Source organism: Trichosurus vulpecula, chromosome 4, assembly GCF_011100635.1.
Source record: "Trichosurus vulpecula isolate mTriVul1 chromosome 4, mTriVul1.pri, whole genome shotgun sequence".
NCBI lineage: Eukaryota > Metazoa > Chordata > Mammalia > Diprotodontia > Phalangeridae > Trichosurus > Trichosurus vulpecula.
This window is the reverse complement of record NC_050576.1, coordinates 154,765,070-154,909,248: the sequence shown is the minus strand read 5'-3', so window position 1 is coordinate 154,909,248 and position 144,179 is coordinate 154,765,070. Positions and strand designations below refer to the sequence as shown.

At 40.5% G+C, this 144,179-nt stretch overlaps 2 protein-coding genes across 2 annotated transcripts in view; one reads left to right on the top strand and one right to left on the bottom strand.

Moving 5' to 3' along the window:
* The window catches only part of C4H1orf198 (chromosome 4 C1orf198 homolog), a 54,552-nt gene extending 50,765 nt beyond the window's left edge, over positions 1-3,787 (top strand). The window contains exon 4 of the mRNA XM_036757044.1: positions 340-3,787. Within this exon, the coding sequence (XP_036612939.1) occupies positions 340-396 (57 nt within the window). The 3' untranslated portion in view covers positions 397-3,787. The remainder of the gene's footprint in view (positions 1-339) is intronic.
* Positions 3,788-59,967: 56,180 nt separating this feature from the next.
* CAPN9 (calpain 9) lies at positions 59,968-124,252 on the bottom strand. The gene is made up of 20 exons (XM_036756696.1): positions 124,040-124,252; positions 107,680-107,749; positions 102,198-102,316; positions 95,994-96,127; positions 93,171-93,339; positions 90,717-90,800; positions 86,082-86,167; positions 84,514-84,591; positions 82,781-82,941; positions 81,093-81,253; positions 79,442-79,650; positions 75,227-75,263; positions 74,401-74,481; positions 72,062-72,119; positions 71,742-71,806; positions 70,708-70,776; positions 69,592-69,670; positions 66,416-66,532; positions 60,330-60,388; positions 59,968-59,994 (listed from the first exon to the last, which is right to left on the bottom strand). The coding sequence occupies exons 1-20, from the start codon at positions 124,250-124,252 to the stop codon at positions 59,968-59,970; spliced, it is 2,076 nt and encodes a 691-aa protein (XP_036612591.1).
* Positions 124,253-144,179: the final 19,927 nt, after the last annotated feature.

Genomic DNA, 144,179 nt, shown 5'->3' with positions numbered 1-144,179 from the left:
TGATTCAACATGTCCTCGTCTTCCTAGTCACTGTTTTATTCATTCTTTCCTTTCCTCTAGGCTGTGTCTTATATGGATAAATCTCTAAAGCTGACGTGCTCACAGATGTCATTAGGGAGGAAAGGAGGGAATGCTGGGTGCTGGCAGAATCAAGCCAGCCTGTACTTAATTTTATTTAATTTTCTAGTTCCAAGCACTGGGGTAAATTGAGGTCAGGGAGATTCTGAGAAGGAAGCAAGCACTCTCATTTGGGTCATACTAAATGAGATGCTGTATTTAGAATTTGCTTCACTTGGAAAAAAAAAAAGCTCACTTGTCTCCCTTTTTTTTCCCTTACAGCTCAATACAAGTAATGTCATCTTAAAGACGGGATTTGATTTTCTGGACAACTGGTAAAATGAAACAAAACCAAGAACCCCAAAACTTTTTTTCCCTGAAGCATTGTGCTGGAGAAGAAGGATAAAGAAAGGGCAACTTTCCCCCAGTGTCTTTCAATTTTCCTAGCTTTTGTGTACATTTTTCTTAATAATTTGAAACTATTCAATATTGCCTTGTCTAGATGTTACCTTTGTTATAAGATCAGGCACATTTTGCATTTTTTTTTTTGGTGATTGATAATGACAGTTTTTAATTTAGATTTTTTTTTGAATCCTGCTACAAGCTGATAAATATTGTAGGGAAATCTTCTGTCTCAAGCTCTACCAAATTCTCTTCTCCTCTCCTATATCACTCCCCTTCCCCCCGAAAAAATACTTATTTGTGAATATTTCATGTAGAAAAACTACAAAAACAGACTGTCTACTACAACCTCTTTTTATTTAAGAAATCAACTCTTTTCTTTGTAATGATTTCCTTGGCTAAAATGGCTCTGACGTCTCAGCAGCAATCATGTCAAGATTTACCTCTCTTTAAATAACTCGCCAGACACTGCCAACCTGTGCAGGTGGTCTAGTCCTCAATCAACAATTCCCCTGTTGGTACTGGCCTTGATCCTCCTGTCAGTCCTAGAAACCAGTGCATTGGTACAAGTCAAAGAACATAAGGTTGTCATCATGCCGCCCTAATACAGATCAATATAGTGGATGGCTTTTTTTTAAATGCATGCTTAAAGTTTTGTATTAACCTTGTATTATTTCATATCTATTTTAGCAGCTGTCTCAGAGCTACACTTTACTTGAGTTTTGTACCAGTTTCTTCTTTGAAGAGCTTTTTTTCCTTATGTATCCCTGGTGATTCCTTATCTAGGTGGGAATGTGGAATTGATATGAGTCATTGTTAGGATAAAGGGCTATTCTGATTGGTTGTCCTAGAACCCAATGGGACACTGGTTGGTGAACCAAGTTTTTCTGTTCTAAAAGATTCAAAGACTGCATATTCCAACAAATAGCCTGCCTTGCTATGTGTTCCTCCCAGAATACACCAGGCATTCCTCCCCACCATCAGCAGAAATGGAGGCGTAATATTACCACTAACCTATCCATCCTGGAGAACTTTGGGATTCTGATGTGATAGCGAGGGACCTTCCTGGGCCTGAGACTGCCTTCACAGGACTTTCCTTGCTCACTGTACAACCACTAACTTTTTCTGGAGAACTCCAGTCCTGTTCAGTTAGCTTACCACATTAGATCTTGCTCCCATGGAAGGGGAGATACACATAGAGCCTTCTCTATAAACTGCAACTGTGTTGTGGCCTCTGGCATCTCCTGTCCCCGTGCAGGTGCTGGGACAAATTCTAATGCAGCACGATTTACACACTGCCTCTCACTGTGTCCTCCTCACCTGAAGCCTTAATTTCCCTGAGCCTTTGCCAGTGAATGCTTGGTTCCAGTATCAGAGCGTGTGCCTGTTAGAATTTGAGGGGGTGTGCAGGGGTGGGGTGGGAAGGGTGGGTCTTTTTTTGTTTATAGAACTTCATCAAAAGGTTCCCAGCATTTTTTTTTTCCCTCTCTCCAAAGACACATGGCAACTACTTTATTTTTTAAAGGAAAGTCTTTGCCAAAGTAGCATCCTGGCCAACTGTAGGGTTGGGCCCAGCCATGGCTTCAAGTCTGTGAACCACACTTGGGCCCCTTGGGGCTTGGCATTTTAAGCTCCTCACTGTGTCAGAGGGGAGGAATACAGCTTGGCAAATACTGATTCCTTCTGTACTTAAGTATAGTTGATCTTTAAAAGGAAAAAAAAATAATTCTAGCTTTCTGAGTTACAGGGAAAAAAAATCCTCAAAATTCCTGAGCTAGGGTCTTGCTTTTTCAGCCAAGTGTGCTTGATAGAGCAGCAGTAAAGAGATGATGTAAGCTTCCCTATTGACCATCTGGTCCCATTTTCACTATGGGAGCTCCGAAAAGCCTGGCTGACAACCTAGCCACGCCCATCTCAGCAAGAAACGGGCTGGTTTATAATGGCCTAGAAAGTAAACTTTTTTTTTTTCTTAAAAGAGATTGATTTAAGTTTTCTTCGAATTAAGCTTCTTGGGGGCAGAGATCTGGGGGCCCTGATAGACGAATTTACTTTCTTTTGGGGAGGTAACTGCTATTTTGTCCAAATTGGCTATTTCCCTAAGGGGGGAGGGGGCAACTCCTTAAAGCTCTGATATTTAGATATATTAAACTGTCTTCATCCTATCTAGTGTTCGATTTAGGGCTAGGTTTCCACTGACTTACAGCTTAGTAAAAATTTCATGCTTAAAAAATTCTCAATAGCACAACCTCTTGAGGTTATTATTTTTTTTTTAATTAAAAGAAACCAGGGAGAGATTACTTGACTTTTTTTTATTGATTGAGAGGTAGCAGTGTGTAGTGGAATGGGCATTTAGTTGGCCATGAGCCAGCTAAGTTGTGTGTCTGTCAACAAATTCTTTAACTTTCCAGGGCCTTAGTTTCCATATTTGTAAAATGGGCTGATAATGCTGTTTCTTGCCCACCTCACAGGGTTGTTCTGGCAAAAACAAAAAACCCTATACATGAAAGTTCTTTATAAGCAGCAAAAAATACTATATACTTGCAAAATGCAATTATTAATTTTTTATCTGCTTTGGACAAGTATTGTAAAAGCATAATGGAAGACTTAAGGCTATCTAGTGTTCCCTAGACAGATCAAATATCAGGGAATTGCAGGAGGCCTCAGGTCATGTCCTTTAGTAAAAGTATAATATAAATCACTAAGAGATTGTTTGGTTTTTTAATCCTTGTGACTAAACTCCAGCACATAGGGAATGTCTTCATACTTCTCCCATGATAGTCAATGATGCTCCACTCCCAAAGAGAAGAACATTAAGACTTGGATTTGCCATGTGCTCTTCCCTAGAGTGGGATATCAAAACAGGCATCTTTATTTAAAACAAACTTTTCCACTGCAGAGTGCACAGCTAGAGTTCCTCCTTGTCTTCTTTCCCCTTAGAATTCAACTCAAGGATTTCGAGTAATGCTTTGGGTGACAGCATCTTTTTAATTTCCCTCAAGCAGGATGGAAAGCTGTGATTATTCTCAGAATGGCATGGTTTCCTCTGTCTTCTCTTCCCTCCCCCCCCAAGTGCCCCACTGGAGGTTCCCCCTTTGGAATGCTGGGAGGCCTAGACACATTGGGAGCAGCTGGTAGAGCATGAGGCAGCCTTGTCAGTCACCCCAGGTGGCTTTCCAGCCTCCGTCCTGACAGCACAACCTAAGGCCTTGTCTGTGGTTTGATGCTCTTCCCTTTGATACACGTTTTCAAAAAGACAAATTCTTACTGACAACTTGTACTTGGTCATGTTTTGTATTAATAACCTTTAATAAAGTTGTTTTAAATAGATTGTGTGTATGCATGTATGTTTTTTGCCTCTATCTTTATGGATCTGCTCTAGGAGCCAATATTGGGATTTCACTCATCAAAGAAGACGAAAGAGTTTAGTGCTAATTAAAAGTATTCTTGAATCTTCCCTGGGGAAACTTTCTTCATGCAGTTAGTTACGAGGCTGGTCATTTGGGTAGTTGTATGTTTGGTCAGGGGAGAGGTATGACCGACAATAACACTATATACTGCAGGAAAGAACAGGCTCTCTCTTACAGGACATACAATCCTTTACGGAAGATCACTTCCATGCTAAAAGTCCTGGACAAAGTGGATCATTGTATTTTGATGTAACCCAACACAAGAAATGCTGTCTCCCACTTAGATCTCTGGATTCGTCTACTTGAAGCCGATCTTCAACGAAAAAAAAAACAATCCAGAAAAGATCTTGTTTCATTTGTTAATAGTGCTAGTGGTAAATGGCTAGTTACCTAATTAGGAGTAGTGCTTTCATGTTCCTGCCCTCTGGGTCAAGCAGTTGTTGTGTTGTTGTTTTTTAATAAATAAGCCCACGGATGATAGTGTATTAAAGTGCAGTGGAAAGAACACTGACTTGGAGATAGGAAGATCTGGGTTCAAGTCCTACCTCAAACACTTACTAGCTGAGCGATCCAGGGCAAATCACTTGATCTCTCTGGGCCTCAGTTTCCTCATCTGTAAAATGAAGCAGAAGGACTTGATGACCTCTAAGGTTCTTTTCAGCTATAGATTAATGATCCTACGATCCCATGGCCTTCAGTGCATTAGCCGTATATTAATTAATAAGGCCTTGAAGTTTCCCCTGGAAGACCCAGTATTTTGAATGAGTGTATTTGTTTAGTCTTATACTTGCCCCATTGAATTTGTATTTGAGTATTTGTGAGGATGTATCCCTAATGAAAACAGTTGACAGCGGGAGAGTGAAAGGAAGAATGCACATAGCAGAGTTCCGGTGTAACTTAGATTGGTTTCCTTTCACATGGAGAGCTGTCCGTAAGATCCAGGATCAATGACTAGCATCAAACTTATGGATACCGTAACCAATGGCCTCTCTGTAGAATCTTCCTCATTTGGTGATTCAACAAACAGTAGACACGTGCATCTCACTGTACCAAGTGATGGAGATTCACCATGCACTGAAAAATTCATTAAGACGTGACTAACCAACTATAAGAGATCATGAGCCTCTGGTCCTCAGAAATCAGATCTATCTGTCCATCCATCCATCCATCCATCGATCTATTGATTTATCTTCTATCTAAGTGTGGAGTTGACAGTAATATCTTTAAAGACTTTACAAGCAAACGAACACAAACTCTAAAGTTCTAAGCTATGGTCCTAGCAACAGACTATATCTATCTACACACATATGTACGTACACATATATAATCACATATATAATACATAACATATATAATTTATATGATACGTAACATATATACACAACTGAATGTGTGTGTAAATACATACATACATGCTGTTGCTACAACCATATCTTGGAACATGGCCAAAGCTTATGCTGTGGTCTTAAAGCCTTTGAGGACCTTAGGGTCAAATCTGCATGGAACTGAGGCATTGGTAAGACAGTACTTGCCCTCAAGTGATTTGTAAACTAACAGTTGCAGTTCATTCACTCAACGAATATTCATTGAGCCAATGAGATAGCAAGCTAATGTGCTAGGCACTTTGGGGGATAAAATAGTAAGATACGGGTTCTTTCCCTTAAAGACCCTTTTCCAGGAGACAAGATATATACACAAATTATGACAACCCAAGACAGAATATGGTAAATGCCATAAGAGAAGTTGGGTTGTTATAGAAGATGAAGGAAATGATATAAACTTGGGGAAAGAGGAAAATGCTTCATGAAAGGTCGCATTTGAGATGAGTTTTGAGTGATGGGTAGAGAGAACACAATGAGCAAATATGCAGAGGTGGAAAGATGTATTTTAGGGAACAGTAATTAGTTTGGGTGGATCAGAGAGTAGATGTAATTAGAGATAAAATTGCAAAGATAGGTTGGGGCCAGATTGTGAAGGACCTTGTGTATATTGGACTTAATTTAATAGGAAATGGAGATCTATTGAAGACTTTTGACCAAGGAAATGACATGATTGGAGCTATGCTGTAAACAGATTAATCTGGCAAGGAAGGGGGAAAATACTTTTTCAGATGGAAATGCAATATATTCATTCCATCGTTAATGATCTATTTCCCCTGCCACTTAGTACTCTCAATCAGCTAGCATTATAGTACTGTATATTGTGCTTTAAAGTATGTGAAATGATTCCTTACCTGTCTTATCTAATCCTTATACACATTTAATCTATGTTTGCAAGAGCTGTTTTAATATGCCCCACCTATTCATGGTCTTTTTAAAGCACATTAGGAACATTAAAATAGCATTTCCCCTGGCACTATTTTACAAGACCTTTCCATAGACTATGTAGCTCAGGTTTGCTATCTGCCACACTTACCTTTCTTAGACTGAGACTCATTTATTTACCTTCATATTTAATATTAGTCAAAAGTAGCCTTTGACTAACTTTTTTGTTATTGATGTTACTTGGACCTGTCTGATGACAATTTGCCTGACAGTGGAATCATAGGATCAAAGATATTCAGCTGAAAGAGACCTTAGAGGCCATTCCACACCTCCCCCCCGCCCCCATCTATATCCCCCTTCAACTTCCCAGGACTTTGTAAATGAAGGCCCATGTCCAGTGAGTGACTCCTGGAGAGAAAATAGTTGAGGCTCCTCTATAACTCTAGTGATCACTAACCCATGCCTCCAGATGGGTCTGAGAGGCTGGAAGAATGATAGAATCTCAGAACTGGAAGAGACTTTAAAAATCACCTTGTCTGTCCCCACCCCTCATTTTTTTTTAGATAAGAAACAGGCCCAGGGGTGACTTGCCTAAGGTCCTAGATAGTTGATGCCAGAGCCAGTCTGGCAGGAAAGAGAGGAGTTTTGAAAAGGAAGGTTGATGTCAGGTTGTGAATGAAGGGTCCTAAAAGTCAAACAGGTGTTTTTATGGCTCTAATGGCAGCAGAGAACCACACGGGTTTATTCAGGGAGTGACATGGTCAGATCTTTGCTGTAGGAAAATCACTTTTGCAGCTATATGGTGGACAGATTAGAATCAGGAGAGGTTTGAGGATGGTGCTAAGAGTAGGGGAATAGGTGAAATGGATCCTCATATTTCTTCTTTTTATTTTGTATAACGTGTTAAGTGGGCTGGTCTAAGCTTGGGGTTTTTTTTCCTACTGTTTATTTGAGTAGCATTCTCTATAGAAGATAGCATCATTTAGGTCAGGTATATGTCATTTTGTATTTGTATCCCCAGGACTTGGTTTGGTATCTGGCACACAGTAGTCACTTAATAGTGTTGGTTGAAAAAATTAAATAATGCATGTAAAACACTTTGTAAATCTTATAATGCTATATAAATTTAACACCACTGGGTGGTGCTACAGAAGGTTCTCAATCCTTTCTGCTCCCTCCTACCTTCTGAAAGGAACAGAGCTAAATCTTACCCAGGTCTTGTCTTTTCTTGTCTTTTCTTTTCTTGTCTTGTCTTTCTCTCTCTCTCCTTCCTTCCTTCCCTCCCTCCCTCTTTTCTTCCTTCCTTCCCTCCCTCCCTCCCTCCTTTCTTTCTTTCTCTCTCTCTCTCTCACATGTGGCCTTCTAGGTCCTTAGGTGTGGCCTTTCAACTAAGTCTAAGTTTTACAGAACAAATCCATTTATTAAAGGGATTGGATTAAAGTTTGGATTCAGTCAAAGGGCTGCACTTGAGGACTAGAGGGCCATATGTGGCCTGGAGGCCACAGGTTTCCCACCCCTGGAGTAGATCTTTTAGAACTTTCCTCAGATCCTTAAGAAGCAAGTCCAGTCTACAGATCCAGCCAGTCCTTTCTGCCACAATGCCTGCAGGGACCCAAGGGCCTATCTCTGTCTTTCTTTCCCTTCTCTATTCTAGTTTAGCGCTCCATTTGCCTCTGGGCCTCCAACTCTTTCAGGACTGGCTCCTAGAATTCCAGGCAAGGCTGGGGATTTCTCCTCCTTCACTAATGCCACTGCTTAGCTCACAAAATCCTCACTCCTTCCTCTTATTCTGTTCTCTTGGAGACTGTATGTCTCCTAGGCATGACCCAAGTCTGCCTACCAACTCAAAAGATTGTTATAATCCCAAAATGTCACTCAAGGTTGAAAGAGCCCTCCTTGTCCCTCTGAGATACAGATCCCTGCAGCCAGTCAGTTCTCAAAAGACTACTACATAAACATCAGTTATCTTTATGATTTACAAGGACTTTCCCCTTAATTTTGTTTCCAATTCAACCCAGCAAGAAACCTGAGGGGTAGGGGCTATTCTTATCCCCATTTTACAGTTGAGGAAACAGAGGCAGGGCAGCAGTTAAGTGACTTGCCCAAGGTCACACAGCTAAGTATCTGAGGTTACATTTGAACTCAGCTCTTCTTGTCTTCAGGTCCAGTGCTCTCTCCACAGCACCACCTAGCTCCCTAGCATCTAGTGCCACCTACTGTGTATAAGGGGCATCATGCTCCATGCTGGGCACACAAAGATAGCTCTTAAGAAGTTTACAATTTAATAGGTGGGGATGAGAGGTACCCAATGTGTGTGTGTGTAGGGGGGCGCATATGGAGAGAAAACCAGACCTGTGGCTTCAAAGATCTTCAAGTAATCTCATAACCAGATAAATGCTCCCTGCTTACTCCTTTTAATTTAATTTGCTTAACAATTCAAAAAAATTTTTAAAACTGAACCTTGATTTCATTAGCATAGGGAACTTCCAGCGAGAGGACTTCTCTCTGCCAATGAAGATCTCCCCTTGTTCTGTAACCTATAGCCTTAGAGTCGCCTGTGATGATTATACAGAAAGGTATCAAGTATGATATGGCAAAGAAGGGAAAAAGTGATCACTTCAGCCTTGGAAGAGAATCAAGGAGACCTTTATGGAAGAATCATGCGGAGGACTTGCCCCCTGGGCAGGGGAAGGGGTGGGAGGAAGACTTCATTTGCAGGTTTCATATTTACCCTTTCGTGTAACTGCAGAGATGGAGCCTCCAGGATAAACATCAGTCCGCTTGCTGTTACACTAAATTCTTTATTTCTGAAAAGGCCTTCTCTAGTTCAGCTGGGAAAGTGTGGCTTGGCTTATCCAACAACAACAAGCAGCACACCAATGTAGAAAACCCCCAAAAGCACTGACCGAGGAAGAACAGAATGTGCTCAAACAGGACTGTGGGCAGTGGTTGGTTACCTTGAGGGGTCTGGCAGTAGAAATGCGTGGGCAGTTTCAGGATCACATTGCAAGGGATAGAAATCCCAGGGCTTGTCTCGGAGTCTTGTGGTTCTATGTAAACAAAGCTGGGCTTCAGGTAGAGTGGGGCACCTGGAGCAGGACTGGAGGCTGGAAGTAATTTGGCTTCACTTGCTGGATAATTTACTTGGCTAGAGAAATGGGCTCTAACAAACTATGAATAATAAGCTATTTTTCACTCATGTAGTATTTCTGAATCAGCTGATAGTCCAGAACATATAAAACATAGGGTCTACATTCCTGGAGGAGGGCTCAATACATTTAAAAGCATTTAACTTCTATTAATGAGAGAACTTTTCAGAAAGAGAATTTTCAGGAAAATAAGATACAGAGTAGAGATTACAATGACATCAACAGATCGCCAAAGGGCAGCCTCTTTGGTGTGCACAAAGATTCTAGTCCCATCTCTGGCTTCATGACCTTGGGCAGATTAAATAATCTCTGTGTATCAACTTTCACCAGCTGTAAAATGGGGGGAAAACAATACTTACACTCCCCACTCAGGGCTCTCCTGAAGAGGTTTTAACAAGCATAAATCTCTAAATAGAGGCAAAGTGGTATTATTATTGGATTTTATTTTATACTGTAGTCCTTAAATATGTCTTAGATGGGGTTTTGAGGGGGAGGGGCAGAATTATTTCCTCCTCTGAGGAAAAAAATTAATAGTATTAATTAATTAATTTAATTAATGTCCACTTTGTTGTTGTGTGTTGTTTCAGTTATGTCTGACTCTCCATAACCCCATCTGGTATTTTCTTGGCAAAGATACTGGAGTGGTTTGCCGTTTCCTTCTCCAGCTCATTTTACAGATGAGGTAGCTGAAGCAAACAACAGGGTTAAGTGACTTGTCCAGGGTCAAACAGCTAGTAAGTGTCTGAGGCCAAATTTGAACTCAATCAGGTCTTCCTGACTTCAGGGCCAACACTCTACTCACTGAGCCACTTAAGGCTTAGATATTAGAAGTTAATTTGTCCAGGGTCAAATAGCTAGTATTTTGCAGAGACTAGACTTAAACACAGGCCTTCAGAATACAAGTCTAATGTTATTTTCATGTAGCAAGGGTATGATGATGGCTCCAAGTTCCCAAACTGTTCACTGAGGTTCCCTACTTCAGGGATCCAAGGGACATTTTTAATTTGAGGGAGACACAGCAGTTCTCAACATCTGTTGGAGTACACTGAAACTACTAGCTGAGGGTAGCTCACGGTTTCTTCTGACCTCTGCCATCTGTGCTTCTCTCTATTGCCCCTCCCTTCCTACTTCCCTGTAGGGAAAGACAGATTTCTATACCCAACAGAGTGTCTATGTTATTCCCTCTTTGAGCCAATTCTTATGAGATTAAGGTTCAAGCATTGCCCGCCACTCCCCTCCCCCCCATTTATCCCTCCCTATAAAAGCCCTTTTGTGCCTCTTTTATATGAGATAATTTGCTGCCAGCGGCTGTGGTGCTGAAATGGAAATGGCTGGAGATGGCCAAATGCCATGGAGAGTGAAAAGAAAAACACAAAACATGGGCCAGGCAGAAGATTAAAGAACAGCCCCATTTATTAAACTGAGGGACATGTCTTACATACCCTTTTAGGCAAGCAGAATCAACAAATCCACGTGTGAGGCATTTGCATAATACATGACTTCCTCATGCCTTTGTTCCCCTTTTGCCATAAACAATATTGTTAATATTGTTAATAGCCCACAGGTGGTATTTAGCATGTGTGTGCCATGGCGGTATTGGAGAGAGCACATGTATACCGAGGAGGCTTGAAGAGCCTTCATCCTGAGCAGCACCTGTATCCCGCAGTGGGGGTTGGAGAGCCCATGTGCCGAGTTATCAGCCCAAGGGTAAGAACAAGCCTCTGGCCTGTATCTTATCCCAGAATGGACTTTCTTAGAGCTGGCCCTCTACAATAATTTACCTCATTCTACCTTTCCCTTTCCCCTTCTCCCAGTGCATCCCTCTTTCTCACCCCCTAATTTTATTTTTTGGATACTATCCCATCTTATTCAGCTCATATCCATGTCCTCTACATACACTCCTTCTAACAGCTCTAATAAAGTTCTTAGGAGTTACAAGTATCATCTTCCCATATAGGAATGTAAATAGTTTAATCATATTGAATCCGATGATTTCTCTTTTCTATTCACCTTTTTATGCTTCCCTTGAGTTTTATGTTTGAATGTCAAATTTTCTATTCAGCTCTGGTCTTTTCCTCAGGAATGTTTGAAAGTCCTCAGATTCATTCAATGACCATTTCTCCCGCTAAAGGATTATACTCAGTTTTGCTTTGGCAGGTGATTCTTGGTTCTATCTTAGCTCCTTTTCCCTCTGAATATCATATTCCAAGCCCTGCAATCCTTTAATGTCAAAGCCACTAAATCTTGTGTGATCTCAACTGTGGCACCGTAATATTTGAACCAGTTCTGGGCAATGCAACAGAGTCCTGTACCCAGTGCCAGTAAAGGGACCCTTGTAATAGTCTCTTTCTGATGAGTTGTCCAAACTCTGTCTGTGGGCTGAGAGTTCCAGAAGCCACTGCCCCCATTTCAGTCACCCCCAAGGCCTACTGCTGGTTTTCCAGGGCATGGCCTTCACTGGACTGCTCTCCACTTTCTTCCCAGTGGGACAAACCTTTCCTGCCAACCTTCTAAGTTGTCTTGGGCTAGAAACTGTTTCGTCCCAACCTTTTATTGGTTCTGCCACTTCAGAATTAATAAGCAATTGTGGTTATTATTAGAATGAAATTAAAATATAATTTTTTCAAATAGTTACTAAGTTGTTAGGACAAATACTTTTAGTTCAGAACAAAATCCATATCTGGAATAATTTAGAAAAAGTTTGTTTAAGTCATGCAACAGAGGGGAGAGCCAAAAAAAGAGTAGCCCACTCCTTCCCTCCTCCAAGGCTTATAAGTTCCATTTAATATAGGATTCAAACAAAGGAGCTTCAAATCATTAATCATAGCTTAGGTATAGCTATTATAATTTTTTCTCATGTTGTTGCAATAGCAGTTAACAATAAATACATACAAGTCTCATATATTCTTTAAAGTTGAAATCCATGCTGGAAGAGACATCAATTGCTAGAAATTAAGAAAATAATCACATTCTATGCTTACATGCAGCTGATAGCCATCCATATCTGAAGATACTGCATTTTACTTACTAAAGCCAAAAAATAAAATCTTTAAATCTGGATCTATTGATGCTAAGTTGACTCAAAGAAGTTACTTTAGTACATACTATCCCAGGTGCACTTTCATAAGCAATGGTCTAACTTCATCTGTGAGAGATCCCAGTTTCTCATTAAGTCTTTTATTATTTTAGAACTTCTCAACGTTCTTTCAGCAACGTGTCACCAAGTTAATAAGATTTATAACCTTGCTTAGGCTAAAGATCCATGGGAATGAAATCCTAGCAAGGCCCTGAAGAACTTCTCAGATATTTTTAAAAAAAGTCTGTAGTACTTTCTTAAGTTATTACATCATTATTATGATTGTTCATTTTAAAATATGCCCAATTAAATGTTTGATTTTTTTAAAAAACCATAATGACAACAATCTGTCAAAAGAGGAGTTAATTTTCCAATGATGCATTTGTATTACCCTTTGGATATCAATTTTTTTAAAATTGCATTTCTTATACTATTTCACAAAAATCGTAATACAAGAAAAATCAGAAGCCTAACAATAACATAAACAATATTATGATTTTTAAAACATACCACAAAACTTTTTGCCAGTCAAACAACATCAATTTAGTTTTTGCAATTGAAATTAAAGTACAGGCACAAAACTCTGCACCCATTCAATTTATTGTTAAGGCTAGCAATTACCAATAAAAAGGGTCTCAACTCCTCACTCATTCAAAAGACCATGAGGTAGGGCTTACTAATCTTCATGAGGTTTTGGGAAATATAAGAGAACAAAGAAAAGGAAGCATAAAACAATATGATTGGTTAAAAAGTCTGAAGTATCATAGATGATGGAAAACAATATGATTGAATGGAAGTCAGGACTGCAGAGCTAGAAACAACCCCTCCTTCCATCTTGTTGCTAGGGAAAGCTCATTGGTGGTGTGCACCTGCATCTAGGAAGGCTTGTTAGCAAGATAACAGATCTCCTTTTATTGTACAGTAAGATGTATAGAGATAATATATTTCTTTGAATTAATATGGGATGACTTAGTTTAGAGAGGAAAGTTGAACTTTTGAATTTAACTCAGAAACAAAGAAACATGGTTTAGACAATTTTACAACATATTGGGGGTGATACAGAATAGAATCAATTACAAAATGGAATCAGAACCAATTTGACTTCCTTGTGGTCCAATGCAAGTCTAAATCATCTGACATGGAAAAATCACTTCATCTATCTATCAATTTGGCATTCTATACGAATAGAGTTCAAAAGACCAGTATAAAGTTGTTTCAATTGTGTCCAACTCTTCGTGAGCCTATTTGGAGTTTCTTGGCAAAGATGCTGGAGTGGTTTGCCATTTTCTTTCTCCAACTCATTTTAGAGATGAGGAAACTGAGGCAAACATGGTTAAGTGACTTGCTCAGGATCACACAGCTAGTAAGTGTCTGAGGCCAGATTTGAAACATGAAGGTGACTTTCTGACTCCAAGGCCAGTACTCTATCCATTGTGCCACCTGATTCTTCCATGCAGTTTCTCCACATGGCACCTTAATGGTAAATACTGTTGTTTTTTTCCCCCAATTATGTAATGATCTACTTATAGAGTCAAAAATCACAATTTCTTAATAGAACATATCACACTTTGAATGGGGCCACATCATAATTTAGTTTTAGGACAAACTGTATTTATACACATCTGTATTTATAATCACAAATGGTATCATTCAAATCTCAATTTTCCGAAAGATCATTAGCTGATAGCACCTCAAGTTATAGACCCTGCTGCTTTCAGTGAACCCTTTTCTAAGGATTTACAGTGGAAGTCTCACATTCTCGTGTCCTCTTAAAATATTTAAACTTTTACAAAAATGTTCAAACTATAATTCAGAAATTTACAAAGATATTATATTTAAATTACAAATTTAAGTCTCTCAAATTAGTTTATAATGTCATAAATTTCTACAAACCAGGAAAAAGTTTTCTTTGCTTGTCCAACTTTATCTCTGTAACCCCAAATTGGCCCTTCCTAAAACCTCATCTCCCACTGAGAGTCTAAAGTGGGAGTAAATCCCTATTTATTGTGATGGAGAGTTTAACATCATATTACAGAAAACTGGGAAAACTGTTTCAAGTATGAAACTTCATTAATCTTCCCCAGCATTCTAATCTCTCTGGCTATAGTTTGTTTTTACAGGAGTCTTTATGGTTGGTTGCATGTTCACCTTAGAAATCTTCTAAGACAGCAGAATCTACAAACATTAGATACAACACAAGACATGACAAAGATTTTCCTAAGAAGTTCAGAGGGAGAGTTGCTTGGTTGTTGTCCTTTGTGCTTAGAGAGGACCAAAATGATAATCACTGTGTCAGGGTCAAAGTATGGTGTGTCTGACTGTGGCTGATCGGACCAACACAAGCTCAGAAGGCTCTACCACAGGTTGGGTGCAGACAACTAGTCTGTGTGAACATTTGGAATGAAGATGTCTCTAAATTTGTGCATCTCACACTTTAGGGAGGGTAGAGAGGGAGAAAAAGAGGAGTTCACTACTGTTGGGGTATGAGCATAAGCTTGAAAATGGCTCAACCCTGGAGAGCAATTTATTGTGACTAGTTGAGTGGATAGATGTAAAATTGATATCAGGCAAACAGTTCGTCAAGGTAACTCAATCAGGTAAAGGATTCTTTCCTGGCAGGTCACATGGTTCAATTGATGGTCCTTGCATTTGCTGCTTCCAGTATATAGTCTTAGACCAGGTAAGAGAAGTACAAGAGAAAAAGGAGACAGAGAAAGAAGGAAAAAAAGATCTGCTGGAGGACTGGCTGAATTAATAGATAGTATATTTGTCCCCTCTCCCCTAAATTCTGGGATGATCAATCCAAGAAGACTACTCATTTGTTCATATGGGTGGCTAGGCTAGTTCTAACCCCGCCCCCCCCCCCCCCCCCCCGAGTAACTCCCCAGGTCAAGATGGTACATCGTCCCTAGCTTTCTGGACACCCAGTTTCAGTCCTAAGACCTAGTCAGGGGTCAGGGGTGACTTGACTGTGTTCCACCTGAACCTAAACCACCAGCGTTTAGGGTGGTGGTGGTGGTGTAACTCACCAGGTTCTTGATGTGTAGAGTAATCTTGTCTTGCTCAAATCCTGCCTCTCTGGTTAACTGTCAAAGATCCCTCTTCTGACACCAATTTTTTTTTTTTAACTGAGAACAAAATCTATAACTGGGATAACATAGAAAGAAATTTGTTCAAGTCTTCAACAGAGGGGAAAACAAAAAAGGGGTGGCCCACTTCCCTCCCAAGGTCTATAAGTTCCACATTATATAGTGTTTAAACAAAGGAGCATGTAAACAGTAAATAATTGGCCAGCATGGAGGCAATTTCCAGATAAGATAATTGGGTTGCTTGAGAGGTATAATGGGAGAAAACTCTTTACATGCCTTGCATCAATCTTCAGATCTGACTGGGTTTCTGGTCAGCATAATCTGTGTCCTGAGTTAAGCATTAAACAAATCTGGTTTCTAAGCAACAGGTCTAGTTTCTCAGCCACACAAGGTTACGATCAAACAATGCTATAAAATTTTCCCATAATATTTCTTAATTTTTGGACCCAACTACTTGATAATCCCTTCTCAATCCTCTCACTTCAAAGTTTCATCATAACTCCCCTGAGCCTATAAGCAACACACTTCCCTTCATCTTAAATCTTTCCCTGTACAGTCCTATCTTCTAGAGATTACTTAAATTCCTTTTCCCCTCTCCCCCACCCATCCCCTTCTGATGACAGACTCCTTGGCAAAACTTCCCAGCACTTACTACACTTTCATTCATTCTCCTCAACTTACTGGTTAAGGTTGGGGAGCTCTTAGCTTTTTATTACCACTTCCAGTTTCTCCCCCTTCCTCCATTCACTCAGTACCTTCCTCTTCCTTTGGGGGATACCTACGAATAGCATGAACTCAATCAAAATCCTGGTAGCTGTTGTCTACAGATCCCCCAGGTCACTCCCCTTCCTTCCTCAATGAGTCCAGTACATGGCTCACAATTTCTCTCCCCAGCTCCTGCCCTCCTACTAGGGAACTTCAGTATAAATATTGATTCTTCCTCAAATACCCTAACCACTTAGTTCCTCAACCTATATCACCTCCCATGAGCCACTACCCCACCTCAGCTACATATAATGATGGTCATACCCTTCATCTTGTCAACACCCACAGACATACTGCCTCTATGTACAAGAATTCTAAAATGCTTTTATCCTATCATAATTTATTGGCTTTTTTACCTCTCCCTCTGTCTTCCATTACAAAATCCTATTCTTCATCCATGGTATGACCTCTAGTCCCTCGATCCCTCAATTCTCTTGGAGGCCATCTCCCCTGCACTAGCCATTCTATTGTCTTTCCTCTGTCTTTACCTCTTGGTGAACCAATTCATTTCTATGCTGTCCTCCTCTCTTGAATCTCTAGCATCCTTATTTTGCTGATCATTCCCAGCCAACCTTCAGCCTTGGATCACTCCCACCATTTGTCACCTTCACCTCCACACATATGCTGCTGAATGAAGGTGGAGAAAATCATTCAACCATTTTAACTTGTTCCATTACAAATTTATGTTAAACAACCTCACCTGGGCCCTTACTACTGCTAAGCAATCCTACAATCCCTATAATCCCTTTTCAACTCACTAGCCCACTGTCAAATGGGAAGTGGCTCTTCTAAATTTTTTCTTCTCTCTTCAAATCTCCTATGGCCCTCCTTCCCTGCCTCTCTCAGCTGAGAGCTTGCCTCATTTTACAGAAAAAAAATGATGCCGTTCACCGTGAATTCCAGTGGTTTCTTTCTTTTTATTTCTTTTCTATTTGCTTTGCATCTAGCCAGCTTTGTTTATATTTATTTGCATATTGTCTCCACCATTAGATTGTAAACTACTTGAGGACAAGGATCATCTTTTGCCTCTTTTTGCATTCCCGGCACTTAGTACAGCGGCTGGCATATAGTATGGGCTTAATTAATGTTATTGATGGATCTCTTCAGCTGATCCCAATATTCTTCCAGTATAGCATTACTCTTCTTCTTCCAATGGCTTTCTCTTCTTCCAAATAAACCAAGATTTCTCTAACCTAATCTAAGACCATTGACTTACTGATCGATTGATTCAATAGGGCTGTCTAGGCCTTGTTCACACCTAGTTCATATCTCTGATTGATTGATTCAATTATGAAGTCAGGAGCCATCTGTAATTAATTATTTGAGGTAGGGGTACAAAGATTAGCTATCACATGACCCTTGCCTTCATGGAGTTTACAATCTAGTAGGCTTTACTTATATGCTTCCAATATTTCAATGGGTTAGATATTAGATACAGATGTCTTCCTCACATCAAGAGCAATTCCTCTCTTTGTTTAACTTGATCTACCAGAAAGTTCAATTTTACAATAGAAGTTTTTATAAAAATTTCTTTTCCACCCAGTGGAAAGAGGGATCTGTTTATGCCTCCTGTACCACCTGCCCTGTGCCCATATTAATATTCTGGATCCATAATATTCTACAATGACTATGGGACAGAGGAATGGATACAATATTAGAAGCCACATATCCTGTATGCATAAGTGGCAGCTGGTATTAGAAGCCGATTACATACCAATTTGAACCCTACTCAAGTCACTGTTAAATGGGGAGAAAAATTTTGCCAAGACACTTACAAAAAAGAGACTAACTGAACTTTTTCCATTAGCTACAGGATCACCCTGTTTGGTTAATGTGACTTCTGCATCAAGCATGCAATCATGTCACTCCTCTGCTAAAAACTAATGGTTTCTATCTGTTGCCAATCAAATAAATTCCAGACTCTTGCCATTCTGGGCTCTCCACAATCTGGCGCCAACTTAGTTTTCCAGTTTAATTTGTATTTGATGCTCCAGCCAAACTGTATTATTCACTGTTCTCTAAACATATCAAGTGCTTTCCTACCTCTTTGTTCATACTGTTCTTTATGCCTGGAATCCTGCCCCTCCCACCCCTATCCATCTCAGCTGGTTGGAGTCCTGTCTATCTTTCAAGATCTAGCACGAATCCACCTCTCCCACGAAGCCCTCCCCATTTCCCCTCTGGGAAATGATCTTTTCTTCCTTTGTCCTTACATAACCTTTTGTTCGACCCTCCCTTCCACTAGGGAAATGTTTCCTTTTGTAGCTATTCTCATTTGTATCTTATCTCACTTGAGATAAGCTCCTTGAGCCAGAGATTTTCAACTTACTCATCTTTGTATCTCCCCTAATTTCTGAGATAGAGCTCTTAATAAATTAATTTCTTAAATTGAATTGAACCCTACCAATCTTGATGATTGTCTTGGGGATGGCTTATTCAAGGATATTCATCAGTGACTATAAGACTGCTGACTATCCTGAACCCTTTTGGGAGGGAGACAGTTTATAAGGTAAGGTGGAACCAAGTTTCAAAGGGTTTATACTGAGTGGACATTCAATGAATAGCTACTGAATAATTGGCTTATTGATTAAAATCTTCCATTATTAAAAAATGAGATTAAAACAGATTAAAATTTTGGAAACTTAGGATGTAAATAAGAAGGAAGGAAACAAGCATTTATTAAAAACTTACAAATATCTCATTTAGCCCTAGCAAAAGCCCTGGGAAGTAGGTGCTATTTATACCCCCCATTTTACTGGTAAGGAAACTGAGGCAGACAGAGGTCAAGTTCACGAATCTAGTAAGTGAGGTTAAATCTGAACTTGTCTTTCTAACTTCAAGTCCAGTACTCTACCCCCTTCACCACCTAGCTACCTTGAGAAGACATAGCTCCAGTAATAATTCAGTCCAATCTATGGAGGGATGTGAGAGGCTCACTCTGCTTTGGTTAATCAAATCAATCAAGTATATGCTGAGTGCCTACTATGTGTCCATCATTCTGCTAAGCATATGCTATGCATAAGACATGGTCCTTGTTCTCAAGGAATATAGTTGATTCATTCATTCATTTGACAAATAAGTGTCTCCTGTAGGCAAAGTGCTAGGCCACAATTTAGGTAAGGCAGGGTCCCTGCCCTCGTAGCTAACAATCTTGTAGAGGATTAAGACATAAAGATAAATATAAACACAGCATTTCAAGATAAGTGCATTAGATTCACTCTTTGCAAAACCAAGCTGAGTGGAGTCTAACAAGCTGATTAAATATAACAGTGTAAAAGACCTGGGAAAGAGGTAAAGAGAATTTAATTGCTCTAACTCTGCCAGAAGTGGGGATCTTTTGGGAATGAGTGAGTTAGGAGGTTTTCACAGTCACTTAAAGGACCCTTTCATGGGCTGTAGGAGCCAGGTAATGAACAAAAGAGCTATAAATGTAGTAGCTAGCTCAGAGCCAGCAAGGCACAGGCCTTTTCTTTCTAAAAGAGCTGTAACAATGACTCAAGAAAGCAGCAATGGCAGCAGTATCAGGAAGTAGAAGACAGTCAGCAAACATCTATTAAACATCTACCATGTGTTAGCTACTGCACTAAGCTAGAGATACAGAAAAAAAAAAACTTTACCTTCAAGAAGGCAAAGATTTGCCTTTGTTATATTTCCTTTTATCAATTTTTATTATTTTGGGGCTCAGCGGCGTTCTTCTTGCAACTTTTGGTTAACTAAAAACCTGTCTTCTCTGAATATTAGCTCTCCTGAACAAAACTTGGTTCCTGGAATAATGTTAAGGGAAATCTGTTTGACATTCCTCTGATAAAAGCAAAAGAGAAATTTGAGATGATGGGGTACAGGCTCTGACAACCCCCTTGAACACCACCATGAATCTTCCCACTTGCTCTGGCATTCACTTGAGGCCATAAGCTTTTCATGCTCAAATCTGTTACCCTTAACCTAGCCTAGGCTTCTATTGTAGCCTTCAGCTATTTCCCACCCTTAATATCATTCCTAGAGCCTGACCTCAACTCACCCCAGCCTCCTTAGACTCCTCCTCAAGACCCCCCCTTTAAAATCCCTCCTCTAGTCACCCCAGACTACTTGGCCACCCCTAGATCCCTCCTACAGTCCTTCTGTATATAAGACCCATCTTGCCTCCATGAAGGCGCTCAAATTCAATCTGGCTCAGACTCAATCTGGGTCAGATTGTTCTGGCTCGCTTGTCAATCCAAGCATCACAAATGCTCAGATTCCTTGAGAGTCTAGCCAAAGGTGAGATTTCTTAAGAGTCTGGCCAATATGGCGGATCTTTAATACACTTTGTTTTTCTCTCTGGCTGAAAGAAGGCTTAAGTTGAATTCATTCAGGCAGGACCCGGTGTGTTTGTATTTTGGGGTCCTGAGCACCCCTAAACCTCAACAGAGCTCCCCAAAGGGATTTAGTTATTTCTTAGCTTCCTTAGCTCAGTGCTTCTTAAACTCTGGGTCATGACTCATGTGGGTTTTGAAAAATTTGGCAACAGTAAAAGGTTTCTGAATATGCAAGGACCAAAAATTAATTAAAAATCAAGCATGTAACGAATCCGAGGTGTTTCTGGCAGGGTTTGCCTGTGTTGCATCGTGCAACTTCATTGCAGCCTTGGTTCTGAACAAACAACATGTGCACTTTGCACTGTGCATGCTGTCACACCACACAATGCCAACTAATGCTGCCAAAATTGGAAAAGGGGTCGGGAGTGCAGAAAGTTTAAGAAGCCCTGCATCTGGCCAACTGTTGTAAGGAAGGATTTACCTGATGCCAGTTTTCTTAATTATCTTGGTGGCATGTAAATCCTCTCTTCTCCCACCCCCTAATCCAGTCTATTGTGAACCCTCTAAATGTAGTTTAATCTGTAACCTGATTTAGTCTGCCTATGGAGTCTGTTAACTAGGTTTGTTTCCTTAGAGGCTGTATGAAATTATGATTCTGCTTAATTAAATTTGTTCAACCTTTATAATATCAAAAGAAGCTGGGATTATGAGTCTGCCTTTTCTTTAACTTGTATGACCTGGGGAGAATGTACAAGATTCAATGTATAAAAGAGTTATTTCTCCAGCACTCTGACGTAATTTTGTCTGTAAGAAGATTTGTTAGAATCCTAATCTTGTTCAGATTTATATTTTTTGTTTGGCTTAAGCATCAGAAAACCACAGGTTTTTACCTCTGTAAATGCAGTGTTGTGATAGATAAATTTCAGCAGCAGTTACCTACGTCATGAACTCAGAAAGGAGATTTTTCTTCCGTCACACCTTCTTGCCCTCCTATTCAAATGGGAGAGACAACATACAAATAACTACACACATATGTATTTACATGTGTGTGTAAATGTAAATGTAAATCGGAGGTAATCTTAAAGAGAGGGCACTAGCAATTGTGGTAGGGGGGAGGAAGACCTCTTGCAGAAGATGGGATTTGAATTGAATCTTGAAGGGACATCTACAGAAAAGACATGGAGTTAGAAGAAAGAATGTCATGTCTGAGGAACAGCAAGGGCAATGCCACTTAATCATGGAGTATGAGAAGGAGAGTAAAGTAGAAAACTTGGGAAGGTAGGAAGGGGCAGAGTTGTGAAGAGCTGTAAAAGCCAAATCAAGTCAAATCAAAAAGAATTTGTTAATCACCTGCTCTGTGCCTGGGGATATGCTAAGTGCTGGGAATACCGAAAAAGGCAGAAAACATGCAAAAAATTATGTATAGAGACATACACAGAATGAATGGGAAATAATCATAGAAGGAACTCATTACCATTAAGAGGGATCGGGGAAGGTCTTTTTGTAGAAGGTGAGATTTTAACTGGGCCTTGAAGAAAGCAAGGGAAGCCAGGATGCAGAGATGAGGTGGGAGAAAATTCCAGGAAGGCGAGAAAGCCAGTGAAAACGCACAAAGTTGGAATATGGAGTATCTTGTGTCAAGGACTGCAAGAAGACCAATGTCATTTAAATACAGAGTATGAGGAAGTAAGGGGCAGCTAGGTGATGCAATGGAGAGAGTGCTGGGCATGGAGTTAAGAAGACTCAAGATTACTAGCTTTTGTCCCCCTGGGCAAGTCACTTAACCCTGTTTGCCTCAGTTTCCTCATCTGTAAAATGAGCTGGAGAAGGAAATGGCAAACCACTTCAGTGTCTTCATTAAGAAAATCCCATATGGGGTCGTGAAGAGTTGGACACAACTGAAATGACTGAACAACAATAATAAAGAAGCAGGATGAAACAAGACTGAAAAAGTAGGAAGAGACCAGGTTATGAAGAGCTTTAGATGCCAAACAGAAGATTTTGTAGTTGGTTCTGGAGGTGGTTGGGAACAACTGAAATTTACTGAATAGACTTGATCAGACCTGCCCTTTAGGAAGATCAGTGGTGGGATTCAAATGAATTAACAACCGGTTCTCCGTGGAACTGAGCGGGGTGGGGGTGAGGGGGCCACCTCTCTAACAACTGATTCATGGAACTCAACCTAAAATTAGGTACCATTTCTACCTAACTGGTGCAAACCGGCTGAATCCCACTACAGGAAGATCATTTTGACAGCTGAGTGCAAGATGAGACAGGGAGATGAACCAGACAGCTATTGTAATAATTCTGGCATAAAGTGATGAGGGCCTGCACCAGGGTGGTGGCTCTGTGAGAAGAGAGAAGGAGACATATAGGATAGATGTTGTAAAGGTAGAAAAGATAAGATTTGGCAACAGACTGAAGATATGGGCTGAGTTAAATGAGTTGAAGATAACGAATGAATTCTTTTTTTTTATTTTTATTTTTGCAGGGGGAAGGCAGAGCAGTTGGGGTTAAGTGACTTGCCCAAGGTCACACAGCTAGTAAGTGTGTCAAGTTTCTGAGGCTGGATTTCAACTCAGGTCCTCCTGACTTCAGGGCCGGTGCTCTACTCACTGCGCCACCTAGCTGCCCCAATGGATGAGTCCTTAGCTAAGCAGGCAGCTGTGGAAGCTTGAATCCACATAACACCCTGAGCAGACATAACTCTGATGCGGAAGTACAAAGCCGAACCTTACTTTTCACAGGGGTTGAGTCATGCGCACTATTCAAGTCCAAGGGGGACAGGTTGACTCCATAGTGACCCTAAGTTCTTTCTCTGCTTAGTGGTTAGGAATGTTTAGCCCCAGGTTGTTGCTAAGAATCTAGGGACAGGATGGGCCTTAAGAAAGATAGAACTCATCACAAAGGTGGGTTACTGGATTCCTCACACCCACAACTTCTTATCAGCTTGGACAGACCTCATCATCAGGATAACGCTGTTAAGTCTAGAGCAACTGAATAGGTCCCTGGGGCAGGTGGGGCCTACCAGAGGAAAATGTTTTCTTGACTATTTCTGGTCTCAAGCACAAACCTTTTCTGTATTTTTTGTTGTGTGTAGCAAACACATTCTGGTCTTTACCTTGTTAGCTTGTTGCTTACAAAGGAACTAAGGATACTAAACTCAGGCATTCCCAGGAGAAACTCCTGTGGGAGGGAGGGAACAAGCAAAATAAGTTAATGAGAATATTAATGATCAAAATGCACCCAAATTGAACCTAGTTCGTGTGAGCGTAGAACGTTAGTGATGAGTCATGAATTACAAGTATAATAGGAATTCAGAGAAGGGAGAGGTCAATCTGAGCTTGAGTAGTTGGGAAGGAAGCATCAGTTTTCTACAAGCAGAAAAAAGGGAGGGTCTTTTGCTGAGTATACATGTGAATGAAGGCAACAGTTTGTGGCTGAGCATGGCATGTGTGGCAGATAGTGTAGAGACCAGATGGACTGGAACTAAGGGTGTGTGTTGGGGAGTGGGAATAGATAAACACTGGCTAGATAGGGTGGGAATAGATAATGGGGACATATTTCCTAAGGCAGCTACTGCAATGTTGCTCCTCATCCTGATGCTACAGGCTCTCTGTCTTGCTTTTTCTGTGTATGTCTAAGTCTCTCTGTTTCTGTCTTTCTGCTTTCTTTCTTATATACAAATTAATGTATGTATATATTTATATGTATAATATGTATATATATGTTACACAAATGAATATATATGTATGTGTATATGCATATACATATATACAATATATGTGTGTGTGTGCCTTAATTGGCCTCTTTGCCACCTTCACCATTTTCCCTGATGCCCTTTGAGGCCCTTTGAGGTCAAATAGAACAAGTCTAATCCCTCCTTCATATGACAAATACTCAAACTCTAATACCATGACCCTCCTTCCTCCAATCTTCTTTTCTACTAACTAAACACGCCCAGTTCCTCCAATCAGTCCTTAAATGATACATACTCAAGGCTCTTCATCATTCTGATTGTTCTCCTTGGATACCCTCCAACTGATCAATGTTCTTCTTAATTTATGGCATCTAGACATGAGCACGATACTTCGGATAATAGTCTGATGAAGGCAGAGTACATTGGTACTACTGCCCCCTTATTTCTGGATTTTACACCCATCTAAATGCCCAAGAGCACAAACTTTTGGGTTGCTGTGTCACTCTTCTGACTCATGTTAAGCTTGCCACCCACTAAAGACCCCCAAACTGTTTTCAGAACAATTGCTGTCTCACCATGTTCCACCACCAATCTTGTACTTGCCCAGTTGACTTTTTTGGACTCCAATTTAAGTAAGACTTTTTATTTATCCCAATTGAGTTTCTTCTTAGACTCAGCCTAATTCTCTAGTCCGTCAAGGTCCTTCTGGATCTTTTCTCTGTGTCCAGTGTGATAAGCAAATTTGATGAGGCTACAATCTATGCCTTTCTCCAAATGCAGGGCCAAATACAGATTCGTGGAGTACCCCACTGGAGATCTCTTGACACATTGACATTGACTCATTAAATAGTTTATTCTTTGATTCTGGCCATCCAACCAGGTCTGAATCCATCTAACTTTATCAGTGCATAGCCCTCCCTTTCTCCACATACATTATCAAAACATTTGCCAAAATCTAGGTGAACTATGTCCATAGTGAACTATCCCTCAATTGCTGGTTTAGTACCACTGTTAATAAAGGAAATGAGGTTAGTTTGACATGACCTGTTCTCAGTGAAGTCATGCTTTCCCTGTATAATCACCATATCCCTTATCAAATATCCACCAACTGTTTAATGATCTCTTCTAGAATTTTCCCAGGAACAGAAGTCAAGCTCACTGGCTTATAATTTGCATACTGTTCTCTTCCTATGTTTTTTTTTTTAAATCAAGACATCAGGCCTTCTCTAACTTTATGGTTTCTCTCCTGTTTTCCACAATCCTTTATCTATCACTGGCATATCTGCCAGTTCCTTTAGGCCCCAAGGATGATTGATTGATTCTAAGGATGAACCTAGGGAGAATGAGATCTACTTTGGAACATGTCACAGCTAGGACAGAAGGAAGGCAGGGTGGCTGGGACTCTAGCTTGGTTGAAATCAATCCCAAGCTGAACTTTGTTTGCTAGGTGTTGCCCCCATGGCATTTAGTACTGTTTCAGACACTGGGGGAAACAGAGGGCTTGTAATCCTGCTTCTTCTCACATATTGTTCATTTGACATGGGCATGTTTCACTCTCCTTTTAAATTTTTTGTCCAGTTTTATATGCAACTTTTTTCTTCTGCCTATATTTACTATAGGCAAAGGTGGTCTGGCCTTTTTGTCTTTGAAATATTCTCACCTTGGTTCTTGCTCAAAGTTTTATTTTTCCTTGTTTTAGCTGTTTTTCTCTCTTTCATACATAAATACCCCATGGGTGGTACCCCTCAGAAGATAATTGGCCATTTGCCCTCTGTTGTGTTTTTGTTTTATCCTTTGTTTCGGGCAGCTAGGTGGTATGGTGGATAGAGTGCCAGGCTTAAAGTCAGGAAGACTCATCTTCCTGAGTTCAAATCTGGTCTCAGACTCTTACTAGCTGTGTGACCCAGGGCAAGTCACTTAATCCTGTTAGCCTCAGTTTCTCGTCTGTCCAATAAACTGAAAAAGGAAATGGCAAAACCCCAGATGGAGCCACAAAGAGATGGATACAACTGAAACAGATAAACAACAATCTCTGGCCTATGACGCAACTTGTTCGTCAGTGAGGGAGAAATAGCCTCTGCCACCCCTGGAAACTTTGCCTGTATCACAGGATCCCACATTCGTTGACTTTAGAGCTAGAAGGGATCTCTTTGTTGTTGTTATTATTGTTGAAGTCATCTAAACCAACTGCTTCACATTTCAGATGAGGAAACTGAGGCCCAGAGAAGTTAAGTGACTTGTCTAAGCTCATACAACAACTAGTAAGCAGCAGATCCTAGTCTTAGTCTCAGGTCCTCTGACTTCAGGTCCTGGGGTGGCATCATGGGATTTGCCTGGCCTGCTTGTAGAGCTCGTTTGACATGAACTTGCCCTTGTTTGGTTCTCCTCTACTTCTACTTTGGGTTGATTTCTTTCTCTTTTTTTTGGTTGATTTCTTTCTTTCAGAAATAAACTAATTGATTTTAAAATATCTTCATTTTCTCCAATTGCTGAAAATAAGCTCACTGGTGTATGATATATATATATATATATATATATATATATATATATATATATATATATATATTATATATACGTATATATGCCTTAAATTCTTTCATTTCTCCCTCTTTCGATGCACAAAACAATGAAGAACTAATTTTTTTATTGCCCTGCACACCAAGTGCTTTTTCATATACCATTTTATTGCTGAGCTATAAAATTAATTTTGGTCCATTTCATAAATCTGATGTTCTTTATTTTTTTCCAAAAGAAAAAAAAACTTTTGCTCCCACTGAGCCTTTTAAACTATTCTATCCTGCTGTGACATGCTTAAGTAATTCCAGTACTTTATCTGAAAGAAGCAGTCTGCTTCTGTCTCACTAGTTCCCCCTAATTGGTAGATATTGACCATAAGAATGTCAGTTCCTTGAGATTAGAGATTTTTTCTTTCTATCTTTATCCTCAGAGTCTAGGACAGTATCTGCCATATATTTATTTAGTGCTTAATAAATGCTTGTTAATTGATTGAAGCTCCACTTTTGGGGAGGCTCATTTTAGGGCTAACTTTATCTTTTCCATATGGTATTACGCTATTTCATTTGATCCTCTTGACATCTCTGTGTAGAGGGTAGTACAATTATTGTTATCCACATTTTGTTACTGTTATTCAACTGTTTCTGACCCTTTGTGATGCTTTTCTTGGCAAAGATAGTAAAGTGATTTACCATTTCTTTCTTCAGCTCATTTTACAGATGAGGAAACTGAGGCCAGCAGGGCAAAGTGACTCGCCCAGGGTCACACAGCTAGCAAGTATCTGGGACTGGATTTAAACTTAGGTCTTCCTGACTCCAGACCAGACCGGGTGCTCTATCCACTGCACCACCTAGCTGCCCATCTCTCTGATCATCAATTTCCTTATCTGTAAAATGAGAATTTTTACAGATAAGGAAATTGATGCTCAGAAAGACAGAGTTGCCCAATGGTCACTCAATTTGTAAAGAGCAAAGGTAGGAATCAAAGCAGTATCATCTGATTCCAAATCATGTGCCTCTTCATGAGGATCTACTGTACTGACAAAACTGACGTTCTTCTCCAGGGCTCTTTTGTTTCTCCTTAGGTCCTGAGCATGAGTATAGTTTCGTTGTTGATCTAGGCAACCAAATGGCAGGTCAGGAGCAGAGTCAACTAGTTTTCCCCTGGCCAATGAGTTGGAAGTGACCTGGACTGAGTAACTTAAAATAATAGCTTGAATTTTTAATATTGATTTCTGCTTCAGAGCACTTTCACCTAAAGTAATTATCTCATTTTACCTTCACAATAGCCTCATGGAGTAGGTAGGACACATTTAGGTGGCAGGAGGTATTCCCAAGCAGAGGTTGGCAATGAGACTTCTACTACCTACTTCGCAAGGTTGTTGAGAATCACATAATAAAATAATAAGAATAACTCACATTTAAATTGTATTTTAAGGTTAACAAAATATTTTCTTTGCAACAACCCTATAAGGCAAGTATTACAAATGTGGTATAGAGGGAAAAAGCATTGGGCATTGATTCTAGAGATCTAGATGTGAAATTGACTTTAATACACAGTAGTAGAGTGATCAGAGGCAAACAAAGGAGACTTTGATTCCTGCCAGGAGAGGAAGCGGATTTGGATGGCCACTCTATTCTCTTCAAAGACAGGGTACTGGGCTAGAATCATCTTTCTCTCTCCCCATAAAAATTGTTAGTTTGGGCAAAGTAATTTTTAAGTTCAAGCTGAGCTCCTGATTGTTATTCCTTAACGGGGGAGGAGTGCCCCAAGGTACACATATAGCTAAAACTTGACACTTCCCCACCATATGGTAGTTAATAAAAAAGACCACATGGCAAATAGAAAAGAAATTATTTTATTATATATATATATATATATATATATATATATGTATATAATCTTTCCCCAGTTACATGTTAAAGCAATATTTTAACATTTTTTTTTAAAGTTTCAAGTTCCAAATTCTATCCCTCCCTTTCCTCTCCCCTCCCTGAGATGGCAAGTAATCAGATGTAGGTAATAAACGTGCAACCATGTAAAACATTTCATTATTAGAAACTTTGTAGACTTGAATAAAAGAAAAAGAATGAAAGAAAGAAAGTGAAAAATAGCATGCTTCACTCTGTATTCAAACAGTATCGATTCTTTCTCTGGAGGTGGATAGTATGCTTCATCATTAGTCCTTTGGGATTATCTTAGATCATTTTATTTCTGAGAGTAGTTAAGTCATTCACAATTCTTCATTGAACAATATTGCTGTTACTGTGTACAATGTTCTCCTGGTTCTGCTCACTTCACTTTGTATCAGTTCAGATAAGTCTTTCCAGGTTTTTCTGAAATCATCCTGCTTGTCATTTCTTATAGTGTGATAATATTCCATTACAATCATATACCACTGCTTTTTAGCCATTACCCAATCAATGGCCATCCCTTTGATTTCCAATTCTCAACCACCACAAGAAGAGCTGCTACAAATATTTTTGTATAAATAGGTCCTTCTCCCCAGCCCCGTTTTTTGGATGTCTTTGGGATATAGACCTAGCAGTGGTTTTGCTGGATCAAAGTATACACAGTTTCATAGCCCTTTGGGCATAGTTCCAAATTGCTCTCCAGAATGGTTGGATCAATTCAGAATTCTACCAACAGTGCAGTAGTGTCCCATTTTCCCCACATCTCCTGAAATAAACTAATTTATCCAAGCTAATAGCAAACAGAAAATCAGATAAGTTATACAAATGAAAACATACAAGACAATATACAGAGTGAATGAGAAATACCATTGGGAACTAAATTTCAGCTCATCTAAGAGTGAAAATCCCAGATCTCACTCGAGGAGAAATTTTCTGAAGTCTCTCATGTGGTAAGTTGGGGATAGGGACATAATTGAGGTGCCAGTTCCCCTACATAGAGTCTTTCTCTGCCTTTCAAGGACCTCTCTCTGAAGAGAATCTGGAACCATGTATCTTCTCTCTAGAATCTAGAAGGCAGGAAACCAGGAGCTCTCTTCTGCCAAGTCCCCACCAACTCCACCTCTTAGGTAGTAACATAACATTGAGTAGTCAATCTCCACTAATGAGGAGAGTCTTATGCAAATGGAATTAGAGCCCTTGGTTACACTAGCAATATTATTATCACCTCCATTCTATAGATTAGAAAATTAGGCCCAAAGAGATGAACTTTCTTTTTTGCTCCTGGTTACATAGTTAATTAACAATAGACTGTTCTAGAATCTATCTCTCCTGGCTCAGTGCTATTCCCTACTTACCAAGCTATCCTCCTTCACCCATCTCATGTGAGCCTTCTGCATTCCACAAGGCTGTTGACTTAATTTGGAAGGCCCTCAGCAGAGTGAAGGTTTGCCTTCTGGCCCAAACCTTTCAGGATTGTCAGCAGAGAACATGAATAAAAATGACCATAAAGAATTTTTCAAGCATGAGCTATGTTTATATATAACATTTTCCTTCCAAATGCTCAATGTGTTTTAAATTTTTACCACATCATTTTTCATAACAATTCTGTTCACCCCACTAAGAAGGTTGTAACTATTATTCCCTCTGTTTTCCATCTGAAGGCACTGAGGAACACAGATTTTGAATGTCTTGTCCCAAGTGAGCTGGCTGGCCAGTGGCAGAGCCAGGGACAACTCCCAGGTCTCCTGACTAGGGGCTTGATGGTCTGGGATAGAGGGTGGAGATGGGAGAAAGGATGATAAGAGAAAAATGAGTAGCTCTACCTCATATAACCTATGGGGTGGAGGAACATGGACCAGGTTGGATACATAGATCTCCAGAACATCTCAACAGAAACACTTTTCCATAGATGTCATTGACATTCTTCTTCTGAGAGGAATTTGTCTTTTAAAAGTAAATCCATGTAAACTTGCGCTTCTCCTGAGAACAGTCTGATGGGCTTTGTATCTAGGCAAAGGTAAGATTGCTGTTTAGTATCTTGGTACATTGGTTTCTAGGCTTCATTTTATACTCATTCTTCAACTGAGTTTAATGAGAGTGTCACCCATGAGCGCATTTTAAATGTCTTTTCCAGGTTGTAAATTGTTTCTTGTGGCATGTTGGATTCATGAGCCATGACAGACACAGGCTCGGAACACCCATCAACTTACCCTGATGCTGCCTGGGCTCTGTCTGGATACCAGAGAGTGCTCTCCACTGTCTTGTCATTGGCTGACAATGAAAAAGAAGCACTAAATAAATCATTTGAAAAATATAATAAAAAAGAGCCCGTGTAAGATCAGTGTGGATGGACGTGGGGGAAATAAAGGAAGTTAAAGGACAAGCTGTCTAGCGTGATGGACTGAATGCTGCCAGGATCTCTATGCACCTTGAATTATAGAATTGTGTCCCTGAGACCTTGGGCAAGTCGCATCACCTCTGGATGCTAGACTTTCCTTTTATGCTGGAATAACAACAGCTGACACCTCTCGCAGACGTATCCACATTTGTAGCCCCTTGTTGCTGAGTCGTTTCAGTTGTATCCAACTCTTCATGACTCCATTTGGGTGTGGGTTTTTTGACAGATGAGGAAACTGAGGCAAACAGGGTTCAGTGACTTGCTCAGCTAATGTCTAAGGCCAGATTTGAACTCAGAAAGATGAGTCTTCCTGACTCTAGGTCTAGCACTCGATCCATTGTGCCACCTACCTGCCCCTACAAGATAAATTAAAATTGATATGCCCCTTTCTTGCCTTTCCACTTAGTTCCTCCCCTTCTTCCCTTCTCCCCTCACTTCCTTCCATCTTGAAAAAAGAAACTGGATAGTGACTTAAAAAGGCAACAAAAAGGGGCAAGCTAGAGATGGGAGCTCCTTCAACTGGTCCTCAAAATACCTGAGGTTCACATAAGTAAAATCAACTCATTGTGTCACCAAGATAAAGTGGCTTGGACAGCCCCTTCCTTCTTTTGCATATACTACCTCAACTACCTATTACCTTCTTGTTGCTTGTTTTCTCTTCGAGGCTGCCCTTAATTTTGGCAAACTCAGAACTGGAAAGGACTTCAGAGGCTATTTAGTCCATCCCCAACCTAAATTATCGACCCCAACAACTCCCTTTCTCTCATCAGCAACATCCAGCCTCTGCCTGAAGACCTCCAAAGACAGGGAACTTCCTATACCCTGAAGCCGCCCATATCACTGTTACACAGCTCTAATGGTTAGGAAGTTTTTCTGTGACTTGAGTCCAACATCTTCCTTGTTGCTTCTTCTCTTTGGTCCTATTTCTATACTCTAGAGCCAAGTAATCTTTCAAATATTTGAAAATAGCAACCATTTCCACCCCCTTCCACAAACTGCTCTTCTTCAGGCTAAATATCCTCATTTCTTTTTGTGTTCATTCTTCATTTTCTTTAATTTAAAATTTTTTAAGTGACTTGCCCAAAGTTACGCAGCTAGTAACTGTGTCAAGTGTCTGGATTTGAACTCAGGTCCTCCTGACTCTAGGGCTGGTGCTCTACTCACTGCACCACCTAACTGCCCCTGTCCTTTTTTTCAAAGAGGACCATGGCATCAGGGAAATGATGACTTACAGTTGACTTTGATTTGAGTGAGGGAGGGCTGTGCAAGGTCACCAGCCTCACTTTCTGCTCTAGAGCCAACTGGATCCAGTGACCAGATATTCATCAGGATGACTGGAGATGACCCAGGATGCAATGGGAGACCCTGGCCCTTTTAGGCTAAGGCCTTTTCATATACTCACTTAGAGTGAGGTAACACCCATTCAGTGAATGGGCCTCTTTAAGAAGTGAGTCCAGGGATGGCTCAGGTTGTGTTCATCCTTACATGCTCCTTGAATGACACAGCCTTCAGGCCTCCCACTCCTACTATCCTGATCCTGGGAATACACTCTAGCATGTTAATATCACTACTAAAACATGGTACTCAGAACTGAACACAGGGCTTCAGATGTGACCTGATTAAGGCTGAGGATATAAGGACAATCACCTCCCTTATTCTAGGTAGTATGTTTTTATTTAATTTTAACTGAATTTTCACCTATATAATATGTTTAGGGTAGCATAAGAAATACCATATGATTTTCCTTGACTCCTAGTTTGCGTGTCCCCAAGGATGACTCTGAGCCATTAAAAAGTAGTAGGTTGACAAGTTTGACCTCTGAAAAAGAGATGAGAAAATGCATCTCTCCCCAGTCATTGGAGGGTTGGGGGACTATGGGTAGGAAATGTTGAAGATGCTGTCAGATATGGTGCCTTGGTTTATCTGAACTGTTACTTTAAAAAAAATCTTTGTTACATGGGATAGTGCTATGGATGGGGGAAGGAGGATTATTTTTGGAAATGAATGGGATTTTAAAAGCAAAAGACAGAAACAATGTTAAGCACTAAGATGCTTCATTGATTAGCATTATGAACATGGAAAAATCAGGAACTTTGAAATAGCTATTATCCATCAGTTCTCCCAATATTCCAGAACGTGTTCCATTGCCATACTCTCTTGTCGTACTTGGCTTAAATCTGGTTCGGTTCAATAATAATATTGTAATTCAGTAGTGTTCTACTTTTCAGGAAAACTCCCAACAATGAGATAACAGATCCATCAAAGTATATGAGGAATAATGCCTCACCAAGATTCCCGGTCAGTAGTAGAGAATAGAGAATGAGGAATGTTGGGCGTGTGTTCTTCCCAATTGGGGAAGAGGGTCCTTAGAAGATGAGAGGTCCCATGATTTGTTCCCAAGAGGTATAACTGGTATGTTCCTTGTGTTCTGACTCTTCACGGGATCGTAACCATCCACCAGTCATCTGTCATATGTTATTCCCCTTCTCCTCACTTGGAATAGCTATCCTTTGGACCTGACCTGCAAAGAGCATGACCTCCCTTGCCCCATTCCTGGGGTAAAGAACCATCTTTGCAACTCTTCACTAAGACTGAATTGTTCTGGTTGGTAAATGAGTGAGTGCAGATTCACAGCCCCCTCTACTTAGTTGGCTCCAAACCAATGTTCACATCCTATTTATCCATATATCAAGAAACCAGTGCATCTTACCACCTTCCCAGTTCTAACTCCCCACTGCTATTTCCATCCCATCCCTCCAACCCTTTTCTACCTCTAGCTCTGGGAACAGGAATTGAATCAATGCTATAATTGTTTCTGAAAACTACATGACAGCCAACTGCAATTTAGTCTACTCACAATCCGTGTGATTCCCAGAACTGGAGCTACCTTCCCTGGACACCACTGTCCTATTTATCATTGGATATTTATACATTGGAATATAAGCTGTTTGGTGGTAAGATAGTCACTTTCATATTGTATTCCCAAAGCTTAGTACATAGTAGGTGCTTAATAAATTATTTTTCATTCATTTATTGATTTCTTCAAATTAGAAAGGACTTTAAAGGTCAGCTAGTTCTGCCCCTCTCCTCACCTCCATTTTATGGATGAGGGAACTAAGGATCAGAGAAGCTAAATGCTATATTAGGATTCAAACCAGGTCCTCCGACCCTGAACCCCTTCCACTGCATCAAGCTGGCTTTTTCAATTAGCCCTCCAACTCTGGAGCCCTGACCCATGATTATTCCTAGAAATGTTTATACTTTGCCACATTACTATTAAGATCAGGCATAGGTCAATTCCCTGAGAAGAGGGGAGTAGTTGACTTCCTACTAAGGTGTCTCATTTACTTCTGTAAACCTTAAATAGATGAAAAAATGGTGTTTAAATCTGGGGGATAACCCTTCCTAAAATAATAGCATCACCAAAGACTTAGAGCTAGGCAGGTCGTTACGCTACAGTCTCAGAGACAAAGGTCATTCTCTTCCTGTTGCCAATTATAGCCTTGGTGGCTTCCTGATCCTGCCTTTTGTAAGCCTCAATGTAGAGGAAGATGGAAGAATGAAACAACTTCCCTCCTGACTTTGCATTAGATAGCCTTCTCCTGCCTATCTGGTATTTCAACTGCCTACAGTGTAATCATAACTCACTCAATTTGTTCCTAGCAAGCAGGCTTAAATTCCCTAATCAACTTTTCCTTAGGAAACCACATAGGACATAATTAGAGCAAGACTAAGTCAAAGTCCCATAAATTTTATAGAAGCCATAGCCTTCATAATTGCTCACGGTTTCATTCTAGTAAAGGCAAGCTATTTAACATACTGACAGTCAAACTACCCTGCTAGTGGAAGGCTTATAGGTAGTCTGTCTTAATTAACTTTAATAATATCCTAGGTGATACCAAAGTCAACTCAGCAAACTTGTCCTTCACCCAACAACTGGCTGAAGGAAGTTATCATTTCTATATTCTCTAGCACTGACATACCATTCCATGGCAGCAGTCTACTTCCTATGGTAAGGGGAGAGGGAACCCTTTCATTGAGCCACATCTCTTTCCTGATCTCCAGCCTCTTTTTGGAAGAGGAGAAATAGTATTCCATAGGGCACCAGACTTCTCCCTTTCCTGGAAGAGGAGAAATGCCATTCCATCAAGACTCCAGTCTGGTATGCTAGTCGGGAGAAGGAAAGTTCCTTCCAGATCCAGGGTGAAGCAGCCTTTCCTTCATCTCCATGTATTTGATTCCTTACCTGAATTGCTTAAGGCCCTGAAAGCACACTATCCTGAGATCAAAGCCCTGTGGACATTGAAAATCTATCTAAAATCTTCCCTTAATAATTAACAAACTCCCCTCTGGACATACTCTCCACATCCCAGTGATTCTGAACCCCCATTGGTCATTATTCAAACTCCATTCTCCATCCCCTACTACCCATCCCATATTCCTAATTCTCCTCAATCCCCCTCCCCTTGTCTCACTCCAAAGTTACCTACCCTTTTTCTCTGGAATATCTGCTCCATTGGCAATGGAGCTGATTTCATCTTGAATCTTTTCCTTTTCCTCTCCTTCCATCTTCTGGATCTCACTGACAGTTGGTCCCCTTCTGATAATACAACTGCTCTGGTCACCTTTTCCAGTAATTACTGTACTTTCCTTCATTCCCTGCCACTCCTCCCCTCCAAATTACCACCTGAGCTAGGGGAGTTGGAATATTCCATGCTCTCCATGCCATCTCCAGATTTTCTACCACCATTGTGCAGTAACCTTTCCACCTTTGAGGTTTCCTCAATCCATATCTATTACTCAATCAAAATTCTAGTAGCTGACATCCACTGATCTCCAGGACACTGCCCTTCTTTCCTCAATGAATACAGTGCCTGGCTCGCAATCATTCCCTCCTCTCCAATTCCTGCTTTCCTACTAGGGTATTTCAACATATTTATTGATACTTCCTAAAACACTCTAACTTAATAATTCTTCAAATTACTCATTTCATACGACCTTTTCCTCCACCCCACCCTAGCCATACAACTAGCTCATCATGCCCTTGATCTTGCCATCACTCACAAATGTATTACTTCCATGGTCATGAACTCTAAAATTCTCTTATTTGATCATAATCTATTGTCATTCTACCTCTCCCTTTACCTTGCAACACCAGACCCTTCATCCACACTGCCACCTTTAATCCCTCAACCCCTCAAATTTTCTTCTAGGCCATCACCCTTGTACTAGCCCCTCTCTCCTCCTTTCCCCCATCTTGTTTCCTTGGTGAACCAGTTCAACACTATTTTCTTCTCTTGAGTCCTTTGACCCTTATATTGTCAATCATCCTATCAAACCTCCACCTTGGATCACTCCCACCATCTACTGCCTTTGCTCCTACACATTTAGTGCTGACCGAGGGTGGGGAAAATCATGATTCCATGCATTTGTAGTCCATTACAAATTTATGTTACATAAACCTCAGCTGGGTCCTCACTACACCTCCCCAATTAACTTGCTATCCCACTCACTATGGTGGCTATTCCAAACCTTTTCCTCCCTTCTTAAATCTCACATGACTCTTCTCCCCACTCCCCACCCTCAGCCAAGAACTTTGCCTTATGTTTTACTTAAAAAAATTGAAGCCATTTGCCAAGAACTCCCTCTTCTCCCCTCCTCCTCCTCATCTCATATCACCCAAATGCCTTTTGCCTCTATCTCCTCCTCAGCCTTGTCTCACAAAGAGGTGGTTTTTCTCTTACCAAGGCTAACACCTCTCCCTGCTCAAGTGATCTGATTCCTTCCTGTCTCCTCCAACAGATTGCTTTCTCTATCATCTCCACTTAGTCATTTATCTTCAATCTCTCTCTCTGTCTATTCGCTGTTTCCTTACTGCCTAAAAAAATGCCCATCTTTCCACCACCCTCAAAAAACTTCACCAGATCCATCCATCCTCACTAAATATTGTCACACATCTCTCCTAATTTTTGTGGCTAAAATCCTTAAAAAGGCCATCTACAATAGATGCTTCTTCTTCCTTTCCTCTTACTCTCTTCTTAATTCTCTACAGTTTGGCCTCTGACCTCATCATTCAGAGAAAACTTCTCTCTAAAGTTTCCAGAGATCTCTTAGTTGCCAAATCTAGTGACCTTTCCTCAATACTCATCCTTCTTGACCTCTCTATAGCCTTTGACACTGTCAATCACCTCCTTAGTACTCATTTTTCTCTAGCCTTTCATAACACAATTCTCTTCCAGTTCTCCTCTTATCTATCTGACTATTCTTCAGTTTCCTTTGCTGGAGTTTTATCCAGGTCATACGGTCTAACCATAGGCATCCCCCAGAGTTCAGTCCTAGCACTTCTTCTCTTCTTTCTCTATATACTATTGTAATGGGAATTTTGTACATGCTTGGATCACCTAACATGGAAACACACAGCTTCAGAAAGAAAGAAGTTGTCTTGTGTCTTCTACCATATGGGTGGCAACAACTTGTTTCTATTGGCTTTCTATAGCTGGAAGAGGCTGTATCTTTAAAATTAGGCTCCCTTTTTCCCTACACTGCTCTCATAGGTTGAAGATTCAACTTTATCCACAGCAGGGCCACTGAAGAAGGTACAGCAGGGAAATCCTTCCCCTGCCCCCTTTAGATTCTGCGGCTTAGAGAAATAGTCTCGGAGTTTTGGATTGTTCTGTCTGTCCTTTTTGGTTCTATGAACAGGCAGTGGAATCTCTGCTAGACTTGGGAGTTTCATCGGTGGCAACCTTGGAAGAAGAATTCAAGGTCTGGTGTTGTAGCCAGCCCAACCAGGGAAATCTAGGGAAGCCAGGATTCCTGGGACTCAAGCCTCAAGGGGACTTGGGCTTTTGCTCCTGGTTGGACTGTACTATGTAGGAACTACATTAGTTAAGCTGTGGACCTAATTCCTTTTCCTTACCTCCCCAGAGAAGGAGGTGGTGTAGGGGGGCATTATACCCCTAGGTGTTGGGGGCAATGTTTGTATTTTTATTCTTGTTATACTTTTGAAATAAATATTCCTTTGTAAAAGCTAATATAATTGTTAAGTAGTTAAATGGAATTGGGGTTCAGAGAACCCCTTACATCTTTGGTGGGATATGGAGTCAATGACAGAGAACTTAAATATGCCCCCCCTTTAAGGTTACCTGAAAATATTGGAGGAAGGGTGAAATGCAGGCAGTGGGGCCCAGGGTAATTACTGTTATACTATTTGCCTTGGTGATCTCATCAATTCTCATAGATTCAATTATCATCCCCATGCTGATGATTCTCAAATCTACTTAACCAGCCCTAACCTCTCTGCTGACCTCCAGTCTTACCTATTAGATATCTTAAACTGAATGTCTTGTAGACATCTTAAACTCCACACGTCTAAAACTGAACTCATTATCTTTTCTCCAAAATCCTCCCCCACTTCCTAACTTCCCTATTACTCTCAAAGGAATCACCAAACTCCCAGTATCCCAAGCTCCCAACCTGGGTGTCATTCTTGACTCCTCATTCTCACTACTCCCCCACCCCACAATGTGTTGCCAAGGCCTGTCAATTTTACCTTTGTAATATCTCTTGCATATGCCCCCATCACTTCTCTGATACTGCCACTATCTAGGTGTAGGCCCTCATCACCTCATGCCTGGATTATTGCAATAGGTCTCCCTGCCACAAGTCTCTTTGGTCCATCTCCCACCAGAACTGTCAAAGTGATCTTCCTAAAATGCAGTTCTGGCATATCACCCCTTCCTCCAGTGACTCCCTATCACCTCCAAGATCAAATATAAAATCTTCTGTTTGGTATTCAAAGTCCTTCATAATCTGGTCCCCCTTTCCACATATTCTTTGATCCAGTGCCACTGACCTCCTTGAAGGTCCTTGAACAAGATGCTCCAACTGGATATTTTCATTGGCTATCCTCATGGCTAGAACACTCTCTTTCCTCATGTGTGCCTCCTGACTTTCCTGGCTTCCTTCAAATCCCAGCTAAAACTCCACCTTCTACAGGAAACCTTTCTCAATCTCTTATAATTCTAGTGCCTTCCTTCTGTTATTATCTCCAATTTATCCTATGTAGCTTGTTTGTACATAGTTATATGCATGTTGTCTCTCTGCTAGATTGTGAACTCCTAGAGGACAGGGATTGTTTTTCCCTTTCTTTGCATTCCTGGCACTTAGCACAATGCCTGGCACATAGTAGGTGCTTAATAAATATATATATTGACTGATTGATTCAGATTTTAACATTATAGTTCTTGGTATATTATGACAAAATGGCACTAAAGAAAATAAAACTAGGTACAGCAGCTAGGTGGCACAGTGGATAGAGTACCAGGTCTGGAGTTAGGAAAACTCATCTTCCTGAGTTCAAATCCAACCTCAGGCACTTACTAGCTATGCGACCCTGCACAAGTCACTTAACCTGTTTGCCCCAGTTTCCTCATCTGTAAAATGAGCCAGAGAAGGAAATGGCAAACCACTCCAGTACCTTTGCCAAGAAAACCCAGACAGGAACATGAGGAATTGAACATGACTGAACAACAGCAATGGCAGCTTGACCAGATCAAGTACATACAGAAATGGTTCATCTTGGAAGTGATATAATTTCAGGGGTATTGAGGATTGCTTCTGAAGATATTTGAAAGAATAGGGTTTAACAAATGCCTGGAAAAATCATAGATGTTAGGACTACTGAGAAAGAAGCAATCGAGGAAATACTAGTAACTATTCACCTAGATAACTACTTTTTCTTTGCTACAAAATATTTATGAGATGAATTTATACACAGATTGGAGGTATCCTTGATGAAAATATGAGAAGGGAAAAAGAAGGCTTTTGCTAACAATATTCTACAGCAGAACGCTGCATAATTAACTGAAAGGTGCATAGGATGCAAGATCCCATTATATTTAATGTTCATTGATTAAAAAAAACAACCGAAACATTTCATTTGGCTAAGCAAAGCCTTCCTTAAAATGTTTTTTTCCCAGTAAAATATCTTATACGCATATGTCAAAATCTTACAAGATTCTTTAAAAGATGCAACATCATAGCATAGTGGGAAGAACACTGTCCTTCGAGTCAAGAAGACTCGGGTTCAGATTCCGCTTTGAATTAGCTTATATAGTTTTCAGACTAAGTGACACTAGGCAATTCACTTAATCTTCTTGTGCCTCAGTTTCCTCATCTGTAAAACAAGAGAATTGTATTTGACAGCAAGGTCTAAGGTCTCTTCTTGCTCTAAATGCATGATCCTGTAATGACCTTCTGATTATCAAAAATAAAGCATATTAATGAAGGCATTTGTAATATCAATTAAGTTGGGACTTTTTTTACTGTTTCAGAATGATAAATTAATTAAGAATCTTTGATTGAGCCTTATTAGGTGCAAAGCCCCAGGCCCAAACCCCTGTCTACTAGGTACTAAGCCTAGGTGGGTGCGAAGACCTCAGGGTCGTAAGGGGAGTTGCTAAGACCAGAGACAATACTAGGAGCCTAAGTTCTAGTTGCTCAGATGACGTTTAATGACATCCAAAGACTGTATAAAAAGAGAGAACAGAGCTATTTGCTTGGGGCTCTGAGCCACAGGAGGAGTAGCATGTGATTGTGTCCTGCGAGCTCCCCGGCTCCTGAACTCAGATGCTGGTTTCTTGGTAACTATGAATTGTCTTTGGTCTATTTATAATGTATGTTTGTAATTTGTTTGTATTTGCTCTGAAGTTCAGGGTGCTGACTTTTTCCCCTGAACTAAGTGAATGACATTTGTATGTTGGATTAAAATAGGACTGTTAACCCCTTAACATTGCTTTCCTTAGTAAAGCAGATCAAAAGAACCTGTGCTGGCAGCGTTCTTGTTGTTGGGCTTGTGTTGGTCTTTCACCCCCACAGCGGCTGCTAGCCGAAATGTTGCAACAGCATTGAAAACAGGGAAATGTATGCTTTCCAAAGTCCAGCATGGAGTCCAAATGGAAGAGGGAGGCCCTATAGATGCTGAGGTTTTCCAGATGCTCTTGTTTGTGGATAACATTGTGCTAATTCCATTAAGCCCTGAAACATTGCGGAACTCCTAAACCAGATCCAAAATCAATCAAAGGATTTTGGCCCAACCAGACACACAAGAAAAACCAAATGAATGAAGAATATCTATCGTCTAATCTATGAAATTCAGTTGGATGAAGAGCTCCTAGAACTGGTCCATCAGTCCATATAACTGTCCATATATGGACAGACATTGCTGATGGAAAATTAACTGAAGAGGGGAAAGATATTAGACTGGATTACATTTGGAAAATTAAGCAGTATTTTTAATGACTTCAAGCTTCTTCCTGGGACAAATGCCCATTTTTAAACACTAATATTCTTCTGCAGCTATATAACCCATGGAATATCATGGTCTGTGAACTTTATGGGTCACCCAAGGGGCAAATGAAGAGATTCATGGTAAGTATAAATGGGTTATAGCCCATTACCAATGAAGACTTACCGAAAGCAGCATGAAACATATCATTAAGGAGATGAATGACCAGAAGGGTAGGTGGCTTAATCACTTAGCCAGATTGAAGGATAACAGATGGACAACCCATGTGTTCCATTAGTACCCACAAAATGTCAAGAGGCCGAGAGGGAAGCCTCCAGTACATTGGGTGGATCCACTGTGGAGTATTTATGGGTACACAAGTACTTGTAATACAGAGTAGAATGTGTTATGTACAAAGGAGAAGTCTAAAACAATCATTTGAACAAATCATGTCACCTCTTGGGTTCTTAATTTCCTCAGCTGTAAAATTGGACTAGATGATCTTTACATTACAGCTCAAAATCTTATGATTCTTATATTTTCTATGCTTAGTAGGCAATGCGCAATGGGGTAAAGGTCAAGAAAAGCCTTGTAGAAGTGATTTTGGGGCTGAGCCTTTAGGAATGAATAGGATTTCATTAAGCTGGAGCAGGGAGAGTTTTCCAGATGTAGGAAACAAGACAAAGGAAAAGGATTCACTAAATAGAGAAGACTTAGGCCTTAGAAGTACTAGACATATTCTGGAGACAGTGAGCAAACCAGTTTGACTGGAAGATGACTAATTGGAACTTTCTTCAGATGCCTTCCTGACTCCAGGCCAGGTTATCTGTGCACTACGGCGCCACGTAGCAGCCAATGGCACATGAATAGTAAAAGACAGAGTGGGGCCAAGGTCCCCTTCCTCTAAATCTAGTGTTCTCTTTCCACTGCATCATGTGCTGCTCTTTCCTCTGCAAGACTGAGTTTCCTCACTCTTCCTGTTTAATCTGATGTAGCATCTACATATATAAAACACACTATTATTCATAGCACACACATATGTATATATATATATACATATACATATAATTTACAACCTGTATACTGTAGCATTTGACATGATTAATGTGAAACATAATAGAAGGTAGTGAAAAGAGTGCTTGGGTAGTCAGAACATCTGGTCTGAATCCCCAACTCTTTTACCAACTGGCTGAGTGACCCAAGACGAATCATTTGGCCTTTTTGGTACTCAGAGTTCTCATTTATGCAGTGAGAGGTTTGATTAGATGATGCCTAAAATCTCTTCCTAAGGGCAGCTAGATGACACAGTGATTAGATCACTGGCCTTGGAGTCAGTAAGACTCATCTTCCTGAGTTCATATCTGGCCTCAGATACTTACTAGGCATGTGACCCTGGGCAAGTCATTTAACTCTGTTTGCCTCAGTTTCCTCATCTATAAAATGAGCTGGGGAAGGAAATGTCAAACCACTGCAGTATCTTTGCTGAGAAAACCCCAAATGGGGTCACAAAAAGTTGGACAGGACTGAATAACAACACCAAAAATGATCCTTTCCAGCTCTGATATTTTTTTCTTGGCTGTAGATCCAGCTCAGGCAATGCTGTGAGTTGGACCCAGAGGGTGGATTCATTAAATGGATCTTGTGATTCTTTTATGTAACATGGACATTTTAACTCCTTTGTGACTTCCTGATTCTGATACAGTGTCACCCACCTTTTGGGCCTCCAGGATTGATTTGGAGAGAAGGTAGACAGGGACATGCAGACTTTAAAGGGGAAAAAATGCAGGGATCAAGAGGGATGCAATTATAGCTGAAGTCTCTGAACCTGCTGCCAGCGTTAACTTCGTGCTAGTCAAGAGATGTCATGTGGTGTGTGCCTCTGGAGGAGAATCTCATTTCAGCTTGAGCCGAACTTTGAAGGGAGCTAGACATTTCAAGAGTTAGAGGTGAAGAGAACATCTGAGCAATCCAAGAGGATGGAGAGGCAGACAGGGGTTTGAGAAGAACCTGGAGTGAAGTTCTAGGAGCCCACGCAGAGCAGAGTTTCTGTAATCCTGAACAGGTGGTCCTGGTCCTGGACTCCTCTTTGTTTGCCCACATAACTTTGAATGGGAGAATCATGGAAGTTTCCACAGGGCTCTGTAGTCCAATCAGCAGTTAACTGCCTGTGTCCAGTTCTTGTTTCATGGAGAATGAGGTCTATAATAAGAGAGCACCCTTCTCTCTGTCTCTCTCTGTCTCTCTCTCTCTGTCTCTGTCTCTGTCTTTCTGTCTCTCTGTCTCTCTATTTCTCTCTCTCTGTCTCTCTGTCTGTCTCTCTGTCTTTCTCTGTCTCTCTATATCTGTCTCGCTTTGTCTGTCTCTGTCTCTGTCTGTCTCTCTCTCTTCTCCCCCTTGTATTGTAGCTGCTTGGGATGAGACAAACTATAGCCTAAAAAGAGGTTTTGCTTTGGGAGGGGCTGAATTCAGAGAATTCATCGAATATGTAGTTTATATTTCATGCAACTAATTCTGCTTTTTATTATATATTAACTAAAGTAATTAAACTGTGTGTTTAAATTGTGACCTTGAATAAAGGGACAGCAAATGAAGGGACTGAGCCAGAGGTTGTATGAGTCATTCTGCTAGATGATAGCCCAGGATATTACTGTGACATGGCAGTGGGGACAGATCGCTGGTTATTGGAAAGTCACGTGCCCTAGGGTCCTGACTGTTGAAAAGAACCAGATTGCTACCTTTATTACATTTGGATCCCTGGGGCCAGGAAGAGGTGATACTAAACCAACGGGAAATATTTGCTGAATGTCCCCAATAACTTAATGAAAGCATTATCTTCCAGAGAGGCCACCTAGCAAGGTTATTGTTCCTAGGGCTACAGCTCCCTCACTATCAGCCTGCTTTTGGATGATTTACAGATCCAAACAATTCTATCTTTACAAAAACTCTTGCAAACATCTGCCCACATTTCTCAATTTACATAACAATCATCTAAATTCAGACTTGCTTGATCTATAATAAAAGATTCCTAACTGGTCTCTTAGCATCCAGCCTCTCCCATTTTCAGTCCTTCCTCCACAGAGCTGCTGAAGGGTTATTCCTAAAGCATAGGTGTAACCAGGTCACTCTGCTCCTCATGAAGTTCCACTGGCTCCCTATTTACTCTAGACTAAATGCAAATTGCTGTTATGATATTTAAAGCCCTTACTAATCTGGTTCCAGTAGATCTTTCTAGGATAATTATACATTATTTCATATACTCTGCATTCTAACCCATTGACTAACTGATGAATCAGTCTGCTTTCTATTCCTTATACATGATACTCCTCTTCTGATATTTGAGTCTTTGAACAGACTGTCCCCCCATTCCTAGAATGTTCCCATTTCCTCCTCCTACCGCATTTTAGGACTTAGGTCAAATGCGATATTTATTAGGCCTTTTCTGATTTCTCTATTCCCTTCCTGCAATTATTTTCCATTTCAAAATAAATTTTTATATTTACCTATGTAAACACGCCACTTCCTACATTAGATTGCAAACTCTTTGAGGACAGGGTTTATTTTTTGCTTTTCTTTGTTTTCTGGGTGCTTAGCATAGTGCCTAGGGGTTTTCTTGGCAAAAATGCTAGAATAGTTTGCCATTTCTTTGTCCAATGTGTCCCTATTTTACAGATGAGGAGCTGAGGCAAATAGCAATAAGTGACTTGCCCAGGGTCAGACAGCTAGTAAGAGTCTAAGACTGGTTTGACCTCAGATACTCCTGACTCCAAAGTACTCTATCCACTGCACCACCTTGCTGCCCCTATCTAGCACATAAGTAATATTTGCTCTACTGAATATTTTGCTTGCTCCTGTTTAGAAAGACTCTAAGAAAGACCTAAAGCCCACATTTGGGATGTGACTCTCAGCCTTTCTCAGAACAATACCCAGCTTCTGTGAAGATTTGTCCATTTTCTCCAATTGGATTATTTATTGCCATTACTCATAAAATGAGTTGTAGATCCATAAACAGACAAGACTTTGTGCTCACAAGGTCCAAAATCAGGGATTACTGGATCTAACAGCTTAGGCAAGTAAGCCTTAGGATTTGGGGTACCTGTTTGTGAAGATAAGCCTTTGCTAACTTCCCTCCCTCCTCCCTGAAGCTTGTGAAGCAGTTCCCACACTTTTGGGGACCTCAGTTTCCTTCCTTTTCAAGAAAGCCTAATGTGAGACTTAATATTTACAGCAGTTCTTTTTGTGATGACAAAAACCTGGAAGCTAAAGGGGTTCTGGGGATGGTTGAGCAAATTGTGATATATGAATATAATGGAATACTACTGTGCTGTAAGAAATAAGAAAAAAAAGGTGGTTTCAAAGAGACATGGAAAGAGTGTATGAATTGATCCATAGTGAAGTGAGCAGAGCCCAAAGAACAATTTGTAATTCAGTATCGATAATGTGAAAATGAACAGTTCCAAAAGACTTAAAAACCTTGGTCATCTAAATGATCGATCATGTTCCTGAGAACTGATTAAAAAAAAAGAGTGCAACTGACCTCATAATTGAGAGGGTTATGGACTAATATGCAGGATAGGAAATAGATTTTTAGAGGTGATCAGTGTGGGAATTCATTTTGCTGCACTATGCTTATGTGATAACAGGGGCTCTGTAATTCTTTTTTTTTTTCTTTCAATGAATGAGAGAGATGAGAGGGAGAAAAATGAATGCCTTATGACTAATCTTCCTAATATTTCTTTTTCATATTTGTTATAAGGAATGGTTGCTGGTTAGGGGAGGAGGGAGAGATATATTGAAGAATGAATATAATATAAGGTGAAATGATATGATGCTGAAGAAGCTAGGTGGTATAGTAGATAGCATGTTGGACATGGATTCAGGAAGCACTGAGTTCAAATCCAGTCTCAGATACTAAAGTGGATCTGTGACCTTGGGCAAATCATTTTACCTCTATCTGCCTCAGTTTCCTTATCTGTGAAATGGGGATAATAATAGCCCCTACCTACCAGTATTGTTATGAAGATAAGATGAAATAGTATCTGTGAAGTGCTTTGCAAACCTCAAGTCACTATTTACATGCTAGCTATCATATAAAAATGAAAATTATCAATAAAAATAAGAAAAAAAATTTAGAGACTTAGATGGGTTGTGGTATATTGGTGACAGAGGTATCTGAAAAAGGAACATTCTATGCAAAAAAGCAAAGCCTCATTACTAAACCCTTATAAGCTCTTGTGCCTTTGGCCTGCTCCCTCTAATCTTGCTTCTTGCTGCACTGCCCGTTGTAATGATCTCTCTGGCACAAGTCCAACCTTCTGCATGCCTTTGTATTGATATGTCTGAGTCTGGTCAGCCTGTCAAGGGGAGGAAACCTATAAACATGTTTATGTGTATGTGTCTGCACACTTAAGTCAGCTGTTGGGGAAAATCTTTAGTGAGAAAATTCCGTCTACTCCCAGTCCAGGCAGCTCCTCTCTGCCCTATATTTACCATTGTTTGGCTGAGCCTAGGTCTAATTATTATAATTCTAAAAGAGAGGGAAAGACCTGGATTCAGATCTTACCTCTGATACCTTTATTGTTGGTCAATCATTTCAGTCACGTCTGATTCTTCGTGACCCCATTTAGAGTTTTCTTGGCAAAGTTACTGCAGTGGTTTGCCATTTTCTTCTCCAGCTCATTTTACAGATGAGGAAACTGAGGCAAACAGGGTTAAGTAACTTGCCCAGGGTCACACAGCTAGTAAGTTTCTGAAGCCAAATTTGAACTCAGGAAGATGAGTCTTCCTGATTCCAAGCCCAATGCTCTATCTACTATGCCACCTAGCTGCCCCTACTCACTCTGTAACTATGGGCAGGTCTCTTGGTATCTCCGTGGTACAGGCAACTCTCCAGGAGAATGTAACAGAGAAGTGTCAATCTGCCTTTGCGGTCTCTGTGCTGTGTATGGCATGGCAGGAAGATGATGAAGTTGGTGGCTCCAGTAAGACATAGTGAACTTTCACCCAACCCCATGGCCCCATATTGAAGTGGAGAATAATTTGGGAAGGTTCAGTGGTATGGCAGGAAGAGGTGCAGTGTCTTCAGTTTTTACTTCAGCAGGTATTTCCTCACGCAAGGAAGAGGCCTCATCACTGAAAGGTGCTTCTTAGAATCCAGTCTTCTTTTACTTGGTTAGGAAAGGGTGGCCAATTTGTACCGTGGAACAAATAACTTTCTTAGGATCTGTGTTCCTAACAAGCACTCACCATATATCTTTTACCCCTGTTCTTTCTCCTTTTTCCAAACAGGCCTGTGTCAAGTTAAGAATCCTTTTGGCAGGGGAAATGGGAAATTTTATCTTCCCCCATGAGTGTCTCATCAGGCACCATACTGGAACAGTTAATACCCAACCCGGGTGGTCTTATTGGCCAATAGTGAACACAGCTTTCACTGTGGACAGAGTCAATATTTTCACTGGACAAAACAACCAAAAGTACTTTTCCAGTGAAATCAGAGCCTCAGAGTACTGTACCATAAAACCATTCCTTACCCCCAACCCTTCCTTCAATGCCCCATTTCTGAGACCAGCATTCCTATTGACCAATGTTAAGCAAAGGACCAGAAAATTGATGAAGGATAATCCTTTAGAGAAAACAAGTAGAGTTAATCCTTCCTAGTGGAATGTAAATGGATTAATCTTTGTGTGTTTCACTTCTTCCTCAGAAGTTTTTTGTACTTTTTAAAGATACTGAATGAATTTGTGATTTTTGAAATTATCTAGCTCAGTGAGAAATCTACAGGATATCTCTTAAGGTGGATATGCCTTGACTTAACTTCACTGATTAGCTTAATATGTACAAGAAATGATAGAAAGCAGTTTATGTGAAAAATATTTGGGTGTTTTAGGAGTCAATAACTTGATATAGCAATCCCCAAAGCTGATGCCATTTTAGGTTACATTGAGAAGCAAAGTGTCCCGAATGAGAAGGTGATAGTAACTCTAAATTCTACCCTGGTTTGACTGTGTCTAGCATACTGTGTTCCATTTTGGTTACCATGTTTTAGGAAGGACATAGATGAACTAGAGTGTGTCCAAGAGAGGGCAACTAAGATCTAAGATGATGAGAGGATTGGTTGAAGGACTTGGAGATGTTTAATCTGAAGATGAGAAGACTTGGATGGGGGTGGGGATATGATACCTGTGTTCCAGTATTTGAAGCGCTGGTATGCAGGGGAGGGGTTAAATGTGTTCTGGTTGGCCCCAGAGGGGAATATGAGGAGCAATGGGTAAAAATTGCAGAATCATATTTAGGTTGGAGTATATGGAAACATTTCATAAAAATTAGAGCTATCTATAAACGGAAAAGGGGCAACTAGGCAGTGAAGTGGATAGAATATCAGGCAAAGAGTCAGGAAGATTCCTCTTCATGAGTTTAAATCTGATCTCAGACACTTACTAGCCGTGTAATACTGGGCAAGTCACTTAACCCTGTTCGCTTCAGTTTCTTCATCTGTAAAATGAACTGGAGATGGAAATGACAAATCAATCCAGTTGCCTTGCCAAGGAAACCCCAAATGGAGGTTTTATGTGACTGAAACAACTTAATAATGACAACAAGCAACATAAACGGAACGGGCCACACTGGGGAGAGTGGGCTCACCTTCATTGGAGGACGTCAAGCAGATGCTAGACAATTGCTTGTTGAAGATCTTGCAGAGGGAATTCATGGTCAGCTATAAGTTGGACTAGATGGTCTGGGGTATTGGGGCAGGAGGGTTCCATTCTAGTTCTGAGATTCTTAATAGAAGGTTTTTTTTTGATTGCTTAGAAGAGGAAGTACAAGGCAATGAAAGGACCCCTGAGGTGGGAGTCAGTAGACTTGGGTTCTAGTTTCAGCTCTGCTAATGAGTAGCTGTGTGACCCTTGGTAAAAAAATCATTTAATAGGCAATATTAGGGAGTTGGACTGGGTGGCCTAGGTCATCCATTCTGTTTTCTAACTTTCCATCTAACTTAAATTCCTCAGGCTTTTTTTATCTTCTGTTGAATTTACTGTGTAAACCATGAACTCTGGATTTACATCTTTTCCCTCCTCCTCCTCCTCTCTGCTTTCTTTGCTCCTGTTCCCTGGCTGCTGAGCCCTGTTGGAAGAAAATGCAGAACCACATAGACTTGGCCAATTATAAATTAATGCTCTCTATCTTCAGCTTGGCCTCTTCCATTCTCAGCAATCCTTATATTTGTTTCTTGTGCACTCACAGGATCACTCTCCATAGCAACTATTTCAGATTTTCTCCATCTCCAACTTTTCCAACTTTCCAATTCCATTGCATCCCCCAACCCAACAGATGGTCCACTCCTAGACCCATGTTCTGCTTGGCAAATAAGACCGAGGAAATCTTGTCAGATACTGCTTGTCAGTCATCTTCATCTCAATGTATTTCTTCTCTTCCCCACATCCTTCCTCTATTCCTTGCCTATAGACTCAGAGAAATAAGTGTCCTACCAAAATTAACTCCTCACTTGTGTTCTCAAACTCAGCCCTTCCTATTTCCTAAGGCACCTTCTTCCCTACTCCAGCACATTCAATTACTCCCTCTCAATGGAATTCCTCCAATGTGCCATTAGATATACTTAAATCTTACCTATTTTTTTTAAAAGCAGAACTTCCATCTGACCTTGCTGCACCTCCTAGCTTCTGTTTTTTAAAAAAATTTAATATCCTCTTATTACCTCTACTGTCAAACCCCCACTGCTTCCAACCCCCTTATGATCCATTTCTTCCTGAACCCCTTAGAATATGACTTTTGTTCCTTCCTTTTACTACAGCTATAATTTCAAAGTTCCCTAGTGTTCTCCTTCTTCCTAAATATGTTTTTGAAACTCCTCATCTTTTTGACTTTTCAACAGCAAAAGACATTTTCATTCTTTACTAAACTTCTGTGATGATGTACTACTTTGGCACTCCCTAGCTCTCACAATTCTCCCTTCACTAGTTCTTTCCCTGTTTTCCCTTATCTCTAAATGTTTCTTGACCTCCTCTCTGCCTGTCCCTCCCCTCACTTTCTCAGAGAAAACATTCTTTTTCAGAGTTTACTTTATACTAATAACTACTGAATCTATCCCTCCAGCCACTAATTCTCACCCAAGCTCAAGTTCCATATGTCTAACAGCACACAGTGCTACAACGCAAGAATGTTGACTTTGGAAGCAGTTCTTAAATTTTGGGTTAAAACTTGGCTCTGCCACTTACTCTTTGTATGACTTTAGGCAAATCTCTTCTCATTCATTCCTATGGGCCTCAGTTTCCTCATCTACAAAACGAAAGAGTCAGATTATATGATGTTTGAAGTCTCAGCCCCATGTCTATTCTATTAATATGGATTTTCCACTCATCTCAAATTCCTAATGTCTAAAATCCAAAATGATAGCAAAAAAAAGAAGATCTGGAATAGCTACACATAGGGGGATAGGAAATGAACGATAATCCAGCAAAGGAGATTGAGAAGGAGCAGTCAGACAAGTAGGCATAGAATCAAGAGAAAGCGGGAGACGAGGAGTAGGTCAACAAGGTAAAAAGCTTCCAACATATCTAGTAGAAGGAGAGCTGAGAAAAGCCTATTGCATTTGAAATTCAACAGATGATTATTAACCTTGAAGGAAGCAGTTTTGGTTAAGTAGCAGCATCAGAATCTAGAGGTAGGGCAGTGGAGGGAGACATAAAAGGTACTTAGTTTAGACATGATATCTGACATAATGCACCATTTTCTCTCCCTTTCTCTCTTTCTCCATCCTTTTCCTTTTCCTTTTCATTCTTATCCTCCTCATCCTCCTCTTTGTCCTTTTCATCTTCCTTTCTCTTTTCCTTCTATTTCCCTCTCCTCTCTTTTTCCTCCTCATCCTCCTTTTTCTCCTCATCTTCCTTCCTTCTTCTTTTTCTTTCCCTCCCTTCTCTTTTTCCTCCTCATCCTCCTTTTTCTCCTCCTCATCTTCCTCCTTCTTTCTCCCTTCTCTTTCTCTCCCCTGTCTTTTTCCTCCTCATTCTCCTTTTTCTCCTCATCTTCCTTCCTCCTTCTTTTTCTTTCCCTCCCCTCTCTTTTTCCTCCTCATTCTCCTTTTTCTCCTCCTCATCTTCCTTGCTCCTTCTTTCTCTTCCCCATTCTCTTCTCTTTCTCTCCTCTTCTTCCTGCTTTTTATGCCTCAAATCATGTGAAACTCAGATCTGCCTTTCTGTCAGGCATGACCCCAGCAGTCCTTAAAACAATCTTCCCATAATACCCAAATAGTTATTTGTTTTAAAACTTCTTGGTCCTAACCTTCAGAATTCTGAGATCACAGACATGATCTGATGGCACACAAAGTCTTGTAGTCATGGGTACCTCAGTCATTGCTCTGCCTTCAAATAGTTTCTCTCAGGGACAGCTAGGTGGTGCAGCGAGTAGGGCTCTGGCCCTGGAATCAGGAGGACTTAAGTTCAAATCTGGCCTCAGACACTTGACACACTTACTAGCTGTGTGACCTTGGGCAAATCACTTAACCTCAATTACCCTGCCTTCCTCCCTGCTCTCAGTACATTTCTCTGAGGAACAGTTGTCTGTGCCTCAGAACAGTCTATCTTGTCATTTTATCTGAGTTTCTTCTCAAGTTGATCTTATCAGTTTTCCTTACACTAATTTTTTTCTGCCCCTTTTAACAACAAAAATGTCCACATATGAAAGATTCACTAGGTTACATAGAGACAACTTTTTCTAGGAGTTTGATTATGAATGGGAGAAGATAAATAGTTATTATTTTTAGGTGGTGGTAGGATCCAGAGAAGGATGTTTAAAGGGTAAGACAATATGGGCATGTTTTTAGGCAACAGAGAAGGAACAAGTAGATAAGGAGAAAATGAAGATGACCTATATAGGAAGAAAATGACCAAGGGATTAGGCTTCTCAGAGACATGGAAGGAGATGAGTTTAAGGGCCAAAGTATAAGCGTTAACCTTGGAACAGAAAAGGACCATATCCTTCTCCCTTCCTTCCTTCCTTCCTTCCTTCCTTCCTTCCTTCCTTCCTTCCTTCCTTCCTTCCTTCCTTCCTTCCTTTCTTGACAAAGAAGAGGATGGGGATTATATTATAATGATAATTTTATTAGAAATTGAGAATACATTTAGATAATTTTTTCTTAGGCATCTTCTTTTCCAAAGATGTAGCTCATCCCAAGTGCAAGAAATGTTTGTATTGCATAAAATAAGGTGCACCTGTGTCCTTTCAGTGGCGACGATCACCACTGGCCCACTGTACATCGTCATTGTGATTCTGAAGTGTGTCAACAGAGCTGAGGGAGGGTTTAGGGCTAATTGTAATCTCATTGAACAATTCAAACATTCAACAATTGAGTTGAAAAAAGGGTTGGAACTTCCTTGAAATGGTAATGTAGCATAAATATATTCCAGTATACCAATACTCTCACGCATCTGTGAGCTCATCAATATGTGCATTTGCTCTAATGATAAAGGTCTCAATCCAACTGCCATGCATTGTTTGATAAATCGATATGCTCCAAAGTTTGAACCTTTTCTTTATTCCCTCTGTTATTTCATTTTTCACCCACCACAATGGATTCCTTGGGCAGATAAAAAAAGTTTTGAAATGCATAAAATAAAATACGTAGGATTATCAAAGAAGTCAATTATATTGAAACACAATTATTAAAATATTTTTAAAAATAAGTTCATGGATCCCAGGCTAAGAACTCTTACGGTAAGTAGTTCAGATAGGATGAGACTAGTGATCATAGAGCCCAAGTTAACCTTAGAAGTCGTCTAATCTGATCTCTTCATTTTAGCGATGAGAAATTGAGGCTGACAGAGTTTGTGACTTGCCCAAGGTCATACCCATATGATCAAAAAGTAGCAGAGTCTGGATGTGAACACAGGACCTCTGACTTCAACTCTAGGGCTCTTTCAACTCCACATTAGGATCTCTAAGTTTGCTTCCAATTCATATTCTTTCAAATGAAGAGACTGGACTAAATCTAAAATATTTTCCAACTTGAAATTCTTTGATCATAGCTACACCATGGAATATTGTAGTTCAGATTTATTTCTCTGACTTCTAAGAGAAGTCCATTTCTCTGTATCCAGTGACCTAATCCTTTCAAAAGAAATATCATCTACGTACAATATGTAATGCTGTCTGATTAAAAAAAGATTCTGGAATTTTACGTAATAAAATAAGAAATGAATAGTACCCTTCAACAAATATGATGACTGTACTCCTGAGGTAACCTCACCAAGTTTTCTGGCTTTTCCAGATTTCTATGTTACCTGAATATTGCTTTGAAATTGCTATTATAATCCTTTATTTTTTGCATTGACTAAATTCCACATGGGTGTCTGTGAACTGTACTATAACTCTTTTGTTCAGAAGACAAGCCATGCACCTGTTTTCTATCAGGGGCTTTTACCACAGTATGTGTTGGCTCAGCAAGGCCTCTTCTATATGCCTGAAATTTATGGTATCTGAAAGGCATGTCCTCTGTAGCAGAATGCTGAAAAATAATTGACAAAATGTCAAATACTATCAAGCATGTGTCTAGTGAGTGACCCATTGTCCATTCCCTCCCTAAACCCACTCACAAACCAGAATATATTAATATGATTCTGGACTGTCCTGGGTTTTCTGTCTTAACCCCCAATTTTTAATTTGGACAAAGCATTCCCTAGAACCTAGACTAGGTCCAGATATCACCCAGATGGGACTCTAATCCTTCTGGTTCAATCCTAGAGAAATCTTGATCTTGGTCAAGGAATTAGCTGGTTTCCCAGGGACCATCTGGACCAGTTAGGGCTGCCACAGACTAATCCCCCAGATATAGGCTTTGAAAAGGCTGAGTGAGAACCCATTCTGGCCTTAGGCTGAGCCAGGACTGGCTTCCTATGATAGAGGGTTAGACAAAAATGCATAGAATGTTGGAGCTGGAAGGGCCCTAAGAACTATTATGTCCAGATGCATCTTTTTACAGAGGGGTGACTGAGACCCTGAGAAATGACATGACATACTCCTGGTTACACAATTCTGATAGTGGCAGAACCAGAGCTAATTTCTGAACAGATCTTCTTTCCACTACAACCTCCCCATTCCTGATGCATGTGTGTACTGGTTGGGGAAGCCTTTCTCTGGGCAGGTAAGTTCTTCTTTCCCACTGTAAGTAAGCCTTTTGGATCACAAATACCATCACTGGCACAATTTTAGCCTGTTCCATAATGCTATCAAGGTGAAAACAGTTTTGGGGTTTTTTTAATCACTGTTTTGTTTTAGAGAGGAATTCTGTTATTGAGGAAAGGGTCCAGACAGATATCAGTAGCAAGCGTACTTTGTCTGCTGTTTATTCACAACTCAGCCACAGCTGCCTAGACAGTGAAGCTGCCAACAGCCTTCACACTGTCCTTTGCCAGTGGCTCTCAGCTCCAGCTCACAGGGATCAGCTCTCAGGCAGAAGGCAGCTTTGTTTTCTCCAGTGATCAAGCCCTCAGTCCCCCTGTTGAGCTGACACAGGGCTTGGAACCACATAAAGCCTCTGGGTCACATGCTCAAGTTAAACCCCTCTCTGGCATCTGCCACTCTGCCAGCCACGTCTCCCTACAAGACAAAGCCCTATAGAGACAAAGAATTAAAAGCAGAACTGGCAAAGAAACATAGGTCTGGAGTCCATTTGCATCCAATGGGATCTTAGGATTCTTCAGCAACCTGAGAAAGATGCGTGGCTCAAGGAATTATGAAGGGCAGAATCTGGCTACCCATTGCTACACACACTCCTTTGGGATTAGCTCCATCTGATAGGTGAATATTTCTTTTGTATAGTGGCACCTTGGTCAGCGGTTTCTTGACTTTTGAATAGATTAACATTCTGTCCTTTCTTCTACAATCATCCTATTCTTCCATTTCAGGGCTAAACTTTTAGACAGTGCAGTCCATACTCTATCTCATTTCCTTGCTACCCACTTAATTTTCAGCCTTTGAGATGTGACTTTTATCTGCATCATCCTACTGAAACAGCTCAGGTCACTAATGAGCTTCTTATCACAAATATTTTGACTTTTTTCCTGATCTCAACTGCCTGTAACTTCTGATTCAGTTGAAAACTTACCCTTTGATACTCTGTGCTCCCTCAGTTTCTGTGATGTTGCATTCTTATGGTATTTCTTCTCCCCCCACACTCTCCACTCCTCCCCTGTTGGCCGCTGATTCACATATTCTACTAGATTTGGATCTGGAGGGGACTTCAAAGGCTCCCTATTTTAGAGATGAGGAAACAGGCCCAGGGAAGTTAAATGACTTATCTAAGATCACAAAGGTTGTGTTAGAGGCAAGATTTGAACTCAGATCTTTTGACTGCAGAGCCAGGAATTTATTTCTACTATACTACACTATATGTTTAAATATATGTCCCCTTCTCCTTCCCCTTTCCTTTTCTTTCCCTCCTCTTCTCTTCCCTCCCCTTCCCTCCTATTCTTTTCCCCTCTTCTCTTCCTTCCCCTCCACTGTCATTTCCCTCTATCCTTGTTCTTCTCTTCTCTTCTCTTCTCTTCTCTTCTCTTCTCTTCTCTTCTCTTCTCTTCTCTTCTCTTCTCTTCTCTTCTCTTCTCTTCTCTTCTCTTCTCTTCTCTTCTCTTCTCTTCTCTTCTCCTCTCCCCTCCCCTCCCCTGCCCCTTCCTCCCCTCCTCTGCCCCTTCCTCTCCTCCCCTCCCCTCTCTTCCCCTCTCCTCTCCTCTTCTCTTTTCCTTGATAACTTCATTTCTCCCATGGGTTTAGTTATTACCTCTCTGCAGAGGAGTTCTAAATCTTTATCTCCAACCCCAATCTTTTCCCAGAAATCCACTCTAAAACACTACTTCCCACCTTAGACCATAACTAGATTGTCTGTTCAGTTATGGAAGCCGCATTTTAGGAAGGATACTGTGTTGGAGAGCATCCTGAGGAAAGGGGTCAGGATGACAAAAGGCCTCGATGCTATGCCATGTGAGGATTGGCTCCAGGCCCTGGCAAGGCTCAGCTTGAGAAGACGTTGAGGGGAAACACGATTGCTGTCTCTAAGTATCTGAAGAACTGTCATGAGCAAGAGGGATTACACTTGTTCTTTTTGGCCCCAGAACTATAAGCAAAGGATGGAAAGTTGCAATAAGGCAGATTGAGGCTTCCTGAAATGAAAACCTTGGAGATACAATGATAAGAGCTGTCTAAAAGTGAAATGAACCCCCTTTGAAGTTAATGGACTCCCCTCACTAAAGGTCATTTACAAAGTCTTGATGATCATTTATCAGAAATGTTGTAGACTACTGGTTCTAGGCAGCTGGGTGGTACAGTGAATAGCGAGCAAGGAAGCTGGATTTTTTAAAATTGCTTTTCAGTCCTGTTCAATAATTTGTGACTCCACTTGGGGTTTTCTTGGCAACGATACTGTAGTGATTTGCCATCTCCTTCTCCAGCTCATTTTACAGATGAGGGAACTGAAGCAAACAGGGTGAAGTGATTTGCCCAGGGTCACACAGCTACTAAGTACCTGAGGCCAGAGTTGAATTCAGATCTTCCTGACTCCAGTTCAAATCTGGACCCTTACTGTGTGACCTTGGGCAAGGCACTTAACATCTGTCTACCTCAGTTTCCTAATTTATAAAAATGAGGATAATTGCACTTACCTCCCAGGGTTGTTGTGAAGATAAAATGAGATATTTGTAAAGTGCTTTGCAAACCTTAAAGTGCTATCTTGTTCAGGTATGTGCCTTCCAGTTTTGAGATTTTATGATCCTGTGATATTCTCCAGCATGGCATGATTTGTTTCAGCCAAACTAGACTTCTTCCTTTCATGCAAGCACAATTTGCTCACTCCCATCTCTGTGCTTTTAAGCACACCATTCTTCCTACCTCCAATGATCTCCCCTCACCTCTTCATCAACCCCTTTTCATCGCCTCCATTAAGATCAGAGTCTGGTCCTAAAGCTCATCTCATTGAGAAGCATGTAAATAGTATTGGACTTGGATTTAGGAAGCCCTGGTTTGAAATTTGGCTTCAGATACTTTCCGGCCATGAGGTCCTGGGCAAGTCACAACTTCTCGGACCCTCCATTGCATCCTCTATCAAATGATAAGAGCTCTTACCCTACAGAATCACATTAGATAACAAGTATAAAACAATCTACCAACCTTAGAGTGCTTACAGTTATGGCTTCAATTTCCTGAGCCCCTGCCATGCTTTTACTGCTGTCTGGGACTTTCTTCCCTAGTTGAATGTGTGGAAGGGAAAAAGACACACACATAACACATTCTCCTGTGAATATTCCTTTGCTGTACAATCCCTCTGCACTTTGGAGGGTGGTTTAAATTATATTATGCTGAAGTTTATCTATTGTTTTGTAATGGATCTTTAGTCATTTCATATGTGCATTTCTCATACATGCCTCTACCAGACTGGCATTCTCTTCTTTAGTATGGCTTCTTGTACCACATTCTCTAGGGCTCTATACAAAGTAGGTGCTTAATAAATTTTTATTGGGTAAATGGATGAATAAATGAATAGTTCTTTTGCCCTCCGAAAGAGGACAATAGTGGACTTAGTTACACCGTACAGTAGCAATGGCAGGGGATGAATGCTAGCCTTATAGGAAAGCTCTCTTAGTTCAAAACCATCCTTAGGAATTTGGTTTTAATAAAGGCTCAGTTATGGAACACATGAGTGGAATGGTTAAGAAATTGAATAGTCCCTGTCCTCAAGGAGCTCATATGCTCCTTGTTCTTGTTCAGTCGTTCAGTTGTGTTTGACTCTTTGTGATCCCGTGGACCTATCACACCAACTGTCCATAGGGTTTTCTTGGCAAAGATGCTGGAGTGGTTTGCCATTTCCTTCTCTAGTGTTATATGCTATAGGGAAAGATAAATGCATAGTCTAATGCTGTATACATACATATACACATATATATGCATACACAACATGTGTAGGTGTGTGTGTGGTGAAATATCTCATGTTCATATGATACAATGAAGAGCACTAGGGTACTTATTATTTAAAAGTAGCAGAGTATGTGTATCTTCAGGCTCCACATACTAACACACAGGATGTTATACTGTGGCAGGTAAATATATTCCACTGTATTGATGTGGATGAAAAACCATCCTTGGCCTCTGGATGTCAGCATTGGGACAGAAAATTTCAGGTTGAGGGTAAACGCTAAGGAGTTAAGTCCCAGGATATTGCTTTGTTCTGGCTTCATAATCTAGTGCTCTGCCAAAGGTCATAGATTTAGAACTGGAAAGGACCCAGCCGGTCATCTAATCCAATCCCCTCACTTTGCAGATGAGGAAATTGGGGTACAGAGAGGTTAAGTGACATCTCCAGGATCCAGGATTAGCAGTAAGTGCTAATATGTGTCTAAAGTAAGATTTGAATCCAAGCTTAGTGCCCTTTCTACTACGTAACATGTCCCCTCTGGAGGACACAATATAATTAGTTCTTTCCAATTTATATCCTATCACTTAAAGAACAAAGAAATTAATACAAAGCATTTGTTATCAATTCTTTGAGAGAGACTTCAGAAATCCCTTTTCTTCTCAGAAGGAAAAAATGATATAGTCATAGCATCTCATAACTCTCCTAATCATCTCATAGCATCTCATAGTCATAGTATCTCAAGTGCTCCCAAGCTGGGTATTGGTGAAGGATAAAGGGTTGAGGGCACCCAAGAGAAGCTTCTTCAGAAGAAAGTGACTAAGTAGTCTGGATCCTTGTCCCCAGTTCTGCCTGGGAGCCTCAGCCTTGAGCTGTACTCATTAGACCTATTTTCTCCCATCCTGGATACATGGTGAATCAGTGGCTCACATAATATGTGGCTTAGTGGGTTAGGGAAGAAGATAACTGAGTTAGAGAAATCACTAAGAAAGAATATGTGTTCTAGTGTCTCTAATTAGCAGATCAAATCTTGGGTTTGAGGTTTCATCCAAAATGATACCTGTCCTTTACGTGAAGAGCTCTGAGCAGGGGTTTCTGGGTGGAAAAGTCATACATGAGATAGACAAGGTATCTGGATCAAGGTGTTTGTCTTTCATTTTAGAAGAGGATCAACGATGGGTGACATCTTGACTTGCACATGAATTGGTTTAAATGAGGCAGAGTCACACAAAGTCCTCAGCCTCCCTCTTCCAGTATCATTGAAGTTCAGTGGCAGGACAAAAGCCAAGATGACAGCAATGAGCACACATACATGTTTAGAAACATTGTCAGATGATTTTCAATCATTTGTGGACAATGACAAAGTGTTAGGGATGGTGGGGGCGGGGGAAATCATTAAGAATTCTGTGAAGTCAAAGGTTATCTGTGTTGGAGTTCTGAGTCATCCTTAACAAAATGCATGTGATTACTAGAGATGACTTACTCTGTGGGCAAGTCACCTCCTTCCACCACCACCAATTCCCATTTGATAATCTTTCATCTCTAGACAAGAAATATATCTGAGCCTATGGCATTCATTTTTGATCACATTAAGGAGAATCATCAAGTGGGAAAGCGGGATTATAAAAGAGGGAACCTTCATTCACAGTTCTTGGACACATGGGCACCATCTAGCAAAAGTTCTTTTGTTCATGGACCAAAGGGCATGGCATGGTGAGAGCTCACATCCAGATCAGAGACCACTTCAAATATTCATTGCCAAACTGATGAACTGAGAATAAAAGGAAAGACACAGAATTAGAAGGGCTTGTGCTTTACTCCAGCTTTTCCACCAGTCATGGGAATGTCCCTGATTTTGTCTTTATCACTAGGTCACTGAGATAAGAATCCAAACTTCCTTGGTTCACTCTATGTTTCACAGGGTGGCTTTGGACAGCTTGCTTTATGGGCCTCAGATGTGAGAGAATGAGCAAGAGAAAGAATGAGAAATTATAATGGGGATAGACAGGAGGATCATAAATGACAGGAAGAAAAGAACAATAAAAGGTAAAGGAAAACAGGACAAGCAAACAGATTTCTGCATGGACATTTTGGCTGTAGTCATACCTCATTTATGTTGAGCTGAATACATTTTTTGTCCTTTGCACTGAGAACCTGGAACACCCCTAAAGTGAGAGACATTAAGAAAGCCCGATTAGGGACAATTCCTCCAGGTTCCTAATCATTTTTAAATGCAAAATCGGCTCTATGTCCCAAGTAGATGCTGTGGGAATTGCACCATCTAGTGACAGACTGTCAAATGCTCCAAACAGACCAACCAATTCCAGGATAGTGCCATTAGAACAGTGCTGGGATATGCTTTTGAACCAGTGAAATCCATCGAATCTCAAAACTAGCACCATATGGGGCAGCCTTACAAATAGATGAACTAGGCAGTCACCTGTGTGGTATGAGTTCATGCATGCCAACCAGATTTGTTCTACTCCAAAATATCCCAGGTCTGGGGCAAGGCCTGAAATCCCACCATTCGAGGCTCATTCCTTTATTTCTTGAAGGTTTTTCCCAGTGAAAAGACAAATACCATAGGGAAGGTCTTCAGCCATCATCAACTGACATTACTGCCAGAGCTGTGATAGCTTCTTGATAGTAATAATAATAATCTCTTGACTATCTCCAGTTTATCCTATATATTTCTTGTGCCACCTTGTCAGCTAGGTGGGTGGCACAGTGGGTAGAGTATAGAAAGTCAGGAAGTCTTATCTTCCTGAGTTCAAATAGATGCATGACCCAGGGCAAGTCACTTAACTTTGTTTGTCCCAATTCCCCCATCTGTAAAATGAACTGGAGAAGGAAATGGCAAACCATTCCAGTATCTTTACCAAGAAAATTACACATACGGTCACTAAGAGTCAGAAGTGACTGAATTAACAATATCTTGTTTGTTCATGGTTGTTTGCATGTTGTCTCCCTCGTTAGACTGTGAGCTCCTTGAGAACAGGGATTGTTTCTCTCTCCCTGTCTCTCTCCCTGTCTCTCTCTCCCTGTCTCTCTCTCTCTCTCCCCCCTCCCTCCTCTTCCTCCTCCTCCTCTCTCTCTCTCCCTGTCTCTCTCTCTCTCTCTCTCTCTCTCTCTCTCTCTCTCTCTCTCTCTCTCTCTCTCTTCCTCCTTCTCCTCCTCCTCCTCTCTCTCTCCCTGTCTCTCTCTCTCTCTTCCTCCTCCTCCTCCTCCCTTTCTTTGCATCCCCAGTGCACAGCACCAGGCAAGTAATAAGTGCTTAATAAATGCTTGTTGACTGACTGACTGAAATGGGAGACAAGATAAGCACTCAAGGGAAGGGAGGGGAAAGGGGGGACTGAAAGGGAAGATGGCAGACTGCCCAAGTAAAACTTTGCCTGTTTCTCATTCTTCCTGTGGGCAAGATCTGGTCACATAATAAACAAAATAGGTCATATTTATCTTTGCACTGTATAAATGTATAACTTTTCCTTTGTTTCTTTTGGAAAGAAATTATGAGAACATGAAGGGATTGAGAGAGTGGGGTTGGGAAAACAGGGAGCAGGGAACAGCTTATCATCATAACATTGACACCTAACATGGATTTGGCCACTTTTCAGTATAAACTTGCTGCTCGGTGGACAACTGTATCTATAGTCAACTATTTCCATTCCCTGGAGGTAAGATCATTTGATTCATTAGTAGAGATGTCACAAGTGACCTTCAGGGGACCCCAAACCTCATGATAGACATCAGGGATTAGGTGAAAGGTAATCACATAAAGGTTAGAGAAAGGTCTCCATCTGTGTGGCCAATCTGAACATGCATACTGTAGATAAACTTGGACACACTACAGGCAGGGATCAGCTGATGGCTGGGAATGCTTCCCAAGGCAAATAGGAACCAGGTCATTGGCAAGGTACACAGAGAGAAACTGCTCTGAAATGGAGAGTTATTATAAAGGTCTTCCAACGAGATAGAAATGTGGAAATTGTGAAATCTGGGCCCATATGAAACCTAGCAAAAGGATAGTGTGTCCAGTTCAGAATTGGTCACAGTGCCTCCAAGATAGACCTATAATGATGGTGCTCTGAATTTAAGATGACCAATTTCAGCTATTTAGCCTGAAATACATCTGGAAGAGAAATACCGCAGGTAGATGGAAATATACTTTAAGAACATTCAATTCCCTTTCTTTGATTTCATGCTCACCAAGGAATCTTCTGTTCAATAATTTGGTTTTTTGAATGGGTTTACTCATCTGGGCCATGCACGTATCCCATTAAGAGGTTACCTAGCATTTTAGTTTAGAAATCCAATCTGTCTCCTCTGAGGTTGGGGGTCATATTGTTGTTGTTTGTCCTTTGTTCTTGAAGAGAACCGTGACATCAGGAAGATGATGCCATGACATGCAAGTGAATTGGATTTAAGTGAGGGAGGGCTGTGCAAAGTCACCAGCCTCAGTTTGTCCTCAGGAGCCATCTGAGTCTGGTAGTGAGATATAGATCAGGACTATTGGAGATGGCTCTGGATGCAGTGGGGAACCTTGGCCTTTTTAAGCTAAGGCCTTTAACAGGTCTCACAGTATGACTGAGGTTACACCCATTAAGGCTAGAGGTCACGAATCCATTCACTAGAATCTGCTCAACTCAAGATTAATGGATGAAGTTGAGATTGGAGATGACCACACCTTAGTACTTTTGAGGACCTTTCAAAACAGCCCTCTTAACATTACTTGACACCACCTTACTTGGAATGTTATTTTATTCCATTTATTTGAGTAACTGATTAATGAATGCTTTCAGATTTCATAAAGATCCATATTTTTGTCCAATTCTTAGAAAATTGCACCAGACCAAGTGGTGGAACTCCAGATCTTGGCTTTCAGAGAAACTTTTCATTTGAAGTAATTGGGGCTGAGCAAAGGACATGAAAAACAATAACCCAGTTTCTTCCTACTTTCTTCCAACAAGAATGTTTATATTGTAAATTGGAGATAAATTCATTTTGGTCTTGGAAGTCACCCAGATGGTAGCTAACAATTCAGAACAAGAGAACATGAAGATCAAGAAAGTTTCATTAATAGGAAATGTTACTGTGATATGATGTTTCCTTGAAGAATCATGAAGGAAAAAACAGATATGTCCTTGGACCTCCAAATAGTCCTCATAAGGTTGCTAAAGGGTATTTTTATTAGTCTACATCAGAGATCACTAGATAACTAAAAAATGAAGCTACTTTCCCCATGGAAGTAGAATAAGAATGGAAGAATATGGCGTAGTGGAAAATGTATGCTGGATTTGGAGTCACAGGACCTACCTGGGTTCAAATCCTGACTCTATTCCTTATTGCCTATTTAACCTTGGATGAGTCATTTAACCTATTTTGGCCTCATTTCCTCATTTGTAAACAGATATTTGAACTATATGGCCTTTGTGTCTCCTTCCAACTTTAAATCTATGATCCTGTGAAACCACAAAGTAGAGTTATGAAACAGTCAAAAATTTTAAGGGTGATAAGAGAAAATACTTAATGTAAATTTTGGGCAAAGTTAAAATATATGTGACATTGCTTATTGGACTGATTTAGTATCATTTACAAATTAAAGTCACCTTAGTTAGGAATGTGAAAATGCGTTAAGACTTGGTTTGTTCAGAGAAATACATATTTTATAAACTTTAGAAAATCATTTTAGTTTTTTTTTTCCCTGAGCTGGGGAAGTAGCTCTAGGAAGTCATTGGGGAAAATTTTTTTGTTTTGTTTTTTTCTTGAAATTTTATGCTTCACTCCCCCTCCCCCAGGTCATCATATCTCTAAGTCAGAGTCATATTCTTTTTTAAGCCAGAAGTCTATATGATCCCAAAGGAGCATTTCGTTGTAGGGCAGGGTTGCCCTCCTTCATGGCAATCTTGGAGTTCAGAAGACGTATCTCCAAACATGCTTGTTTCCCTTGATAAGCCATTATGGATCTGACAACTATGTATTTATTTAAAATTAAAAAAAACCCTTTTAACTTATTTAAAAATTTCTTAAATCTTTTTCTTTTTACATCTTTCTTTAGGCTGAAATAAACCTAGGGTGGAAGAGAGCAATACTGCAGGTGGATGGAAATATACTTGAAGAACAACTTCTATGCTCACCAGCATGCTTCTCAGTAATTTATTTTCTTGAATTGGTTGGGAAAACGAGTTCTATAAGTTTGACACCGGTTAGGAAAAGTTGTACTTCTTCCTATTGTCTTAAACTCTGAAACTGTAAGCAGTACTTCCCTATTCTTTTGTTTGAAGACTTGGTAAAAATTGGGTTGTGTTCCCTTTAACCACATCCTTCATTATTTTATGCCTTCAGCTTTTATTATGCAGAATGGAGAGTACTTTCCTAACAGAAAAGACACTCCATTACTTTAATCATTTTAGTTGTCTTTCTCTGGATCATCTCATGCTCCACTGCATCTTCTTCGGTGTACGATAATCAGAACTTTTTGCAGACTTCTATGTGCAGATGTTAATGGGTTTTTCCAAGGTCAAGAAGACCTCTTCTGCTTTATTTCCAACACCCTTCCTAATTATGTCCAGCATTTTGTTGGCCCTTCTTGGCTATAGCAGGTCATTGGGCCAAAGTTTCTGGGATACCACTTTTGACTCCTAGAGCCTTTTCCTAGGTCATAACCAATTATGCAGCATTAATTACCTTCCAAACACAGCCAGTACTTTTTATTAAGATGGTGGAGAAAGTAAAATACAGAGCATTTGGTGGGGTGGAAAGGGAAGTGGGTTAGCTGGAACAGCAACTCTGAGGGTCTTCCTCTCCCACCTTGATTTTTTCCCCTTTTTTTTCTAATTAAACGGGCCAACCCTTGACTCACTTCTTAAAGAGGCCTCTTCACTGAATGATTGTTACCTCACTCTAAGTGAGTATATGAAAAGGCCTGAGCCTAAAAGGGATGGGGTCTCCCTATTGCATTCTGGGTCATCTCCAGTCATCCTAACGAATATCTGGTTACAGATGGCTCTGGAGGAGAAAGTGAGGCTGGTGACCTTGCACAGCCCTACCTCACTCAAATCAAAGTCAACTGCAGGTCATATCATCATTTTCCTGATGTCATGGTCCTCTTTGAAAATGAAGGACAAACACAACCTACTAACTAGCCATGAGAACTTGGCCAAGTGACTTCAGCACTTTGGGCCTCAGTTTCCTTTTCTGCACAATAAGGAGGTAAAGTTCCTTCCAACTCTGTGACTCTAAGTCATGGTCATGAGAGTCATCATGAGAGATAACATTCTACTCTTGATTGTAAGGAAATATTTAATTATGAGCACCAAATATTTGTCAGAAACATATTGTATATATAGCATCACAAGACAAGCATATCATCAATGAAATTTAAAAATCTTTTTATTAAAATAATTTTTTGTCATAATAGTATTAGTTGTAATGGACTTTGACCTAAAACATGACAGTCTCCTAAGATCTGCACAGTTTGCACAAATGTAACATCTTCCTTCCTTCTTTCCTTCCTTCCTTCCTTCCTTCCTTCCTTCCTTCCTTCCTTCCTTCCTTCCTTCCTTCCTTCCTTCCTTCCTTCTTTCCTTCCTTCCTTCCCTCTCTCCTTCCTTTCTTGGCTTGCGCAGGGTCACACACAGCTAATAAGTATGAGTATACACATTTGAACTCAAGATCTGCTGACTCCAGGGCCAATGCTCTACTATGCCACCTAGCTGCCCCTAAGTGTAACATCTTTCAAATCCAGTCACATTACTATAGAGAAATAAGCATTTTCATCCATTACATTAAAAGTCATTAACTGGGCTTACAGATTTAGAGCTAGAAGTGACATCAAAGGTCAGCTAACTAAATTCCTTTGTCTTTATCAATGAGGAACCAGAGGTCCCCAAAGGTCAACATTCCCGAGGTCATATGAGATAAAAGAGACAGAGATGGGATTTGAACCCAGAGCCCCTAATTCCAAATCCAGCTCTGCTTTTCACTGTACCACATAGCCTCCTACTAAACTCTATCTATAAGAGACAGGAGCTGCCAGCTCCTGTAGTGGCATAATTGTCACCACTTATTTTAACGATTTCTGTCTCTTACTTGTGATTACAGTATGTCTCAGCAGGTGAGACTGGGGTTGGATGCAGCCTAGATTGGACCATGCCCTAAGTGATGCTAAGACATTGGCTGAGAAGGATACTCACGGCTTGCATTCTCTAACCGGATCATACAGTTGAGGAAATCATCAAAGTCAAGTTGGTACTGCTCGTCAGCATACCTTAGGACAATTAGCTGCAGGAGGTAATTGTTCAGCTGGAAGCCTGGAAAAAACAACAGAAGAACATATAGGTGACAAAGAGGATTAAGGTGTGACCTCTGATAAAGGAATACAGGGGAAAATAGGGGTGACTCAGAAGGTGCTGTCAGGAGCGGTGCTATTTGTTGACCGACCTTGTGACAGGGGGCCCCATGATCCTTTAGGTTCCTCTATGTTTCAGCCTTTGGGCAGCTCACAGCCTGGCCCAGCACACAAGACTTCAAGGATATGATAATTATAGGGGTAGGGACTAGTTCTCTGATTTCATTGAGATAGGGAACCAATACAGCTACCAACACCTCCTCTACAATGTAGATGTCAAATTCATATAAAATGGGGGTCTCTAAGCCCTACATAAGGATCCCAGCTGCCTCATGTTGGCTTAGAAAACCACATATTAACATTATATAGGTTCTGTTGCATTTTCATTTTGCTAAATATTTCCTAGTTTCATTTTAATCTGATTTAACAGCACTTGGGAGTGTCTGACAGTTTTTATGAAGAGAGCTATCTAGACCACTGAGAGGTTATATGACTTGTCCAGGGTCACATTGACAGTATTTGTCAGAGGTAAGATTTGAATCCAGGTTCTCCTGGTTTCAAGGCCAGCTCTCTGCCTCTTATCATAATATGATTGGTATTTGTATAGTTATTTAAAGTTATTTTCTCTTTTGATCCTCCTAACAACCCTGCAGGATTGGTACAATTATTATCCCCATTTCTCAGATAAGGAAACTGGGGCTCAGAAAGATTAAATGACTTGCCCATGGTCACACTGCTAGTTAAGTACCAGAGGTGCAGTTCAAACTCAGGCCTCCCCTTCAGGTTCAGTGCATTTTCCACTACTCTCCTGAATTTGGTATTATCGTATTGAGATCATGACACCAGCATTCCCCCCTTAGGACCTCTTGACTTTCCAGGAAATATCATCCAAGTGGGTGGCCATCCCTAACTCAACTCCATTCTTAACAAAGGTCCTGCCTCCTGACATCCAGGGCTGTGTTCCAAGTTAGCTATCCCTAGTTATGTCCCAGCATCCATTTCAGAGTTTCTAGGCAACACACAGGATTCACCAACATCCCTGGTACTCCAGCTGTGGATACCTGCAGAGTAAGCAGATGTTTCCCATGGACATTGGAGTTTGATTCTGTCAGAGGCTCCTGAAAGCTAGACATCTCCCAGGGAGAATCTCTGCTGGCACACATTTTACAGACTTTCAGAAATGAGTAATGCACATTAAATATGCCCTGCAAGATATGTATGCTAAAATGGGTTGTTTGTCTCCTTTCATTTCTGCCTGCTTTCTCAGCTTTCAGCAAATTGCTGGAAAGGTCACAAATGGGTAAACAAGAATATTGTATACAACTAGTCACTGGGATCTTTTTGCCTCCTCAGTTACTGTTAAGGAGGGAGGGAGGAAGAGATGTATCCATTTTTATAAAGTTCGTGTCCAGGAGGCCTGGCCATAAGCAACATAGTTTTACACCTTCCTCTCTGCAAGATTCAAGACCCAGGTTTCTTTAACTTTGTCCTCTGCAAAGACCTTCCACCAATACCCTGTAAGGGAATCCCCAGGGATAAAAGGGTAATAGGACCTTGGGATGTATAAACCTCTCCTCAACCTGCTGACCAAGTTCCTGAGAGTTTCTACCTTCCTTTCTTTTTACACTCTTGAAGTGCTCAGGGATCACGTCCGTCAAACTCGCTTTGGGCAGTATCCGGCTTAGCACTGGGTGATGCTTAAGAAATACCTTAGAACAGAGGATGCTCAATGACCACCTTCCTTAATAATAACAATAACTTGGGTCATAATATTATCATTATACTTGTATAATAATAACATATATAAAAGAGTTTTAGGCATTTAAAACCATTATTCTGAGAAGGCTTCTCTAAACTGCCAATGGAGTCAAAGGTACAGAAAAGGTTAAGGACTCCTGATTTAATGCAAATTGATTTAAGGAAAGTTAAGAAGGCCTGGCCTATTTCCACACCGCCACCCCCAAAACTAAAACATTCTCAGGTGCCTACCATGGCATCTGAAATTCTGTTAATAATGTAATATAATATAATATTTGGTGGTGTTTGGTTGTTTCAATCTCATCTAACTCTGTGACCCCATTTGGCATTTTCTTGGCAAAGATACTGGAGTGGTTTGTCAGTTCCTTCTCCAATTCATTTAACAGATGAGGAAGTTGAGGCAAACATGGTTAAATAACTTGAACAGGGTCACATAGCTAGTAAGTGTCTGAAGGCAGATTTGAACTTGTTTCTTGACTCCAGACCAGGTGCGCTATCCACGGCACCACCTAGCTGCCCATAATATAATATTGTCCCTGCTATATAGATATAGTTCCTACCATATACCACTGTGCTAAGAGCTTTACAAATATTATTTGACCAGCACCATAAGAGCATAGAATTAAAGCTGGAAGGGACCCCAGAAACAATCTAGTCTAATCCCTTCATTTCATAGATAGGGAAATTGAGGCCCATAGAATTTAAGTGACTAACCCAAGGATATATGGTACCAGAGATAGGGTTTTCACCCAGGTTCTCTGACTCCAGAGCTAGTACTACTGCCATTGTGCCATGCAGGGAAAGTAAACACGAAGGGATAAAATGACTTACTCCAAATTCTACTACCTGTTCAGTGGCAGAGCCATAGAATTCATACTCTTCTGACATCAAAGATGGTAGGATGGTCTCGGTGATAAGTCACTCACAGTTATGCTATATTACAGCTACCTTTGTGATTACCATTAACCAAACCCAAAGGGCCACATGACAGTGAGATGCTCTAGAGTCTAGAATAACAGATGTTAACATCCTAATATGAAAATCAGAGGAGCCCCAGGCTGCATCACAGCCTCTTGAGCTCCATGCAGTGTGAGAGCCACAGTCAGAAGTGGGGGTGTGACACCCTCTTGGGATGAGAGTGAGCTTATTCTTCTTGTTGCATCATTGTTTTGCCCTGCATTTTCTCCACACAGTTCTAATTCCTGCCCACTCACCATCTTTCCTTGGTGCCCCTCATTAAAACCCCAAATGCTTCTGTTTTACCTGCAGCCTTCAAGGCTAGCCGTAGCTCATAGGAGGACATGGTTCCAGATCTGTCAGCATCGAATCGAAGGAAGATATTCTATGCAGGAAGGAATTGCAGAATATCAGAGTCGGAAGTGATCATAGGATCGTGGTACTAGAGTCAGAAGGGATTTCATAGTCTGTCTGGTCCAACTCTTTCATTTTACAGATGAGAAACTGAGACCCTAGAGAGGCTGCTGACTTGCCTAAGCTCCCCAGGTGATGTCACAGAGTAGGAATTTAAACTCAGTCTTTGATTCCAAACTCAAGGTGCATTCTACTGTACCACATTGTCTCACTTCACTTGAAGGCTTCACTTGAGTGAAGGAAAACCCACCACTTTCTATGGTTACCTATTCCATTTTGAGATTGTTCTGTTAGGAAGTATTTGATTTTGTTCAGTCATTTAAGTCATGCCCAACTATTTGTGATCCAATTTGGGGTTTTCTTGGCCAAAGATAGTGGAGTGGTTTGCCATTTCCTTCTCCAGCTCATTTTACAATGAGGAAACTTAGGCAAACAGAGTTAAGTAATTTGCCTGGGGCCACCCAGCTAGGAAGCATCTGAGACCAGATTTGAACTCAGGAAAATGAATCTTCCTGACTCCAGGCCTGATGCTCTGTCTACTGTGCCACCGACTGCCCTGAGTGGTTGATTGAGCCAAAATCCTCCTCTCTACACCGAAGCTAATCTTTTGACTCTTTCAAAGATGGCACCCAAGGATGGTACCATTTATCATATTATCCGGGTGATTGCCAACTCTTCCTCTCACTTGATGCAGGTGCAACTTTAAGTTGGGGTCAGGAAGAGAAAATTTTCTGTAAGGGTATGTTGATGCCCTCAAATAATTAATAACAGCACAATTTTCTTTAAGAGGAGATTCCCTTCACTCCCACCCTTATAACGAACTGGCACCCTGGTAGACTACTAAAACTAGAATTTCTTCATAGTGATGGAATTTTGTTATAATTTCTTCTCTGTAACTATCCAAAGGGCCAAACTGGCTCCTTTAAATTTACAGTGGGGAAGTAAAACAGCAGACTAGTTGTAGACAGTGAGGTACCACATAATCACACAACAATGTGGGTTACATACTATCCATGTCTTCAGCTTGTTCCAGAACACTTTGAATTCATCGAACTCCAGTTTTCCATTGCCATTGGTCTGGATGGGACAACGTGTCAAGAAAGAATATGAGTAAAGGTCAAGAGGTCAGAGGGTTCTGGTGGAATTTCAGATCTGGAGTCTGTTTAGAAAGAATGGTGTGATGGGGAGGAAGAACACTCCTCTGTGGAAACCCAGGATGAAGAAAATTAAGAGTCCTTTATTTTATCATTAAAACCCTTCATATCAGAAGAAAGGAAGTAAGAGAATAGTTTTGTAAGAAAAAAACACATTTTTTTAAAAAAGCCTTCTGATCCTATTATCAGTACCTCAAGTAGGAAAAAGAACACTTTATCCTTTTAAAGTCACCCTTACCAGAGATACACAGCAAGAAAAATGAGCAATATAAAAACAAAGGATGTCATTAAAATTTTATTTTAAAACATACCCCTTTTACCTGCACATGTCTATGCTCTTTCTGTCTCCTTCCAGGTAATTTTTTAAATTATTCTTTAAGAACAGGGAAATAACCATATTGGGTCATGGGTTTGATATCACCTCACTTAGGGACCCAGCCTCCAGCTGGGATCCCCCATCAAACTACTTACATTTTTATACACCCCATAAATATTCCTGGTGACCCATTGGTAAAAAAATTCTTGCATGTAGCCCATTGAAATATGACCTCTAGTGGATGGCAAGAAGGTTTTGCTTGCATTATCTCTTGGACATAGTTCAGAATAGAGCAAAGAAGGTCCTCATAGGATCTGGAGTTGGAATAGACTCTAGAGATTATTTAGTCTTTACAGATGAGGACACTGTGTTCTAGAGAGGTCAAATAGGTTTCCTATGCTCATATGGATAGTAAATATCAGGCCCAGGGTTGTGATCAAGACCCTCTGGCCCCAAACCCACTACTTTTCCCATTACCTACTCTTTTCTTTCATTCCTCTTTGTACCTATAGAGGTAGAAAGGGGCTTAGGGACAAGAGCATTGATTTCTAGCCATGCATTTGAAAGGATACATCCATTAGAGAAATGATATTTCTGCAGGAAATGAGGCTTAGCTTCTTGAATTTAATATTCTTTTCTGCAAACACACACAAAGCAAAAATGACAACAAAATCCCCCTCTCATTCCTGAGATTACAAAAGCGCAAGTATGCATCAGGACATCTCAAAAATAAGTGTAAAATCTCAGCCCTGAATACAAGGGAAAACAGCTAAGCACACAGTGAGAGCAAAGGAGAAACTAAAAAAAAGATACAATAGAAAACGTGGCGTAGCGATAAATATTCCTCTGCTAATTGCGTCCTGGAATTGAAGAGGTTGGTTTGGACACTTACTTTTTTGCAGCACAGCATTCAAAACATATTCCAGTTCCTCTGCTGTTACCTCCATGTCCTGTTGAAAATACGGACAATTTCTTTTCCCAGGCCTTACCAACTTCTTTGTTTAAAGGAAAGAGATTCCAGATGTCTTTGGCCCAAGGATGTTGAATTACCAAGCTAAGTCTTACTTACTCCCTGTGGAAGGATTAGGCCCTTTGGCACTTTGTACTTTCCTGGCCTCATCATTTTGTGGAACATTAAGTCTCCTTGAAAGAGGGAGGACCAGCTCAAGGCAAAATTAAGTAGAAAATGTTAGAATTCATAGGGACCTCAGAGGGTCATCTGATTCAAGCCACTCATTTCTTCAATAAGGAAACCTAGGACTAGAGAAATTAAGTGACTCACCAAAGGTCACACGACTAGGTAAATTTTGGCCATGAATTTAAAAAAAAATTGATGACAATATTTTACTTTGTAATTTTATGTATTTTATTTTATCCATTTAAAAACATTATTCTGAGAAGGGAGCCATTGGCTTCATTAGACTGTCAAGGTGGTCAAAGGTACAGAAAAGTTAAGAACTTTTGATTTAATGGAAATTTATTTAAGGAAAGTTAAGAAGGCCTGGCCTATTTCTACCCCTCCCCCCAAAACAAAACAAAAAAACAAAAATAAAAACAAAATTCTCACCTTCCTGCCCTGGTATCTGCAATTCCACTATTTGCAATTCATTCCTTTAGGTTAAGGCATTGCCCTCTTCAGGCATACCTTCCACTTTTAGAGTGCTTTACAGTTTTCAAAGAGATTTTACATACTTATCTCATTTGATTTTTATGGCAGCCCTGTGAGGTAGAGAATGCTGGTATTATTTTCCCCATTTTATAGGTGGAGAAACAGGTTAAGGGCCTTATCCAAAACTGGGACTAGAATCTAGGTCTTTTGACTCTAATTTCATTGTGCTTTCTGTTACACCACAGCTACTTCTGTATTTTAAAATACCATTCTCTCTAATCATTAACATCTAATACAAATTGTTTAGATATTAAGTAGTTACTAGTCATTAACATCCAATATAAATTGTTTAGTTGGTCACTAGCACTACTACCACAGCTAGTTGAGAAGACGATATTCTTCTCAGCTGAGAGACTGGGGAGAGAATGGTTAAGATTGGGGAGGGGAGGGAAGAGGAGGGAGGTCAGATCATGAGTCATTACACCTTGAGGACTAGGTTTTCCATGAAAGCAGTGCGTGTGCGTATGGGGAGGGTATGAGCAGCCAATGCCCATTATGAGGGCACAAGGCAACAGAATGGGGAAAAGCAGGATACAGAAAGGGAGATACAAGATTCTGAAGCGCTTCCTGTTCTTAAAAAAAAAAGAGAGACTAAATCATACTGAGTACATTTGAATATTAAACATTTTCATTATTTTGTTACTTCTTAGAAATTTGGCAATACCATAGAGCTTTTCTTTTTGAAGCTGACTAAGTGATTAGTTCATACTAATGTATTACTAAATAAAAATAGAATAATGAGGGCCTCCTGAAGAAACAATGCCTTAGCTCAAAGGAATGATACTTAAGATGGGAATTTCAGCACAAATTTTGGTATTAAATAATTATAAGAAATAATTTTAGTCATTTAGATGAATCTTTTAGAGCAAAAGTGTCAAATATTCAGCCTATAGCCTACATATGGCCACCAACACTCCAAAATGCAGCCAAAACCACATTAAAATGTAATTGGGAAATATTTAACAAAATAAATGGTGGTTGGTTGTTGTCCTTTGTTCTCAAAGAGGATCAAAATGACACTACTATATTGGAGTCAAGGTACAGCGTTTCTGACTGTGGCTGATCAGACCAATATGAGCTCGGACAGCTCTACCACAGGTTGGGCATAAATAGTCCACAACAAAATAAATAAAAATACAATAAAATGTAGATAACATTACATTTTAAAACTAAGTTAATTAGAGGTGCATAGGGATCCTTATGTACAAATTAGTGGCCCCCAATTCTATTTGAGTTTAACACCACTCTAAAACAGGAGCCTCTCAAATTACAGTACCATACATGTGGCTACCTGATCCTCTATCTCAGCACCTGCTTTTATAAGATTCATTATATTTCATAACTTTCCTGCCAAGGTTCAGGCTAACAAATTGCATTATTACCACTGAAGCTGCTGAGAAGACTGGGGAAAAAAGGCAAAATATCCTTCTCCTTCAAATCTTTCCATGTTAAGAGCAGGACAAGAAATAAAAATGGTTCAATCCCATGACTCTTTTTCCCAGGTTAGAGGTCTAAAGATGTGCTATTTTTGCATGAATTCGAATATATTTGTTCTCTGTTACCTCTCCTGCAATCTGTTCAAACAGTGCTCGGAACTGTTTGTCTTCCTCGGTTTCTTGACTAGGTGAAGTTGGTTTAGATGGCTAGAGAAAAAACAAAGGTATACTCTGAGATTTAGGAAAAACATGTTTGAAGTGCTTTGCATAGACAGAGTTCGTTCCGAGTTGCCCAAGGCAGACTGCTGGTATATTGAAAGAACTGGTTAACGTGCTAATATATTCCAGCTGCTTTTGGATGTGCCCATGATGGGGGAGGGAGTGGTGGTGTTAGGGTGGAGGCAGAAAAGTCCACTCAAAAGGTTTCAGGTATACTGTTGGGACAAATGGAAAGTACTGAAGGAATCGTTTCAGAATGTGGTGATAGGACTTCTCTGACACCCCAGTGATCTCTCTTATGGGCCTGGTTATTAAATTCATTGGGGTTAGAAGAAAGAAGCACAAGAAGTGGGAGCAATGGAGGCCTGACATTGTCCTCCCTTCAACCCCAATGAGGGGTTTGAAAACATTAGAGAAACTGTGAATAAAGGTAGAAAGGAGGAAGCAGCCTGATGAAATGGAAAACAAAAGGAGGGGAGGTAGATGCAGAAATGAGGCTCAGAGTGATTATGTGAATTGCTAATGGCCGTACAGCTAATAAATAGATGTCATTTGGGAGAGTGAAATCCAAGATTTTCTGATTCCAGATCTAGTGCTTTATCCATGACACTATATTAACATTAAAACATCAGCCGGTCACATAACTAAAAATCACATGATTAATTTTCCCTTCATCTCCTTATCAACTGGGTTCTAGAACTCCTTAAAAACACATACTACTTTAAAGACTTACCTCTGGGAGGGCAATATCCACATTTCCATCCATTTCCCTGTGGAATTAGGAAACACTTGCTTCAATGAATTAGAAAACACTTGATTCAATTATAACCCATTGCAATAGCTATCTCTGTTCCATCATACTCCCTTCAACTTTGTGACCCATTGAGAAGGTCTCTCTTCCTTTCAGACATTTCCCATGTTATTCATAATCCTTGGATACTCTGGGAAGAGAGAGGCCAAGAGTTCTACAGGTTGACTTTGGGCCAACAAGCTCTGGCTTATATCAATACCTTTCATTTGGATAATCCTTTACAATTTACATCCATGATCTCAACTGATCTTTGTAGCAGCTGTGAAGTTATAAGAACAGGTCTAATGATACACATTTTTCTAATGAGGAAATAGGTCTGAAGAGATGAAGTCATTTGCCCATAGTTGCCCAGCTAGATCAGGTGGAGCTAATGCCCAGGTCAATGGATTCCTTCTTCATTGAACTTTCCACTTTTCCCCAATCATGGGCATGGCTATGACCCAAACAATCTTTGGAAGGTTTTGAATTTTAGGGACCAGTGGACTAACCAGAACATCACATCCTTCCTGTTTGAGAGTTCTGCTTACTTTAAGAAAGGATATGTGAGAAATGTTGCTTATTACATTAAACTACTAAGAACTTCTGTATGGGATAATGGAATGGGCCTTGAGCTTGGGTTGAAAGACCTGGTATCCTGCTATGAGTCTTAGTGGCCATGTGACTATCAGTATTTCTACGACCCTCAACTTCCTCATCTGTCAAAATGGGCATAATACGTGTATGTCTATTATCAAAGAGTCAATTTGAAGAAAATTTCTTTGCAAAATGTAAGGTGATATTTAAATATATGTCATGATTATTCACATACCAGAGGCATATAGAACAATAATCCTGGAGTCCAAAGACTTGGGTTCAAATTCTACCCGTCATTTACCACCTGTATGACCCTCCGTAAGTCACTTCATCTACTTCAGTTTCCTGACTTGTAAATGAAAAGGTTGGACTACACAATCTCTGCAGTCTCTTCTGGCTTCTTATTTCTCTTCTTATATCTATGCCTATAACTTGCTTTACCTTATTTGTTGAGGGCTAACTACTTATTTGCTTCCAGTTAGCTTAGGGAAAGTGTAAAAGGCAATTGAGAATAAGCTAAAGTCTGAGTGGAGGACACACACATACGCACACATACACACGCACACACACATACACACACACACGTGCACGCAACTCTCTCTCTCTCTCTCTCTCTCTCTCTCTCTCTCTCCATATATCTGTCCTCTGTCTCTCTGTTGCTGTCTCTTCCTCTTCTTCTGTTTTTGTCTCTGTTTCTATCTGTCTGTCTGTCTCTCTGTGTCATTGTCTCTGTCTCTATATTTCTTTCTCTGTCTCTTTCAATCTCAGATTGTGTCTGTCTCGAGAGATGAAATATCAATCTCTATACTGCTGGAGAAAATACGAGGAAAGAAGACTGGAGATGAGTTTATTTTTCTATTAATAATACTAAGGTGATCCTTTCCAAAATTTTTACTTAGCACTCTCAAATTACTAGGTAAGCCACTGGAGGCAGATAGCAATATGGATGTCCTATCCATAGGCTATGGAACTGATTCTGAGGTCAGACTTTATAATAGTCTAAGCTGAGTTAGTTGGTGATAAGAGTAAAGATGAAGTTGGATTTGCCAAATATAAACATCTCAAGAATTGAAGACCCATGGGACTCTTCTCTTTATACACCCAAGGACTTACTGACCTCACTCCAGACACAGGATCAAAGTAAGCTGTGAAGTCCTTGCATAAATCTGATGCTTCTTTATGAATATAGCCTAAAACTTTAATATTCAGTTGGTATAATAGAGGGGGGGAGGAATAGAATGTAATTTACTAGATATTTTTTAACCATTATAAAGGATTTTTGAAGTGAGGGCACGGATGTTCTTTATTAAATTCATAAAGTAAACAATCATAACCTTAATATACAGTATAGGGAAACCTCTTGAATGTCAGCTTCAAATATTCATAAGAAACTCCAATAACCAGATATTTATGGACATTTTGTTGTACTCATGGATCTCTGGAATGTAAGCCAACTATGAACAGGAAAGACTCCTTTCTACTAGGTTGTTTCTTTGCTTAGAATGTTGGAATCATACCTCTGGGTTTAGGATCATAGGATTTAGCACTGGAAAAGATCTTGCAGATAATGAAAGCTGAAATTCATATAGCAATTAGCATACATTACCCAATTTGGTCCTTCAAACCAATGTAGCTACTTAGGAATGAATATACCCACTTTGCAGGTGAGGACACTGAGGTTCAGAGAAATTTAATGATTTGTCCATGGGCACTCAGCTACTGAGAGGCAGCATGGGATGGGGGATGATAGAGAGCTGACCTTGTAGTGAGGATGATCTGGGTTCAAGCCCCATAACGGTAGTAAGACTCTAGGCAAATCATTCTATCTCTTGGTGCTCTAGGCATCTTTCTAAGACTAAGCACTTCCAAGAAATCTCTGTCCTGCATCGGTAGAGGGAATTTTTGTGTCTTGGAGCTCACTCTACCACTGAAATCATAGATCCAGCTTCTCTATATTGCTCAGCTAGTATATGTTGGAGGCAGGATTCAAACCCAGGTCCTACCCCACTCTAAGGTCTGACCTGTTTTCATCACACTACAACATAACTCATAGTACAGATGAAGAAACTGAGACCTAGACTTCCTTCAAGGTCATACAGGGTATAGAAGTCCTATGTTCCAGTACTAATTCTAAAACTTATTAACAGTGTGACTGTGGGCAAATGATTTCTCTTCTATAAAATTCAGGTCCCACATCTGTAAAAATGGGGATAAGATACATGCCTAGCCTGCCCCAGAGGGTTGTTTGTGAGGATCACGTGAGGTAAAATAGGACAAGTGTCTTGTAAATGACAAGTGTCAGTTACTGTCATTGTCAGTCCAGTTCACAGGGGTGAGTGGTCAAAACAGGAAGCTCCTCCATAACCACCAATTGAAGCACAACGTGCTTGCTAAGACAAGGACAGTAAAGAGATGATGATACATTATGGATGTGAAGTATCGAGTCAGGCACCAGGTAGACTTTGGTTGTCACCTAAATGGTCTGAAGGAAGTTGCACGGAGAACCCACAGGGGTACTTCTCTGGGATCTCCTAACCCCACTAGGAAGGTACGACAAAGCATTAAACCAGTCCCCGTAGTGCTTTGCTGCTGACGCTAAGAAGGAACTCTCCCTCCTCAGGGTATTTAGAGAAAGCATTTTTTTGATGTGGTGTATAGAGAACCTTCACAAAGTTTACTGGGACAAGGTTGCGGTAGGAGAGTTAGGAGGAAGGCAGAATTTAAATTTATATTGCTGTGTGTCACTGTTTCCACCTCTGGTGGAACACCACAAAGTAACAGTTGCCTTTCATGGCTGTTGGAACAAATTGTTCTGCCTCACTTAATTCTAATTCATCTGCAAGTCAAGACATCACCGTAATGCCATTGGCCTTCTTAGAACATGGAAAACCACCACCACCGTCAAAACAGTAACAGGGAATCATGGGTAATGACCCTGGGAAATGAACCATGTTAATCATGGGAAAGGAACGATCATTGCTCTGATAATCCCCTACCTGTGAAACTAAGATGATTTCCATGGAAATGAAATCATAAAAAGTGGATTTAGAATAAAACTTCTTGGTTCTGGGGCTTACCCTGCTACCAACTAGCCACAGAGTTGCTATAAGGGCTAACTGAGCTAAAAAAGGGATTAGTAAACCTTGCTGAGCTTTATACATGTTATCATTTTGTTTACACAGCATAAGGTCTTTGCCCCAGCACCCTGAAATCAAAGGGCTCTTCTCCCTTCAGTTGTTAGGAACAACCAAATTTAGCACCTAATTAAATGATGATGGTAATGATAATGATGATGATGATTTTTAAACTCCCATTTTGGGATTTTCTTGGCAAAGATAGTGGAGTGATATGCCATTTCCTTCTTCAGCTCATTTTACAGATGAGGAACTGAGGCAAACAGGGTTAAGTGACTTGTCCAGGGTCACACAGCTAGTAAGTATCTGAGGCCGGATTTGAACTCTTGAAGATGAGTCTTCCTGATTCCAAGCCCAGTGCTCTATCCACCACCGTACCACTTAGCTGTTCACATTATCATTATTAATATAACAATAATTTGTTACTCACTGGGTAATGGCCTTCTTCTCTGAAAAGATTCGAAGGCAGAAATTGGCTTCCTGATGTGGTTCAAAAGTTGAAGGAATCAGGATGTATTCCCCAGGGGGCAGCTTGAATCTCTCTGAGACTTCTCTTAGGTTAATGTATGTTTTGCTCCTGGCCTGAGAAGCGTGATATCTGAAAAAATCCTTGGTGAGATGCTCATCTTTGGCAGGGCTCTAAAATGGAATCCGGAAAGGGGAGTTTGCTTAAAGGATAGTATAGCACTAGGTTTAACTTTCAGGATGCTCACATGATTTGAGGACGTGTACTTTTGAATCCTACCCCTCCTCCCCAAAAAGCCCCTCCCAAAATAACTCCATTTAGAGTGCTTTGAAACCCTACACAGCAGGTTTCCCCCTCATATGTCCTCATGTATCAGCTTCATCTTGCTCAGGGATATCTCCATGTCACAGATTCTGGTTTCTTGGCTCTTTTCATTGTTTCCACTTTATTGGAGCAAAAGACCCCCTCAAGCTTCTCTTAACTACCTTCCAAATCTTGTCTGTCACTTAGTCAATCAGTCAACAATCCACCATATTTATTAAAAACTCTTACTTTGTGCCAGGCGTTGTATAAAATACTTAGGCTTCAAAGAAAGGTAAAAACGTGGTCCCTGATCAAGGAATTCGCATTCTCATGAACTTGTTAGACTTAATGAGAATGGGTGGGTTCTGCCTCTAACGAGACAGCATTGAGGTGATGTCTGGCTTTTGTGAAATATCCTAGGTAAATTATTAAATCTTCATCAGAAACAAAAGCAAAATCATTGACAAATAGGAATCATGGATACTCCAATGAGCCTGTAAGGAAGCCCTTGTAGAGTAAACAGGGACCTGCAGCTTATTCTTTGAGAACCATAGCTCCAAAAGTTGATCTATATCATTTTTTATATCTAGAGACATTATCACTACCATTTTACTTCATTACCTTGGTTAATTACTGTATTGGTCCAAATATAGATTACCCCCAAATATAGTATAGAGCCCCAAATTGATGTATATTTTAAAGGAAAAAGCACGTAGGTATGCTCTGGGTCAATGTGTAAAAAAACAAATTAAATTTATAAGTAAAAAAAGCTTCATTTATCTTTCATGAGATGCTTTCTCCAATAATGAAATGCCAATTGATGGTACTTTGCAGTTAGCAGTTTTGGTTTACACACTAGGGGAAGACTGAGAAAAAGCTATGGTATAAGACTGAGATTATTGGCCCCTCCCAGGATTTTCATAAGTAAGATTTGGGAAAGTAGAGAGAACAGTCTCTTTTGGGATCCACAAGAGGAAGTAATGAAATAAATTTATGTCAAGTTTTTCTTCTGAGGAATTTAAGGCAATTTTGTTAAGTCTTTTCTGTCCACCCATTGCCCCAGTGCCACATTTAGTTCATAGACCTATTTGTTGAAGAATGTGTACTTAGAAAATGGATGGTCATTCGTGAAGAGCAGTTTGGATAAAACTTCAGTTTTACAAAAGAATCATGATTTCATGTGTGGACACATTCTCCACTGATGCAGAATGATTGTACCCTCCAAGCCCAAGAAGACAGTGTCATGAGTTGCCATAACAACTACAATAAATCGTTCCCATTGGTCAACCTTTGGAACCTGGGCAGAACATGCCTGGTAAATGGCATATCCAATAGTCAGCAAATCAGCTCCAAATTTCTTGAGTTTCCTTCTGTCCTTTTGCATAAGGGCTACAATAAAAGTGCATTCCTCTTGCCCATCATCATCTTCCTCAGTCAGAGACAATTTGATCTGGGGGTTGGTCCAGAAGGTATCTGCCATTTGAAAGATAGAAAAAATATTTTCTCCTTAATCAAAACAAAAGAACAAAAAGTCCTAATAATACTATTTGTCCCAGATCTGACTCCATCTCCACTCCACTCCATCTCTGTCTCATTGTTTTTAGTGCCCTCAATTCTGCCTTCTAGGCCTGTTTCCTGCGCTCTCCTCCAACATTCCATTTTGTTGGCCTTTTTGTTTCTTCTTCCTCCTGGTGACCACCTTTTGAGCACTACTCCAAGTTGCTAAACACCCTCTTCCTTTCTCTTTCTTCAGGCCCCTCTCTAAGGCAATTAACTGATGAATCAACAAGGCTTTATTAAGCACCTACTGTGTGCCAACTCCTAGGCCAGGTACTAGGGATGCAGACAAAAATGAAACTGTCCCTGTCCTTTAGGAGCTTATATTCTGTCAGGCAAAGAACAGTTTATATATAAGCAAATGCAAACTTAATATAAAGTATTTGGGAAAGAGGAGGGAAGGTACTAGAAAACAAGAGAGGAATTAGAAAAAGTCTTGTATAGGTGGTAAACAGTTAAGTTGGGCTTTACTAGGGCTTCTAAGGGGCATCTAGGTGGCACAGTAGATAGAGTGCTGGGGGTCTGGAATAAGGAAGACACCTCTTTCTGAGTTCAAATCTGGCCTCAGACACTTCCTAACTGCATGACCCTAGGCCTGTCACTTAACCCTGTTTGACTCTATTTCCGCATCTGTAAAATAATCTGGAGAGGGATATGTTAAACCACTCTAGTAGTTTTGCCAAGAAAACCCCAAATGGGATCCTGGAGCACTGGACACAACTGAACAACAGCATGGGCTTGTAAGAGAGTGAAGAGGGAGTACATTCCAGCAATGAGGGACAGACAGTGCAAAGAGATGGAGACAGGAGGTAGAATGCCATATATGAGGAAAATCATGTAATCCAGTTTGACTGGAACCTAGTGTGTGAAGGAGAATAATGGGGAGTATGCCTACTTAGGCACAATAGAATCAGATTATGAAGAACTTTAAATACTGAATAAAGCAATGTGCATTTTATCCTTTGACCTAGAGGTAACAGGGAGTTGCTGCAATTGGAGTGGGGAGGGGAAGAGGACAAGAAAGTAACATGGTTAGATTAGTGCTTTGGGAATATTGATTTGGCAGCAGTGCATTGGAAAGGGAATTTATTAGAGGCAGGAGACCAATTAGGTCTCCATTACAATAGTCATGGTGAGAAGTGATTAAGTCAACTAAAGTGTTTGTGGTGTTAATGGGAAGAAAAGGAGGGTGAGAATCTACTCTTGCCCAGAAGCTTCTGAGTAGGACTCTTCTCTAATTACCCCCCCAGTCTCAGATTCCTCCCATTTAATCCTAAATCCATGTTCTCCAACTTCTTTCAATGGCCTCTCCCATAATACTGGCCTCAGTCCTGCCTTGCAGATGATCCCTTATGGTAATCAGATGCCTCTGACTTTTCCCCTGTATTGAAAAGCTGAACCTCCAAAGGACAAGAAAGGAGAGCAGGAAGGCAGACCACTGACCCAGGAAATTACGGCATCCTCCAGCAGTGGATCCCCGTACCCAGCTGCCTTGATGGACTGTCACTTCCCATTTGTGAAGGGCATCTTCCTCCAGGGCATCAGGAGTGAGGTTGCAGATCTCTACTTTGTCAAAGTGAACTTTGAAATCCTTAAAAGTCATCCTGAAAAGAAGAGGAGCATTACCCAGATCTCTCGTCTTGTCAGTGTCAGAGCTCCTAATAATGATAATCCATCTATAGGATGCCTTATCCTCTTTTTTGTCTTCCCTTATCACCAAGGACCCCTAGCACTCACTGTACATACCAAGGGCAATCATGCAAGGTACCAGGCATCATGTAATGGAAACTCTAAACTGACCTTTCACAAGGGGTGCCACCCAAGGGAGTGAACAGATGGGTGCCATATTGGGGGTTTTGTAACCACTTAAGTGGAAAGGAGACAATAGAAACAGAAGGTGTTGCAACAACGTAAAACCAGTGGAACACAATCACCATAAAGAAGGAAGGCCCTTGGTAAGAAAGTCCTATTTATCTTGATTCATACATCTCATTCTATTTATTTTCTTATTGTTTTCAACTTTCTGAAATACACACCTAATATCCCAGGGGCCTCTGGCCACACTTAGAAGGTTTTAGTTGAATTCCTGGATCATTTTGGAGAAAAAGTGTTTCAAGAATAATGCTGCCCTTAAAATATGAAAATTATACTGACCTGCCCCCTAGTGGTGAGACATAGCTATTTGTGTGGTAGTGGTGATGATCAATTGATCAATCCACACTCTCTCAACAAACCACCCAAGTGGTATACCTAGGTGTGAAGATCCTGCTATAATGAATTAATAAAAACTCTTCCCCAAAGAAAGAAACAGCCAATTCCATTTTTTGGTCTGGTTTGGGGACAATCAGTTTTAATGCAGAGCAGGGGTTTTTGCTCAGGTTGAATCTCATCAGAATCCCACTCAGAAGAACTATAAGGAAATAAAGTACCCCTCTCCCCTTTTTAGAAGAAAACCAAAGCAGCAACTAAAAATAACATAGCTATACAATATAAGAGATGGAAAAGACCTTAGAGGTGATCAGTAACAACAATTAAGTGCCTACTATGTGCAAGGAACAATGTAACATCGTGCAGCAGGAAGAGCCCTGAATTTGGAAGCAGAGAACCTGGCTCTGAATCCCAGCGCTGTCACTTATCCATGTGACCTTGGGAAAGTCACTAAAATCCTCTAAGCTTCAATTTCCTCATTTATAAAATGAAGGAACTGGGCCAGATCTCTAAGATACCTATCTTCGAGGGGATTATTGTCTAGTAATTTTAGGAGCAACTAGGTGTCTCAGTGGATAGGGTGCTAGGCTTAGAGTCACCAAGACCTGAGTTCATACCCAACCTCAGACACGTTCTAACTGTGTGACCCTGGAAAAGTCACTTAACATCTATCTGTCTCAGTTTCCTCAACTGTAAAATGGAGACAGTGATAGTGCTGCCTACCTCCCAGGCTTGTGAGGATAAAACAAGATAATATTTGTAAAGCGTTTAACAGTGTCTGGTAAGCACTTAATAAATGTTGGTTTCTTCTCTACTGGAAAGATATGTTTAGAAGTAGCTAATATAAATGGTTGTTGAATGAATGACATGAATGAAATAATGGTGCACACAGGGGAGATGTGTAAGTAATACCACCTTCCTTAAAGACAGTTGGGGTTATTTAATAGCATTAGACATGGGTACTGTACCAGAATTCTCCATCATCAAGAGCAGAATGGCATAGGCGTTTTTGCTCAGATGAGTCGACAAAATTCCACTCACGAGAACTATGAGAAAATAAAGTTAGTTTTCCGGAAGAGCACCATCACCAAAAACTAAAAGAATATAGAATCATATAATGTTAGAGTTGAAGAGGATCAGGCCTGGATTCAGGAGGGCCCGAGTTCAACTATGACCTCAGATATTAGCTGTGTGATGTTGGGCAAGTTACTTAACCCTAATTACCTCCAAAGCTAAAAAAAAAACAAGAAAGAAAAAGAAAGAAAGAAAGAAAAAACCTGTTAGTCATTTTGTCTTGATAATCTGAATGTGAGCCAGTTAGACTGCCTGGCTAAAATAGTAGAGAGTGCTGCACTCTGGTGGCACAGTGGACAGGGTACTAGGCCTGGATCTGGCCTTGGATATTTACTAGCTGTGTGACTCTGGGCAATTCAATTTTTTTTATTTGTAATGATCTGAGTTTATTTGCTTTTTAAACTTTTTAAATTTCACTCAATAAAGTTGACTCCTCTAATTTCCTGAACTAAACCAGATTCCTGATCTAGCACTTAGGTACTGAGGTGGCAATGGTCGTGGAGAAGGATGGGTAAACAGGAAAACTGTCAAAAATACAGACACAGCAAAGTGCTTGAAAAAAAGGGTCAGAGGTCATCACTGGCAATCACTTACTTTGCCTTATCAATGGCGAAGAAAAGCCAAGGACATATGCAAAAAGGCCTTGGTTCCAGTAATTATAATGTCAAGATATTAGGAGATACCGTGTTTTCTAGAGCTAAGGCCCAGCAAGCAAGCTGGGCCCTGAGTTTGGCATAACAACAATCCTTTGTGCTCACCCTCTAGATAATCTCACCCTCTGGCAAAGTCACATGATTATTATACTGCTTTGACCAATACCAAGTGTTCTCTGAGCTCAGACAAATACCCATGTTCTGGTCATGAAGTTCTGCTATGAATCAAACTTGTCTCATTGTTGCTGTTACCACTCATTGTCAGGGCTATAGCTCACTGTATAGCCATTTTTATAAGTATAGAGATCTCATCCCTTACTGCCTCAGGTCCCCCACCAGGGGTGGAACCCCAGCACATGCATCTAGATCCGCTCACTTTGAAATTAAGCTCCTGTTTGATTCCTGACTCTCTTGTCTCTAGCCCACTCTGTTCAATGCCTGCCAGCCATTCGTTAGAGGCTGGTTTGGTCTGATTGACATTAATAAGAGGAAAGATTTTAAATGCAAACGTCTTTGGGAGAGGTGATAATGTTGATTTAAGCTAATTCATGCTAAAGTATAAAAGATTGTTACTAGATTCTTTCCTGGGATCAGCTTTGATAGTGGAAAGAGAAATGGGCCCCTAAGTGGCAAACAAGAGGAAACCACATGAGGGAGAAAGAACATCCAAATAGGAATCTGCAGGTATTATCTACACCACAATTTCATATAGAGAGGAACTGCTGCCATTCATCCCAGGTATGTAACTGCTCCCTTATCTGGCAACTCAAGCGTTGTTAGAAACTCAAGATGAAGCAGAGGATACTGACTTGTCACTCCAAGGACCATTCCATTCCACCTGGCCCCAAGGATTCCGGACTCTGATGAGCTCAACCTTTTGGCCTTGGTAATTCACCTAAAGGGGGAAGTAGTAGAGAGATATGGAATTACAAAACAGTTTGAAAGCTTGGACATGATCACATATAGTGCACAAATCCTCCTTCCTTCCCACTGCTATAACTATGCTGGGTGGGGAGGAAGGAATAGATGGATTCCCCCAATCACTGCCCTCTGAGGTTGAGCCAGCATAACTACTGTGAAATTACTCAAAGAGAAGCTGCAGGTGGAAATGATGTTGATACAACAATCAAGGGGGAAGGTGCCGAAGGGTTTTCAAAGATAGGGAGAAGAATAGTCATAACAGCAGCCAGAGAGGAGAGTGTCTTCTCTGGCCTTGCCACATTATGTGACCATAGGTCTCTTGGGCAAGAGCTGATTCATTAGGCATGTGGGGAAGGCTGATGGCCTGGCCCAAGACAAACAGCAGATAGGAAAAAAAAGATTGGAGAAACTGTATTCAAAGCTGGAGCTTTTTCCAAGTCCACTTCCCCACATCATGAAGAGAACTTCAGTTGCCCCAGATCATGAGATCCGTCAATGAATAGTTCCTCCATAATGTAGTGAGTGGAAGAGCATTTGGTAACTGGTTTAGTGGGAGAAGCTCTTTGTTTGCACTCAGGATCTGTGTCCATGTGGGAAAGAGGGATTAAACAATGGAAATATGACCTTGCTGAAATTCCTGGGTAGCCAGAGTCTGGGAGAAGCTGTGGGTATAGCTGAGCATTAGCGTATGAATATATTTTCATATAATTCCTTTTGTTGATTTTATACTTATAAGTATAGAAACTGGATTGAGTTAGCATGCTTATCTGGTCTCTTGGATGGTGGCATCTGCTTACTTTTTGGTGAAGTCAGTAGATTAGGGAAAAATAGGGGAGGGTTTCCTTGTAGAAAAGGGGTTTAAGAGCTGTTTTGATTGTTTAAATGTGCTCTGAACACACCCCTTAGCTTAGCAAAATGAACAAACTTCCATCCAGATGGGAAGGAGCTGAGTTAGGGGCTAAAGGTCCTCAATTCCCTGGCATAGATAGAATCCCCACTATTGTAACTTCTTGGGAACTCACTTCAGCATTGAGTGGTGGGACTGCTTAGCATCTGGGTCTTATTGTAAACAGAATTAGGTTAGTGGCTAACAGTGTTCCCTAGTATTTCAATGTGCATAGGCATCAAGGCCATTCACCTCCATGAACAAGGCCTAGATTAAAAAACCTTTTGCTTTACCACTAAGCTTGTGCAGTTTCCCTTTTAACTACCAAGAACATTTATAGTTACTCTTAAACCCTTTGGGCACCAAAGCTAAGTCACTGAAAAACTCATCAAATGCTAAATAGCCCTTGAAATCTTCCAACCCCCAGTTGAGGGATTGATTCGCATTTTGAATAATATTGTTTAAATCATCCCAGAGTGGCAATTGGGAACTATAATACAACCTCCACTAACTAAAAGCCAACTAACTGAAACCCTCAATCTTTGTCCCGTGTTTTTTTTTCCTTTAGCAAGAGTGGAATTGCTCTTAGGAGAATAATGGCAAATGGCAAATGCACAAGTTGTTAGGCAGTATTCATTTGAAAGCTAGCTTCCAGGACATACTTTGGTTCAATACAAATTCAGGTCAACATCTCATACTTTCTAGAGCTACATCTCTATTATTGATACCATGACTACCGATATTTACGATGATAACCCTGAAGCATTCCAAGGTCCTGAATTATTAAAGAAATAGCCAATTATATTCTCCATCCTATAATGCAGAAATATAGACATCTTGAAAGATTTTCAACAATGTGTGGAAAAAAGGGTTTTATGAGATATCTGTAGGTAGATGATTCAATTGATTAGAACATGCCATTCCCCAAATGGTTCAATTTTGTTGGGATTCACTGTAATAATAGGTAGCATTTAGATAGCACTTTAAAGTTTGTAGAGCACTTTATCTCTGTTCTAATTTGATCCTCACAACTACTCTGGGAGGTGGACGCTGTTATTATCCCCATTTTACAGATGAAGAAATTGAGGCTGAGAGAGGTTAAAAGACTTGTCCAGCATCACAGAGGTAGAAGCATCTGAAGCAGAATTTGAACTCAGTTCTTCTGTATTCTAAGTCCAATACTCTCTAGCCACTGTGCCACTGAGCACTCTTATGTACTGCTCTATTTAACTATATATTCATTGGGTCTTTAGAATTATAAAGAATATAATCATTACAGAGTACAATCTGTATCTAGAAATTCACTATCTCAGAATTTAATAGAAACAATTTAGAGAAACACAATCAGTGTCAGCTATGGCTCCTCAGCCCTGCTTAAGTGTGACAAAAAGCAAATAGAACCCAGCAAAACTCCAATGCCCATTTTCTCTGCTGCTTCTTCATGTGATTCTGCAATATCTCTGTGTTCTTTGAAAAAGTGGTTGAAGATTCTGGTTTTATCCTCCCCATTCATCCCCCTCATGTTTCCACTTCATTCTGAACAGGCAGAATCCCTATGAAAGCAATGGCCTTAGACTTGTGACCACATGCTGACTTGCATCTCCCCCACCCCTGTCCCATCCATACCTTCTACTGCTTCTTAATGTCTCCTGTCATTGCTCTTAGGAAGTCCACTGACTCAGCTCACAAGACTTTTCTTTTCCTGCCATTCCTAATGTGAAGCAGCATGTGGCAGGGGCCATGACTCATGTAAGAGTGAGCTTCACGGAGGTGGAGAGAAAGGGTGACTTGGGAAGCAAAGAGGACAGCAACAAGATCGGGGAAATGTACTCTTTGGAATGAGATTTTTAAAGCTCTAATATGGGAATCTATCTATCCATCTACACACACACACACACACACACACACACAGAGTTAGAGGCTGACTATCAATATGCCACAGGGCTTCTGAAATATATATATATATGTGTATTATGTATATATTTGTATATATATTATATACAATATGTGTATATATATATATATATTTGTTGTTGTTAAGCCATTTTCAGTTGTGTCTGACTCTTCATGACCCCGTTTAGAATTTTCTTGGAAAAGGTACTGGAGCAGTTTTGCATTTCCTTCTCTAGCTCATTTTACAGTTGAAGAAACTGAGGCAAACAGGGTTAAGGGACTTGCTGAGAGTCACACAGATAGTAAGTTTATAAGACCAGATTTGAACTTAGGAAGAGGTGTCTTCCTGACTCCAGGCCTAGCACTCTATCCACTTCACCACCTAGCTGCTATCTATCTATCTGTCTGTCTGTCTGTCTGTTAGTAGATAGATAGTTACCTAGATATATGCACCCAAGTCAGGAAGATCTGGATTCAAGTCCTAGCTCTGACATGAATCGGCCTTGTCTATATGACTGAGCCACTCCTTAAATCTCTCAATGATCCTGGCAGCTCTCTAAGACTAGACATTGCAGCATAGGTGCTAATCTGAATTGGTAAAGGAAAGTTCCTCATTGGGAACTCCTAATTCAGATGAAATAATAGGTTCAGTAGAAAGGAAGAAAGAAAGAGAGAGAGAAAGAAAGAAAGGAAGAAGAAAGGAAGAAGGAAGGAAGGAAGAAAGAGAAAGAAACGAATGCAACTATTGGGCAGCCAGGTGGTACAGTGGATAGAGTACCAGATCTGGAGTAAGAAAGACTCATTTTCCTGAGTTCAAATCTGACTTCAGATACTTCCTAGCTGTGTGATCCTGGGCAACTCATCTAACCTCTGTCTGCCTTGATTTCTTCAACTATAAAGTGGGGACATCATCATCTACTTAACAGGGCTGTTGTGAAGGTCAAATGAAACAAGATTTGTAAAGTACTTAGCATCGTGCCTGGCACAAAGTGGATGCTTAATCAATGCTTCTTTCTTCCCTCTCTTCCTCCCTATCTCTCTTCTTTTTTCCCCATTTTTCCTTTCTCCACCCAGCAGTAGAAGTGCCAATTCAGAATATGCTGCCAACAGCATGGGTAGCAGAAAATAAAAGGTCTTCATTATGCAAACTGGATAATTAGCTCCTGAATAATTGAATTGGCTAGGTAAAAGAGGGTTCAGATGAGGAAAGGTGTACATCTGATCTTCAAATACTGGAAACGAAGAAGAGACTGAAGCTGTTGTTGGACTCCTTACCCGCCTTTCTTATCTCCCCTTCTCTTGGCCTTTCTCTTTATCAAATGCCCTGTAGGTGCTTATTCTCTCCTTCCTCAAGCACACAAAATGCTCAGTGTCAGTTTGGAGGTGCTTATGGAGGGAGTGACTTTGTGTTTTGGCCCTTTGGGGATTAGTGCTTTCTCTAGTGACAAGGGCTATAGATGTAGAGTTGAGAAGAATGGCGTAAATAAGGAAAAATTTTGAAGGAAGCTTGTGTGGGACTCCCCTCTCCCTCCACCCTACTCCAACATTTAAAACATCTGAAATTCATTCTGAAAGCTTGGAATATAATACCAAGGGCTTGGAATATGATACCATGTTGGCTCGTCACTGGGCATTCAAGAGGTTGCTGCAGTTTTTGATTTGGTTTTAATATCTGATTCAGCCTGGACCAATTCACCTTTCTTTCCTCCCCTGTATCTTGACAACAAATATTCCTTTTACCTACCTGGTCAATTCCAGTCAAAGTGTACGCATGACCCTTAATGAGGCCAAAAGGTGTCCGTGCTTCCGACTCTGAAGAGCTGCTGATCTGAAGCAAAAGCAGAGAATGGACTTGATACAGTCGAGCTTTGCAATTAATTGAAATGGTGAATGTCATTCCTTTTTAACCTCATCAACGTTAGACACATTGACTAGGCCCAACTCATTTCTTCTAATAAGACCAGTTCACACACTGCTACCTTCTGCTGCCCCTTCATAAACGCCAACCCAGACAGACAGTGAAGGTCCATGTATATTCCAGAAAATCCTTCTTTTTTGTTTCTCTGAGCTCCAATATGATGTGAGGACTGCACGGGAGGAATTTATACCTTTGTATATAATCCAATGTGTGTCATTAGCTTTTTCACTGACATAGTAGTGCTTGGCACATCTGGGAATCTTATGGATGAGAACTTCAACAATTTTCCAAGTAGTTTACCCCATTCTCATTTCTCCAGGGAGTTTGTCTGATTGTTTCTTAAATGTTCCCCTACTTTTTATCATAGTATCTGTTATAACAAATGGTGCTGCTCAATTAATTGACAAATATTTATCAAACACAATGGACAGGAGGAATCAGGATTCCCCCCACCCGTCCCCAACCTTTTCTTTTAGCTTGAAATTTATGTTTTAAAGGAAATTTATCTTTTCAAAATTAAATTCTGGTTGTGCACAAAACAACAAACAAAGCCACTATTCCTTCTTTCTTACTACCCCTTTGCCCACTGCAGTAGCTTGTATAGTCATTAAATGGATCACATCCATTGGAAGTACAACAACATACATCTATTTCCTTAGGGTAGATTATATTGGTTTACCCCTGTGCCTAAAATGTTCTTCCTCCTCACCTCTGACTCATAAGACCCCTAAGCTTCCTTCAAGCCTTGGCTTAATTTCTACTTTAAGATAAATAATGATCCCCTCAAGTTGCTAGTGCCTCCACTTCATATTATATATATATATGTATATATGTGTGTATGTATATGTACATATGCATGTATATTTATGTATATGTATGTGTGTATATATGTGTATGTATTTATATTGCCAGTACCTAGTACAATGCAATAGTACAATGTACATTTGTAAGTCAATGGTAATTCTGTCAGCAGCAATGCTTGGTTTTGACACTACAGAGCATCATACCCCTTGAATGCCCCTCCCTATTAGATTGTAAGTTCCTTAAAGGCAGGAACTGGCTTTCTTTTTCTTATCTGTATCCCTAGTTCTTTGCACTATATATAGTAGGCACTTAATGAATATTTATTGACTCAAATTAAAATCATTAGCATAGTGCCTGGTACATAGTAGGTGTTTAATAAATGCTGTTCCTTTTCTCCTCATAGATTTGATTTGGAGTATTTAACAAAGTGCATCATACTATTCCTGTGGGAAAAACAGAGCTGTGTGGGTTAGACAGTAGTATAGTAAGTTTTATTTGTAACCATTTGGATAGGTGACCAATTTATTCTTTAGTTACCTTGTATTTACTTTCTATGTGTTTTGTATGCGCTTATATGTGCCTACAGTGCCTGACACATAGTGGGTACTTCATAAATATTTGTTTAATTCATATCAGAAAACCACGACATGATTCTGGAAAACCAAGTCCTTTGTGGACATCAAAGAAAACTATACAGGATGTCCAGAAGAAGGCAATCAGAATGGTAAATGGCCTTGAATCCATACCATATGAGGATCCACTGAAAAATTGGAGGAGAAATTGGAGAAGGGTTATAGGGGGATATGAAGTATGAAAGGGGGATATAAAAGCTATTTTAAAGTTTTTGAAGGGCTGTCATGTGGTAGAGAGATTAGACTTGTTCTGTTTGGCACTAAAGGACAGAACCAAAAATGAAATTTAGGTGATATCTACAAAATCTTCCCAATCATTAGAGCTGTCCAAAACTGTATTGGCCACTTTGTGAAGTAGGTGATTACCCCTCATTAGAGTCTTCAATAATAGGCTTCATGACTACTTTTCAGTCATGCTACAATGGAGATTTTTTTTCAGTCATGACTTGGACTAGACTGCCACTTTAGAGCTCTTCCAACTCTAAACTAATCTGATTCTGTGATACTTCTGAAGCTTAATGCTTTTACCAATCATTTATACTTTAGTGTGCAAGAACTGACAAATCCTTTTCCAGGTTTTGGATAGGGAAGAATAGGAGATTCCTGGGACACTGAATTGGGGAGGGTCCATAATGGAGGAAAGGGATATGGAAAGGTAATGTGAGGGGACAAGCCTACTCCCCTTTGCAATTTTGCCTAGATATGGCTCTGGATAGAGAGATTAAAGTTCAGTGATATTAAATGAATTGCCCTAGGTCACAGTGACAAAAATGTGCCCAGAACTCAATTCCCTGCTCCTTCCTCTTCTATAGGACCTTCTATGGCCCTTATGTATGTGACTTACATCTATGGAACAGCCCACCATAGAGCATCTCTTCAATGCTTTCTCTAAGATCTCATAGAAGTTTTCTGGAGCCTTTTTAACTTCAAAAGTCTCTGCTACTCCTCCTGTGAAGTCTTCCATAGCTTCAATCGTGCTTCCACCCTTAAGGGCTTCATAGCTTCCATTCAGTCTGAAAAGGAGAGGAGAAATACATCAAGGCTGCTATGAGAGAGTAGGAAAACAGTCCTCTTCCAAAGAAAGGACTAGCCCTCCGGGAAGGATCGCAGGAGCCTAGAGATAACAAGGGAATCTAGAAACTGTCTACTACTGACCTAACTTTATTTTAAACAATTTGTCTTTAGTTTATTGTTTTTAAATTTTACTTAATATTTTTTTGTTTTTAGAATGCCTTTATATCTGAGTATTCTTTCCTCCCTTCTCAGTGGGCTAGCCCTTCTAACAACAGTGTCTCTGTGTGTATGTGTGTGTGTGTGTGAGAGAGAGAGGGGGGGGGGTGGGGAAGGAAAGAAGGCAGAGAAAAGAAAGGAGGGGAGGAGAAAAGAAGGAAACAAGGGAAAGAGGGAATGGAGAGGGGGAGGAAGGAAGAAAGGGAGGAAGGGGAAGAGAGGGAGGAAGGGAGGAAGGAGGAGAGGGGAAAAACAGTTCTGCAAAACTCACCAACACACACTAATTGGTTCCAACAGACTATGCAGTGTTACATATCCACAATACCCTATCTCTGCAATTGAGAGAGTCATGGTAGGTTTTTTTTCACTTTTTGGTTAGGGACAAGAATGGTCATTATAATTTCACAGTATTGAGATTTTTTTCCCCATCACCTTCGTTTTGCAGATAAGGAAGGAACTGAGGTCCAGAGAGAGGAAGTAACTTGCCACAGTTGCACAGCAAGTTGCTGGGAAACTAGAACTCAGGACTCCTGACTCTCAGTCTGATGCTTCTCCCCCCACCACACACTATTGTTGGGGAGACCTATGAAAACTTAAGGGAAAACAAGAATTTTTGTTTTCCTCCGAGCCCAGCCAGACTATCTACAATACACTGTTCCCAGTAGCAGCAGGGCTCCCCATCCTTCAGCCGGGATGGATGGTATCCTTAACTCTTGAGGTGACCTTGGGTAGTGTGGAAACAGTTCTGGACCAGCTAAGGGAGCCACAAAATATCAGAATTGGAAGGAACATCATAGACCATCTAGTCCAACCTGTATCTGAACCTGGATCTACAATATACCTGGCAGGTGAGGTAATTCAGCCACTACTTCTCAAGGCATCTCATTCCACTCTGGGGCTAGCTTTGTTGGGAAGGTTGTGTCTACAATAATCCCCTCCTCCCTCACCTCCCACTCATTCCACAGTTCTGCTCTCTTGGGGCAAATAGGACAAGTCAAATGTAACTTCCATAGTACAGCTCCTGGCATCTGGCTGCCAGGAAATGGCTTGTAGAGCATATGGCTAAATCAGGCCATAATCAAATAATCAAAAGTAATCTGTAACTCCCAGTGAAGTCAGAGCTAATACAGGCCCTGAGCATTGTCATTTGTTAGATAACAAAACATCTTTATGTGACATGCTTGACTCAGGGAACTGCCAGCCTCTTTTTGAGCCTGTACAAATAGAAAATTACCAGGCAAGGATGTGTGCTGGGGGAAGCCTTCAATTTCAATTCAGTTTGGTCCAATAAACATTTTCTAAACACTTAGTGGACAGCAAGGTGGTGCAGTGGATAGAGCACCAGGCCTGGAGTCAGGAAGACCTGAGTTCAAATCCAGCCTCAGACACTTACTAATAGTGTGATCCTGGGCAAGTCATTCAACCCTGATTGCCTCAATTTCCACATCTGTAAAATGAGCTAGAGAAGGAAATGGCAAACCATTCTAGTATAACTACAATACGTAATAATATATGCAAAATATTACTTTGAGGGGGTCATCATTGCAACAGAAAGGATCATGAAAGACTTCAAGAAGGAGCTGGCATTTGAGCTCCATTTTAAAGGATGAGTAAGAATTCCATAGGCAAGGAGAGGAGGGAAGGGCATTCTAAGTACAGGGAAATGCTAAATACTGGGAATACAAACAGAAGCAGAAAAGAAAGATAGTCCCTGAACTTGAGGAGTCTAGATTTTAATGGGGGCAGGGAGGCAACATATAAAAAGGAAGCTGAAAGGAGAGGGGAGGTGAAGGAGAAGTAGATGAAGGTACCATGCAGGGGCATGGTGGCAAAGTCTGGAGTGCTGGCTCCTGTCTTTGGGAGTGTATGATCCATGATCCATGTAACCTGAAGATACAGAGATTCATAGCTGACATTATACATAGACACTGCTTAATAACATCCATATACATTCACATATGTGATGGTTAGAAATATACAATATTGATACACGATTAATGGTATCTAACAACACAAATTTGCATTGTAGTTTTCTTGTGGTTGTCATTTCAACAATTCTGGAGTGCCCTTCCTGCCTTCCCATGATCCCACCTTCCTCTCTCTCTTTCCAAGCCCAGAGTGGTGAAAGGGACAGGAGACCTGGTATTGTTAGGTCTAGGGACAGGGAAAATCTGGAGAGTAGCAGAGGAACCATCTGGTTCTTTTTTTGTCCACATCAAAATCGGATTGGGCCATTTAGGGACAAGCTGCATGCTATTCAGCATTGTGAATCCCCAACTTTTTCTCATTTCCTCCTCCTCCACTTCTATGCTTCCTCTACCACCTGGTTTATACAAAAACAATAATAAAAAAAACATGTAACAACCTCTTAAGGGAAATGTGCACTTTTTTGTGATATAGTGAAATTCTTGTCAATTAAGTGCAGGTGGACACTCACTTGGCATAGGCTTTTTCCAGCAAGGCACTCCAGAATTCATTGTGATCCGCAGAGTGAAGGAAAACCAAACGATCTCGGAAGGTCGGGAGCCGGTCATCAATGAACACATCCACCCACTCGCTGTGCTGCCATATCTGTTGCCAGAGACATGACGAAAGACGAATGGGTAAATCATGAATAAAGGGTGTGTATCTTTATTCAAATATGCCTACAGTTCCACTAATGTCCTTCACTTATGCCTCAGCTTAAAAGGTCGTGTCACTTGGAAAAGAGACTCTGGCACGTCCCATCAAGCTAAGAAGGATATGAGTTTCCATCAGTCAATGTACTTCATGTCTGATTTTCAAGAACCAGCTAGCTAAATTCAGAGAGATTTATGATCAGAAGATGGACACTGGTGAAGTTTTTAAGCCACAGTAACTCATGAATAACAGTTGAGAGGCAATGTATTAATAGCAGAAAGATTAAAAGGACCAGAGTCAGAAGATCTGGGTTCAAGCCTCAACTCTGCCTTATTTACCTTACTATCTGTGGGACATTTAAGCCCTTTGGGTGTCAGTTTCCTTATCTCTAAAGGAGAGAGAGGGAGGAAGGGAGGGAGTGAAGGAGGGAGAGAGGGAGAGGGGGGGAGAGGGAGAGAGAGAGAGGAGAGGGAGAGGGGAAGGGGGAGGGGGAGGGGGAGACACAGCTAGGTAGTGCAGTGAATAGAGCACCAGCCCTGGAGTCAGGAGGACCTGAGTTCAAATCCGGCCTCAGACACTTGACACACTTACTAGCTGTGTGACCTTGGGCAAGTTACTTAACCCCAATTGCCTTGCCTTCCTCCCTCCAGAGAGAGAGAGACAGAGATAGAGACAGAGAGAAATAGAAAGACACACAGAGAGAACTAGGTGACCGCTAAGGTCCCTTCTGGCTCCAAATCTATGGTCACATGATCTAAAGCAGTGGTTGTCCAAGTGTGATCTGGGGGCTGGCTCCTAAAGCTTGCCAAGACCTTTTAGGGAGCCTGTAAGGTAAAAACTATTTTCATAATAATGCTAAGTTGTTTTAATTTCTAATATAGTTAACATCCATAGGTATATAATACACATAAACCAAAGCCCTTTGCATGATCCTTGATAATTTTTAAGAGTATAAAGGGGTCCTAAGACCAAAAAGTTTGAGACCTGCTGTTCTAAAGCATAGTCCAGTAGAAAGAGAGTAGGATTTGAAATGAGAGGGACTGGGTTTCAATTTTCCTTGCCAATTTCTCTGCCAACCTATGTGAACATAGGTATGAATATGGTTATATTAATATGGATAATAGCTAATATTAATATAGTGCTTACTATATGCCAGGCACTATGCTAAGCTCTTTATAATTATTATCTCACTTGATCCTCAATGGATCCTGGAATGGAAGTAAAATTACTGTCTTTATATTATCTCCATCTATAAGATGAGGAAACTGAGACAGACAGAAGTTAAGTGACTTGCCCAGGATCACACAGCTAGTAAGTTTCTGAGGCTGGATTTGAACTCAGGTCTTATTCTCAGGCTCAGTGCTCTATCTGTTGCTGCACTACCTGCCTACCTCTTACTTAAATAAGTCACTTAATGTATTTAAAGCCTTAGTTTCTCTTGCTATAAAATAAGGGATTACACTAGCTGACCTCTAAGATCTCTTCTAGCATTAAATTTATAATTCTTTGCTCCTAAGGCCCATTGCAAAATGCCAATAGCCTTTTAAGCCATGGGTTGGGGTGAGGAGAAGGAAAGATACTGACCGACCTGGGTTTGATGCCTCACAAAAAGCAGAGTCAGGTCCCATGCTCAAGAAACCTTGAGATAATTGGGCCTTGCTTCTATGCACTTGACTCCATCCAATGGTCCTGCCCCTCATCCAAGTATCTCAAATTCAACCAGTTAAATATCAGTTGGGGTTGGGGAGCAGGTGAAATTGGCATCACAGTCTCTGATGCACTAAGTGGTTTCCAGTAACCCCTCCTCTAGTCTACTATGGTATTCCCTTTGCTGCCCACTTTCCTACTGGTCTCAGCTCATCAATAATTTTCCCTAATGCTCATCACTACCCTCAGCTTAGGTGGTGCCACCTGGACCTGAGTTACCCTGTTTTCTGTCTGTCTTCCTGTCTGCGTGTCCGTTTGGTTTTTCCATTCACACAAGAAATGCTGTGCTAAGACAGTGTTCCATAGCCAACTTACACCCTGGGGAAAGGGGAGCTGGGAGAGTTAGTGTGCTAACCACTGAGAATGGTAGCATAGGTCCAGGACAGTGGGTCACACAATGATCTTAGAGCTTCTGCCTTTAAAATTCAATCTTCCTCCTTTTTCCTTCCTCCTTTCCCTATCCGACACTTCTTATTATGTTGGCAGAATGAAAATCCTGAGGCTTCAGTGAGGGGTGGGGGGGGTGGTGATAATGGAAGGAGATGGTAAATACAGTGGCAGCAGCAGCTGTCTCTTTATAGCTATGCTGTTGGACATTGACCATTTCTCTGCATCAATCAGTTACTCTGGGTCAGGCTAGAGGGCTATTTGTTTTTTTGTTTTCATTTCTCCAGAGTTCTGTTATGGAATCCTAAGTGGAGAGCATGTCAGAGCTCAGTTGAGCACAGCAGCAAGCTGCCTGCCAGAGGGTAAATTCAGATTTCTCTTCTTTGTGCGGGGAATCTTACACCTCTTGACAGATGTGCATGGAACTGCTTGTGATTGCTAAATTCATGGACATTCTTTCCTGCTGTTAGAAGCTTCACACTTGGGGTAGATAAGACTTGAACAGATGTCTAATGAGCAATCAGTGGCCTATGCTCCCTAAAGCAGCAAGCAGTTGGGGATAATGTCTTCCCATCAATTTATTCCAATGACTGGTATTCAGAAGGGAGAGGCCGAAGTGACTCAGGATGGCCCAAATGACCTAGTTGTCCACATAGCACCCAAGCACCTGCATATTCCTATTTTGTACTAGAATTTACTTAAAAGAAAAAAAATATTGTATTTAGGATCATAGGTCTAGAGCTGGAAGAGGCTTTAAAGGCTATTTAGTCCAATCCCTTCATTTTACTAATAAAGAAACAAACGCTCAGAGAAGGCAAAAGACTTGCCTAAGGTCACACAACTAATTAAGGGTCAGAAATAGGATTTAACCCTGGATCTTCCTGCTTTAAACTCCAGCATTCCATCCATGATGCTATATTGACTCTCTTATGAGGTGATGTTGGGCAGGAGCTAGAGCAAGGGTTCTTAACTTGGGGTCCATGGACTTGTTTTTTTTTAAATATTTTGGCAACTGTGCCTCAACATAGGGGCAGTTAGGAGGCACAGTGGATAAAGTGCAGGACCCAGAATCAGGAAGATACTTCTTCCTAAGTTCAAATCCAGCCTCAGACACTAGCTGTATGACCCTGGGCAAGTCACTTAACCCTGTTTGTCTCAGTTTCCTTGTCTATAAAATGAGCTGGAGAAGGAAATGGCAAACCATGCCAGTATCTCTGCCAAAAAAAAAACCCAAATGGGGTCATAGAGCGTTGGATGTGACTGAAAAACAGCTGAACAATAAGAATTGGTGGGGAAGAGGAGAGGCTTGAAAAAGCAGAGAAATCTTCTAGCACCCTGGCTCCATCCTATCTCATCAGCTTCCGAAGCTGTTGAGTTAAGAGAACACTAGTGTGTTGAGAGAAGATGCTGCCGGCACCTGTCATGACTGCCAGCCTCTAGTGTGATTCAGGTAAAGACTCTGGCAGCGACAGAGGAAACTTGAGGGTGGAAGGGGAAGGCTGTGCCAGGAAAAACTCAGGGAAGGTGGTATGCAGAAAAGAGAGGAAGAAAAAAAATCCAGCTCCGTGAGCAAAGAAAGGAGGCATTGTCATCTTGGCACAGGTATTGTTTCTGTGTATAGAGAAGGACATAATGCTGGACTCATAGTCAGGGTTCAGATCTTGCCCCAGACACTTAAAAAAGCTGCGTAGGTCACTTAACCTGCTGTCATTGTCTCAGTTTCCATATGTAAAATGGGGATGATAATATTTACACTACTTACTTTACAGGTTTGTTGTGAAGAGAGCATTTTGCAGAATTTTGAAATCTGAGATAAAGATGAAGTCTTATTATTTGGCAAGGGAGGTTTCTAGTTCTATGTTTTGATATGGGGGTACCATATCAACCCTCAGCCTTCAAAGGTTGCCGCAGTAGGTGCCACAGTACTGGAAATGCTACCACTAGAGATGTATTCCTCTAGATCAAACATTGCCTTTTTGATTGAATTAGCTAATGGTTTGTCTATTTGTTATGTTGTCTCATTATTTTCGTTCATAGAAATTTATTGTTTTTATGTTTGTTCTTTGATCCAATCATTCCTGAAGATTATATTATTTAGTGCCTATTTAGATTTGAATCTTTTCTTCAAATTCCTCCTTCTTAATTATAATTTTTATTATGCTATGTTTAGTAAAAGATGTTTATATTTCTGTTTTTTGCATTTATTTATGTGTGTTATGCTCTAGCACTTGGTCAAGTTTTGTAAATGTGCCATGTAAAGCCAAGAAATATGTTGAATTCACATAATTTCCATTTAGTAATTGCCAGAGGTCAATCTATTTTTTTATGAAATGCTATTGGGGTTACTAACTTGTTAATGATAACTCTTAGTAACTGTTAGTTACTCTTGTTTTCTTGTTTTTCTTTTTGATGTATCTGTCTAGACCTAAAAGAGGCTATTGAAATCCCCTGTAATTATTGCTTCACTCTCTATTTATGCCTGTCATTTGGTTAGCTCTTTAAGTTCTCGTGACTGTGCCATTCAATGCATAAACAGTGAGTATTGATATTGTTTTTACAAACAATGGTGCTTTAAGAGTAATATAGTTTTCCTGCTTATTTCATTTAACACTGTCTATTTTTACAATTGCATTGTCTGAGATCACCATTGCCAGCCTAGCTTTTTTGAATTCACCTAAGGCATACAAAATGTTACTCTAACCCTCATTTTAAGTACATATGAATAATTTATGTTTTAAATGTGTTTTGTATAAACAACATATCGTTGAATCTATTTTTTTCCATCCATTTTGTGTGTGAGTTCATACTATTCACACTCATGGTTATGATTGTTAGATTTTTTTCTTCCATCATATCCTATTATAATGTTTCCTCCCTTTGCCCTCTTCACCTACCTCTTTATAAAGAAAAATGAGATGAAAGAAGGGAACAAGATTAACATCAGTAATGTGTAAATGTAGCAGTCTGATCCTATTCCTTTGCCTTGTCTTTCCTTATACTACCACCCAGACCCAGATGAACAACGTCTTTTCCAAAAGTGCTCATTAAAATATCTCTAGCATGGGAAAACAAATACACTGGTATCAGGTTAAGAGTGAACTAACAGATTTAACTTTTTGTTTTTGTCTTTACCAGAGCTGTGATTTCACAGTTTCACCGAGTGAATGACTTGCCCAGATTCACACGGCCAGTATATACAGAGGTAATTCTTGTGTCTTTCTGACTTCAAGACCAGCTCTCTGTCCACCACAGCATGCTGCCTCTGTTATTGGTCACTAATACCTTAAGGTGAATTAATTTCTCAAATCGATCGTTCCATTTCCAGAAAGGTCTGGGGTAGTATGAGACTTCTGGTGATGGAGAAGATAAGAAAAGTGCACGAGGAAAGGGTGTGGGGTGGAAGCAAGAGACATAAACTTTTGGTTTTTGTGTATGCTTGAGAGACGTCATTGTTTCCACACGGACGCATCAACTGAGGTCTGTGAGTCTCCCTGTGTGTTTCTTTTGTCTTTTCTTTTTTTGTTTCCCTCGGTATTTTTCTCTCTTAATAACCTCACGTAACCTTTTTTTTTTCAGTGCAGAGGATCTTTTTGGCATTTACCAGAAATTATATAGTTGCCCAGATATGTTGGTATTATGGGTATATCCACTGAAAATCCAGATTCACCACAAAGATAATATAAAAGCTGATTGTTTACTTTGCAAAAAGATCTACCATGGTTCATCTTCAAATGGCCCTCCAATCTACTTAAAATATGATTCTATTAGCAGAAAACTGGTTGGCATGTATTTTGGGACTATAATTGTTCAATAAAGCAAGGTCCAATTGTATCCTGTCTGAAATTATCAGGCATATTAAGAATGCTTTTTTTTTTGGCTACCCTGGTCCCATAAGAAATAAGCTCGTTAGGCTCTTCTTCCCACTTACCTGAAAGTGAAATATCCCAGCATAACCAGGGCCAAAATTTTGGTCTTGGGGCACAACTCTAGCCAAGGTCTTTTCATTAAGTGTAAGAGCGGCAATGGCGGCTAAGAGCCAACAGTCTCCTGCAAATTGCAAACCATACATCATTGTTTTCATCACAAACATACAGTAAATGCAACAAGATTATGTGCAAGAAGAGGCTAGTGGGAAGTTCCAGATGTAACCACATGTTTTGTGATATTTTTTTTTGATGGGGAGAATGCTGACAAAAATCTCTGTGGGTCTTCCATCTGCCTCCTCTTCTCCCTGGACAAGTTTATCATAAAATGCTGTCATTTTCTTGGCAACTTTGCAGAATGAACATCCCCATTTTCTGTACACATGGCTCCAGCATGTGTTCGCTGTAATTCCATCTTTCTCCCAACCAAAGGACACAAGGCTTTGTTAGTGAAGGCATGACCATCATGAATAGAAGAGTAGCTGCCCCCAGCAGCATCTACTAGACTCAGGCAGCAATGTAGATGAATAAAATAAATAATGAAAAATCATTTATTAAGCACTTACAATAGGCCCAGCACTAAGGCTAAAAATACAAAAGTAAATATAGTCCCTACCTTCAAGGTCCTTATATTCTAATGGGGGTGACAACACAGAAAGGAAAGCTGGGAGCCAGGGAGGGGACTTTGGTCTAGAAAGTTGCAGGGATGGTGAATGGAAGCATTGGGGAGGAGATTGATACATCTCATCCAAGAAAAAAGAACAGATTTTAGGATTATTTAGCAGGGGTGGGGAACCTGTGGCCTCGAGGTCAGAGGGCCTCACTTGAGAACCTAGAGGGCCACATGTGGCCTCAAGGCCATAGAATTTCAGGAAGGGGTAGGTGTTGGGTGGGAAGGTTATCTGATCCTCATACAGCAAGGTGCTTGTCAAGGGGGTCATGACTGGAGAGTAGGGAGTGAAGTAAGGCATTGGTGGCTAGGGTTTTTCTGAGCTAGTGGTCTAGGAACGATAATCACCAATTAGACTGGGAAATAGGGCAGAGAAGCAGATTTTCTAGAATTGCCGGGAGGTTGGTGAGAAGACTGAAGGAGAATACAGAGTAAAGCTATGGAAAGAGAGTTCCTTCCAAGGTTAATGGGGAGAGAATTCCTGGGATGGTGAGAGTGGTGGACTGGGGGCAGAAAGAACTTTATACAAGTGGGAATTTCAAACTCCTCCCACTATTTGTGTAGCACTGTATTGACCTTCTAATGTTTGTGTTGATCTTAAGAGTGGATCAGAAGGTGAGGTTGTTTTCAATTATTTGAAATTTTTAAGATTTTGTTATTTTGTCTGCATTTGTGGAATGTGGCTAAATATTTAAGACAAGTATAGAAGCATCTTCTCAATACCACATCAGATACCCAGATTCAAACATGTTTATTCAATAAATATTCATTTAGGCACCTACTATGTGCATAAGCACTGTGGCAGGTGTTGGGAGGCAGGAGAAGATGCAAAATATTTCAATGTGGATATATGGAAATATCCATATAATCGATGGAATGGGCTGCTGGCTCAATTTTCATCCGGATGTTTGTTGTCTCATAGTTCACAGTGGAATCACTGGCATGCCAGCAGTCATTGTTGGGGGTGGGGAGTGAGGGTGAAGAAGAGTTACCCTCATTTGACCCAGTGTGGATTTCTGAGAAATATGCCATTTACCAAATGTCCATATACCCTCTAGGCTTCAGAGAAAACCACCTCATCCTGGTAGAGAAAGGTTATAAGCAAAAGGTAAACATTGAGAAAGGAAACCAGGAAGCCCAATTCTGGGTTATTCCCATTCCTGGTTTCCTGTGACCTCAGAAGTCAAAGAATGTTTATGACCTTGGCTATCAGTCAGGCCTCCAGCTGCTCTATACAGCTTCTCTGCTCAGTCATTGGGAGATTTCTGGTGTTTTGTTAGTTCTTTGGTTGAATTCATGTGCACTCTGGTTTGAGTGGCAGTCACAGGGAAGTGTCAACACAGAGATGCCCACCCTATTTGAGTTAGCAATTACAGGTAAGTGACAGCACAGAGGACAGTGATCATACCCACTCTATTTGGGTTGGGTAGCAGTTACAGGGAGATGATAATGCAGAAACTCCTATTCTTTCATCTCCAACTTGGGAGGGGTGTGGCTAAAGTTTAGCTAGAGATTATGGCAAGAGAGCAACAGCCAATTGTCAGTCTCCAAGCTAGAAAGGCTTGCTCATTTTTAGCCAAATAAAGAATTTATTTCCTTGAGTTAGGGTGAAGGAATTCATGCCTACTCAAGCAAAAACACTTTGGACTGTCAGCTGAGGAGGTGAGTCAGATGCCCATGTCACATCCTACAAGACTCTAGAAAAAGTTGCTTTGTAATTAGATTGGTCCAACCAAATGAATCAGATGGGCAACACCTCTCACTTTGTTTCCAGATGGTGGCACCAACTGCATCAAAGGTTAAATACAAGGTTGGTCATTTCAGAAATTTGTGCCACCCAGTGTTATAAGCCAGGAAATTTTTCAAAATTTTAGATCCCTGGGAACATTTTTCTACAAGTACACTAGATTGGAAGTCATAAATTCCAGATTTTAATCCTGGCTTTGCCACTAAGCAGCTTTGGAACTTTGAGCTGGTCACTTAATTTTTCTGGGTTTCAGTTTCCTCAGTTGTAAAAGCAAAGAGTTGATGATCTCCAGGGTCCTTTCCAACTCAGAAAGTTGGTTGCCTTAGGGACTTCTAAGACATGGAGCAAAGAAATAGAAAGGGGCAGGATTTGGCCTCCCACTTAATGTCAAACATCTCATTAATTCAGGAGATCAGTTCAAATGAGTCAGAATTGTAGATTTTTTTAAAGTGCAATTTTATACAATTTTGGCATGTAGAAATCCTTCCAGATTACACTTTGATGAATAAGTAGATCTGATATAGCCATAAACTGGAAGAACCTAGGACCTAAAAATGTAATAATGATGCTGTTGTTGTGTTGTTTCAGTCATGTTTAACTCTTTGTGTCCCCATTTGGGGCTCTTTTGGCAAAGACACTGGAGTGGTTTGCCATGTCCTTCTTCAGCTCATTTTATGATGAAGAAACTAAGGCAAAAAGGGTTAAGCGACTTGCCCAGGGTCACACAGCTAGTAAATTTCTGAGGTCACATTTGAACTCAGGTCCTCTTCACTCCAGGCCTAGTGTTCTATCTATTGCATCGCTTAGCTGCTCTTCTATAACAATAGCTAGCATTACTATAGCACTTGCATTGTACCAGGCACTGTGCTAAGCACTTTACAGATGTCTCAATTTAACCCTCAGCAACTTTGGGAGTTAAGTACTATTATTATCCCCATTTTACAGATGAAGAAACTGAGGCAAACAGAAGTTAAATGACTGGCCTCATGTTGCACAGCTAGTGAGTGTCTGAGTCAGAACTTGAACTTGGCCTTTCTTTTTTTGACTCCAGGCCCAGGACTCTATCCACTGTGCCATCTAGTTGCCTCTAATATCTTGGAGATGGTCTAGTCACCTTGTTCTCCCCACCCACCTCCCACCCCCCATTTCATGTGTTAGAAAACTCAGACAGCTTAAGTGACTTCCCAAGGACACAGAATTAATTGATCTCTCTCTCTCTCTCTCTCTCTCTCTCTCTGTCTCTCTCTCTCTGTCTCTCTCTCTCTCTCCCCCTTCCTTCCTCTTCCTCTCTGTCTCTCTCTCTTTCTCTCTTCCTCCCTCTCTCTCCTCTCTCTCTTTCTCTCCCTTCCTCTCCTCTCTTCTTTCTCTCTCCCCTCTTCTCTCCTCTCCTCTCTTGTCTCTCTCCCTCTCTCTTTTTCTCTCTTTCTCCCTCTCTCTCTCTCTTCCTCTCTCTCTCCTTCTCTGTCTCTCCCTTTCTCTCTCTTCCTCCCTCTCTTTCTTCTCTCTCTCTCCATCTCTCTCTCTTTCTCCCTCTTTTTCTCTTCCTCTCTCTTTCTCTTTCTCCTTCTCTCTCTTTTCCTCTTTTTCTGATATATGCATATCTATACATACATATATATGGTTATATATCTATATATCCCTCTAAAGTTCTTGAAAATAGTTTGTTCTCCTTGTTCTCTAGACTGCACTATTAATTTTCTTAGGAAATCTCATTTTCCACAATTTGCAAAATGTTAAATTTCAGTCCAGCTCCTATCTGAATTCTGAAATAATCAATGTCATATGGGATCATGAAGTCATAGATTTAGAGTTGGAAGGGTTTTCATAGTCACAAAGAAGGGGAGGCCCAGAGAGGTTAGGTAATTTGCTCATGGATACACAGCTAGTAAGCAGAAGAACTGGAATTTGAACATGGGTCCTCTGATTCTGTATCCTGTATCCTGTATTCTTTCCAGTACACAAAGTAGCCCTAGATTGCGTTCACGTTGTATAAGCCTCAGTGTTATTTTTAATTTTGATGAAAGGAAGCAGGGGACAGAGAAAATAGATATCATTTATTCTCCTACTTTCAGTTATTTTTCTTTTGCTCTACCAGTGAGTTTTCAAAGTCACCTTTGATATGGCAGCTAGTTAAGGGATTGGCCCAGTCACAAATTAGAAGACTGAGGAACATAACTGGCTTTGAGTGTGCCAGTGAAGATACACCTGGCATTAGTGGTCCATGCATATTGTGGAAGGTGGGGTGGAGTGGTGGTGATTTAGAATGGTGGTGTCAAACTCAACTACAAAGAAGGCTCACATGAGTACAATTTGTGAGTGGCATGTTGACTTAGAAAACCACATATTAACATTATCTATGTTATATTGTATTTTTATTTAGTTTGTTGAAGATTTCCCAATTATATGTAAATCTCATTCATTGCGGAATATTGTGGGCTCCATGTCAGATCCTGCATTTAACATCTCTGATTTAGAATCCACGGAAATTGATGTAGGGTCAAGTCCACAATGAATTCGTGGAATGGCCGTTTTTTAATGTAAGAAATTGGGGTTTTATAATTTGGCACCATTTCAGGGCATAGCTTTGTATTTTAAAAAATACAGTTTTATCTCATCACATTGTCCACTGGAATTTGTGACTTTATATAACTAAGAGAAAATGATTATTAACCAAGGTAGTTTAGATCAGGTATATGTATTCCATATTGATCAGGATCAAATCCAGTGGGTGCTGAGGAAATGAATGATTATTCAGTCTTAGGCTTAGGAGCTGAAACAGACCTTAGAGATCATCTGATTCAAACCTCTCCTTTTACAGATGAAGAAACTGAGGCCTAGAGGGATGAAATAATTTACCTGGTCAACCCAGGTTGTAAGGGGCAGAGTTGGAATTCAAACCCAGCTCCTTTGTCTTTATGTCCTTTGTTGTCCCTGCTATATCACACTGTCTTCTCTTGCTCCAGCAAGAGTGGGTACCCATTTCTATCACTATTTGCTGAAACACTTTCGTGAATGGCATAGCTGTTTAAGTTCAGCTCTTTGGATTGCCAGCAGAAGAAAATACACTCACCAAGTTCCCCTTGACAAATATCAGTTCTTGTGGCTCCTCCAAGAATGAATTCTGGATTTTTCACTATTTCCTAGAAAGATGAGAGAGTTAATAAAATAAGTCCCAGCAAAATCAGTCCCTCCAGGGCTATTCTTTCCCATTGAGTTCAAAGAGGTCAGCATTTTGTACCTAATGTTGGGAAGGACCTTTCTTTCTTCCTTTTTTTCCCTCCTTTCTGTCATGCTGGCCCCCTTCTTCTATTGATGAGTTCCTTTCAGAAGCCTCTAATTTGAAGATGGTCTGGGCCGTTTGGAGAGCATGTTTCATTGCTCTTTCTGGGGGATTTTGACTCTCTGAACTTTGCCACCACTTCCTCTCAAGTGGACACTTTTTCTATCTGCTCTTTAATTCTCTTTTATGGGTTGTTTTTCCCTCATTTGAATGCAAGCTCCTTGAGGGTAGGGATTATCTTTTTTTTTTTTTGCTTGTATTTGGATCCCCAGTGCTTAGCATAGTGCCTGGTCCATGTTGTTCAGTCGTTTCAGTTTTGTCCAACTCTTTGTGACGCATTTAGGTTTTTCTTGGCAAAGGTACTGGAGGGGTTCGCTATTTCCTTCTCCAGCTCATTTTACAGATGAGTAAACTAAGGCAAGCAGGGTTAAGTGACTTGCCCAGGCTCACCCAGCTACTAAATTTCTGAGGTCAGATTTTAACTCAAGTCCTCCTAACTCCAAGCCCAGCATTCTATCCACTGTGTCAACTAGCTGCCCTTCTATAACAATAATAGCTAACATTTATGTAGCACTTGCATTGTACCAGGAAAGAAAGAGAAAGAAAGAAGGAAGGAGAAGAAGGAAGAAAAGAGAAAGAAAGAAGGGAATGAGAGAAAGATGGAAAAGAAAGAAAGACAATTCAAATCTCTTCTCAATTTTCCCGTTTCTTTCAAGGGCTCCATCATCGTTCTAGTCCCCCAGGTTTTAAACTTCAGTCATCCTTGATTCCTCCTTCTCCCTTCTTCTTCCACACACAATCGTTTGCCGAGCCTTTTTGATTTCCCCTAGACAACATAACTCTCATCCATCTCCTCGCCACTCATCCAGCTACTATTCTAGCTGAGGACTTTGTCACCTTCCACTGAGATGACAGCAATAACCTCCTAACTGATCTCCCTGATTTGCTTCTCTTCTCTCAAATCCATCTTCCACACTGTTACCAAAATGACCTACACAGGTGTGCCACGTCACTCTCCTGCTCAGAAGGTTTCAGTGGCTCTCTCTTTGCTCCAGGATAAACACAAATTCCATTTGGCATTGAAGCCTACCTATCACTCTTCCTCCCCACCAAAGCCAGTTTTCTTATGCCTCAAGCTCCTTCCCACCATTTACTCTGTGATCTAGTAACACTGGTTTCCTTGATGCTCATTGAACAAGACATTCTATCCCCCAACTCTGGGCATTTTTACTGGCTGTCTCTCATGCCTGGAATGTTTCCCTTCATCTCTGCCTCTGCACTTCTCTGGCTTCCTTCAAATATGACCTAAAATCTCACCTTCTACAAGAAGCTTTTCTCAATTCCTTTTAGTTCAAGTGCTTTCCCTCTGTAGATTATTTCCAATTTATCCTGTATATATCTTGTTCGTACATAGTAATTCACATTTTGTCTCCTCCTTAGACCATAAGCTCCTGGAGACACTATTTTTTGCTTTTCTTTGTAACCTTAGAGTTTAGGATGGTGCCTGGCGCATAGTAGGTGTTTAATAATTGCTCATTGACTGACTACCTTCCCAGGTTTATTAAATACTCCTGCCCTTCATATATACCACATTTCAGTCTAACTGGCTCAGTTGCTTTTCCTGATATACAGTGATCATTTATTATTTGGAAAGAAAATCTGCTTCACACTTTCATCTTTGATAACTTAAAACTGCATCAAGACTTTTGGGAATACCTGTATAGTGCTTTAAAGTTTGCAAAGCGCTTTAAACTATTAAAACTTAAAATTGTACCAAGACCTTTAGGACAACTCGTATAACTGTCAACTCTGATAAGCAATATTTTTCATGTCTGTTAATGCAGAAAACTACTCATATTGACTTTAACAGACATCACAAAAAATTGAAATTCTTGTCCAAGCAACTTTTCTCTAGTCAGTGATTGCAAGAGTTCATTCTAAGGGTAACCTTTTATTACTCATGAAATTGAGTATTCAGGGTATTGTCATATTCATATACATATACACACATGTATATGTATATATGTATGTATACACACATACCCATGTATACATACATACGTGTGCACAGATATATGTGAATATATATGATAAGAATATATGGTACATATGTGTGCATGCATATATACATATGTGTGTGTCCAAACTGTTCCACTCTTTGAGACAAATGTTTTCCTTCATCCACAGATCCCTACACTGAAATCTACCTCTTCTTCCTAATCCCTACCTAGGAAATAGTTTCTCTTCCCCAGGGTTTCTTTGTTATCTGTCAGGCTAGGCAGGGAAAGAAATAAAAGCGTAAAAACATACCAAAGGAACAAAAATGAACTTAATTGTTTCCCCCCTGAAAGTTGCCTGAATATTACACATATGTCTTCATATCATGTTGCTGTCAAGTGTAAGATGGTCAGACCACCTGTAAGCATCATTCTAAGGGTTCAATCATTTTTTTACTTTTAATTGTTAATAGCTAGCATTTATATAGAATTTTCATATATATGTATGTGTGTGTGTGTATATATATATATATATATATTATCTCAATTGATACTCATAACAACCCAATGAAGAATTCAGGCAGCATGAAGGTAAACTCGTTCTCCTTCATTGTGGTGAGGTACCCTTCTCTGCTCTGTGGACTATCACAGCACATATACAAGAAGGAATCTGCTCCAATTAAGAGGGGGGAATAAGCAAGGAGAACATACAGGAATTCTAAGCTGTACTTAGGACCTTGAGAGAAAGGTACTTGATACACATGGCCCCTTTTGAGAAACACATGCAAAAAAAAAGATGGCAGCATGCAAAATCACAGGACTAGCAGCATAGCTATGACAAGCAGAAGAAAATACCTTTTCTCTACTAATACCAGAGCAACAGGCACACCGGGAAAACACATATACCAAAAACACAAACCTAACCAAAACAAGGCAGAGAGCCATTACAGGCAGAATAAAAATCTATGAACTTTGCCTTTACTACTTGGAAGTCCTCTATTTCATTAAATAGCTGTTTTCTTCCTGAAGGATTATATTTAGTTTTGCTGAGTAGGTGATTCTTTGTTGTAATTCCAGTTTCTTTCTCCTCTGGAATATCATATTCCAAGCCCTCAAGTCCTTTAACATGGAAGCTGCTAAATCTTGTGTAATCCTGATTGTGGCTCCATTATATTTAAATTGCTTCTTTCTGGCTTCTTGCAATATTTTCTCCTTGATCTGGGAGCTCTAGAATTTGGCTATAATATTCCTGGAAATTTTCATTTGGGGATCTTTTTCAGGAGGTGATTGGTAGATTCTTTCAGTTTCTATTTTACTCTCTGGATAAGGCCCTCTAAGACATTGGGGCAGTTTTCCTCTGTAATTTCTTTTTTTTTCCCCAAGGCAATTGGGGTTTAATGACTTGCCCAGGGTCACACAGCTAGTAAGTGTCAAGTGTCAGAGGCCAGATTTGAACTTAAGTCTTCCTGACTCCGAGGCTGGCACTGTATTTACTGTACCCTATAATTTCTTGAAATATAATGCCCTCTAGATTCTTTTTCTGATCATCACCTTCAGATAGTGCAATAATTCTTAAATTATCTCTCCTTGATGTATTTTCCAGGTCGGTTGTTTTTTCCAATGAGTTACTTCACATTTTTTTCTATTTTTTAATTTTTCTGACTTTGCTTTATTGTTTCTTGAAGTCTCAGGGAATCATTAACTTCCACTTGCCCAATTCTAATTTCTAAGGAACAATTTTCTTCAATGAGCTTTTGTACTTCTTTTTCCATTTGACCAATTTCACTTTTTAAGGGGTTCTTTTCTTCAGTGAATTTTTGTGCCTCCTTTACCATTAAGCCAATTTTGTTTTTTAAGGTGATATTTTCTTCAGCATTTGTTTTGTGCCTCTTTTCCTGAGCTGTTAATTCTCTTTTCATAATTTTCTTACATGACTCCCAGGAATTCTTGCTGGCCTTGGGTACAATTATTATTTTCTTTGAAGCTTTGCTTGTGGCTGTTTTCACATCGTTGTCTTCTAAGTTTTTGTCTTGGTCTTCCCTGCCACTGTAGTAGCTTTTTACAGTCAAGATCTTTTTCATTGTTGTTTGCTCATTTCCTCAGCCTATTTCTCGACTCTGAACTTTATGTTAAAGTTGGGCTCTGCTCACCTTAGGGTAGGAGGCACTGTGCCAAGCTTTAGGCTTTTTCATACTGCATTTTCAGAGGTAGTTCTGGGGGTCTGCAAGTTTTCAGTTCTTTCCAGGGTGGTATTATCCTGGGAGAGGTGCAGTTACTGCTCTCCTTGTCTGCACTTTTGTCTTTATCTGGGAAGGGTCTTTGCTCCCCTGAAGCCACAAGTACTACTGCTCCTCTTGGCCTTGGAACTGTGACCAGAGCCACTGTTCCCTAATTACTGATCATAAGCATTCCTCTCTGTTCTGGAACTGTGACCCAGAACTGCTTATGGGCAATAGAGTTACCAATCAGTACCAGATGCACCCAGTGCCAGCAAAGCATCCTCTATGATAAATTTGACACCCTTACTGCCTGTGGGTTGAGAGCACCCAAAGCTGCTGCTACTACTGTTTGGCCACCTCCAGGACTCACCACTGGTGCTTCTGCCCCATTCAGGGCCTCCTCCCACCCTGGTGTTACAGACCTCTCCTGTGAATTTCCTGAATTGTCTTAAGCTAGAAAATGTCTTCTTCTGTTGTTTTGTTGGCTTTGTAGCTCCAAAATTTTACTTGAAGTGTTATTTTAAAGTTGTTTAGAGGGGAGTGCTAGGAGAATTCAGCTAGGTCCCAGCCTGTAGTCTGCCATCTTGGCTCCACCTAGTACTGCCTTTTCTGTTAATGAGAATCATGTGAACTGTATATTTCCTAAGGGAAGACAGTAGCCACCAGAAAGGAGAGTTTCTTGATACCTTCCATAAAAGGAAGGAGAGTTTTCCTGATGATCATGGGACTTAGATATGAGCCCTTTCTATACATTTTGTTGGGCTAAATAAAATCTGTTCTACATTTAATATCTTATTTGAGTGCTTTCAAAGTAAGGGAGAGAAAAACGAGTCATAAACTGACATTCCTATGGTGTCCCTGAGTAAGAACATGAGCCAGAGAAACTTTATGAGAGGTTCCTCATCCTTACCCCCCCAAGAAAACTTGTACCTGGATCCATTGCGTCTAGGGCCAGATTAAAGTTTAGAGGCATATGATAGGGTATAGATTACACATAGGTTACTGGCATATAAATATAAATGTTATGCCCATTTTAGAAAGGAAAAAAGTAAGCCTCAGAGAGATTAAGCAAATTAACGAGTCATTTAGCTAGGAAGTGCTGAAACTAGAACTTCAAACCAGGTTTCTTACTCAAATCTGGATGCTCTTTCCACTAGAACACACTAACTCCTTTGAATGAGTCCAAGCTACAATTGATTATGCCTTGCAAAACACAAAAGGCAAAACCTTTATGGACCATTAAGTGATTTTCATGAATCATCCAAGGGTTGAGAGACATGATATATTTGCTTCTAGGGACCATTAAGTTTACTTTATGAGTCTTTATATAATTTGCTTAAAGACTCGGTCTTTTTCTACATTAAATGATCATTTTTAAATGGTGTATATTACATCCCTTAGTGCTATTTTGAGATGTTAGATGCCATTAATCAATTGATAATTATTGAAAACGATTAAGTACTCAGAGCTCTCCTAGGCCCTGTGCTGATTATAAGGAAACTCAAACACATCATTCCTGCCCAAGAGACTTACTGGTTGGTGAGAAGGAGAAGACAGCTTCATGCAGGAGATGGGATTTAAAGTAGGCTCTGAACAGTAGATGCTGGGATTAGTTTAAGTAGAGGGAAAGAGGAGGGAATTCCAATCAGGGACAACAACATGAACAAAGATGTGGAGGAACAAACAAGAATATTTGGAGGTTATTAAAGAGCATGGTCAGACAACAATGAAAGGTAGACTTTGAGGAAGAACAGAAAATCAGTTGGAATGACTAGGGAATAGCCCAGCATGGTGTAGGATAGAGAGTCAGAGCTTAGTTTAGTCATGACCCCTATACACATTAGCTTGGGCAAGTCTCCTAAATTCTTAGTGTCACAGGTGACTTTTGTAAAATATTTTCCCCCAATTACATGTAAAAACAATTTTTAACATTTGTTGCTTTTTTTTGAGCTTCGAATTCTATCCTTCTCTCCTTCCCTTCCCCCATCCCAAAACAGTAAGCAATCTGATATAGAATATACATGTGCAATCTTGTAAAGCATTGCCATATTAGTCATTCTGTGCAAGAAAACAAGAAAGAAAGAAAGGAAGGGAGGGAGGAAGGGAGGAAGAAAGAAAGAAACAAAGAGTGTGTTTCAGTCTGTATTGAGATGACATCAGTTCTTTCTCTGGAGGCAGACAGTTTTCATCACGAGTCCTTTGAGATTGTCTTGGATCATTGTATTACTGAGAATAGTCAAGTCATACAATCCTGCTATTACTGTGTTCGATGTTTTCTTTCTTCTACTCACTTCACTTTGTATCAGTTCATGTAAATCTTTTTATTTTTTTCTGAAATCACCCTGCTTGTCATTTCTTACAGCACAATGATAATCCATTACAAATCATATGCCACAACTTGTTCAGCCATTCCCCAATTGATGGGCATCCCCACAGGCAACTCTTGAAGACTAAAAGACCTGTTTCTGATCTGAATTGATAGAGAGAGTTTCCTCATGGGAAGCTCCTTACACCAATGATATCACAGGCCTGGTTAAAAGCAAAACAACAACCAGGTGGGAGACCCTTGTCTCATATACATGAAAACCAAATGCAGAGGGCTCAGCTCTTCTATGTGATAAGGAACCTTGGTTAGAAAAATAGCAATTCTGATGTTTAGGGCTTGCCTTATCTCTTTGGGCCTCGGTTTTCTCAACTAGAAAGTGGGGACGCTAACTTCTCTTCTAGCTCTAAATCCTGGTATTATATTGACCATATACTAATTTTTTCAGATCAATTTAAATGAAAAGGTTTGATCTCCCTTTTCTCTGTTTCTATATATACACACAAACTGACCTTGGATAAGAGACAGAACTGTGGGGATTTTCTCTTTGTTTCTCTCCTGAACCTCTTCCTCCATTGAGGTCTTTCTAATTTTACCGCTTTCTTGTTTACATTGTGAGGAATGTCCCTTGGGTTTGGATCTGGGGTTGGAGGGAGCAGTCTGTAAAATGGACTTGTGTCTCTGCTCTCCCATGTCAGCCTCTCCACAGGGCTGTGCTGTGTTTAACAAAGAGGTGGTACTAGAAGGTGTAGCTGGTCCCAGCTCGGCTGGTATATTTGCTCTTGGGGCACCTACGCAAATCTTGGTGTGAGCAGCATGCCACTGAAGTGGAGGAGGAGAAGATAATTTTCTCATTGATTATGGGAATAGCAACCTTGCTTGAAAATGCACAGACCATTTATTTTGGAGAAATTCCAATTTCAGCTAATGGGTCCCAAACCCTTCGGCCAACTATGAGACAATTACACTTTTTGGAAACACGCACATTTTCCAGGCTATAAGGTTTCACATAGTAATTGCATCTGGAGGTATTTTCTATAATAACTTGCATTGCATTAGTGATTTTCAGATTGCAAAGCACATTCTTCCCAATAACCCTATGACGTAGGTAAAACCAGCATTATCCTTTCCATTTTACAGGTAACGAAACAAAGTTCTTAAAGGTTTAGTGACTTGTCCAGCCAGAAAGGAAAGAGGTTTATTATTTGGGTGAGCAGTGAAATCATAGCTAGTTTAGGAAAACATCCAAGAGACACCTCCCGTAAGAGGATTAGCTGGTGGGAAGAGTCCTGATGTGGAAGGCAGAAAGTCTGTGTTCCAGTCCCTGGTCTTGCTCCTGCCATATGACAAAGTGGACAAAGAGACTGATCTATGAGAAGTCAGTGGACCTGAATTCAGGTCCTGGCTCTTCCATTTCCATCTTGTATAACCTAGGGCAAATTATTTGCCCTCTCACCTTTAGTTTCCTATGATATAAAAAGACCAGGTTGAACTAATTCATTTTTAGATCCCTTTAAGCCCTAGGACAGTTTGCTGAATTGTTCTGACCTAGCAGTTCCTTATACTTAATTTCGTTCATATAGCATTTTTGATGTCCAAAGTGCTTTCCTTACTATGAACCTGTGACAAATGTGGCTCAGATATTATTCTCCCCATAAATGACTTGCAATGCAGGTAGCCTTTTTCCCAATAATAGCCTGTTGTGCAAAAATATTATTCTTTGGCAGTACTCATCATACTCCCAGCTCTATTTCTAATTTTTCAGTTGTTCAACATCAGAAACCAAGATGATTTTATTAATAAAAATTACATTAAAGAAAAAATATTATTCTTATGATTTGCCCATAATCATAAAGCTAGTAAATAATGAAGCTGGGATTCATCTAGGTGGGACAGTGGATAGTATTGGAAATGGAGTCAGGAAGACCCAAATTCACATCCTGCCTCAAATACTTATTAGCCAAAAGTTACTTCTTTTAGTCTTAGTTTATTTAGCTATAAAATGGGGATAATAAATAGCAGTACCTTACAGTGTTATTGCAAGGTTCCAATGAGATATACAAAGCGCTTAGCAAACCCCTAAAATGCTAGCTATTATTATTATTTAAATATAGGTCTCCCAGATCTCCTAGTAGGGGATTGAATGTCCTTGAATCAGTGGCTCGATGTTTCTGAGACCTAGTTTTCTCTCCTCCATTGTGCTTTGTCCTTTGTTTTCCAAGAGGACCAATTGCATCACAGGGTAATGTCTTGATTTGTGAGTGAACTGGATTTAAGTGAGGCAGAGTGGCACAAAGTCATCTGTCTCACTCTCGCTTCCAGAGTCATCAAAGTCCGATGGCAAGACAAGTCAGGATGTCTGGTGATGGCCTGGGATGCAGTGGATGACCGTAGGGTCATTGATGTCTGGCCAAGCTCTAAGTGTGCCACAGTGCCTTCCTCAGCTGCCTTTATAGCCATTGGAGCAAATTATTCTCATCCACTCATTCCACCATTCACACGCTTGGGGTGGTCATCTCCTAACTCACCAACAAGTGTGAGGTTCATTGGTTACCCTCAACCTGGTTTAGCCCTTTTTGCCTCAGTTTCTTCATCTGTAAAATGATCTGGAGAAGGAAATGGTAAACTACTACAGTATCTTTACTAAGAAAACCCCAAATGGGGATCACGAAGAGTTAGACACGACTAAACAACAACCATCATTTGGAAGTTTTTCCTAACATCATAACTGAATTAACCTCTTTACAACTTTCGCACTTTGCTCCTGATTCTTCCCCTTGAGGTAAAAGAAAACAAATCAAATCCCTCCTCCACAGACATGGCAGCTCTTCAAATACTTGAGCAAAGCTTTTTTCTTTAAGCAAATCTAACACGTTCTCCATATGACGAGGCTTCATCTTAAGCCAGCCATGTCCTCGCCGAGTCTTCTCTTTGTTGTTCAGTCATTTTTAGTCATATGTGATTCTTCATGACTCCATTTGGGGTTTTCTTGGCAAAGATACTGGAGTAGTTTCCCATTTACTTCTTCAACTCATTTAACAGATGAGGAAACTGAGGCAAATAGAGTTAAGTGACTTGCCCAAGGTCACTCAGCTACTAAGTATCCAAGGCTGGATTTGAATTCGAGAAGATGAGTCTTCCTGACCCCAGGATGACTCCTTATCACATTTATTTTCTACCAGCTAAACATGCTCAGTTCCTTTAACCAATCCTAGTATGTAATGAACTCAAGGACCTTCAACATCCTAGTTGCCCTCACCATTATTTACGTGCTTCTTAAACCACAGTGCCCAGAACTGAACACAATATTCCACATGAGGTCAGAGAAGGACTGAGTACAGTGGGACTATCACCTCCCTATTTCTGGAACTCTATCTCTCTTAACGCAGGCTAAGACCACATTAGCTTCCTTGGATGTTCTATCACATGCTGACTTTTATTGAGCTTGCTGTCTACTAAACCCCCCCCCCCCGATCTTTTTCAAAACAACAGCTATCTCCTCCCCTGCCCTATACATGTGATATGATTGGGTTTTTTTTGGTAATCCAGACTTTACTGCTGCTTAATTTCATATTATTTGATTAAGTCTAATGCTCTAGCCTGCCAAGATCCTTTTGGATACTGACTCAATCATACATCGTGCTAGCTATCCTTCCCAGATTACAAAACTGAGTCAAAGATAATACAATTATGTGTACATTTGATGAGTAACCATGTAAGCTTTTCTCCAAGTCTAATAAAAATGTCATACAGCATAGGGCCAACCACAGGTCCCTAGGTTTGTCTACTGGAGATCTGCTACATTGTTGGTGAACCATTAAACAACAACAACTCTTTGAATCTGACTGTCTTAATGAGCCCTGAATCCATCTAGTTGTATTGTTTAGACCACATCTCTCTTCTCCACAAAAATAGTATGAGATATTTTACAAAAGCTTTGCTAAAATCTAGGTAAGTTATATCCACAGCATTTCACTCATCTATTAGTTTACTAAGCCAGTCAAGAAAAGGAAAGGAGGTTAGTCTGACATGACTGGTTTTGATGAAACCATATAGATTTTTTTTTAATCGCTGCTTCCCTTTCTAGTTACTCATCAACCATCTTTTTAAAGAATTTTACCAAGAATTAAAGTCAAGCTCACTGGCCTATAATTTTCAGACTCTTTTCTCTTTTCTTTTTTGAAACTCAAGGCAACATTTGCCCTTTATCCTTCTTAAGTCTTGTGATAACACTCCTGTTGTTCATAATAATAATTGCTAACATTTCTCTAACACTTGAAGGTTTTCAAATGCTTTACATATGTTATCTTTTTGATATTTACAAAAACTCTGTGAGGTGGGTGCTACGATCTCCATTTTACAAATAGAGAAACTGAAGCTTACAGGGGTTGTGACTTTTCTAGGGTTTCAGAGCCAGTTAAGCACCTGAAGCAATATTCAGACTCAGGTCTTCCTGACTTTAATTCCAACACTATCCCCAAAGCCACGTAGTCACCTTTAACAATCTTTCAAATATTGCTGACAATGGCTCAACAATCCCATTTGCCGATTTCTCTTAGGGCCTAAGGATGTAGTTTACCTGGGCCAGGTGACTTGGATTCATCAAGGGTAATGAGGTATTCTCCTCCTAACTCCTTATTTATCTTGGGTATTGACTACTCAGAGTTAAGGTTGGAGGTTTGTTCTGTCATTTCCAGTGAAAATGTCACCCTTCTTGGAAAAGAAATAAAGCAAAAGAAGACTAAACAGCTCTGCCTCCTCCCTATTGTCAGTTTTTATCATCCCATTCACACCAAGTAACTCAGGTGGAGAGATCAAGGCCCAAAGAGTTGAGGTGACTTGCTTAGGATCACACAACTTGGCAGAACCAGAACCTGAACCCAGGTCTTCATAACTTAGCTAATAGCCTTTGCTATGTCATACTGCCTCTAATTCCCAAACCACATGCGTTAAGTGGGTTTCCCAAGACTATGGGATTCAATTCTACTCCTTTTCTTTCTATGAATCAGTATACACACTCAGGTAACACATATCCCTACAGATCTGGCGTTGGCCAGTATGGAAGGGCAAAGGCATCTGGGGAAGTGCTGGTCAGTGGTGACTCACAGGACCAAATCTTGTGGTGCTTCTGTTTTGGACGAGGACCTTTGCTGCACATGGAGGAGGGCTGGAGTACTTTCAAGCCGTAGAGAGGTCTGTGAGTGAGCAGAGTAGGTTATAAAAGAACATCTTCAGTGGAAGCTGAGTGAGAAATGAAAAGAATTAAGTCTCACAGTCTGGGTGGGAGATAGTGGGAAGAGAAGTATTATCATGACTAGTGGGGAGTGAGATTGAGCCTTTTCTGACATATTGCTGGGGGGAGACTCTAAATTTCTAGCTATGCCACTGACTATGAATTAAGTCTGGACATCTAAAAAGCTATGTTGTTTAACTTGAGTGGTTTTGGGAACCAAGCCATTTTTCGACATGGCTCTTAAGATATGGACAATGAGGTAATTGACCTGATTCTTACATGATACAGGGTGAGAAACAACCTTGAGATATACTGCTTATCCAAGTTACCTAGGCTAACATTGTGAGGATAGCTAAAGTAGTCTTTGCAGAGATACCAAAATCTGTTCCGGTCTACACACCCGGGGCTAAAAGCACTCCTAGAGAGGTCATCTGCTCCAACCTTTATCTGAAGCATGACTTCCATCTACAACATCCCTGTCAAATGTTTGTTGAATTGATATAAAGTGGATATCTTTCAGCCTCTGCTTAAACAATCTACAAAAACTTTCCAAAGCTGGGGAACTGAGTACCTCCTAAGCCAATCTCTTATATGCTTGGACAGATCTAATTGTTAGAAAGTTTTCTTTAAGACTCCAGCCAAGCCTAAGGTGTCCTAATGGTGGTATTCAGTATCCTTTGGAGAATCCCATTTTGTGCTCTTTTATGCTAATCATAAATCTGGCAACAGTATTTCCTTTCTGGTAGGAGTGACTTTGTCTCCTCTTGGCTAATCAAGCTGATGCATGCTCATGTATGATCTGTGGTGGTCTCATCAACTCACTCTTTTGTTACTGAAATAGCCTGCTGGTGGGTCTATATGCCTCAAGTCTCTCCCCACTCCGATTCACTAAAAACCACTAAAGCGATTTTTCTGAAATAAAAGTCTGATTATGTCATCACCCAATAAACTCCAGTGGCTTCCATTTGCTTCCAGGATCAAACACAAAATGTTCTGTTTGGTATTCAAAGCCCTTGATAACCTAGCCCCTGCCTACTTTTCCAGTCTTCTTATACCTTACTCCCCACCATGTACTTTGATCCAGTGACACTGGCCTCTTCAGGAACAAAGCACTTCATCTCGTGGCTCTAGGCATTCGCTCTAGCTGTTCCTCATGCCTGGAACTCTCTTCCTCCTCTACTCTGACTCTTGACCTTCTTGGCTTAGCCCACCTCCTATACCTGTTAAATCCTCAACCCCTCTTAAATCCAGTGCCTTCCTTCTGTTAATTAGTTCCTGTTTATCTTGTATATACCTTGCTTTGTATATATTTGTTTGTTTATTGTCTCTCCCTTTAGATTGTAAACTCCTTGAGCTCAGGGACTATCTTTTTCTATCTCCAGTGCTAAGCATAGTTCTTGGCACATAGTAGGCACTTAATAAATATTAATTGAATTGAATTGGACTCCATGTTAATATCACATACATTCAGAATCAAAACGCAAATTTTAAAGAGTGGCTTTATATATTGCCAGAAGGAAGGGGCCTCAGAAACAAAGCTACTTGGTTTTTATTCCCAGTTCTATCTATTGAAAATCTTTATTGCTGTTTTCCCAGTTAAATAGCCTTTCGTGTTTGCATAGTGTTTTATGATCGTATTTAATAAATGAATAAATGAAGCCAGAAGGCACATGCACTTCCTGCACTCACAGGCACGTGCATGCAGACACACAGGCACACAGGCACACACAGACACTCGGACACCCATACACGCACAGAGTAGGGCTACAGAAATAACAATTTGTGTTTATTTTGGACCTCTTACTGAGTAGAGCAGAGCTGTTTTATAAACATCTGATGAACCATACTAAAAGTTCTTGTGGGGGAAGGATGAAGTGTAATGGAATGAGTGCTGGATTTCGAGTCGAAGGGCCCAGGTTCAGGTTCTGACTCCACCTTTGTCAAGTCACTTTATCCCCAGGTCCCCATCTACAAAATTAGGGGATTAGACAAGATGACCTCTAAGATGACCTCTTGGCCCTAAATCTATGGTCCTATGAGGTAGGTTTTCATATTATACCTAAGAATATCAGGGCCAGGAGAAAATAAGCTACTTGCCCAACAAATATCACATTACTTATCTTGGAAGTTGTGAGGCCTTTGAATCACTGGATGTTTGTCATCATTGTTGGTCAGTCATTTCTGGTCACTTCCAACTCTCTATGACCCCATTTGGGCTTCTCTTGGCAAAGATGCCGGAGTGGTTTGCCATTTCCTTCTCCAGCCCATTTTACAGATGAGGAAACTGAGGCAAACAGGGTTAAGTGACTTGCCCAGGGTCACACAGCTAGTATCTGAGGCTGGATTTGAACTCAGGTCTTTTTGACTCCAGGCCTGGTGCTCTAACCACTGTGTCACCTAGCTGCTCTACACTGGGTATAGAGAGTACGAAAGTAGTCATCGCCACCATTACCAGCTCAAGGTACAAAGTCCTCTTGGCTTTGTTTGTTTGTTTTTACTGGACTGTGATCTCACTGATGTAGGAAACTGCTGGTAAGGAACTTCCTGTACCAGTCAGATCAGCCCTGGCTCAGCAATTTATAGTTGCCTAGGGCAGTGAGAGTCTATGGATTTGCCAGGATATCACAGGTAGTAAGTGGCATCAAGTCTTCCCACTCAGAGGCCAGCCTCTCCACTATACCACTCTCTGTCTGTTTCTCTCTCAGTCTCTCTGTCTCTCTCTCTGTGTCTGTCTCTCTGTCTCTCTCTCTGTCTGTCTCTGCCTCTGTCTCTGTCTCTCTGTCTCTCTCTGTCTCTCTCTTTCTCTCTCTCTCTCTCCCTCTCCCTCTCTCCCTCTCCCTCTTTCCATTGGCTGGAAACCCAGAATGGGAAATAACACTGTCGTCAGACCCACAGGATCATGAGGATTTAGAAATAATAAGGACTGTATATATCATCTGGTCCAATCCCATTTTTTGAGATAAGGAAACTGAGGTCTGGAGAGGTCATCTTTAAATTCAGAGGATGAGAACAATGTCACAAATTCTCATCAACCCCAGGCAGGACAGCAAAGTGAATGAAACTTCTTGTTCTCCCATCCTGCTAACTATCAAGGCAGCTTGGTGGCACAATCTTGCTTCCGATTCTTACTAGCTGTGTGACCTTCGACAAGACACTTAACTTTTCAGCCTCAGTTTCCTCACCAATAGAATAGGGATGATAATAGCACCCCCCCCCAGTTTTTGTAAGGATTAAATAAAATGTCATGTAAAATGATATGCAAGCTAGTTGTTATTAGGGGGAACCAAGACCTGGGTGTAATTACCCTGGTAAAACCAGGGATGGGTTGTGCACCTGACTCATCTCAAAGTGGGTGACCTAGGGCAGATACAGATAGATTGTCAACAAGAACCACTCCCAAACCAGCACACACCCAAGGGGAGTGAAAAATCAGATCATAAGCAGGAAAAGCCAATCCACTGTTATCTAGAGTGACAAATATTAACATTTCATGTCAAGCACCTTCTGTTAGGAGATGTCCCTGGAACTTGGGGCCCACTTTCTTCCTAAGACCCTGGATCCAAGCTCTCATCCTCTGACTCAGGGATTGCTCTAGACCCTTCCCTGCTACAGATTGAAGACAACATGGCTGCTGAACCTCCCCAAGGAATAGGGAGACAGTAATCCCAGGGGAAAAAAATTTTCCTGAATTCCCAACAGCAAATATGAGCAGCAGCTGGATTATATTTCTACAGTTCTATTTCTCAGCACTGACTGAAGTATCAATTTCCTCCAAATCCTGTGTCCTTTCTACATTTTATTCCATGAAATAGAAAAATCCCCCCCTTTTTATTTTCACCAAAAGAGGTTAAATTTTTTCAATTTACATTTTTTAAAAATCAACTATCTTTGCTACACATTTGCCCTACCCATCGCTAGACCACCCTGTAAGCTCTTTGCCATAAGGTCTTCCATCACAGAGATAGGATACTGGTCCAGGGGTGGGGAACCTACAGCCTTGAGGCTACATGTGGCCCTCTAGGTCCTCAAGAGTGGCCTTTTAAGTTTGGATTCAGTCAAAGGGCCACCCTTGAGGACCTAGAGGGCCACATGTGGCCTTGAGGCTGTAGATTCCCCACCCCTGCGCTCCTACTCTTTACCTGCCTGCAGCTTCCACTTGGTTGTTGTCTTCCTATCCTCAGGATGCAGTTTCAGGACCAGGGATGTGGCAGATTTGGCTAAATCACAGCCATCAGTGGATCATCTCATTGCCCTTCCTCCTTGCCACAGTCCCTCCAACTTCCTCACTTTGCTTTGGTAACTCATAGAGAGACCCCCAGCCACAGAGCTGAACAGAAATCGAAGTATTCTTCATTCCTTCCGTTTCCTCTGCACTTACCCCTGGACGTTTCCACACAAAAGGTATGGAGGGCCTCTCGCTGAAGAAGAGGGATGAGTTGTTGGCTGGAAAGTCCCCATCTTCAAACAAGGTGCCCCTCTGTAGGCACTCCTGCCTCAGCTGTTCAAAGGTCTGGCCTGAGGAGTGGATAGCACGGGCATCCTTGGGGACTGGATGTTCCCGGGGTCCCGGGGCCTGATAGGGGTAAGGCATGGTACTTCCCTGAAGCTCTCTGCTCCCACAGAGAAGGTCTGGAGGCTGGCAAGGAATGACAAAGGATGTGAGGAAGACAAAAGTATTTGCACTGGGTCAATGATGGATTAATGAGCCCAACAGAAATGTACCTCAAGGCAACGAATGAGCTTAGTCTCTCTTGGCACCCTTCTTTCCCGAGCAATGGGGCACACCCTCAGAACAAACTGGAGAGAGTATGTTTGACAGCTCAGGGGACTTCTGCAGTTCTCTGAATTCCTTCTGTAGCTAAACTAACATAGCAGGCAGAGAGGCAGCACCCTTCTGCTTAATGGACTGATTTGGCAGAGAAAGTAATATTTGCTTGATGGGAGGAGGAGAGCAAAAAGCCAAGTTCATACAGGAACTGGTAAAGTGGGTCATTTTCTCGTAATGTTGGTGGAGTGAGAGTGGTCTGGGCTGTGCCTCTGACCTGAGTGATAATGTCTTTTAGATCATAGAATCTTATGTCGGGGACATTCTCTTTGGTTATTACATTCCCTATAATCCTACGTGATGCTCAGCAGGTGTATATCCCAGGGGGAACTCTCACTGGATTTATATTTTAAAAATTCACTTTTTAAAAAAAATTTGAGTTCCAAATTCTTCTCTCCCTCCCTTCAGGCTATCCCTCACCCATTAAGAAGGCCAGCAAAATGATACCCATTATATATGTGAAATCATGCAAAACCTATTTCCTGATTTGCCATGTTGCTAAAAAAAGGCAAAAAACCCCAAAGTTTTAAAAGTATGCTCCAATCTGCACCCAGAGTTCATTAGTTCTCCCTCTGGAGATGGAGAGTATTTTTCATCATGAGTCGTTTGAAATAGTCTTGGATCATTATATTGATCAGAGTAGCTGTCTTTCACAATTAATTATCATTCCAATGTTGTCATTACTGTGTACAATATTCTACTTGTTCGACTCACCTCACTTTGCATTAGTTCATATAAGTCTTGCCAGGTGTTTCTGAAACCAGCCCCTTTGTCATTTCTTATAACACCTCACAATCATAAACCACAACTTGCCACCCCCAATTGCTGGGCATCCCTATAGAAACATTTCTAACATGCCTGGTGAGAAAAAAGGTATGAATACTTGTGAGCAAGACAAAAAGCAGGATGTTCCAAGTGGCAGAAAATGAAGAGACTTGAAATAGAAGGAGGAGAGAAGAGGAAAGTGAACGTAGAGGCTGTAGGCAGCCCATAGCTGAATCTAACTCCTATTACTACTCACAAGTATCACCTTAGAGCCATAACCCAGGTGGGGTGACAGGATATTTGTCCTAGAATGCCTGAAATTTAGAGAGTGCTGAAGTACTTATGCTCCTTTAGAAATTAAACAATTAATGAATTAGGGTGGTACCTCCCATATAGGATGCATGGTTTATCTCAGAACACTGTTGACTCACTGTGACTATACCTCATTGTTATCTGTCAGCTATGTTCCACAGCACTTACCTGTAGGACAATCTCTCCCACTCCCTGGCCTGGACCCTGGGCTGCCTCCTCTAATAGTTCCATTGTCTCTGCTAAAGCCCACCTAGACACATTTTTATCATATCCTAGGGTCAAATGAGATGACCACTGCCCTGCCTTCTACCATAACTTCGCTTCCTACCTGATTCCTCTCTCAACTTCCTCCTGAGGACTGTAATATCAAGGTATCATCAAAAAAAATATCAAGGTATCATCATAGCATGAGGGCATGGGCTACCAGAGGTGGCCTTCTAGGTCCTTGGGTGAGGCATTTTGACTGTCTAAATTTTACTTTTATTACTTATTAATTACTTATTAATAATTGTTACTTATAATAATTACTTATTACTTATTAATACTTTTATTAAGGAGATTTGTTCTGTGAAGTTTGGATTTAGTCAAAGGGTCACACTTGACGACCTAGAGGGCCACATGTGGCCTTGAGGCTGCAGGTTCCCCACCCCTGGGAGGGGGCAGATTAATTATCCTGTCATGATTGAACCCAACCAGGGTGCAATGAAATGACAGCCAAGGTCAGTGGTGACCCATCCTGAAATATGAATGAGTCCAAAGGCATGCACAAAAGTCACCAATGGCCCAAATAAAGTGAAGGCTTTTGGGCATCAGCCAACGTAACATCCCACAACACTGAGTTTCTAAGTGAGTTTCTTCTAGCTGGGTTCCTCACTTCTCCCTTCTTCATGAATAGCTTTGTGTTATTCCAAGGTCCTTGTCTCTTCTCTCCACTTTCCCAGTGTATAGGGTGGTTTCCCAAGAGCTTTCCTTTAGGATGTTGTCCTCTGAGTTTCAAGGTCTCATCCTGAACTCAAATGAATTTGTCTTCAAAAGTTGAACTGAGAGTGACATTTATGCTTTCTTCCAGCATGCCTTGTGGAGCTTGCCCCACGTGTCAGAACTGCTGATTACAGCTCTGCATTGCTAGCCTTTCAGAGGTTAAGGTGGCAGCACTGTTTGTCTCAAGAAGCCACTCACCAGAACAAATGATCACAATGCAGTTCTAGCCTGGAGAGAGAGCCCTGTAGACCCTGAGATCCCAGTGATTGTCAGACTTTGGGACTCCTCTGTTTGTTCAGTAGACAAGTCAATATACTTCACCTGTTCCTTAGCTCCCAATACTGTAAGTTAGAATGATGAACTTTCCCCTTAATGGGACCTGAGGCACAGGAGGAGGTAGCTTTGAAAAATCCCTGGCGCAAGTGGTAGTCTGATTTGATTTCCTTGTAGTATAACTACTGAGAGGCAGATAGGTGGCTCAGTAGATACCCTAGAATCAGGAGGATTATGAGTTCAAATCTAGCCTCATACACTAGCTACGTGACCCAGGGCAAGTCACTTAACTTCTGTCAGCCTCTGTTTCCTTAGCTGTAAAATAAGAATAATAATAGCACCTACCTCCCAGGGAATTGAGAAAAATTATTATTTCTCTCGTATTTAATAGCTGATTATTGAATTAGGACCAAAGTTTTTCCCCTTTTCTACTTCTTCAAACAGAAATCAACCATTGTGGGAAATCTTGGGCAAGACTTGCCCAGCCAAGATCTAATCAAAGAGGGTAAAGAAATTCTAAGTTTAGGTAAATTGATGGATTCCTGCTCATTGTGTTTATCCAAAAAGGTCTGGGAAAATGTAGATTCTCCCTTTTGTCAGACGGGTGATATGGAAATTGATAAGTCTCTTTGATCAAGATTTGGGTGCACCTTGTCATGTGCCTCAAGACCCTCATTGGAATAAGCCCACCTCTCATTATAATAGTCACTTTCCCATTAATTGTTAACCAATCAGAGTTGATTGCCACCCTCAGGAACACCCACTTTTCCGAGGGCATGAAAACTGTGAACCTACCACCATGAGTGGTCTTTGGTCCAAGAGAGACAGTCAAATGACCATTCTTTTTATTAATAAAATGCTAGCATTTTCAATAAAATGAATGATTACACCAAAACTTGAACTTGAACTTTTTAAACAGCACAGAATGTTGTATCAAATGAGATAATATTTGTAAAGCACAGTGCCTAGTCCATAACAAATGCTCATCTCTCCTTCTCTCACCCCCAGTACCCCAGTCTTATCAATTTTGCCTTACTATGATGTCATGTGCTATAAGCTGACTAGGTCAGAAAAAGATTCAGTCAAAAGCAGGGGCTCATGTGAAGGGGTTTTGAAAAAATGGTAGACTCAAGCAGGTCCCTGAAAAGAACAGTGGGATGGTACACTTAGAAGCCAGAATATTAGAATTGGGAAGGAATTAAAAGACCATCTAGTGCAATTTTCCACGCAGTGCCAAAATCCCACCTACAATATCTGATAAATCCTAGCAAGAAATTTCAGGAATAAGCCCCACTTTCAGATGGTAATACTTTCTGTACTAGAAAAGCTCTCTAAATATGATCTAATTGAACATCAACATTCTTCAACAACTTTTCCAGTCTGCCAATGATTATCCTAATTTTATAGCTGGGGAAAAATAAAGCCCAAGGAAGGAGACTGATTTTTCTAAAGTCACACAGCGAATCAAATTTTGGGTTTGGAAGGAGCTGGGTTAACTTGGCAGTAAAACAAAACAAAACAAAAAGCCTAGGGCCACCACTACGCTCAAGTGCCTGAATAGGAATTTAGCCTTTATGTAACTTCAAAACCCACAAAAGCTTCCCTTCTGGCTTGGGGACTTTCTGTGCAAAGGACCCTGTTACATCCACACCACCAAACAACAGCTGCCTCAATCAGTTACCTTCCTCAGCCTTCATATATCATGTATCCTCATCTCATATTTCAAGCTCTCCTTGGGGAGACTTTCTTCTCTCACTCTTTCTTGCATGCCCTTTCATAGCTGGATGTTGGAACCACAGGCCCTAGGGCCATGTTACGTTTATGACAGCAGTCAAATGAGCCTCTGCTCCAAAGGATTCAGCTGCCAGCATCTTGGCTCCCCAGGAGCCCAGGGAGGCAAAGCTGCTTGGAGCTGATTAAGGGCACCATGCAGGAGAGCAGGTGCGGTGGCATAAAGATCATTTATTTCTGGTGACATTTGTATCTGGGAGAAAAGAACATCAGCATTTATTGCGCTCCCCCTCCAAAGACCCAGCTGCGTGGAGAAGGGGCCCCCAAGCTAAATCCAATGCTGTCAGAAAGCTATAGGGGTGTTGCTATTATTTAATGCTTTACAGCCCCTGAGTGCTTTATATTTCCATTAATCACCCCTCCCAGTAACTCCAGGGTCCACTTGAGTACCATTCTTATAAATTTAGTCTGTCCTTGAAGACTAGAGGAATTGAGCGCCTGGCTTCCTAAGGCCTTGTTATTGTTCTGGAACTGTGTCGTCTAGGTGATCCTTGAATTACATTTTCATTCAGGTTAAGAGTCCAAAGGAGAGAACACAGCAAGAGAACTAACTCAGGAGATTGAAATGGAATTTGTATCAGAAGACCTGAATTCAAATCATGATTCTGCTACTTCCTAGCTCCAGGGCTTAGGCAAGTGATAAGGCCCTTAGCTTCCCGATTTATAAAATGAGGAAGTTGGACAAGTTGATCTCTAAGGGCTCTTCTAGGTTTCATAACCTGTGGATAATACATGCTCCACCCTGCCAAGCTACTAGTGTCCCCTTCTCCCAGAAATGACTTTATATTTACTTTGCATTCTGTTTTGCACATATTCATACACGGTTTTTTTCCAATAGAATGTAAGCCTCTTGAGGGCAGAACTCAATTTTTTTCACCTTTGTGTACGTAGCACTTAGCACTGTGGTAAGTGCTCAATAAAGGCTTTTTGATTTTTTAATTTAATTGTATGAATTGTTTATGTATCACTCACTGATTCCTGCAACCCCTTTGGCATCACTCTCTCATTTTCTCTTCCTCTGCCTAGACAGAGACAACGATTTCAACAGCTCTATTTTAAGGGTTGCTAGATAACCCAGTATCCGAATCTAGTTCCCATAATATGTTGAAGGAATGGTCACCAGGAGATGCTTTTGGATTTTTAAATTTAATTGTATGAATCGTTTATGTATCACTCACTGATTCCTGCAACCCCTTTGGCATCACTCTTTCATTTTCTCTTCCTCTGCCTAGACAGAGAAAACGACTTCAACAACTCTATTTTAAGGGTTGCTAGATAACCCAGTGTCTGAATCTAGTTCCCATAATGTGCTGAAGGAATGGTCACCAGGAGATATTTTCTACTCTTTAGAGAAAAATGCTATCAAAGTTGATAGTGTTATCATTGGAGGGAGTGGAGGGGGTTCTTCATTTTTTAACCAGCTTGACACTGTCATCGGTTGTAAGAGCAAAGTCCAGAGATGTGAGTGATGTTCAGCCATGGTGTCCTAACAGGGATCATTTATCATTTTAGCTATACTTTTGCTTTGAGCAGCTGACAACCACCTAAATAGCCTGTTAATATAGTTTCCAGTTTCTAAATCAATTGATTTATAGCCTGGAGTGGGATCTAGTGTACCTGGGTTGTCTTGACCTGAAACCAACTTGTCTTGTCCTTTCTACTCTATGCCATAAAAATGTTATTTCTAAAAATATTATAGTTGTTTAGGTTTTAACATTATAGTGATGCAGTATTAAGTGTGTGGCACAGGGTAGCAGAAAGAACATGGTATCGGGACTGTCAGTCAATCAACAAGCATTTGTCAATCACCAACCTTGTGCCAGGCACTGTGTTAAGTGTTAGAGATTCAAGGACAAAAACAAAACAGTTTCTTCTCTCAAGGAGCTTCCCCTTAATTAAGAAAGTTATATGTATACATGTAAATGGGTATGTAAATAAAAGATCTATACAAAGTAGAATCTATTTTTGAGGGGTAGTGTATGGGGAGACACTGGCAGTTAGGAGGGGAACAGGATAAGCTGCATGGAGAGAGTGCTTGAGCTGAAGGTCAAAGGTAATCAGGAATCCCAAGAGACAGATGTGAGGAAGGCATATGGTACATTCGAGGCTACGTGATAGCCTATGCAAAGGCATGGAGATAAGAGATGAAACTTCACAGGGGAGAGGCAGCAAGAAGTTCAGTTTGGTTGAGACAGTGGGTGAAGAAGAGTAATTTTAAAAGCCTGGAAAAGTTGGCCAGGTCCAGGTTCTGAAAGGCTTTAAAAGGCAAACAGAAGAGCTTATTTTGTCCCGCAAATAACCAGAGGAAATTTGAGGCACTTCCTGTTTTCAGTTCTAACATTCCCTGGTGTTTAACCCAAAGGGACCCCCTAGAGTAATTTTGATTGTATATTGTCTCATCGATTCTCTCTGCCTCTCAGAGTTCTTAAGAATGCTGAGTTTGCAAACTTTCCCTGCAGACTACTCGGAAACAAACAGATAAACCAATAAAAGTAAATAAATGAAGTTGACTGAGAATCTCATCTGAAATACGAGTCCAATCTTGCTTTCTGATAGGAGATGGTATGAGAGCACCTAACTGCCCTAGATAAGCTAAAGTCATAAGAAATGGATGAACCACCTCCCAAATTATTTAAAAAAAAATAAGCTGAAGGAGGTGATTTCTGAGCCACTCTCAGTGATCTTTAAAAGATTTTGGCAAATAGGAGAGCTGCCACAGGTCAAATGTTCCCAGTTTCTAAAAAGGTAAGAGAGTCTGTGAATTAGGGCCAGTGAGTTTGATTTCCATTTTGAGCAAAATTCAAGAACATGTTTGTAACACAAACACCCTTTGTTCTCCATTCACTCCTCCTCCTCTTCCCCTTGCTGTGAGAAGCCACGGGGTTTTGGACTCAGGGAGCAAGAAAGGAAGGGATGTGACACAGTAGAAGCAGAGAGAAATGGCCCATTGTTCAAGGGGAACAGGGTTCATGACACGGGAAAAAGATGCAGTGATAGTGGCATCATCACCTCCTGCCTAGGGTGGCTGTGGATTCAACTAATTACGCTCTGTAATAAATTAAGTATGGCCACATGAGATCAAAGGTACTCTGCAGTAACCATCAAGCCTCCTGAGTCCTAGTTCATTTGGGATCCCATATTCCATTTCCCATGTCATGTTGACTAAGACCTTGACTCCAGAGTTCTTGTGTCTGCACCTGAGGACAATGGAAAGTCAAAGTTCAGAATCACGAGGGAACTACGGTTGTACTCTTTAGCCCACTCAAAGGAAGACTCAGATTGTCTACGTCCTAGATGTCCATATTGCCTATGTCTGTATGACTACGTCTTAGGTCTATATAGGGTGGGGCTTCTGGGGTCTAGGAGCTTATTGGGCTCACAGGTAGATGTTTATGTTTTATTACACATTTGTTCCCTAGTTGTTACGTATAAGTTATTTACTTGTTATTTCTATTCTAAGAGGAAAATCTCTGCATACAGATTTCTGGTATGTCGATCTGTTTCAATGGGAGATCCAACTCCACTATAGCATGGCGACATCGCTAATGTTTGTTGCAATTCTACAGCTTGAAGTGGGGTTGGGTTAGCAGTCAGTGGAGGCATAGAGCTAATCTTGATCGGATAGACCTTCAAACACACACACACACACACACACACACACACACACACACACAACTAGTTAGTAAGTGGCAACCCTGTAAAGAGACAGAATGTTGAGGGTTAGTAGTTCATTGGATAAGGCATGCACAAATCAGTAGAGAATGAGATTCTTCAGAGAATGGCTAACAGTACCCCCTGGTGGTTAAATATTACAAGGGTGGCAAGTGAATGAAAGAGAAGCAGTAATTGCAAAGAACATGGCTTCATCGAGATTAGGTCATGCCAGATATATTTCATTTCTTCTTTTGACAATCTCATCTGATTGATAGCTAAGAAAAATGCTGTCGACATAGATTGTGCAGATTTTAGCAAAGCATTTGACAAAATTGCTCGTTTATTTTTTCAAGGCAAGTAATGTAGAAAGATGATAGTACAATTATGTGGACTCAGAACTAGTTGACTGGCCATACTTAAAAAGTTGTCATTAATGGCTCCACATTAGCTTGGAAGGAGGTATCTAGTGTAGTGCTACAGGGACCTGTGCTTGGCCTGATGCTGCAACACACACACACACACACACACACACACACACACACACACACACACAATCACTGATTTGGATAAAGAGGCAGATGCCAAATTTTTCCATTTGCAAATGACACAATACTGGGAATGATAACAAACATACTGAATTATAATCAGGATCAAAGAAAGATTTCGACAAGATAAACTTTATGTTGAACCTAATTAAATAAAATTAAATAGGAATTTATTTAAAGTTTCTGATTTGGGTTCAAAAAATAAGTTCCATGGGTACAAGCCTATACCCAGTTAAATTTTCATCTTTTATAGGAAGACTTTCCCAATCCCTCTTAATCCTAGTGCCTTCTCTCTGGTAATTATTTCTTATTTATCCTATATATAGCTTACTTTGTATACACTTATTTGCACTTCTCTCTTCTATTAATTCCTTGAGGTCAGGAACTATCTTTTGCCTCTTTGTATCCCCAGAACTTAGCACAGTGCCTGGCATATAGTAGGAGCTTAATAAAGGTTCGTTGATTGATTGATAGACAGTAATTCTTTTGAAAAAGATATGAGTCAATAGTGTCACATGATAGGAAAAAAACCCAATGTGAGCTTATGCTGTATTAGAGGAAATACAGAGTCCAGGACTAGGGAAAAAATGGCTCTTCTCCTCTGCCCTGGTTAGACAATATCTGACATATTGTATTTTGCTCTGGGCTCCACCATTTAGGAAGAATATTGTTTTGTTTTTTAATTTTTATATTTTATTTTTTCTCAATTATATGTAACAACAATTTTAAACATCCTTTTTCTAAATTTTGAATTCCAAATTCTCTTCCTCCCTCCCTATCTTCCTCCTTTCTTCAGAAGGCAAGGAATTCGATATAGGTTACACAGGTGCAGTTGTACAAAACCTATTTCCATATTAGCCATGTTGTGAAAGAAGACACATACCAATACAACCAATAACAACAAGAAAAATTAAAAAGCTTTTAAAAAGTATGTTTCCATCTTCATTCAGACTCCGTCAGTTCTTTCTCTGGAGGTTGATAGCATTTTTCATCATAAGTCCTTCAGAGTTGTCTTGAATCATTGCGTTGCTGAGAATAGCTAAGTCATTCAGAATTGAACATTAAACAATATTGCTGTTATTGTGTGCAATGTTCTCTTGGTTCTGCTCACTTCAGTTTGCATCAGTTCCTTTAAGTCTTCCCATGTTTTTCTGAAACCATCCTGCTCGTCATTTCTTATAGCACAATAGTATTCCATCACTATAAAGGACATTGTTAAGCTGAAGAGCATTCAGAGGAGGGCAACCAGGAAGGTTTTTTTAAAAACAAAACCTGTAGTCCATGCTATATGATTGACTGAAGGAACTAGTTATGTTTATCTTGGAGATGAAGGATAAATAAAGCACTAATAGTGTTTATTATAGAGACTGTGAGATTTTCTATGTGGTATTACTACATTTGTATATGCCGTTATAACTACAGTGTGGCAACTGGGGCGATGGTCCCAAGGTGCCAATGTTCAATGGGTGCACTTCTGTCCCCTGGTGGTCCACTGACCTGGGGTTGCTGTGCCCTGAGGTCTTCTGTTAACCAATCGCCATACAGGGCCATGAGGGTCCTACCTTTTGCCTTGGGCTTACCTTGTGCAGTAAAAGTCCTGCCTCTTTCCCATCCCACTACAACCCTGACCTGATGATAAATCTCCCTCTGCTTCTTTCTGGAGGTCACCCAGAGAATGCTCTAACTGGGGCAGAATATCATCTGTTACCCCTCCTTTCTTCCCACCAGTGAAATTGCTCTACAATTTGCTGGAATTTCTAGTTTAATCTATCCAAGTTAAAATTGATTTGTAAAGGAAAAAAATCCCTCTTATGAATTCTCTTCTAGTGCCTTGATCTATATGTGCTTATTTAGTGCACGGTATATATCTATGTATCTTCTTTTTAAAAATTAGTATTTTCAGCCTGTGATGATTTATCTTTTGCATCTCTTCTGGCATTGCATCCATCGCTGCTTTCTATTTCCTTCCTTTGACATACTCTATTCAATTCCTCGTAAATGATATATTCTTCCACTTTGGGGAGGCTGCATTAAGCAGCAAACACACAATATGTTTGCCTGGATGAATAGCTCAAGAAGATATCTATTTGTCTCTTGTAAGCTAATGGCTTTCATAAAGTTTCATTGCAATCTTTATGACATGACTTCTGAAGCAAATTTATTAGTTTGAATTTCTATGAAAAGACAATTTATAAAATCACAGATTGTCAGTCATACCCCATCTCTCAATGAAAAGCAATAGTGATGGGGCCTTGCATTTGCATAGCCCTTGGTAAATTTCCAAAAGGTTTGCTTTGTGTTCTTTACTAAGTACCATTAATTAGTCTTGTTCATAAAATAAATTTTTTTTATTTTTAGTCACTAATATATTGTGTGTATTGTGTCAAATTCTACCTGCTGTGGTAAATTCTGCTTCCTGGAGTTCTCGTAGGGTGCAGTACACAAAAACATTATTAATCTCAGTGTGATTTATTATTTGTATGTTACTAATAATTCCTATTGTTATAATGATAATTATCATAATAATGTCACCATGATCCAATAATATCTGAAAGTATCATGGCCTTAGCCTTAGCAATTGAATTCAATAACAGCTCAATTCAGTAACTATTTATGAACTATTATTTATTAAATTTATTAATTAACTATTATTTATTAAGCACCTATTATGTAAAAGGCTTCAAGTGCTAGGGATACAAAACCTGAAAATACATGCATATACATAGTTATGTATATTATGTGTTACATACAATAATCTTGATGTGACATATATAATGTTACAATATATTATTAACTACTTATTAAGGACCTATAATATAAACAGCTGCTATAATATAAAAAGGTTGGATATATACATACATATTTTGCAAATATACACATATGTGTTATGTGTATTATATATAATTTTTTTATATAGCATATGTAAAAACCTTTTTGGGTCATTTGGGAGGTTAAAACTATTTTCATAATAATATTAAGATATTTGAACTTTAAATATGGTAAATATCAATAAATATAACCAGTGGCATGTTGGTAAATGTTTTCCAACTGGCTCTCCAAAAAGAAGTACCCTTGACATTTTAAAGTATAATCTACATTATTAACATTTTCTCCATTACTTTTTAAATTCTATCCAGACAATCATTAAAACAATATATCATGCTCTAATATGTAGCATTTGCTGATTTCTGAGTTTGAAAATGCTCACACTGAAAATTTAACTTTTAACTCTTGTAAATTGGTAAGAGCTGGCTCCAACATATTATAGTACATAACCTGCATAAACAAAAGCTCCATAGGAAAATCCTCAATAATTTTTGAAAGTGTAGGGGAGTCCTGAGACCAAAAAGTTTGAGAACTAGGAAATGTAACATGTAAACAGATTAAACACATGCAAGATAATTTGAGGAGCCAGATAGTACAGACAACTAATTCCACCTCTACATCCTGGATCCTATAAACTAAGGGCACCAGGAAAGGCTTCCTGCAGAAATTGGCCCATAAAGTGAACTTGGGGCTGCATGGCTGATAAGGATGACCTCACAGTTTGGTGAGGCAAACTCCCAGGCAAACCATCTTGCATGTGTGATTGAACCTAGAAACAGCTGAAGCTCTAATCCAGCATCATTTATATGGGTGCTTTATTTAAAGCATGATTTGTACAACTTGGTAAAGATCGCTCCATGACTTTTCAGAAGAAAAAGCTAGCATTTCAGCTGACTAACCACCTATCTAAGTTTTAACTTGAAGCAAAAACCATGGGCTGGAGGATAGCCTTGATTCATGTTACTGGCTTCCAGGACCTTGAGTTTCCCCACTTTTTTTGTTTAAAAAAACTAATCAAGGAAAGTGTTTCTGTTCCTTCTCTAGACAAGGCTGATGATGTTCAAGCTTTATAGCCCAGCTGCTACAACATTTCAAGCAGGCCATAAATGTGTTGGAAATAGATATCTATTAATCAATTGAACTAGCCTAGGGTGATCTTGCTTAACAATTTTTATACCAAATACTAATACAGGAAACATTGAATAAGTACCCTAACAAGCCCAATAGAGAAATTCATATATGTGGGGGTAAGGGTAGAGGGAAGAGGAAGTGTGCTAAAGAGGACAGAGACCAGACATTAAAGTAAAACAAAAGAGAAGCAAACAAAAAACCTGGGTTCAAATTTCAACTCTGATGCATAGGGGCTATACAATCATGGGCAAGTCCCTTACCTCCAAGTACCGAGGTAGGACTAAGTCAAAGAATGGCTATAGATCTGCTTTGGTACAGGGAGTTTCCTTACTGGAAATTCTTTGCATGAGAGGGGTCAAACATGTGGCAGACAGGCTGCATTGTGGTCTACAACACTCCCAAGTGGGGCTAGATTGAAGGGTAAATGGGAAATATTTACCTAACAAAAATACAATAGAACATAGATAATGTTAATATGTGATTTTCTAAGTCAAGATGCTGCTTGTAGGGATCCTTATGTAAAATTTAGTGTCTCCGGTCCTCTTCTATTTTAGCTTAGTATCAGTTCTAGAACAATGAAATCCCATGTCTGGACTACATAGTATTGGCCTCAAAGCCAGGAAGACCTAGGCTCCAATCTTGCCTGTGACATCCATTGGCTGTGCATTGTAGGTAAAACACTTAACATCTAAATGCCCTCAGACAACTCACTATAAGAGTATAAATTGCAGGGGTTGTTATGCATTGGTAGAAGTTCCTCACCTGGATATCCTTACATCAATGAAATCATAGTTCTAGTTTCTATTTATATTTGGAATCAGGAAGAGCTGGGTTCAAGTCCTTTATCTGCCACATATTAGCTATGTGGTTATAGTCAAATCGCTTCACCTCTCAGTGTTCCAGTTAACTTTGAAGTCACCAAAAGTTGCCCATTTGCAGCAGTGGAGAGACTTTTCACACTGGGAGTTCATCACATCAAAGAACTTACAGTTATAGATCTAAAAAACATAAAATAATACAAAAATTGTTTCATTCACATAGCATTTTATAGCTACAAAACACCTTATATTCGCTGGATGACTTCCTTGACTTGTCCACCAAGCAGTGATCTCATCCTTTTTAATGAGTTATGGGACCCAAGTTTAGCTCAGGGGTTACCTTTTACAGGCAGTCTCTCTTGATGCCCTAGTTCATACCATCATAGATGGAGATCTGGGGATAATTATCTGCACTCACCTCCTCAAATGATCATCTACATATTCGTCAGATTACATGTTGTATTTCATTAGTAAAATGGAAGCTTCTTGATGGTAGAGTCTGTTGTTTTTTGTCTTTACCTCCTTATCACCTAATACAAAGCCAAGCAATCAGTAGAATCAATTGGTCAGTAAATACTTATTAAACATCTATTATGTGCCAGGCACTGTGCTAAGTACTAGGGATACAAATGAGGCAAAAGGCTGTCCATGCCCTTAAAAAGCTTACAATCCAATAAAGGAGTTTGAGAAATGGTTGTGGAATTGGATTATTGTTTAATTTGGTTGTTGAGAGTCACCTGTCCGTATCTGGCATTCTTGGATTGTGACGATATGATGATGACCTTCATGGCGTTGTTATTATCACATTTGTCTGCAATAGCTTTAGGTTTTATTCATGCTTCCCATTGAGTTCGTGTTTGATTTATTGATATTTCCCCCACCCCTCTCCATCCTTCTAAATCGCTGTTGCACATATATAGCATGTTTCAAAAATCTTAATGTAGTTTTAAGCTATGAAAGCTTAGAATGACACAAAGGCGGGAGACAACCTGTATTTATTTTTCAGCTAAAAATTACCTAGACTTAATTCGATTTGAGGAAAATTTACAGGGAAATTTCAGAATACCTCTTGGGAGAATTGGCATCAGAAATTAAAATCGAAGAGGTCCTGTGCTCTTTTTTTACAGCTAAGAAAATTAAGACCCAGAGAAACTTAGAGATTGCCCAAGGTCACACAGGCAGTAAGTGACAGAGCTCAAATTCAGACTCAAATTCTTTGACTCTAGATCCGGAGGTCTATAATTGATTATATACCAGGGTTAAGGAGCAGAGTATCCATCACTTTCGAGGTGCTATTACTTTAATGACTCCAGAGCAGTCTGCTTCACCAAAGGAGTAAACTTCATCTCCATAGGGAGGATTGTCTCATACCGGGAAACATCTTACCTACCATAAGTTGCATCCCTGGCTCAAAGCTAGAATTGCCAACCTGATATGACATTGACAATAATTCCCCACCAGAGGGCAGAATCCTCAAAAAAATGCACCATAGTGGGCTCCTTCAGACTCTAGCTGGCCAAATACAACAGGTGGACTGTCCATTCTCATTCTACTTGCAGCCAGTTTTTGGCACTATACTTCCTCCTTCCTCAAGACTCTTTTTTACTTTTGGTTAAAGAGACCGGTTATGTACAACTGCATTCAGATGCACTGGGCAAAATTCAGCCCTGAGAAACCCTAAAACCATTTGTGGGAGACAGGGAGGAGAGACTGGGGGGGGGCAGAGGCAGGGCTTCATTCTCCCTTACTTGATACTGCAGTTTCCTTCCTTGGTGTGGGAATTGGGTTGGAAAAAAGAAATCTAAACTAACTTTAAGAAGAAAAAATATTTCAGGACAATTCAACCTTTCCCTGTGGAAAGTCTACATGTTGTAGGGTACTTTCTGATGCAGAGAAAAGGAAAATGTAATCAACATGTGAAAATGCAGGCAGCATTTTTACATGTGATGGGGTCACAAGGCTTGGGTCAAGACTCTGATCTTGTAAACAGATTCCAAAGCTCAGGACTTAAGCGTCTGAAAATCTAAGGTCTGGGGCTGCCAAGTCTCTCTCAGCCTCAGTTTCCTCATCTGACCAAAGGGAATTGCAATACTTGCACTCCCTACCTTGCCAAATTATTGTGAGGATCAAATAAGAGAATGTAGGTGAGGTGTTTCGTAACAGCCACAGAGTGCTATATAAATGGTGGCTTTTGTCTGTATTATTTTATTTTTGGTTAGATCCGGAACCCTGATTTCTTTGTGTAGGGACAGCGTGGGAACTCTCCAATGATGGTGAATAGCAACTCCTGCCAACTTCTGGAGTTCTCTGAGGCACAGAGAGGTGAAGGGAGTTACCCATGGCTATGTGGTTAATGTCAGAGGTTGGTCTCGAACCCAGGTCATCCTGACTCCAAGTGGTCCACCGAATCATGTTGCCAATAGCAACAGCAACAATCATAACTATCATTATTTCCTTAATCTTTCAAAAGAGCCATGATTTCATAATTCTGGATGCTCTGTCCTCTGGAGCAAATCATAATCCCTTCATACCTTAGTGGACTTCATGAGTAGCTGTGGCCAAAGAAATTCACGGTCTCTGGAGGATGGCTTTCTGATGATGATCTTTTCTGAATTTAGCCAGGCTGGTCCTAGGGTGTTCAACACAGTTCATCATTATTATTGTTTGGAAGAGGACCAATGATATCACAAGGTGATGTCTTAACTCATTCATGAATTGGATTTAAGTGGGTCAGAGTTGCACGAAATTGTCAGCCTCGTTCTCTCTTCCAGAGTCATCGAAGTCCAGTGGCAAGACAAAAGTTGGCATGACTGGCAATGGCCCAGGATGCAGTGGATGGATGACCTTGGTATCTTTGATGTCTGACCAAGCTCTAAATGCTCCACAGCATCTGTTTCAGTCACCTTTATGGACGTTGGAACAAAATGTTCTTGTCTGCCCATTCAACCAGGGAAAGTCTTCACATGCTTATGGTAGACACCCCTCTGTCAGTTATCTTCAACCTGGCTTAGCCTTCTGCTGGGACAGTTTTACCAGGGTGTGGAGGCTGTGCATGCTGCAGCTTCTCTTAGAGCCACAGGTAAGAGTTAGCTGACAGGTGGATGCCAAAGGTAAGTGAGCAGCCCTGAGAAGGGCTAGGCAAGCCCCTCCTACCAGAGGTGCTAATCTTCCCCGAACGCTCCATACACTCCAATTCATTACTAGGCCCATACTGAAGGTCTTTCCAACTTGGTAGGACCTGTTAGTACTTATGCTTTATTTGTACAGCTTTCAAGAACTCTGGATTGCTGCTATATCATGATGGACCATCAAAACAGGACCTTGGTGGATTATGAATGAATAAATGAATGGATATGCATTTGTTAAGTGCCCATAATGATCCAGGCCCTGGGCTACATGCTGGGCATTAAAATGAAATCTTATAGGGAGATAGAAGACGTATCAGGGAATGGTGCCTAGGGAAAGGAGCTTTGCAAAGTCTGAGAAATCACAGGGATGACGGATAGAGTCAAAGGACAGTCATTTGTCACACTTTTTCCAATAACAGTGGTAGCAATGTTTAATTTAATTACTGTTCCTAGAGGAAGAGGTAAAGGTGGGATGTGGTGATAGGATATATTTGAAGTGTTAGGGCAAATAGCAAGATATCCGTGCTGGGCGGGCCATGGTTTCCTTGTAGATGGCACGATGATGACAATGACGATGACGACGATGATGACGACGACGATGATGATGACGATGACGACGAAAACGATGACGACGACGACGACGACGATGATGATGATAGCAACAACCACAATAACAACAATAATTCCATAATAAAAATCATAGCATTTATATAGCACTTTAAGATTTGCAAACTGCTTTGCACTCATTATTGCCTTTGATCTTCATAATAGCCTTTGGAAGTAGCTGCCCATTTTATTGATGAGGAAACTGTGGCTGATAGACATTAAGTGACTTACCCAGGGTCACACAGCTACTAAGGGTCTAAGGCAGAATTTGAATACAGGTCTTTCTGATTCCAAGGCCAACGCTCTATTCAGTACAGGTGATCCCGAGCCATTCATCCACCAATCAAGAGAGGGAAATGTTCCAAACTTGAGTGGATTAATTCCCCTAGCATGAGGAGTGGAGAGGTAGGGAGGTGACCTGTAGAAGTCAATACTGTTTCTGGTGGTGGTGGTGGTGGTGATGGTTATGATCAATGATAATATGACTTGAGGAAAGCCAGGTCCTTTCTAAGATATTTTTCTCTTTTTTCCCTAGGGGTTGGTGGGTGACACTTACATATTGTCAGAATAATCCAGGTGGTGCCCACAGAGTTCTCCATACAGAAGGCAGAAATGTGGAAATGGACAAGTGGTAGGTGAACTGGGGCTCAGTCTACTTCCAGTTCCCAGTCACAGCTGCAACCTCTGGCCTTCAAATAGTATCATTAAATCAAATGTAATTACTGGAGAGAGCCCACTGAGCAAATGCTAATTGAAACTCATTTGTAAGTAATAAATCATTGGCCGAGCTTCTCAGAACCTCCAATTCATTTCCAGCTTCTCTCCAGAGGAATGGCCCTTCAAAAGCTTGTGTAGTCCCTGGCACTAGCCAGGATGACTTTTGGACAAAGATGGAGTTAATTAAGCCGTAGCAAATGAAAATTGCTTCCAAACCACTCACTCAATAAAGGAACTAACTTAATAGAGGTGTCACTGTCTGGTGTTCCTAGGCCTGTTTTTACAAATACTTCAGAATTTGTCTACACCTGGAGACACTTCAAGTCAAGAAGCATTTATTAAGCACTTGCTGTGTGTTAGGTACTCTGCTAAGTGCTGGAGATACAAATACAAGCAGGAAGACAGTTCTTGCCCTCAAGGAGCTTATATTCTTGCGGGGGGAGGTGGGGCAGGGAGAGACAATGCATAATAGTCAAAAAGTAACAGTCAACAAAGCATAAAATAATTTAGAGTTGAGTTGGTTCATCAAGGGGGGTCCATAGGGAAAGGAGGATGTAGCCAGTGCAGGGGTGATGTCCTGGGAGAGAACAGATATGGAGGGATTGGTGGTCATGAGGATGAAGAGTAGGGCCCATTGCAGTGGTCTTCTAGTTGGTCTTTCTTTCTCAAGTGTTTAATTTTTCTTTGGGAGGGAATGTGAATTCCTAGTCCTAGATTTTAATCTACATTATATCCTAGAATATGGCATCGTTGAATCCAACTCTTGAGATGAGGAAACTGCCTCAGAGAGATAAATACAACCTGCCCAAGTTCATAGGATCCTGGGATATGGTAAGAACCTAATAAATGCTTTTCTATTCTGCTCCATAGGATCAAGATCGAGTCCAGTCCTGCAACCTCATTTTGCAAATGAGAAAATAGGCCCAGAGAGATCAGGGGATTGGCCCAAGATCCCTGAGACAATAAGTAGCAGGAACAGTCCTTCAACTCCAAATCCAGTGCGGTTTCCACTATCAATAAAAACTTACGTTTCTATGGAACTCTACATACGTTATCTTATTTGAGTCTCACAACAAGTCTGTTAAGTGGCTATTATGATTATCCCCACTTTACAGATGAGGAAACTGAGTCTCAGAGAAATTAAGGAAGAGACTTATCCAAGATCACACAGTTAGAGTGTGTTTGAGGTGGGATTCAAATATAAGTTTTCCTAATGACGCTTTCCACTAAGCAACACTGCCCCTCACAGAGTTAGTGACAGAGAGGGGAATAATGACTCTCATCTCCCTTAACATGCTATGATTATACAGTAGTGATACTCCCATTTCTTGTGTAGCCTATGGAGAATCAGTCTCACTTCTTTAGAGCCTCAACACTGAACATATGGAGAGCATCAGATGCTCAGATTATCTGAATCGGAGCAGCTGTTGTCCCCTCCTCTCATGTTTGCTATTGGCCTATAAAATGAACAGGTGTATTATCTAAAAACAAACAAAAGGCCCAACACCCACCAACGCTGCACCTTCCTCTAATCCTGATCGCTTTATTGATTCAATGAACATTTCCCCTATTTTATTATGTCTACGTTGAGCCCCTTGTGGTGCCCTTGTCATTGTGTTCATCACTTTTGCATCTCTTCTTTCCTTTTTTAGTTCCTTCCTTCCTTCCCTCTCTTCCTCCCTCTCTCCCTTGTTCCCTTCCTCCTTCTTTCTCTCTTCCTTCCCTCCCTCCCTCCCTTCCTTCTTTCCTTCTTCCCTTCTTTCTCAGTTATTCCTCTATGGTCTAGCCCAGGGGTGGGGAACCTGCAACCTCTAGGGCCACATGTGGTCCTCTAGGTCCTCAAGTGCAGCCCTTGACTGAATCAAAACCTCACAGAACAAATCCCCTTAATAAAAAGACTTCTTCTGTAAAACTTGGGCTCGGTGAAAAGGCTGCACATGTGGCCTCAAGGCCGCAGGTTCCCCACCCCTAGTCTAGCCATACTGGTCTACTTGCTGCTCCTTACATATGGTGGTTCACCTTCTGTCTCCAAATCTTGACCCAGGTTATCCTCCAGGCCTGGTATGCTCTTCTTCATAATCCTGTCTCCTGGAAACACTTACTGGCTTCAAGACTCAGCTCAAGTGTCACCTATTGTGATAGGCCT

Coding starts and splice junctions, on each gene's coding strand:
- CAPN9 (XM_036756696.1), bottom strand. CDS start 124,252: ATGCCTTACCCCTATCAGGCCCCGGGACCCCGGGAACATCCAGTCCCC. Junction 93,340..95,993: donor CTGGAAAAAGCCTATGCCAA/GTGAGTGTCCAC, acceptor TCTCCTTTTCAG/ACTGAATGGAAGCTATGAAG. Junction 60,389..66,415: donor CCGGTTAGAGAATGCAAGCC/GTGAGTATCCTT, acceptor CTCTCACTTTAG/GGGTGTTCCAGGTTCTCAGT.